Genomic DNA, 144,179 nt, shown 5'->3' with positions numbered 1-144,179 from the left:
CACGCTTTTTTTGCTTCGCGTGGCTGACACCTGGAGGCTGCATCGTGTTAATCCTTGCACTCAAAGTAAATTTTATGGCCTGTTTAATTGGGAAATATTACATGTTCGATTTAGGTTTCCTGTTAAAGAGGGTGTAACGCTCAAGAACAGGCCTGCTAAGCAGAAGCCATCAGTAACAGCCATATTAAAACAAGATCACAACTGATGTAAAACTGTAAACCTCAAGACTACAAGTCTGACTAGTATTAAATGCCATCAACAGCTCTAAGTGTATATCGGCGAGTATGTTTAATTTAGTGCTGATTTTTCCCGCCACCGCCAGATGACTTGATCTTCTTAGATCACACTGCGACTTGATGTTCCTGTTAACGTAGAAATTAACCCCCCCCCCCCCCCCCCCCCTCCCGCCTTCCTACTTCAGCTCTAATAGCCCATTTTAAACTGCCGGGCGCGAAACCGCACATGCTATTCGCTTTCTTTCTAAAACTTAAAAAAAAAACATGCTTCATTTCAAAACAAGTGTGCTTAATAGCTGTTTTGATTAGTGCTTACTGAACGCACCAGCCTTTCCGTTTTCTCAGTATTGTATATTGGAAGCGAAATGAAGGTCTAAGCGAGTCCATGCAACCATGGCTTTAAAGATTTCGGTACTAAGCACGGCAGCCCTTTTAAGGCGATTTGCAGTAAGGCGAACTTTCTTCCCATTGAAAAATAAGATTAGGAAAAGATTCAAGATTCAGAAGAGAAAACTCACCTCTAGTTAAATATCTCACTTAACTGATTCGAGGCGTTGCTCGCCGGGTGCCTTCATAGTGTGCACTTCCTTTAAATCTGCTGGTAAATGAGCCCATCGCAGAAAGGGCTGAGCTTCTACTTTAAAGTTGAGCGTATTAAATTCAACTATCAGTTTAGGGGATAGGCACGAAGAAATGGTTTGTGCACATGTGCTTCTGTGATAGCTAATCTTCTCGTATTTGATATCCTGTTCATCTCCCTCGTTGGCTGGTGTTCCATATAGGCTTGCCGCACCTGCATTTAACGCTTGCGAAATATGCGAGTGTTCTGCCGCATGCATGAGACCAGGTTTGATGCTTTTCCTACTTCTAAAGCAAACAACCGAGGGCATGCGTTTTACTGAAGCCTACAGAAAAAATAACCTCTCATGGAGCCTACGGGGAGATTATGTTCCTAGCTACGGAGCAACTTTCACAAACCTGCGAATATAACGAGCTTCAGGTGCATTTTATTACGGAAAATGTTTTTACAATCTCTTTCGGGAAGCAAATTTCACTGTAAGGCTTCCTCAAAGTTGTGAAAACTTTGCTAAGAGGGAGTATATTAGAACAACCGGAACTACGGCAGGAAAAAATAAGCAACAAAAGATGAGTGAAGGCTCCCTTAATTTAAAAAGAGTCACTCGTAATGGAGATTGAACATTCTTTACACTAATCTTTTTTAACAGGAGCAACAAACTGTGGTCTAAAGTGTATTTAGACATTTCACGCTGTAAAACACAGATTCGGGTTATCATCCCAATGCGCACGCGAGGTGGCGTGTTCCGAAAGTGAAATTAATGATCTTCTTTGGCATCTTAAACAGAAGCGATCAAAGACATCGCGAAACAACAGAAAAGGCTAGGGACGATCACTGTAATTGCTCTAGAATGGCAAAAACCTCACAGCAACAAAGTGCATGATAACTTTGACAAAAACAGCGCGCTAAAAGCTAAACTGGGAATAAAGCACACAAACACACAGACACACACGCGCACGCACACCTTGTTTTTGCAATAAGGTGCTGCCGCACCCCCCCCCCCCCCTCCATCCTAAGTTGGTAGATGTCAGATATAGATGTAACAGCTCCAAAAAGTAACCTACGTTTAGACCGGCCGGACTTATTCTGGAAGGTGGCAGATCCTGCCTCGTCAATGTAACTCTCGGTGCATGGCATTATTCTATCAGCGGAAGTGAATAAAGCAAATCCTTGATGTCAACTGGAAAAGCTGTATCTCACATGTCATCAAATGAAGCAATATATCCACCTAAATCATTTAGATTTCTGATTAGAAACGGACTGTGAAGAACATTATAGAGCTTGTCTTGCAGGAAGGACCATGTATGGGAAATAAAGTTGCCCTGTGGAAAAACGTCCATCGGCCAACCAGGCCGATGTGCGATGTCGGCCAAACAGGCCGATGTCTACACACAATTATAATGTGTGTAACATCACATCAGGTTTTCTGTCGAAGCAACGCTGCGAGTGCAACCATAAGCCTGCTGCAAACCCAACTTTTCCGATTGCAGAATCCTTGCTAAACATGGATGCAAAACAACAAGAGAGATTATCGAGGCGAAGGCAATAGCTAATGCGGAGACTTCATGTGTCAGCACACAATCGATTATACTATTAGAAAGAGCTGCACTTCCTTGAAGCGCGAAGGTAGCCTGTGATTAAGGATGTCAGGGGGTGCGCATCTTATCTGATCTTGCGTTTTTGTTTAAGTTTCGTATTTATTCTGACGCGCTCCTGAATAAAGTTTAGTTGTAAGTTCAGCGCTTGTCCCCCTTCCTGTCCATGTTTTTGCTGGTGCGCTGCCTCATAATCAATGGCATAGCAACTAGCCCACTTATCCGCTTAACTGTTCACGGTGGCTTCCAACTGCGGGGTCGTCGTGCAGCAGTTTCTAAAGAGGCACGCGCTAAACTACAGATGATATTGCACGACGAAAATTAGGACATCTCCACTATGCAGAAGGTAGCATGGTTCACATTTTGGTGGCCGGAGATCGACTTGAACTTTAACATGGTCATCATTTGGGCTATTTGGTGCTAATCTAACAATTGAAACTGCGAGAAACACAGAAACACAATATTAGAAGAAAATGAGACAGCGCTGGACTAACAACTGTGGTTTGAGTAAACCTCGCTTCTTAGTAAAGCGCTGTCCTGTGTTCTTCTTTTCTTGTGTTTTGTGTGCCTTTCGCCGCTTCACAATGTTAGAATCGACTTAGACATTATCTGAATTGCCGCTGAATGCCGAAACTGTGACCAGGCTATACCAATGCCACTATCTCGTGACCCAGTATCGGTACCAAAGAAAAGTGGTCATGATCTGAAGCTATCAGAAACAAAGTGTTGTTAATCGTGATAGGTTCTCAACGAAAATGGATCGAGTTATTCCACTGGCGCGTGCAAAATCATGAAGTACGTTAGACGTGCTGCGTACGCTCTTCAGCCAGTTCGTACTGTCGGGCACTGAAGTAACGAATAACGGCACGCCATTTTACATGGCCCGGTTTCGTCAAATTCATTCAAAGAAATGGCAGTGTCTAGATTTGAGCACCATCCTGCCACCTTCAAAGCAATTGGCTCGAAAAACGCGCAGTTAGGGCCCCTAATGATGGAGTAAATAAAAGGCCTGCCTTGGATCTCTAAACAGCACTCGCCTGAGTTTTGTGTCGCTGCAGGAATGCTCCGCGTCATTCCAGAATTTCACCTTCAGAAATACTGTTAGGTTATCGACTATGCACTAGATTTTACATGTGTTGTCCTCTCAGAAAGTCCACTTATGCTAAGTTGCGGTTCTACCTGAATGACTTCGGGTTAGTTTTCTCATTAAGGCAGACAGCGGAGGCGTATCGTTTTCCTCGCCACTAAATGCGCATATTTGTCTGCATACTCGACGAGCTCCTTCTGACGAGCTCTTCGATTACTCTCATCCGAGTCGCTACCAGCTCATCAACCAACAGTTAACACCTGTGAGGTCAGTCACATCACGTGGGCTCATGACATCAGACACCCCGTCAGTTATTGAGCGCGTGACGTGATGTTTTACATTCAACATGTAAAACTAATCAGAATATTTCCTGTCTCCACAGTTATTTTCTGCGCCTGACGATTATGATACGCTAACCATTACAACAACAAAAAATATTCCCAAAATGTGACCAAAGGGTGACCAAAGGGTGAGGCGCTGGAGTCTGGCAAATATTTTCTTCGGAGTCAGTATGCTTGTGCGAACGCTCGACAATTACTGAGCCTCTCACTCCTCCTTACCTCAATGATTGATTCCCTCAGTCCTTGACGCAATCATACATTGGAAACAACTGACAAGCACGCGCTCCCCATCTTCATTATTCATTATTTTATTTTTATTCCCACCTCCGTCACCTGCTTCCTCGATCACTCACTCGTTTTCTTGTTCTTCCCTCACTTAGAGACTGAAATACACGCACTCACTGGCACAAACTATCAGTCACTCGCTCCCATGCTTACTCACTCATTCGCTCCCTCACTCATTCAGTTAATCACTCTGCCAATCTCTTTCTCACTGACTCACACATGCGCACTGGCCCCCTAGATCGCTTAGTCACCCATCACTGCCTTACAGCCTGACACACCTACTGGCTCAATGCCACAGTACAAAATCTCACTTGCTCGCTCAGCAGCTCATCACCCACTTCTTCATGTACTGACTCTCTCGCTCACTCGTCAGCAACAGACTGAGCCACGCACTAACATGGTTGGAATCACTCTAACAACCCTAAGCACTCTCTCTCATGTGCACTCAATCACTCTCAATGCCTCAGTCAGTTTTTTGGACGACCATTCCCTCCTTTCCGTTCCCGCGCTGTCTCCTCCTCCATCACTCACTCAATCAATCATTCTTCCACACTCGTTTCTAAAAATGCTCAGTTCAGTTCAGTCATTCAGTCGTGTCCGACTCTTCGTGACCCTATTGACCATGTCACGCCACGCTTTCCGGTCTCTCACTATCTTCCTTACATCACATAACTTCATCTGCAGTGCCTCGAGGATGCCATCTAACCATCGCGTTCGCTGCCTACCCCTTCTCCGGCGACCCTCAACCTTTCCCAACATCAAATTTTTCTCCAGCGACTCCTCTCTTCTCATCAGATGACCAAAATAGCTGAGCTTTAACTTTAGAATTTGACCCTCCAATGGGCAGTCAGGGCTTATGGTCGACATTATTGACTGATTTGATCTTCTGGCAGTCCAAGGAACTCTCAAGAGTCTTCGCCAGCACCACAATTCAAACGCGTCAATTCTTCGGCGGTCAGCCTTTTTCACACTTTTTCACACTTTTCCACACTCGTTTCTAAAAATGCTAGGGACACTTAAATATGAAGGTCCCAGCTCATGTCGTTTCCTTTTTGTCCGTTCCAGAGGACAATAAATGCTCACAAAATATTTCATGTGCCTTTTGCATTATATCGATGCTCACAGGAGTTTATGCATGCTTACAACATTAAGAATGGCAGAACAAGCACTAACTTGTCAAGCGCACCTCAAGACATTGTGAGAGACAGGGTTCATCCTCCGGTGGCCTGTTGCTACACATCGCTGATCAACAAGCACTGACGGCCGGACGGCCAAAGTTAATTGTATTACTGAAATCTAACTTGATATGCCCTAAGTGGACTTCTCAGAAGCAGCGCTCTCCAGAAGTCGACGACCAAGGCAGCGTTATCCTGAGGACGTCTACAAAATTTAAATTAGAACATTCTCCGCTCATATGGTGTTGGTAAACACAGTTCGCTGGACAAACTTTTCTTCACTTGGCGTTCTGCGGTTGATAAAAAAAAATAGCCAAAGTGCAGTACTGAGGTTGCGAAAATTTGAATAGCACTGAAAGAGAATACAAAATTTGGACAGAAGTTAACGATAAGTGGAAACGTAGAAGAATAAATGTTCCTAGCAAGATTAAATGCTTCGCAGAGATGTTAGGTGCAAGCTTCGAGAAACTGATTAGCTGAAAGAAAACTTAATTACTGGTGCTGTTTACAATCGGGAAAACTTTTCATCTTCTCTTAAACACGCGTGCTGAGACACCGCTCCACACATTGTGGTAATGCTGCGTGCTAGCAAGATTGGTTGTGCACTTTCAATTGGGCACAAGTAACCAGCCTTGCTCTCGAGTGTTTACACATAATAAAATTTCAGAAAAAAACCTTTTCACGGCAACATATTTCGCAAGAACTTGCTAAAACACCAATTCGCACCTTCATTTTCGTGAGTATATGAATTAATTAAAACGCTAACGTTCCACATGATATTTTTTTTTCTCAGAATGTTTGGCAGAGCGCAAATAGCAGCGTCCGGGGCGGTTTTGCGCATATCAAATAATAAATTCTCAAAAGCGGGCACGGTGAAAAATTAAATGGTAACCTAAGGACAAGCACAAAAGAGAGCGCGGTAAGGGAGATTTGAGGGTTCATGCTTCGCTCGTCTGCTGCGGATACAGGCGTCGAAGTGACCTCACGTCACCAGGCGTCTCCGCTGCAGTCACGCGCGTGACTCGCTCAGTCATGAGAGTTGAAAATCGGTCATCTTCTCTCACGTCGGGAATGTGGGAACGCCCTCATTCTGACACCAGGGAGAGCGACGACGTGTCAACCCGTGTAGGAAACGGCTGGGCGCGCCCGGAAACAGTTCACAGGGACAATTGGTAGAATCTATATTGTTTCATTTTTTTTTTTTTAAGTTGGCGTTCCCGAGTCTTTTTCATAATCACTATTTTGAGAGTGGATTTTAATTGTAGTCGAAGCTCACAGGGTTTACATGGCGAGACAAATTCTATAAATGATCAAAGATAAATACAGGAAGTAGGTTATAAGGGAAGAGGCTTTCCTTTTTAGAAATGCGCCGACTCACAGACCAGGAGCTGCGGCAAACGCAATGTCTATTAGCCAAAAAAAAATAGTAGATATTCCCGCCGTTGTAAAATAATATTTGCATGAAGGTTAGAGCAAGTTTATATCACCATGCGCTAAACATGAAAATAGTTTGGTAAGTATTACCCTGTAAACATGGGACTTAGCTGTTTTCGATGTGAAACTGCTCGTCCTCCAGTTTTGTCCTGAAAAATATTTTCTACTGTATAAATTCAAACCATATTTACGCGAATATGTTTTTAAAGTAAAAATCTTTCAAAACGGGCTTAAACATCGATTTATAAGCCATTTATAAAGGGACTAAGTAAAATGATAATGGCAGACTTGCTTTGCGTGAAGAGGTAAAAGGGTGCCCATTTGCTATTAAGAGGTTTTAGAGAAAGCTTTGTGCGATCTAGCTTACTGGAAGATGTTGCTTTCATTAAATCTTCTCCAGCGCCTCCTCTACTCGCATAGCCAAAGGTGGTGACATGATGCCAACAATTTTCATAAAGGTTCCTCGAACTTTTTCATAGCCTCTGCTTCTTTTTTTACTTCGGCACTTAAGCAAGCATTGAAAGCTCCTCAAGGAAGGCCTCTCATCTTTTTAATTAGAAACTGCCAATGCAGTATGTCTTCGTCTACATTGTTTACCTGCTTCTCTCCATTCTCCCAAAAATGTACACGTCCAGCAAAGTTTCAGAATCTTTTGGTTCACGCTATTCTTAGGAAGTCGCCTAAGCGACCGGCTGAGCACAGCGCTCATAAAACTAGGGGCAGTTAATCACCTCCGTATCCTGAATTACGGGGTATGCCCGGACGAGGTCGTTTTCTTGGAAATCGCCCACGCTTGGCCACCTATATTAAATGTGGACAGGTAATATATCACAACGAAAACCTCTCTCTACTCGCAAGTATGGCGCGTGAGCATCTTAGTCACCATCGCTAAGACTCTAATGCCGAAGTTCCACCTCTAGCCCGGGCCTCGGTGCCGCCCCACCTCGATGCTTTCGTTCACCCAGAAGATTCATGACATCAGAAAGAGGGAGAGTTAATACCCAGGGGACGAGAATAAGGGACAGTATCGGCATGCGTTGATAGGGCACGGCCTACATGTTGTGGCTCCCAGCTTATAAAAGCTTTTATCGCTCCCAGCGTTTGGCCACCGGGAGTCAGGTCGACGCGAAGGGACCGCAGGCTTACCACGATAAGAAAAAAATAGAAATGAGATCTCTATATAACTGTATCTTAACGTACATGAGAGGCTACCAGCGACAAAGAAAATATTCAAACTTTATTGCACCAACCGCAGAGGACTGTTTTCTTACTGCTTGTCTCATGGAAGTCTGTGACAGCTCTCATAGGCTTCCTGTACTTCATTTTCACAAAAGGTGCTGTTGCTCTAGAAATGAAGAACGCGAGCGGGGACACAGTTCACTGAAAGTGGTAGTTTATCGCTTCCTTCCTTTCTTCTCTGTGCTGTCATTCAGTAAAAGCAGAGCTAATGACCAAACTAAGTGAAAAATAGAGCCGGATGACGTAATCATGGATGGAGCATAGCATTGACCATTATTAGTCACGCATGCCACTTTTCTTTCCCGCTGCAATGTGTGAAATGAAAGAAAAGAGGAAGGTAGTTTTTAATTGGTGATATCTCCAGTGCTACAGAGCTGCAGTGCAAATACTTGCGGGAGGATATCGGAGGATATACAGTATGTAGGACTGTGATCCTTTTTACAAACTTATAAACTGGTCCAGTACCCTTAAAAGTTGCTGACATGATTGCAAATTTTATGAAAGCGGTGTGAAAAACACTTTTGTCTCTTTGCACCAAATGTTTTGATGAGTGTGAAAGAAAATGTCTCTTAATTTTGTATGTTTCAAAAAACTTCAGCTCATACTCCACTATATTGCAGTGTAATTATCTATCAAATTTAAAGCCTCTAAACCACCGCTTCTTCAAACTCGGCGCGAATAAGAAAAAAAGTACGCTTACCACTCCATTGAATACGTGCCAGCTGTCTTGCATGCTGGAAATATTAAACCAAAGCCTTTCCATTCCGATGCTGTCGGAAGTTTTAAAATGAATACCCAAATTGCTGCAATCTATCAAATCCGCTTGGTGTGAAAACGAGGAGTTTATTTTGTGCGTTACCCCCTGTTGCATTTCCCGGTTCTGCTCAAACGACCCTTTGGCGAAAGCTGGAAGAAATAGCCACCAAAATGTAGATTCAGGGTAATGCCAGAGAAATAAGCAGGCAATTCTTTATGCGCGCCTTAAGCTAAATTTCCATAACACCTCCGTGCCCTACTTCGGCAGAGTCGAGGATATATTGGATCATTTTCGCCCCCTTACAGGAGGTAATGTGGCCGAGATGAGTTTGGGTAAGCGTGCGTGGAATAGCGCACGTGGTCAAATTTTAATAAATGTGTTGGAGCAAAGGGCTTCAAAATAAATAAAGAAGAAAAAATTCTTTCCAGCGACTCCTGAATGCCTGAGAGGCTGTTGTGGCGGCAGTCAGCTTAAAATATCTTAGCGGCTTGAAGAGGTTAATGTTTTCCTCCTGCTGATACATGACTGTGCCACGATACCGGGAGGCGCGACGTCCTCGTTACGTACCTCAGCGACACTTTCAATTTTTCACTTCGCTTAAGTACGAGAGTAGTTCGGCTGCATTAGTTTTAGACTGCCTCCAGACTTATGCTAATGTTACATTCTTGCCTATTTCAGGGTCAAATATGGCCTTCCCACCTCTGAAACGCTTGGGGCAAGCTTTCATCAAATAAACCTTTTTCAACATCATCTGCTTGTTCTGAAACTGTGAAGTCTCAGACTAATTTCGTCCCTATAATTTCCTGAAGGAAGCATAACCTACTATGCCTTCACAGATACTGCAGTTATCACTCTGCACAAGCACTATTCGTTGGTGAAGAATAGTTGGTGATGAAGAAAACTGACTGCAGAAACAAAGTGAGTAGGCTGTTTTTCAAATATCATCGTGTTGTCTATGCTATAACGAACGCCATGAAACTAAAACGTGTTATGAATGCACTTTTATTAACATTGTTAGCACAGAGTAAAATCTGCTGCTGCAAGGTCAGAGATCCCTGTGTAAGGGTGTCCTTCAATTATGGTCTTTTTACGTTACTGCAATCTTATAGTATGGCGAAGACCATGTCCATTATTTCAGCTGCACATCTTTTGCATATGGGCTAAATTTCAGGGCTGTAATTAGCGCCACCTATAAACATAGCGGTCGACGTTTAACACCCTATCGTGCCACAAGCGCCACGTAAAACTTGAACTGCACAAAGAGGGCGGCAGTAGTCCTAGAGCCCCGTGTTCTTCCCGTAGCATTCGGACTAAAATGTCGGCGGCAGGTGGTTGTCTTCTCTTCTATTTTCTGGTGAATGTTATCGAGTTAAACGAAATCACACAGTCCAGTTACGGAGTGTCCTAGCACCAACTAAACATGAAATTTTCTCCTCAGCGGGGGGGAGGGGTTTCAGAAGGTACTCTACAATTTCGCAAATCCCATTTATTGTCCAAAGACAACAGTTAGTAAATTAGAAAAAATACCTTATTATTAATTAGTTAATTGCAAAATAAAGAATTATCTGCGGTCCGTCAGATGACTGGCAGCTGTATACAAGTGATATTTCTGGCCTGCATCAAATGTTTCAATTTTTTTTAAGGCGAAAGCCTTTCTAGCCTCATGGTACAAATTCCCATTCGCGAGAGTTGTGCGCGAGATCTGTCATATTCCGCGCGATTCCGCGAGACGTGTTCTAGTCTAGCGTTTCTGCCATCTGCAAATCCACACTCGAACGCGCGCCAAGGAACGCCACGCGACAAGATCGGTGGTGTACCGTCCAAACACACTTGCCGGAGAAAGTGTGACGGTACTGCGCCTTTTCTTTCTTGTAAACCAATTATAGTTATATATGTAGCACTGCAATGAACGCCGATAAGAGGCAAATTATAGGAGATAAGGGTAGGCTTTTTCCATTCTCTTCTTAAGAGACTACTTTTTTTACCTTTGACGAAAGTTAGCACGGACACCATCTATAATGGTGCAGAACGTACGCTTCATAGCTTTAAACGCCCGCTGTGATTCACTTTTCCTTTGTATTAGCTCATAGAACATTTCCACTTGTCGGGTTTGCAATTTTCCGAGCCCACTCAGGGATTGCCTTCATGTTAGCGTCATCGGTAAGCCAAACTCAAAAAGAAGTCTTCTCAAGTCCAGAGCAAACATGGTAAATTGGCGACTATATTCTATCGGTATTCTCCAAGAAATATTTTGCTGAGGTGCGTTAATGTTGTTCTGAAAATAATTTTGTTTTGAAATAAATATCATCTTTTGTGTATTCATCCGATCTGCTCGATATATCTGGCCTTGTTTACTATAATGCCTCGCAAACTGTCTCTGCTGCAAAACCGAGTTGAACAGCGAAATATATTCGGAGGGCGCAAAAATGGCAGCTGAAAAGAAGAAGCTGTCAGATTGTCTCGACATTTATGGAAGATAAAGTTTGTTAGGAAGTCTAGTTGCAGGTTATAAAGTTTATATAGTGAAGATGTGCAAAACGGTCGTGTGAAGCGAACGGCGCGGTTCCGAAGCGGCCACAGACAGGCCAGTTGACCGTTGAGGGGCAAAAGAGCCCCCCTCTTTATTTACCGATTCCTTATATAGTCGCATGCGGTGATAAGCCTCCGATGTGCGCCGCCTTATCACGGTTGCACATGACCATGTGCTCACAACTCTAAATGACACCACACCTTCCCCCTTTTTGTTTCAAAAGCAATGGCGGGAAAAGCACACAAAACCAAACAGGAACAAGAAGAAGCGAAAAGCAACAATTGAAAAAAGCGGCACAGGAACAACAACGAATAAAAATTAACAGTTGGCAAATAAAAGACAAACAATGCAAAGCCTACCCCGAAACGAGCACTATAGTAGAGCGCAGCTTGTCTGCCAAGTTCGATAGATAGACAGCAGGTTCGGTCGCCAGTTAAGTGAAGGCATAACGTTGCGGCTTCTTTACTTCGCGGCCATGGCGGATGGCATAATCACCGGACGTTACACTATTGTCTAGTTCTGGTGCAGCTGGAGCAGCATTAGAAGGGGGGAAGAAGGAGCAGAGACTGAATGTTTTTTCCCGGAAGTATTCTGCGACACTCTGCTTTCTTCCGGGGCTCTGCAGATTGCAGTTGTCCTAGAATCTGTGATTTCACCCGAGGGGTGGCAGTTTTCTCATTTTGACCTGTACAGTATCAATGCACGCCGGTTCCTTTCCAGTTCCAGGCCCATGTCTGTCCTGACGACGTAGAAGTGCGGCCGAGAAGCCCGTCTTAACCCAGTAATTCCCAGTTCCCGAAAACTCAAGGAAACCAGGAAAACAAGTTCTATACCGGCCTTTAGAACACAAACAGAGATACGGACACCATTAAAATATTCAAGAATATTTTTTTATTAGCAACTGCACCTTGTTGCAGATCTGCAACACTGGGCAGAAGTGGCATGGAACGCTAACGGGGAGCAAAGCATAGCCGCAGTTCCAGTTTTTTTTTTTTTTCATTCAAACAAGTCAGAAAGCGATGCAATGGTCCAAAGAGGCTTGTCAATTGGTGGCTCAAGCCTGATGAAAATGTTTAAAACAAATTTGGTCCTTGTTAAGACACAGGTATATTTCGCACTTTGAGCAAGAAATGAAGGTGTAGCCTCCTTGACATGCCTTGCACCTGTTTCTGCGTTCCTTCCAAACTGGCCAATGCTCTGTTCCATCCTTTCTCACGTCTCTTGGAACTTCAGCGAGGACCTTCCTGACGACAGGGACATTTTCCTGACTTGGTCGTCCAGGTGCACGTTTTCTGTAAAGTATGAGTCCAGTCGCAAGCTCAGAGAGGAAACTACGCAGAGGCACTGTACAATTGGCTTGCTGTTGTGCATGACGTTTATGTAGAAACCATGCATTCACTGCTGCCATTTTGACGGTGTGTCAGAATATGTACATGTACCATCGCTTTGCCCGCATTGGAAAGCGATAGCTATAGCACATCTTGTCTAAGAGGTCAACGCCACCCATGGACATGTTGTAAGCGGGAACCACAGCGGGACACTCAACTTGAATATGCGACCTGTGCTTTTTGTCCCATCTCTTTACGGTTGTAGTTTGTTCAGCTCCAATACAATTAGAAATGAGCGTTACTGGCCTGTTGTCGAACCACTTGACGACGACCATGTCTTGCTCGCCGCACGATGCAACGCAGAAGTCAAGTGTGCCGCGACCTTTTTTTTTCATTTCCTTCTCATTCATGAGCTTGCATGATTGCAGTCTGTTTTCTCTTACAGTGCCAATGTACGAAATTTTTCTCAGGGATAGCTCGCTTACCAAATGGGGAGATGAAAAAAAGTTGTCAGCAACAATGAGATTGTTTTCGCGGTCAGGGAGACTTGAACTCAACTGAATAACTACTCCTGCCCCAAGGCCGAGCTCATATCCTCTTTGATCACCATAAAAGCCCTTGCTAGATGCTGGATACACATCAAAGTCATAGCAGAGCCCAGACTCCCCTGCTCGGGCCCAAAGCTTGAGGCCCCACTTACATTTTGGCTTGTTTGGCAGGTATTGCCGTATAGGCGGCCTTCCGCGAAAAGGAATGAGAATCTCATCCACAGAAGACTTGTTTTCCTGAGGAATTCTCAACATATTTTGGCGGAGTTCTGAAAGCCAAGGGCGCACTTTCCAGCATTTATCTTCCATCATCGCTTCTATTGCAGCATCATTGTCGACGAAGTGCAAGTGACTGGTGATTTTCTCGAATCGGTTTCGGGACATAATTTGTGCCACAAGCTCATATCTGCTTCCATGTTCCCAATATGCACGTACTCTGTGCATGTCAACCAGGCCCATACGGAAAAACATTCTGAGCACTGATGTAAGTTCTTCGAGTGTCATGTTCAGAGTCGTCCCATTTTTTTGCAGGTAGTACTTGTTTGTTTCTTCGACCACATGAGTCAGCATCGTTCTAGATACAAACAAGTCAAAAAGCTGTTTTGCTGTGAAAGGCTCACAGGGAGGCAAGGGGAACTCATTTTTAAAACATCTTTCTGGCTGCTGAAAGGATGTCTTTTTCCACGTGTAGCGCTTTTTTGCATATTTCGTTTTCAAGTCTATTGTGGGGGCCAAAATCTCATCCTCGGACTCGGCGGAAAGACTTTCTTCATCACTGCTTCTTTCGAATGTTGCCTCATCCGCTTCATCGCTACTGCTCTGATCGGATATGTCACTCTGATTGCAACCGATGTGATGTAGTAAGTTGTCACTTCCAAGGAAACACTTTCGTCGTGTTCTAGGTAATCCATAGAACATAGAAGGCGTGATGACAGCCTGAAAATTCGATTAAAATCATGTATAAACAATACCAGCACAGACAAAAAGCAGGCATATGTATAATTTCCACAAAAAATGGCATTATCGGACTGTAAAACTGAAGGAAACAGCCATGTTGCATATATGCAACAGCGGTTCACTGGGACACTACTGCCCGCCGTTGCACATCTGCAACGTGGCATAAACAGAAAATATTTCACTTCATGTAATGCAAGAAAAGCAAAACCTTGCATGCGACATAAAAGAAGAAGGTCTCTGTTTTACACACTAGCAACGTAAAGTCACAGTCTGAAAAATTTCTTTAGTTATTCTAAATATAAACGTACCTGGTCAACGGTGCTCGCGAGTGCCATGGGGGACGCCATTTTGTAAACAACGCCACGGGCGCATCGCTGCTCCTAGTGGTGGAATGCGGAACTTCCGAGATAGAAAAACACTTTATTGAAAGGGTGGCGTCAACTTTTTGCCGGACCCTAGCAGTATGTACTTTTTGTGGCTTGCTAAACTGGGCGTTGCATATATGCAACAGTGGGCAATAATGGGTTAAAACCGCAGCACTGACCCGACTGTCCTTAACCCACATCCGTTTTCCGGCTTGCAGCTGTTTAAGCTGTCTAGCCACGTGATGGCTGTCGAAGTTGCGCCACTGCTTTTCTTGATCGCTTCGTTTCTGCTGACAAGGACCTTTAGGTTTCTCGACTTCGAAGGTCTCAGCCGGCTGGGATGCAGCGGTACTGTTGAACTCAACCATCTGTTCATCAGGAGTTCGGCAGGGCTTTTGCCCAAAGGTCCTGGAGTGTTTCTGTTTGCCAACAGCGCCAAGTATGGACCTGCCGACTTTTCTAGCAATCTTTTGATGGTGTGAACAGTGCGCGATGATGCACTGTTAGATTGTGGATACCTGGGGCTTACACCTGTGGATACCTGGGGTTTACAGGTGTAAACCCGTAAGCTTTTGCAAATTCCTTGAACTCTTGTTCCGGAAACTGGCTGCCATTATCAATCACCAATGTTTCCGGTATGCCATGCCTGGCAAAAAAAAACCATTGCGGCTGAATTAGAACAGCTGTACAATTCGACTACTGAAATAAAGCAACCTCCGGAAAGCGCGAAAAGTAGTCCACAACCACAATCTAATGTCTCTGGTTGAAATAAAACAGGTCTGCTCCTAGTGTCTACCAGTGCAGGGTCGACTTGGATAGTATCATTGTTTTTGTCCTTTGTACTCTCCGTCTAGCGTACTCTAAGCAGGTATTCACCACCGAAACCAACTCTGAACTAACCCCTGCAAACAGGCAGATTCGCGAGCTTCAGCACGACATCTTACTATCCCTTGATGGTTTTCATGCAACGCTATCAGGACTTCGGCTCGCATCTCCTGAGGGATAACTGAACGGTGATCATACATTAGCACCCCTTAGGTGTGCTCTGTGCGGCTAATAAGGCCTTGACGAGCTGTTAACATTTGCGAACCACGACCAACCATTCCGCCATAATAGCACAAGCTGCAGCTGGCAGGTTTCATCGCCTTGTTGTGCCTGCCGCACCTTATTCAGGTGGGCTGATGACGTAACTTCGCCGACGGAGCCTTGAACAAAACTTGAAACCTCACCAGGATACAACTGGCCCCACACCGGACTTACTTCATTACAAGGTGCCCAAGAAAGGGCATCAGCAGTAACAATCTGTTTTCCTAGGACATAAACAATGGTGAAGAAAGATCTTCGGCGGTAACATGTCGGTTGGCAATTTTCCCAGAAGCGTAACGAGGGGCCGGTGATCGGTTTCAAACTGAAAGCCAAGCCCCCTTAAATAACTCTCCTGACGTTCGGCCGCACAGGTGAGAGCCAGCGCTTCTTTTTCAATTTGCGCGTACCTCTGCCCCGTTGGCGTCAAGGCACAGGAGATAAAAGCAACAGCCCGTTTCTGCCCGTCTACCTGCACTTGAAGCAGCACTGCTCCCATGCCGAACGAAGATGCGCCAGCTGATAACACTGTGAGAAGCGTTGGATCGAACTTTGCAACACACGTTGCTGACGACACTAGCTGTTTCAAAGCAGCAAACGCTCTCTCCGGCGATCGGCCCCAAAGCCACTCTTTGCCCTTCACGAGCAGTTCCCGAAACGGCGCTGACAGTTCAGCTAGGTTTGAAACAAACCTTTCCTAATAATTCGTCATGCCAGAAACCTGCGCGCGCCCAGTACTGCTGCCGGCATATCGATTTCCTTGATTGCTTGTACTTTCTTAGGGTCCGGATTGATGCCAGTTGAATTAACAACGTAGCCCAAAAAACATTATCTCGCGAACGCCAAATGAACATTTAACTCGATTGAGTTTTACGCCGGCTGTAACAAGCTTCCTTAGAACGGCATGTAACCTTTCATCATGTTCAGTCTTTGATGAACTAAAACTCAATATGTCATCCATGAGGTTTACTATCCCCGACAGACCATCCAAAATTTCGCCCATGCGATTCTGAAACTATTATGGGGCAGACGTTATCCCAAATGGTAACCGGCGGAAACAGTAGCGCCCAAAGAGTGTGATGAAAGTGGTGAGTAACTGACATGACCCCGCCAGTTTAATTTGATGGAAGCCCGAGTTAGCGTTGAACTTCGAAAAATAAGATGCTCTTTCGAGTACGCACAACACATCAACTTTCGGCAACACAAAACGGTCCCGTAATACAGTTTTATTTAGCTGAGTTAAATCTAGGCAGATGCGCACTGCGCCCTACGGCTTGAGCACTGGTACGATGCCCGCGCACCACTCGGTTTGCTCATCAACTTTTCTGATTTCTTTTTGTTCCACTTTTAGTAGTTCGACTTTCACTGCTTCCCTTAATGGAATTGGAACACGACGAGGTGTGCTTATGACTAAAGAAGAAGCACCCTCCTTCAGCCGAATATGGTACTCACCGGACATTGTTCCAAGACCAGAGCACAATCGCGGGTACATAGTTTCAAACTCTTTATCTGATAGGACGCCAATAAACTTCACCATACCACGGACCTCAATGGCTGATAGCCCCAAGGTCTACCACATAGAGCGTCTATTGTGAGACCTGCTGCTTCCAAACTACTTCTGCCTCGAAAGTTTCCTTCGAGGTAAGGCGTTGACCTCCTGCCCCTGTTAATACTGCGCGTGACGGCTGTAACAGCGAAGGCACTCAGGGGAAATCGATCGGAACGATCTGAGGCTTCCGCTCATGAATCGACCTTAGGAAAAATCGGCACTCCATTTATTGCTACCTGAACAAACCTAGCCTAAGCCCCACTAAGCATTCCTACAAAGTAGCTTTCTGGCTCCGACTGTAGAGAAGAAACACCTACCTCTCGGTTAGGGGGTTGTTAATGCAGACCACAGCAAAGTGTCCTTTGTTTCTACAGCTGTTACACCGCACCGCTCGAGCAGGGCACTTGAACCTAGGATGGTACGAGCGTCCAGAAAACCGGCACTGTTGCATGTCCTCATGACTACTCTGCACCGGGCGTCCTGTAGGTTGGCGAACGTCGCTGTTGCGGTAAGTCGAGACACTCGGCGTCGTCTTTTTAGCTATACCGCCCACACTTTGTCCATCGCTTCGGTGGAGCCTAGTTCTCGCTATTGTCACTGAACCGTCTCTTTGAGGTGAGTCTTTGCGAGCTCTGCGTCCAATGTGATACTGGAATCCATCTGTTGTGACTCTGACAGTGCGGCATCTGCAAGTTCGACGATGAGCATTTCCTGCACCAGACGAGTCTGAAGGGTGCCGAACTCGCAGCGGTCAGCCTGGACATGTAGAGCGGTTACGAAATGGTCGACTGACTCCCCGGTCCCCTGCTGTCTGTAGTGGAAACAGGCGCTTTCGTACGCAACGTTCATTGTTGCCACGAAGTGAGCAGAAAACGTTTTGCACACCGTCTCGTAGTTCTTAGATTCATCTTCCGAGAGACCAAAATTTTGTAAAATTTTGGTCATGATGTAGAGCAGCATCCGTACTTGGACTTCTTTTGGAATTTCATTCAGACCCGAAGCGTATCGGTAGTCGTCAAACTCCTGAACCCATTCTGGCCACTCCGATGTCCGCTGAAAGTTCAAATTCTCCGGCGGAGGAATTGCCAGCGTGGCGGCTGGGCCGCCTGGTGTTGACGTGAGGGTGTCCATTGCAGAAACCGCTGTCAGTTGAGCGCGGCGACACCACCTCTACGGACTAGATCCCACTTATGACACCATGTCGTGTGAAGAGAACGGCGCTGCTCCGCAGCGACCACAGACAGGCCAGTTGACCGTTGAGGAGCAAAAAAAACCCCGTCTTTCCTTATATAGTCGCATGCGGTGATAAGCCTCCGATGAACGCCGCCTTATCACGATTGCGCATGACCGTGTGCGTACAAGCCTAAATGACACGACAAGAACGCTCTTTCTTGCGTTGAAATGTGTCGTCTTCGAGCATCTGGGCCTAGAATCTCGGATGCACTTTTGTTTTAACTTAGCGCCAATAAAGACAGGAACGATAAAGGTGTAGACGGGACACGCGCTGTTTGAGAAACTAAGTCGTAGCCTAAATGAAATTTCTGAATAATATTTTACGCAACAAAAATGCTAAAAATATTATTTAAAATTGTTTTGTACCTAAGTGTGCCATATGTAAGAAAAAACACATTTTCGACAAAGGGTTAAAGTTTGCTGCTATATTTTTTCTCTATCTTTTTTCAGAAATGTTCACAATGTCTTTTGGGTATTATGTATCCAGTTCAAAAGTAGGCACAAAGGAGAAATGGTAATTGTCATACGTTGGAGTAATTAACAATCATATACTCGCGGACTACTATTTTTCGCTCTACAGCCAAGGCTATGCAGGCAATGGAAGAAAACGGTATTTTGTGCTAGCTGTGGGTAGTGAGATTTCTGTCGCAGATGTTAAGAGTACAAAGGAATGAAAGGCGAGGTGATATATTATCGGTATTACAGAGGAAGGTCACTTCGTGGCTGAGAACTAAGTCCTTTCTTTTCCCCGTTAATGCTTCGCCTTTGTATAGAGTTGCAGAACGCTGCCTGTGCGCGAATAATCTTTTTCAAAATGTTTCCATTGCCATCGTTGTTATTGCACTTTAAATCTTTCACTATTTTAATTTTGTTAATGCATATTCACTCACGCCGAAGCACCTACCGTAAGGTTAGCAGCATTGTAAAATATAAGACATAGTCTTACTTTGTGGGGAGTGTGGTTGATACATGTTCGTTTTATTGGTCTCTAAAGAAAATGTCAGTAAGATATAGTTACCTGAATGATACTTCCATAAAGTATAACTGGCCTATATTCTATAAGTGATGGAAAGTTGGTTGCGTGATGGCCAGGAGCTTTACAAGGTCCTCGCAACTTTCGCCTAAATTTTTCTTATATACGTATTACTCACGCATCTGATGAATGTATAACTGACTTGTAAAGACCTCCACACTTTATGTAGAATTATGTCAATTCCCTGTTTGTATCTCAGTGTTGCAAAGATTGCTTTCATAGTATTCCCGTAGCTCTTCACTGCACCAAAGTGCACTCATATTTCCCTTAACGCTGTCTTCAAGAAGCACGTAAATCCCCTGCCAAACAAAGAGGCCATCCAAGAAGTGATCAGGATTCATCACCATGAAAACTTTCTAGGTGTGCCCGCATGAAGTGTTTTTCTTGCAGAACTCCTATAGTTACTGAACTGTATTGCGACGTGGCTGGTAGTGATGAATGAAGGAGCTTTGTGCCCGCCAGCCCAATGTGCGCGAGTGTACATATATACCACCGTGAAGAAGCTTAGACAGTGCTGGCACCATCAGGTTGTGCTTCGCCACCACCTGATGTCGCTGCTCGTTGCTTTCGTTCACACAAAACATATGCGGCGCAAGAGAAACAGGAAAAAGTAACCCTAGTAGATAATTGGCTCATATCCTCGACGCCGTTTGTATTGCGGTGTTGTATACCCGGCATAGAGATAATTACCGCTGCCAGCGTTGGATAAAACTTAGCAAAATGAGCATAGATCACAAGAAAACAAAGTTAAGTGAGGAGACGAATTAAGATTTCTGCAGCTTTGTCACTTGTCCTGTCTGAAACATAAACTACTTCTTGTGTTGTGCCTCCATCATTACGAGATATATGAAGCCGAGATTCGGCCTAGCAACTTTGAGCTTAACGACCTCATTATCGAAACTCTCACGCCACCGGCCAAGTGGCAACTACCCTAGTCAGTAATGATCCTTCATTTGCCCTAAAGTTTTGACCCTAAATTGATTAAAAGTTCGAACATAATGAATTGCAGAACACGATGGCTGTTGTCGCAATGCGCAGAGGGATCGGTACAGTAAGCACTGCCCTCTATCACTCATATTAAATGGGAATAAGGGAAAAGGCATAAACGACGGTCTCCCTGTGCCACTCAGCCGCAATGAATTGATCGCTTAAGGTGACGCGCACGTAAGGACGATTTCGTGTCGCCCTTCGGAAGCAAACGTGGCGCTCTCGCAACCCTACAGTGTAGTGTTGAAGTGTGATTGAAGTTGACACCGCATAATAGTGTAATACATATAGGATGCGAAGTTCCAAAGAAACGTGGACGATAAACGACGTTGTAATTATGGGGTAGGAATATTTTTGACTGCTTAGGAGTCGTTAATGTTCACGAACATAGAACAGTGTAAAAGCATCCTGCGTTTCGCTTGAATCGAAACGCAGCAGCCATGCCTTGTTTCAAAAATGCTTATTCAAACTTTGAAGCCGAGCACCCCAACCGCCGCGCCATCGGGGTGGGGCTTTGGAGGAGGCCACGGTATTTCACTAGTGAAAGGGCTCTAAGGAATTAATGACCACGGCCGTAGTGGTGCGGTCATTTATCCAGCGTCTCAATCTCCCTCCGCTCCTAGCCGATCTGGCTCTTTTTTTCTGAGGTCGTAAGCTGATAAAATAAAATACATACTCAAAACGAGGCGTGATGGAAGAAGGAGTAGCCACGATACTTGTGTGAAAAGCACGACCGAGTTAGGGCTCATACATTGTTGTGAGAAACATGAAGGCCGGGAAATCTGGTGCATATCCGAGTGCGCAAGCTAAGAGCAAGGCCAACGAGACAAGCGCACGCTATTGGCTGCAGCTAATAGAGGCAGGTGCACTTCCCCGCCCGACCAGAGTTCTATAATAAAGGCTGCATCAATACCCTTTGGTCCCGTTTCGTGCTGGGTATTTTGTCTCGGGGAGAGGCGGGCAGGTGTTACTTTTTGTTGTTTCGGCGCTTGTTGTTTCTGCACTACTTCATGAACACCTACATTTTGGTATTTTTGCTAGCCTTGGTTTTCAGTTGGATTTCGCCGAAGCGAGATAGGATCTGCGAAAGTGAGAATACTTTAATTGCTGCTCATCGCTAGGTTGTTCAATGAAACGTCACCTGGTTTATAAACTAATCATATGCATTAGATAATATGGACCCTTGTTGACTTCTAAGAGAAATCAGTATACTTGTTATCGCAGATTAAAAGAAAGTGAAAAACCTTGGTCTGTGAGTTTAAAACGCTACGCGTCGTACCATTTAACGGTGGTGCTAGAGTCCCCCTAATTTTTCAATTGATAGTTCAATGCACTCAAGCTTTCAAAAATAAAGTTACAGACTTATGCATAAGTCGCAAAGTTCCGATCTCTCCTAAATTAATTTCGAACTGACGAACTGATCTTGTATCAAAGTGTCGAATTTTGGGTGGCACAACACGTAAGAGCGTGAACTGGTCATCAATGGTTTTTACTGGTGTTACGGTTGTTTGTAATTTACGCTCCCCCTTTCGGGAATATGGTTCCTTTTTTCGTGTTTATTTTGTTTCATAACAAAGGCGTAGCAATTCTCGGCAGCACCTTACAAAAAATTCTGAATATCCTGTGCAAATAGGAGAGCTTTCTGATACTTTATCATAGTATTGAGACTATCTCAAAAAGTAGCAGTCCGCCTTGCATGGAGTATCAAGAGAAAACAAGAAAAAAAAACAATGGAATGGCGTATAGTAATATCGCGACTTCCGTGGTAACTCTCAATAGCTCATCCACGAGGCAGTTGGTGTGGTGCTATACCAACAAGTGACTGTAGCAGATTTGACGGGGCGCATGAGGGTTTCCGCCCAATCGTCGATGTTTTGAATGTTTCCTTCTATATTTGAGGATTCTCTAATTTGTCTGAATTTCTTGCATTCGATTGCGCTGAGTATCTTTGCTCGTCTTACATTGACTCCCCGTTTAAGCGCTATTTCGAGGATGAATTGATCGCTCCCAAAGTGGAGCTCTTTGTTCTTCCACCTAAGCTCCTCTATGTTTTTGGTGAATGTTTCGTCTGGGGTTGTGTCGTTGCTCACACTGTTCCCAACCTGGTCGGGCAGCCAGGGTATATTTGCAGGGTGAGGTTTAATTCGTGAACATCTTCCCATAACTGTCTACCCTTTGGACCTTGACTATTATGTCCCCACTCTTGGTGGCAGGCGTTGAAGTCTCCTACAATTAGCAGGGGGTTGGCTCCGGCTGCATTCATTGCTTTGCGGCATAATGCCTTGAACCTAACTGCGCTTCTGAGGAGAGCTATATATGCTTCGGAGGAAAATACTGAGTTCCTTCTTCATGCTCGTGATGATATTGTTACGAAGACGACGAAGCGGGCAGAAGCACGGGGCGGAGCGCTCGCGCTAGGCCCACTGGCCATTAAAACATATTTCATCATCATGTCATCACGTCGTTCTGTTTCTGTTGTGTCATCGTGTTCCATCGCTTGCCATATGTCACCACGCAACATTTGTCGGAGGTGCGGTTTATCCCCATTCTCGCCTTGCACCGTCGACGCTAACCGTACGCCTGGTCCATGGGTCGAAAGCCCGTGGAGATCGCCGCTCAGCTCTGTCCCAGCACTTTCTGCTCAGACCCGACCAGCCGCTCTCCCCAGCCCCATCCCCAGCCCTGACCACAACACATGACGACCAGGAAGAGCCCGAAGTCGACTCTGACCGACCCCACGATGAAGTGACCTCGCGACCACTCTAGCGAAGACAGCACCCCGCCCAAGCCGTTCGGCGTATCCATGAGCCTTTGCCTTCGGCAAACGGTGAACATTATACCTGATGCTCCGGGACAATCATTCATCCCATCTTCGTATTCATTGTGGTGCCAAGCATTTCATCTAAGCGTCCTCCACCTGTGTTCATTTGTCACATTATGCACTTAATTGAAAGCAATCGATCGAGACGATCGCTTGGTGGCCCCGGGTCATGTTACGAAGACGACGAAGCGGACAGTGGGACTGGGCGGAGTGCTCGCGCTAGGCCTGCTGGCCATTAAAGCATATTTCATCATGTCATCCCGTTGTTCTATTTCTGTTGTGTCGCCGTGTTCCATCGCTTGCCATATGCACACACGCAACAATATCAACGAAAACCGCCTCAATGACGCGAGAACTAATTTCCTGTTCGATCGCCGCTACGTTCCTTTTGACGAATGTAGTGACACGGGAATTTTCTCCCCGGGTGCTAGCAAACACTTGATATCCTGATAATTTAACCACTCCTTTGCCAGTTTCCTGTAGGGCTACGGCTCGAGGTTTTTCTACTGTCTACTCGAGGTGCTGTTGCACTAACCCTCGCTTGCGCGGAAACGCTCGGCTGTTCCACTGCCGTACCGTCGAATTAATCTTTGGTCACGTTTTGCCGATGATGGAATTAGTCAAGTATCCCTTCTCTCGCTGTTTGCCTTTCTGCCATAGCAGCAAGAGCCGCGTTTGTATGTTTAGATTATTCTTGAATTCGGTTTAAGGCGCCTATGATGTTGGTCATGCCTGTCTCGAGCCGCTGGAGTCTTGCCCCATATTTGGCGTCTAGTCTACGCTCTATTGCCGCCAGCGTATCTATTTCTCCGCCTCTCCGCTTCTGCGGGGGAGGTGGTCTGATCTGATCAGTGATCATTGCTTCCTCCACCAGGTCTGATGCTTTGGCTGGTGTTAGCACCTTTGGCGTTGGAGGTGGAGGTGTCGGTTTGGCTGCTTGTTTGGCGGGGGGAGCCTGTTGTGGGGAGGGAGACCCGGATTTTGACTGTAATTTAGATCGATGGAGGTCCTGGGTGAGATTCTTAATTATCTCCCTCAGCTCCGCGACTTTCTTTTTAACTTTTCTGCTTCTTTATCTGTTTTGTTTTGTTTTCCTCATCTTTAGCCTGGGGTACCCCACTGCTGAACTCACGGTTTTACTGTCCCCGCTCAGGCTTCTCTTTCGGGCGGCCCACGGGTTCCTTGGGTCCTTGGAGTTGATCCCGGCTCTGGATTTGGAGGCTCGCCAGTTGCACACAATGACGTCACTCGCTCCTCCGGCATGCACACTACGGTTGCCGGATATCCACGCGAAGCTAGCTAGAGTGTGGCCAGTGCAACTCACGCTAGAAAAGTGAAACGACAGAAAAGATGAGCAGATTGCTTGGTATTATTCTGAAGCCCTGCTTAGCGGTAATTCTTGGTTAACTTCTTTCAGATTAATATTATGATTTTCCTCATACAGTGGTGGAGATGTCCTTTTAAAAACGACGCCGTTGCTGCTGCGGTCCTTTCATAAGTGAGAGAGAGAAATAACATTTATTGGCACCTGTCAAAAGGTTGGCGAGGATCCGAGGCGCTGCTCTGTCCCAGCCATGTCCTCCCCCTCAGCCGTCGACCTTGATCTCTTGGATCTGAGCAGCGGCCGGGGCGAGACTTACGTCTCACTCGTGCCGAAAGCGAACGGCTAGAGGCGTCACTTCGAAAAACGTACAAGACGGCCCTAGGTCTTCCCATGTCCACAGCTGCCTATAAGCGCATGGCTCTCGGGGTCTCCAATACCGTGAGCGAACTGATCGAAGCAACCCTCACCGCCCAGTATGAACGGCTCTCACTCACACACGCTGGCCGAGCGGTACTGCAGCAAGTTGGGATCTCCCGCCGAGATAGGCCCCAAGTTACGCTGAACTTACACCGGAATATCGCCAAAATCTCCGCATTCCTCCCATTCCCAAACGGATGCACCCGGAACACCACGCCGAGAGACGGGCTGACCGGGCTCATCAATCCGAGAAATGATTCAGCGGACCTCCGGACGTCACGTATACGGACGCCTCTTACCACCCATCGAGGCCAGCGATGGTGGCGGTAGCTCTCGCCCCTCATCGCAGCTGGTACACAGCCTGCAGCATTCGCAATGAAGAAACAGTCACCGCAGCTGAGGAGGTTGTCATTGCGCTAGCGCTAGCCGACCCTAATACCAAAGTCGTCATCAGTGATTCTCAAAAGGCTATTCGCAACTACGATGCTGGCCGTATCTCTTGCCAGGCGTTACACAATCTACGTTCTACAGCACCCTCTTCCACATCTCGCTTACTTCTTTGGGCTCCAGCCCACGAGTCGCTCAGCAGAAACGCCCAGGCGCACACTCTCGCTCGAGATCTCAGCTGCCAAGCCGAGAGTATGATGTGCCACCCTGCTTCCGCTGAAATATCTCACGCGCTTCTCTACTCTTCACTTACACGGACATACTCCAGCACTACCGACTCCAAAGATAAACATATCCTCCCGCACACCGCGATCTAACAAGACGCGAGGCCGTCCAATGGCGCAAACTACAAACTGGCAGCTTCCCACACCCCATCTTATACAGCAGGATCTTTCCGGACAGATAGCCCCCATGTGTAAACACTGCTCAACTCCGGCCACGATCATACACATGACGTGGACGTGTACACAGTACAACACAGACAACTCTAACACCCCAGAGACGTGGGAGTCTCTCCTGCGTATTTCCGAGCCAGCAGACCAACGCTGGCTTATTCAGCGCGCGGTGGAGGCCGTGGCATCCCACGAGATCCCCGCCGACCTCCTCAAAACCAGCGCAACCGGTCCTTTGACTGGTCCCCTCTTTTTGGGCACAATAAATGAGTTCGTACAACCACCAGGGTGAGACGGATGACTTCACGTTGCCGTTTTTTGTCCTGTTTAAGAAGTAGTGCCTCCCAGGACTCATCTTTCTGTCAGGTTCTCCAATTCTAAGGCACGTCCTTATCCTGGAGAGCATGTCCGCTATGCCATCGCAACGTGGCACCTGGGGCTAAAAATTTCCGTGTGGCACTTGCTGTAAAGCTGGGGGTTCGGGAATACTCCAGTTTGTAGCTTACGCCACATAACCTCCTCGCTTTTGGTGAGTTGCTTACACGCTTTTGGAAATATTGATCTGTCTAATTTGTAATAATTTAGGATATCTTCCTAGGTATTAAGGTAATCATCGAACTGTAGAGGCTCCTCATCGCGCAAGGGGTACGGAGTTGCGCATTAAACGCCCCTGGAATTCCGGAATGTAGCTAATCCTCGGGCCAGTACGTGCGCTTTCTCCTCCCCTCATCCCCCTCATCCCCTGGTGCGCCTGTGTCCAAATGAGCTCGACCTGCTCTGCCGGTGGTGGACCACTGGCCAATACTCTTTCTGCGGTGGCCGAAATGTGGCCCGCGTCAAAGTGTCTAATCGCTGATTTGGAGTCTCTAACTATAATTTTGACCTGCTATTGGGTTATAGCTAGTTCAATGGCCTCCACTTGCGCCTCCGTTGCGGTCGAGTTTCGGGTGCTGCAGCAAACTACCGAGCACCCGTTTTCTCTAGTTGCTACTGAAAAACGTCCTATACCATCTGCGCATTGTACGACATCTGTATATGAGACATCCTGTCAGCCCTAAAATTAGGCTTGAATTGCTGCTGCTCTATCACTGTTCTGGCTCTCATGGTACTTATCTTGAAAACTAAGTTGTGGAGATGAATATCGAGAGGCATCCTGGTGACGACAGAAGACGGATAACATAGGAACCTTTTTCTCTGGCAAAAAGAAACTGTTAGCGATAGGAACCGTTACCAGCCTCATTTAGCACTTTATCGTAGGTCGTAATTAACATCTTTATGTGAAGTCTCCAGCAGAATGCATACAACTTAGTGTCACTTGTTTTCTTCGTTTTTAATAAAGTCATTGCTTGAGTGTCCGATTGCATACTTAAGGATGTGGTGCGTTCAATACGAAGGCGTGCTGGCGAGCAGCAATCGGCCGTGGTTTCATCAGTAATGACTCCTTTCGCCGCTCTTTCTTGTTGATGAACACGGAATAAGTATTAGTATGTGATTGTTGCTAGAATGGCACCTTTCGTTGTCCTTCCATGTATGTACTTCAGTGCGTGTGTGTATATACAAGTACCTATGTGTGTGGAAGACAATAAATTCCCTCTACTCTTTCTACGTAGCCAGCTGCGCGCTGTTGCGGAGTAAATATTCATTGCTGGTGGTCTACGCGACACATCCACCTTAAAACGGGCACTTTAACAAGCACATAATTTTAACGCGAAAGCCTTAATGGCTCATTTTCGAGGCGATGATCATGTCCATCCGGCCACAATCCACGTTACCCCTTAAGTAATAATAGCAATAGTTGTGGCTAACGACTAACTAGTACTAACTAATGACTAGCTAGTCAAGCAATAATTACTTAGGACTAACTAGTCAAGCTGGGTGTCGCAAGGGCAGAGTAACAAGAGACCAGATTGCCAACCTTCGCTGGATCATGGAAAAAGCAAGAGAGTTCCAGAAACCCACCTACTTCTGCTTTATTGATTATGCGAAAGCGTTTGACTGCGTAGATCACAGCAGATTGTGGCAAGCTCTCCAAGAGATGGGAGCTCCAATTCACCTCATCTGTCTCCTCAGGAACCTGTATGGAGGGCAAGAGGCCACAGTCAGAACTGGGCATGGTCTTACTGATTGGTTTCCGATTGAGAAAGGAGTGAGAAAAGGCTGCATACTGTTGGCCTGCCTATTTAACCTATATGCAGAGTGCATCATGAGGAAGGCCGGTCTGGACGAGTCTTCAGGTGGAGTGAAAATTGCTGGAAAACGTATCAACAACCTTAGATATGCGGATGATACCATTTTAATGGCAGAAAGTGAAGTGGAACTCAAGAGACTTCTGATGCGCGTACAAGAATACAGTGAGAAGTTTGGACTTAAACTGAACATTAAAAAGATAAAGATCATGGCGTCTTGCCCTATCAAGACCTGGAGCATCAAGGGACAGGAAGTGGAAGCTGTGACAGATTTTCTCTTCTTGGGCTCCAAGATTAGCCCGGAAGGAGACTGCAGCCATGAAATTAGGAGACGCCTGCATCTGAGAAAGAGAGACATGGTTAGCCTTGACCGCCTAGTAAAGAGCCGAGACATTAGTCTGCCAACCAAGATCCGTATAACTCGTGCTATGGTCTTTCCAGTTGTGATCTATGGATGCGAGAGTTGGACTGTGAAGAAGGCTGACCGCCGAAGAATTGACGCGCTTGAATTGTGGTGCTGCCGGAGAATCATGAGAGTTCCTTGGACTGCCACAAGATCAAATCAGTCGATATTGTTGACCATAAACCCTGACTGCTGATTGGAGGGTCAAATTCTAAAGTTAAAGCTCAGCTACTTTGGTCATCTGATAAAAAGAGAGGATTCGCTGGAGAAAGATTTGATGTTGGGAAAGGTGGAGGGTCGCCGGCGAAGGGGTAGGTTGCGAGCGCGATGGTTAGATGGCATCCTCGAGGCGCTGCAGATGAAGCTATGTGATGTTAGGAAGATAGTGAGAGACCGGAAAGCATGGCGTGACATTGTCCATAGGGTCACGAAGAGTCGGAGACGACTGAACGACTGAACTGAACTGAGTCATGAGTAATGACATGGATGACTGGTTGTAACGTCATGACCGGATGTGTTACCATGATGATCCCGAGCCCTATACAACGACCAAAATTGGGAATTGCGGGGTTTTCATAAAAAAAAGTCTGTAAAGAATTAGTAGGACAAGAAGACAATTCTCTCTACGAGGAATAATGAGTGATTTCTATGCAAAAAGCATGTCAAAAGTGTCTAAAAATTAAAAATAAACCAGCAGCCCAACCGGGAAAAATATGCTTTAGAGATCGCAGGAGAGAGATTACCGTCTTTAGATACCCGCTCAGCCAATCAATTTTGTGCCTTTCAGAAGTTATATGAAGAGAGCCTAGCGATTAGGGAATGCCAGGAAGCTCGCACTTAACAGCTTGCGCGATATTAAAGCAGGGAGGGCTAATTGGTTTCTACATATCAAGCACTCCATTGTCTTAACACCACAGCAGAGGGCCGTTTAGTATGCTCTAACCTTGAAGGGAGCTATACGGGTGCGTTTCTGGCGATGTGTGGCCGTGCAAGCTCTGGATACAATGAGTGAGTTAGTGTGCCGAAAGTAGGCAGCTACTGAAATAGTACGCTAACCTTCAATATTTTCCAAGCGATGAAAACGACTGAAATATTTTATGACATGCAGGCTTCAAGCGTTTATTCTCCTCTCTTTTAGCAGGGTCATTTTCTTACGAAAGCGCTGCAAGGTTCACTTCCCATCCCATCATCTCGAAGAGCGGCTTCTGCTGGTCCCGCTAGGAAACCTGGGCTCTAAGCAATTCCATTCTTAGCACATGTTCTTTTTGTCTCTTTGCGAAGTTCGAGTGAGCGAGCCTGCATCTCTGCCTCGCAAAATGCAGCGTTGCTTCGCTTGTGTAAGTTTGGGAACACTGCTCGAACCTGTTCAGCAGAGGAATCTGAAGACCTCGACGTGTGGGTTGCACGTCAGTGTGATGTCTCAACAGCGGTTGCAGTTTCCCTTTTTTTTCTACGGCACAGCAGAATTAATCCGGATGGTCAGAGCCTACCGCAATCTTGCACTCTTGTGCTGTCGCTCTGAATGACTAAGCTGTTTTGTGAGGTAAAGACTAGAGACTTTGCGCGGGTAATTCGATCTTAGTCTGGTATAGCGGCTCCAATGCGCGAGTCACGATCCTCGATGGGTCTTGTTCGCTAGCCAATGGAGAGAGTTATGGCTCCAGTAACCTACCACTGACTAGCAACAACATTTTTAGTGATTTCCCACGGAAAAAAAACATTTGGGGTGGATCGTACCTGTAGGGTGCAAACTGGGCGGCTCGGGTTCACTAGTAGAGCGTGTTAGCCACTTGGACAATGCGGCGGGTGTATAGCTCGTTATAGGCAGGTTTAAATATAGGCTAAAGTACCGCCATTTAAAGAAGTGGCTGGCAGATGGAGCAACAAGTACAGCTGAAACTTCAGGAATGGTGACTGCCCCTGGCCCTACGAGGCAGGGAATGGTAGGCCTCCTCCGTTTAGCGTAGGGGCTCGCCTGCCACTGGCCGTTGTACCTGTTCCAGGCCGTCATTGCAGCCCCCCACTGCTTCAGTGGAGGACGACGGCTTTTGCGACGCGCGTCTTTCTCTCCCCGTTCTTATTTTATTTCTTCTTTATTTTCTCCTCTGCGCGCAAGAGGCAGCGAAGGTTGCTCAGCTATAGAGCCAGTAGCTCCCGTGAAGTTTCTTCTACGTTCTACAGTTGCAACAGCAGCAACAGCAACACAGCCCAGCCCAAAAAAGTCTGAATATTTGTGCAATCCTGACTAACGGGCTTTCCTGCATCTTCTTTTTTTAGTTTTTTTGCTGGCTCTGTGTCGTTAGTATGAGCTGGTGATCTATCCACTAATCGTCTGTAAAAACCTTCCCTTATTTTCACATCAGAACACCCTTTTTGCACTTCGCCAAAAAGGCACAGCCAATACCAATACAAGAGAAGTGACAGAAAAGATGTGCAGGTCACTTGATATTATTCCAAAGCCCTACATAATGAAATTTTTTCTGTGTTAACTTCTTTCACTTTATTATCACGGTTTTCCTCATATCGGGGTTGAGATGCCCTTTTAAAAACGACGCAGTTGCTTCTGCTTTATCTCAAAATAAATAATAATATTAATTGGTACGGAGGAAGGGAAAGGCGCGGTATCTGTTACACTTGTTTCTGTGCACACCTGAATCGCGCCGTAACCGAGAGGAGGACGATGTAAGTGAAAGTGGAAAGAGAAAAAGAGGAGTCGTAGTGGAGGGCTACGGGATATTTCGACCACCTGGGGATCTTTCACGTGCACGTCATCAAGACTAGAACCGAAAAGAGGTAGAAATAATATGGGTGCCGGCACACTCAGGGACGCCTACGCCAAGAACAAGGAACGTTGGGACAGTTTTAAAAAGTGCTTCACTACATGATCAGCTTCGGGCTGTCCAGGAGGCCCGCGCGGCGGCGGAGAGCTTCGGGCTCTCTGTGCCGACGTGGGAGCTGCCCTCTACACCTGGCGCCTAGCCGAGTGTCCTCCAGGACCCCTACTGTGGGAAATAAAGTTTTACCGAACCAAGCCAAACACTCAGGGAACAGAGGCGATAAGTTGGATCACAGTATAGTTCGAGGTTATGTCAGCCGAGCAGTGAGCCAAGTTAATTCCCCCAATTTCTCAAGAGATGCAATAATATCATTCCACGACTATACAGATCACTTTAGGCTAGAAAGGCGGATATATCCTCCAAGAGTCAAGAAACTTAACAAAAGGCGAGAAGTAATTTGGCATCCGCTCCAGACGTGAGCCTTCTTTAGCCCTTCTAAATTAGCACACATGTACCCAACACAACACAAACCAATTTGAAAAGAATGCGGCGAGATAGCCGGATACGATCACATATTATGAAGCTGCAAAAATCCGCCCCCTGTTCCTTCCCTAGAGTGGTGGGCGACTATAGTGGCCAGCTCAGACTTTTTGACGCAGATTCGGGCTACTGAGATGGCGCATGAGATAGCTGAGAGCCACGGACTGAGGCATCTAGATGGAGTGGCCACGTATCGTTCAATGATGACAATAAATGTTTTCCAATCAAATCCTGCCTAAACCTCTAACCCCCAGTACCTCTAATGTATGTATGTATGTATGTATGTATGTATGTATGTATGTATGTATGTATGTATGTATGTATGTATGTATGTATGTATGTATGTATGTATGTATGTATGTATGTATGTATGTATGTATGTATGTATGTATGTATGTATGTATGTATGTATGTATGTATGTATGTATGTATGTATGTATGTATGTATGTATGTATGTATGTATGTATGTATGTATGTATGTATGTATGTATGTATGTATGTATGTATATGTATAATAGAGCGAAGGGTACGCTTCATTTAAAGAAACATTTTATTAGACTCGACGTTTCGATCGGAGACCGATCTTTCTCAAGAGACTCTTGAGAAAGATCGGTCTCCGATCGAAACGTCGAGTCTAATAAAATGTTTCTTTAAATGAAGCGTACCCTTCGCTCTATTATTTTTTAAGCGGCCAAGTACGTTAAATATATATGTATATATATATATATCCCGCCGTGAGAAGACGCCCGACTACTGTGCCGGAGTACCCGGGTTCGAACCCGACCTCGGTGGCTGCGTTTCGATGGAGAAGAAACGGAGTGGCGTCCGTTTGCTGTGCGATGTCAGTGCACGTTAAAGAACCCCAGGCGGTCGAAATTTCCGGAGTCCTTCACTACGGCGTCTCTCATAGCCTTAGTCGCTTTGGAACGTTAAACCCCACAAACCAACCAACCAACCATATATATATATATATATATATATATATATATATATATATATATATATATATATTGTAACAGTACAGAAGAAGATGAAGTTTAAAAGACAAGTGAAGGAGAAAGATGTTGGAAAAAGACTCTCGTGCCGGACGCGCTGCCGTTGACCAGCTGAGCTCCCTACCCTATCGTCTTCTTGTTCAGTGCTCCGACGTCTTACCCCTTCGTAACAATATATATATATATATATATATATATATATATATATATATATATATATATATATATATATATTTAAAGACCTGATAAGAACACCTGATGGTCGTATTCAGATATGTGGCGCAAATAAACACAAACACAGGAGAAGGAACACAGCACACGCGCACACTACCAACTGTAAGAAGAACCGGAAAACACTTCCTCTTCTACACTCAAGCACGTCTCAACTTCCTCCTCTTCTCATTTTCCTCTTCTTTGCCCAGGGGGAAAAATGACACTCACTTCCTCGCAGACCTTAACCTTGTCCAAACATGGCGGTGACCAATCTCTTCTTCCTCTTCTTCTATTCTTCCTCTTCTTTCCCAAGGGAATATTGACACTTTCTTCCTCTCAGCCCGAAAACATCAACCAATCATGACAGTCACAAAATCTATACCGTCTTGTAAATCCACACCTCTACTTTGCCCAGCAGCTCCTACCACGCTGGACAGGCAAATATCACCACAAAGTCACAAGTCATTCACTAAAAACACCACCACACATATACAGTAGGATATGTCCATCTCCACCCCATAAACTTAAGTAGTCCCTATATAATGAGCAACTTTATCTTGCCAACATCTAAGAAGCCACGAGGCCCATGTTTATGGGGTGGAGATGGACATATCCTACTGTATATGTGTCGTGGTGTTTTTAGTGAATGACTTGTGACTTTGTGGTGATATTTGCCTGTCCAGCGTGGTAGGAGCTGCTGGGCAAAGTAGAGGTGTGGATTTACAAGACGGTATAGATTTTGTGACTGTCATGATTGGTTGATGTTTTCGGGCTGAGAGGAAGAAAGTGTCAATATTCCCTTGGGAAAGAAGAGGAAGAATAGAAGAAGAGGAAGAATAGAAGAAGAGGAAGAAGAGATTGGTCACCGCCATGTTTGGACAAGGTTAAGGTCTGCGAGGAAGTGAGTGTCATTTTTCCCCCTGGGCAAAGAAGAGGAAAATGAGAAGAGGAGGAAGTTGAGACGTGCCTGAGTGTAGAAGAGGAAGTGTTTTCCGGTTCTTCTTACAGTTGGTAGTGTGCGCGTGTGCTGTGTTCCTTCTCCTGTGTTTGTGTTTATTTGCGCCACATATCTGAATACGATGATGCACCAACTTGCCCCTCAAGCCGTTATTTTGAGATACCTGATGGTCGGCCGGATAACGACGGCGCAGAGTATGCAGGGTTCTGTTTCTGTTTGGCTCCCGTCCCGCAGGGTGGCGTACTGCCAAACCATATCCCATACGAGCACTCGAGCAGACGACGCTCTCCAGGAGTTAAAAGACGATTGCTTAAAGGTGTCTCTGAACGCGACCTAAAGGTAACATACATTCATTAAAGCAGGAAATGATTACTGTGAAGGTAACTGCTTAGTGTAACCGTTGTCATACCGTCAACTGATTACTGTGTTCATGGCGGGTTTCTGGAAAATTAAGAACACAAAACAACGTAATGCAACCTAGATGGGAACACACCCCAGGAAAGTTTGTTCAGAAAAAAAGAAGGTGCTCTGTTTCAGTGGCATCAGTGCTGAGATGAATAGTGTTCATCTATTACGCCACAAAAACCCCAAGATTAAGACGTCTTACAGCTGCTTGGAGACTAGCTACGGAACTCACGTCATGGTTTAACGCCCTATATCGTCTGTACAAAACCGAAAAATAGTCAGAATGCACACGGAGTCTAACTCAATATGGCCGCTGTCAAGGCGCTACTTTCCCAGGATTTTTACTGTTGGGTTCAGCTGCTGGGCTGGTCGAGCAAATCGAACGCCGGACTCTTACCAGCAAATAGTCCACGATTGATATGGGAAAGAAAATCAAACATTTTCATTCTGTGCATTAGTGTCGTCATATTAGCGGCATTACTACAAGCAACACAAGAAGTGTTAGACGGCAGATACACACAGGTCAGGTCATACAGTTCTTTATTGCTCACTCTTGGCGCCTACAGGGATGATGCGTAGAGTTACAAGCTTTCTCATGCACCCACCTCTAATTATCAAGGTTTCATCGAATGCATATAGAAACCTTAAGAACAATATCTGTCCTGCTTGCGCGAACGTAGTCCTTACAGCTTGAAATACCAGTCACTGTACGAAGCAACAAATGAAATATGCAAACATTATCGTTTTTTGAGTACTTAAAGCAGGCTACCGCTATTAAATACAACTAATGAACTTCCAAACCGTCTTCAACTCTTCGGAATGGAAACTGAACTGTGTAAAATGTGTCTCTTCTCAACAGGATGGTCTGTCGGTGTTGTTTCGAGGAGGCATCTTTTGAAATTTAAAAAAGCGATCGTACAGTTCGCTAACAGCATACGAACGATCGACGGAAACGTAGTGGCCACCGAAAAGCACGTTGGCAAACATCATTGTCCCGGCCTCTTTCAGGTAACCGAAAAGTTCAGGAAAATCTTTGTCTTCCTTATGCCAAAGAGTACGCTTTGCTTTTCTGAACATCTCTGAACCACGCCAATCAAAGTTTTTTAACTCTCTCTCGATATTGACTGCCGGAAAAACGTCGTCCAGCTGTGCCGTATAAATCAGTGTATGTCTGTTGTTAAGAATGAACTGTAATACCTCCTTGCGGTCTACAAAGAAATCTTCTGCCGCTAAGGCAGCTGCCACCAGTGGCCTTGTACCATCCAGCGTCCACCAAGATGGAACGTGAATTCTTTTCTTAAAAGCAGTACTGTTCGCGTACCTGTAATATGCAAGGCTCTCCTGGTTCCTTTCAGGCCTTATAATGCTTCCATGGTGTCGAAATCCAGTTAACATTTCAAACAAGCTCTTACTCCCCGGAGTGCGTAAGTTGAGAACCGTCTGACTGAGCAAGTAACCGGCACCGGTATAGTTCCCTGCCTCAACAAGATCTTGAATATCGCAAAGGCGCTGAGCGAACTGAGTTTTCCCGTCTTCATCCAGTAGTCCGGTGTAATAGAGATACTCACTGGAGTCAATAATTCTTAGGAGTGGAAACAAGAATCCAACACCCAACATGACTCCCTTCAGATGTAGAGGCGGGCGTACTGGATCGCCGTACATTATTTTCATGGCGGCTCCAATGGCAAACCTCGCTGAAAAACAAAAAACAAAATAGCAAGCACATTTGAATGGAAACTAAACGCTATATGAATTGTCAAAAGCTGTTATTATTCCCATTCGAAGTAGGGCCAATAGATCACACATAGCTGGTCAATATTTGCGCATGATGTATTATGGGTGTAATTGTGAGCATTCGCTATTATTTTGTAACGAACTTAAAATCATGCATGCTGTTAGCTTTGCAGTCGATTATAGAGAATATATTTATAATTCAACGGAACTATCAAAATCTTACAACATTCTGGACTGAAAAACATCAGAATGTTTTCGATTTCTCCATGTTTATGCACATTTGTTACGTTCAGATATCTCAGTCTTTCATAGACGGTCCCTAGCAAATTTACATCGCTTCCTTAAGGATAGTTAGGTTTTATGCAGCCTCACAATTGCACCACTCCCCATTGGCCTAATTATTTTATCCTGTCTGTCATTCACAGTCCTAGTTTATCCTGGCAGTATGATACTTGTACATTATCCGCACACGCCATAATTCACTGCTTTGGCACCTTTATTACCACCCTTCTCTCTCACGTGGCTCTAAATATCAGAGGTGACTTCTATGCTCCCCAGACCCCAGGGGCTTTCCCGAGGACACTTCTAGGTAGCCCCTGCCACACTCTATACTAAGCAGAATCATATCTTAACTCAACACCTCACTCGTCCCAACTAATAAGGAAAGCTGCTTCTAACACCACTAAGCATTCACGCTTATTACTTCTCAGGTATCATTTTCACTCAGAAGCAAGCATCCATCGAAGCCCAACACAGTTATTTGCTAATGCTATCTTCCTAATTAATATCTGTGGACCTTCATATGCAACAGATCACTCGGCCTACCGACCGGCATGCACATTTCTATGATTTGCCCCAGCTGCATCATGTTTAGAGAAGAACGGACTGACGGCATACTCCAAGTGGTTTTATCTTCTACTCTCAAAAAGACTTCTGCATGTCTTATTTCAGACACGGAATATGGTCTCATCCGTTTGTGGAAGGGTCGTAAAGACTCTGAATACTAAGGCTATAAACTAGTAAACTCCTATCCTCAGTGCTGAGACAATATCGTGGACTATTGTGCCTCCCATAGTGTGCCTCTCCAACATGCTGCTTCCTCTCACCAGGGTATTCATGCAATGCACTGTCTCGTATATATGCGCGAATACAGCACCTTGTTATTCTTTCGGCCGATGCTTTCTCTGCTGCCACCAACCATCAAAGACAAAATCCTCGAAATTATCTCACTTCAAATTTTCTTTCAGACCACTCAACACTTTCATGGCTTCCCGTCGGTCTCTTGCTAATAATTTGCACGGATTGCCAGGTGGTTACCCACGCCAGACTTTTTAACTACTCCTACCCGCAATAATACGCCGCCTTCGCATCGCCGCAGCTTTTCTCAGTGAGGTTCTACAAATTCCTTGAACATTAGGTGTCCTACTTCAAGGAACATGCTTATTCTCTCGCTTTTAAATCTAATCCGGTTCCCGTTGGTCACCTCGCACACACCTTCGGAAGGTTTGTAGAAACTCTCCTTTATCACAATAAATCGTCACTAGACTGCACTCTTTTATAGTAAAATGTATTAGGACCATCATCCTGTATTTTGTGTGCGAGACGCTTTCGTCATTTGAAAGATCCCGTCGAATGCTCTTTTCGCATCTTCATGCATTTATGCGCGCATATTCTGTTACGGTTATTTAAATCCCAACGTTCCTTCCACTCATGCCAGCCTCTCCCACTGCTTACCCACCTGCCTAACTGTTCTTCAAAAAATAGAGATAGAAAGATGGATTTATTGATAGGAAAGGCAGAGAACTTGGCCAGAATGATTAATATGCCTGATACTCTGCACTGGGGAAGGTGAAGGGGAGAAGAAAGAGGATTATGAAGGGTCATGATGTGGGAGAAGGCATATGAAAATATTGCTATGAAGTAGCGATAGGCGAAACGAATTTATTTACAGGGTATGGGGACGTCGCGAAACGGTCAGCGAACGATCAGATACTTAGCCCGCGTGCCTCCGTTCTTCAACATCTTCATCCTACTGCTTCTGAGCACAACGTATTAATACAGATACAGATATATATACAGATTCTTCAATCAGGTTTGGTATCACTTTATACGGCGTCAGTACCGAGTGGAAATGGCGTGGTTGCAACTATGAAGAGATAAAGCTTGAGCAGCAGGACGCTCACGTCTTAGGAAAGTATAAAAATATTGACATTTAATTGTAGATTTTACCACTCGGTGGCAGCTTCGAAAGAAGAACTGGCGATCTAACCAGGAACTGTTACTGTAAATTCATCAAGAAAGTCCCGTTCTACGAAATGGTAGTGTCATTCTGTGGTTTTCACTGCTACAAGTATTTCATCTATTAGTAGTGCCTGAAGTGAGGACACTATATTTTGATCATGATGCAGCATCATACAGACAAGTATTTGTGTCACATCAACTTAAGGCAGACTACCTCTTTATGTTCTACTAAATTACAACTACTCCTATTCTTTAATCTTTTTTAATACTCTTTTAAAATGCGTTGAAAACAGAAAACCGAGCAACCAAAGTCGCTGATTAGTTGTAGTGGCGCTGCCATCAGCAGTGCTGTATACGCATAAGCGGTTGTTGGTGCCTGTGGCAGATTTAGCCGGGTTTATTTAGTTAATTTATTCATTTTCTTTTATTTCAAGTTATTTTGGTTGTCTCAGTTATACATTTATTATCTCTGTGTCTCAGTTAATGACGCATTCTGCACGCGAAAAGAGGTACAGAGAGCAGAAAAGAGTTACTTTACCAACTGTTCACGTCCACAACTTCGGTGTTTGCAGACTAGCACTACCACTGCAAAAATGACACTACTATATGGAGAAATTAGGTTTTAGATGGTTCTTCCTTGCTTCTCAGCTCTGCAATCGGGTGTTCGTTAACTTGGAGATACACTTTCCAACGAAATAGGAAACACACGTTTGAAAAGGTCAGTAGACTGTCCCTTTAAGCATTTTATAATTGTGAGAGAATCATGTCCAATATTACCACTACAAATGCCGGTACTACAACTTTACCACGACTGCGACTACGATTATTAATACTATGCTACCGCAATAATCACAACCGCTATCACGTATACCAATACCATAGTCAGTCAAGACACAATAAAATGCATCCATAAAAGCTGAAATCAAAACTGATAACATTGTGCTACTCAGTCTGTAGGTCTTGGGAACCTATAGGCATTACCACTATATACAGGAGGAGGAAGATTACGAGGAAAGGCAGGGAGGTTAACCCGTAAAAGAAACCGGTTTACTACCCTGCACTGGGGGAAAGGGGTGAGAGGATATAAAAGTTTAAGAGAGGGACAGGCGAAGTTAGTACAGTCACATCACAGACATGTCACATCACATCACGTCACAGTCATAGCACGTACGGTAACGATTAGGCCTGTGCTTTTCATAAAGCGGAGCAGTGCCTGGGAGGCCTTCACCGCAGGCGATCGCCTTGGGCCAGGGACCTAAAATCTTAATTTCAGTCAATGGGCGTCCATCTAGACGTTCCAGCGCATGGCATAGATAATGTCTTTCCTCACTGTATTTGGGGCACTCACAAAGAATGTAGCCTATAGTCTCGTCGCACCCACAGTTTGAGCATGCAGGACTGTTTGCCATACCTATCATATACAAGGAGGAGGAGGAAACTTTATTCAACGCACTATTAAGCGTCGAGAATGTCCTGGGCTGGAGTCACCAAGGCCAACTGGTCCTTAAGCTGGTCAGAGGCTAACCAAGCCCGCCAGGTTGGGGGAGGAGGGTGTGGAAAGTGAGGTGACTGTATTGCAACAGGGCAGGAAAACATGCAGTGTTCTAAGCTTGCAAATGTTCAGAACAGTTGGGCATGTGGGGATGTCTGATTCGGTATAGAAATGATCGCGCAGGAGCAAGGATTGTATTTAGTTGTATGCGTCTAAGTATGCGTGTTTGCGTGGTAGTGAGGGATTTATCAGGAAGAGGAAGTGTACGAAGAGTTTCGTTAATGTTGCCATAGTGAGTGTTGATCCCTGGCCTTATCCACCCACGTGAGACGCTACTCTTCACTACAGAAAAGAAATCAACACTGACTATCATATACAATTTTTCATGAATTAAAGAGACGTATTACCCATGCCTACTTGTACTAAGTTTGTTGTTAAAGGATTACCTCCGTACGACTCTCCGGCGATGAAGAAATCTCTTCCTCGGCATTCGGAGTATAAAAAGGTAAACCGATGAAGAAATCTGGCGATGTGCCGCGAAGCTTGTGCAAGTTTTCCACTTAATTGTCCCTTGCGGACAAAACTGTATCCAGAACCAGCAGGCTGGTCTAGGTAGAGAAGGTCTGCGTGATTTAAAAGTGTGTGGTTCCTGTAGTAAAGCTTTCCAGTGGAGTCGATGCCCAGTGGCCCATTCTCAAGGAACTCTCCGAAAAGGGAAGATTTTCCAGGCCCACCTTGCAGCCACAGCAGAAGAGGCTTTTTTTCTTCAGGCTTCTGCGAACAACACAGAGACAAAATAGTACTTATAGATTTAGGTAGTGCATTTCGCTCTCCTTTAAACAGTCTAAGTAGTATAAGTCTCATTCATTGTTTAATTATTGAAGGATATCCTAATATGAATTTCTGTCATCATATAAGTGAATGCGGAAGTGATATGAGCAATAAACTGAAAAGCGTGCCGGCAACCTGAATAGTTTATTTTAAGTAATGTTTGTCAGTTCACCGGGTAAAACATTACAGATACTGCATGCTGAATTAAAAGATTCATACCCCAAAATTATTATAGTCACGTGCTCCATGGACGCAGTCTGCTGTTATGGATCTAAGGCCGAAAATAGTGCCCAGTTACTTTGGCGTGAAATTCCAAAGTGGAGGCTAACACAAAACCGCGCAAACGGTTATGCGGAGGAGCGGCCCAATTCGACCTAAAATTTATTTATTAAGGTTCTCTTTTGTCCATTCATCACGTCCGTTGCATCGGTATCGGCGTACCCTGTCGGCAGCTACGAGGTGGCTAGGAGTTCACAATATCAGAGCTGGCAATGGCCAACCTGGTCGGCCATATTTTGCTCGCCCTCTCGCAACTCCCCGTGGTCACCCTCAACATCTCGCACAATCTTCTGTAAGGCAGTAAGAGGATTCTGAGGGAGCCCTATATGCTATCACGGCGTGCACTTACATGCAAAGGCTATTTGCACTAGAGATTATGGTGCCGCGGTGCCCACCCTATTGCAAGAGATTACAAGCATTGTTAACGCTACTGCGGTGGCACCTGGAGAGTGAGATGGCCACCAGCGGAAGAGGGCAAGGTAGAAAGTAAAATGGAAAGCGCGCGAGGATTCTAGGCTGTAATCGTGGTCTTTTTAAACAGACAATCCCGAGCCTGCCACAGGCATGCTCGTGCAGACTTCCTAGTTTGCATGCGTGCGTGCGTGCGTGCGTGCGTCGAACCGCACGTGAATTGGCAGGCCCTATCGATTGCAGGTACGGAGGTTACATAGAGTACTAACTGACCGCCTTGCTGCCAACACTGATGTCAGATATAAAGAATGGCGACGGCTTAGCTCGGTTAAGCCCGGTTAAGCCCGGTTATGCACGCGATAGCTTTGTTATGCTTGGTTATACCCTGTTGCTAATCTGGTTAGGCTCATATAAAAAGTCACAGGTTTGCACTGTTCAGCATCGTTAATTTGCTGTATCGTTTTAAGGATTTCAAATACTGTTGAGCAAATCGATGCCACCGCTCTTCGTCTGTCACTGCGCTCGCTTGGCACGTTTACGTTCACTACTTCTAGCTAAATCCTCAGCATGTTTTGCAACGTGACCTGGAGGGTAAGACCAAGCCAATCGTTTATAAAATCGTCCCGACGACGATGGCCATTCAGGCCGATTCTCTTCATTCGCAACGAGAAACTGCTAGGCCAATGGCGCCATCTTCTTTCGAATGCAAACGACGAGTCATGCGGTACGTCACTTGGTCACGGCTGACGGGCAGCGCGTGGCTGCAGCTGCGGCGAGTCACATGGTAGGCAACGCGGCTCTCACAACTCCACTCCTCTGCTTGAAGGTCAAACGCCCGGAGGTGATGACCTTGGCTCAATTAAGCCAGTGAAACTTTTTATTCAAAGTGACATTCGTGTCGGAAACGCGACCCTTGGATCCTTGTGCAGACATTCAATCCCTAGGCCAAAGTTGGGCATCCAGTCGGCTTGCGAAGCTTTATATCTATAAAGTTTTGCAATTCATCGGAATAGTTTTGAATAATGCTAACTCCTCAAACTGAGGCACGTTTGCTAGGAAACCGTGCAGAAAGCTTGCGCGTTGTTGGCGCGGTTGCTGTGTAGTAACTCTTACAGTGATGCTTATCTGGTTTGGCCTTGCATGATGAAAAACCAAAACCGTCTGGGACCAGACTGAAAGAGCGAACCGCGAACGACAATTTCCGGGCGAAAGCCAGTGAGAGCGCCATCTAGCATTATTACGAAGAGTGCCACCTTGGAAATGCGGGCTCTTTTCTCCAACGAAGCCAGATGGCGCCACAACTGTCTTTTGCCGGACGCCGCGGCGAAACTTCTAGGCTCCCTACGTTTGTCGGAAACTAGACTCGGAGTCTTTTTCTCCTCGATCTATTCGCAGCATATTCTGGTTTTTTTATCATGCGCTACCAAACCAGGTAAGCACCATGGTCAAACTCGCTGCATAAAAAATGATCAGCAACGTGCAATGTTTTTCTTTATTCGTGGTTTCAGCGCAAATGAGCCTCCGGTTGAGTAGGGAGAAGTTTTCAAAACGATTCTAATTACGATTCTAATTAAGTTGTAGAGCACTGTATGTCGGGTTGTGTTTCCTCTATGTGGCAGGTCATGACTCTATGCTATGCATGTCTAAGAAGAAGTGCAATATAATGGAAGCAAAGTGTGAAGGAGTAGCGATTCAACTACTAGCAAAATGCATGAGCGGGGACGTAAATCGTAAAGGGGAGCCGAAGAGGGCAGTCATAAAGGCGGTCGCATTGTGCCCTTGAAATCGGAGTCAAAAGAACGCGCGAGAGATCCTCGGTTAAGTGCGTTTGCGCACTTTTTCCCGTGAACACTGCAGGTCTCAGCGTAACTTCACCTCAGCAGCTCCTTTTTTTTTCGGTGCAGTTACTCACATTGTTTTCGCAGGAAATGCATCATATCACCACAATTTCCATATGTGTCAATCATGCTGAAAACTGTCAAGCACTTAGCAAAACTGATGGCGAAATCTGCCGCAATAACTATTAAAGCAAAAACAACTAATCAAACTGAAAACAGCCATTCATACCAAATAAGTCTGGAAGTACTGATTTTGAACGTTCGTTTTCTTGAACACAACCTTTTCTACATCGCAATATTCCATATTATAAACAAAGATTTGCTCAGATCTCCCTTCGGGGGTAAGAAGGGCTTAGTTAATACCGTTTTTTTTTTTCCTATCATCGGCAACATTCCCCGTTGGTTTTCCATGGCATGTCTTAATTTTAAACTCGATGCAGTAGGTGGCCAAACTTCAGATGGTTTAATTAGTTTTTATTATAGGGTTTTCTGTACAGAAGCGACTGAGGTAATGAGCTCCGGAAATTTCGACCCCCCATGTAGCTGTTTAGCTCGCGCAGACATTGAGCAGTACGTGACGCTTGTGCATTGACTGGTGGCGAAAAGCGGCCGCCGAGGCCTGAATTTGTTCCCGCACCCATGGTTACAGCAGTCGAGCGCTCTAATCACTGAGTCACAGCAGCAGGGCGGAGAAACATTACAAGAAGCATTTTGCTGCTCACCGAAGACTGTATACCATTCTCTTCGATATTTCTTTAACATTAGCTAATGAACCACAATGGACTCATATTTTCAAATGAAGTTCAAAGAAGCTCTATTTGTGACGTTTCTGCAGAGTACTCGGTTTATGCAGTGAAGTATATATGACAATATCAAAAGATATCGAGAGGCACAATGACGACTACGCTGTTGAAGATAAAGGTTACAGGCCTGTTGAACTATTTGATAATATTAGAGCCGATTTAAAAAGCTGATATATAGGCATACTCCTTTGGTCAGCTCGCCTAAGCATCGTAGTCGAGGCAGATAATTGAGAAAGCAATCATACGCCCCCCGCCCCCCCCCTCCCCGTACCTCCTCCTCTTGTTTGGTCTTGTTTGTGCCGTCGCTCTGATTGGCTAAGCTGTTTCATGACGTGACAACCACGTGGCCTCGCGCGAGAAATTCAAACTAAGACTAGTGCTCTAATGCATGAGATCTCCCTGATGGGTCTTTCATGTTCATCAGCCAACGGAGGTAGTGACGGAGAATATGGTTGAACCATCACTGATCATGGTCCCTTGTTGTTATTTCGCGCTAAAAACGCCACCGGAACCGGAAGCGGATCGGAACCGGCCGGATTCGAACTCGGGTATCCCGATTCAGTAGTCGAGCGTCCAAACCAATGACCTCGTGAGCATAACGTTTTTTGCAGCATATTTCGTCTTCATCTTATCGTCTATGCAGAGAAATGACAGACATTATTGCTTATTTCTGAGTTACTCATGGTGCTGTGGCAATATCCGTTTACATGATACGTACTATACGGTACCTCCAGTAGCCGTCGACTTTTCTTTGAGGTAAATGCTTCGAGCTCGATAGGGTCACCACAGCCTCGTGCTGAAAGGATTAGACACTCCTGCAGGCTGGGAGGCCTCAAACAGAGAGTTCAGTGGTCCCGTTGTTTGCCAACTGCCGACTGTCACCTCCCAGGAGCGTGCTCGAATTTTGTCCAGTCTTCAAGGCTTAGACCAAAAGGAGCAAGGGAGCCGATGTTTATCAGCTGCTATAGCGTTCCATCGTAGTCCGGCGATGAAAGCCCCAGTACGCGCAGATTGGATTTTGTGGCTGCTCAACGTAATGCCAGCGGCACGCTATCTTGTTCCCGCCTGGCTGAGTGGATCCTGCCAAAAATATTTGTGGAGAAGTGATTAATCTCCACACTGCCAACCCCCACAAGCCAGAGACGTGCTCATGGTTTGGAGGGCTGCGATGATTCAAACAGTCAGCGCCTCGTCGGGTATGTAACACTGCCTCGAGTCTAACTTCGCTGAGACGAGAAGTGAACCATATATTACTGATCTTTGTCACAAAGTACGGTAGATGCACTCAAATGAAACAAAAGATGCTTGCCTTCGACGCTTTCGTTTTGATGTACAAATAGAAGAGCACCGTATTGTCCTCCCCGGTGCTATAGCGGTCAACGCTAATGAATCCGGAATAGGCTTCAATATGGTTGCACGGGGCGGGCAGACATACTCGGCATTTTTTTCTCAATGCCTCTAACTCCGATGGTGAGCTACTGCTGAATTTCTGCAACGTAAATTCCACTTCCTCCGGAGGTATGCTGGAAGAGAGGATAAACTTCACGTAAATTCAAAAAGGCTTCCTTATTTGTGACCAAATTCCAAGCTTTTTTGCTTTGATTTATATTGAAATATGTCTCTATTAGTTCTTATTTCTTGAACTTCGAACGTACGTATTTAAAAGAAAGGTCACCTAACAAAATGGCCCCACGACCACAATGTGGAAGCTCATACGGGTAGCATCCAACATTCAGTGAATTTACGATGGGCCCCACGGGTTGGCAGGATTATTTACACAAGACTGCTTAAGTAGCAGGCATCTTAATAATTCGTTATAATGCGTTATGGTAACGAAAATATAGCTCATTGCCATAAAACACAGCAGCTTTGGTAACTGCGCTGAGGGGGCACGAGTCAATGCGCTCATAATATTGGTTCGCTCATAATTCGCCTCTACATCCGTCGCAATGAACGACGGTGAGTTGTTTATCAAAAAACTGGATTTTCGAACGCGATACATTGGAAAAGTAAAGCGTATATAGCCCAAGTGAATTCGTAGCGTTTGCGCAACTATATACAGCAGCACACACAGCACCTTTTACTCTCAATTAGAGCACGTTTAAGGACGTCCCTTTTCCTCACCTTTGAAGACTTTTAATCTTTAGGGCTGCCTTAAGGGCGCCTGTAAATTTGAGATTAAAGCACTTTGCGTGGGGAAATTTCCCAGTACAGTAGCTTCTACTGTAAAAGATTTAAAATAGAAGACGGATTTATATTATTAAATCTTTTTGTATTGTTATATATTTCAGCCATAATTTTTAGTTCGGAAGCTTTCTATACACATTATCACGTCCAGTCGTAATATAAGCTCATGCGAATTATGTAGAAATGCTAGCGTAATCAACTCCCATGCTGCCAGAGCTGACATCACGGCATTAAAATTAGTGAAGCAAAAGCTGCTACCATCAATGATAACAGTCAATGGAAGCGAAACATTACGTATCGTTCATAAAAAATTCGCCCATGCTTGCGAAATTTGCACACAGTAAGATCATCGACAGCATCTAATCTCTCTGACCATATGAGCCCCGCATTAGGAATTCCAGTTGGTTGTGAAAACGGAAAAGTCAGAGAATGGGCGCTGATAGTATCGCAGTGTCGCTGTCTCTTTGAGCGGTAGATGTGAAGAATTTTAATGCAACAAAATAGAGATGGTGCCGGTAACATACCTATATTTAAAGAAAACAAAGAGCACCGTAATGGTCACTAAAAAAAAAAAAAAGAAAATGTCAGAAATCTCAGCGCCCACCCGCACTGAGAAATGCAAAACCGTTGACGCCTCCTCCCCATTCGTCGCCTCTTTTTGCCCTTCTTTGTCTCTCTCTGTCTCTCTTCGCCCTCTTCGGCATCATGTTTTCGACGTTCGCGAGACGGCCTTCGTTTCCTATAACCGGACTTTCTAGTGGAATCTCAACACGCACTGGCTGACGACGTAACGGGCCGTCCTTACCGTAACATATCACACACGCGTAATCACACAACGAGACATGTTACAACAAGCACACTCGTCGACAGGAAGGAAGGACTGACGCAATCCGCGCCGAAGCGGAGGCAAACCGTATGCCGCCACCTTTTCATGAAATCACCTTGCGATAAAATATGCCATGACGTCACCGGCGGCGGCTTTTTTTTTCCCCCCATCGTACCCGCGCCCTCGCCTACTACGTCATGTGTTACTAGAAGGTGCTTAAACGCCGGCGTCCCCATTGCAACCGCGTTGGGGAGACGTCACCAAGAGCGCACCATTTTTTACATCTTTTACAGAACATTCTCTCTTAATATTCGTTTTTTTTTTCATTATTTAAGGCTAATTATGCACTTTTAATTATTTCAAGCCCTTTGTCTTTTTTGCGCTTTTCTGCTACAATTTCGACGACTTTCGCTCCCATGTCACGTCAGCACCGTTTGTGCATGTCACCATGCTGTATCTCCATCAACACCATTTCAATGTTTAATTTGCTTTCTTGTCCCTAATTAAATAACTAATTACTCTACGTCTAACAAAGTCATTTAGTAAAATGTTTTCCTCTCTACCTCATACAGTCATTCTTTTTATCCTAACACTTCAATGAACGACGCGCTGACATATTTTGCATCCACGCAAGTGTGAACATATATTCACTTAATGCATTCGCAATAGTAAGGGGATAACTTAACCAAAAAAGGCAGTAGTGACGTACTACTGTACTCATATAAGTTCGACCGCTTACCGATACTTATAGAGTGCACTGAACTGCTCAGGACATGGGTACCTTGTGCACTTCGGCACCTTTGAATTGTGGCACTGTATCGATGTCTTCATGCTGTGACGTTGTTTGGACTGGTACGACATTTAAAATTTGCCATTATGGTTCACAAGTGCCAACGCCATCGACTGGAAGCAGTATGAAGTTTGGTCGATACAGTGTTTTCAGATTTATGAGATAGTGCTGTTGGCACTAATGCCGCAAGTGACCCGTTCGACATTATCTGGATCATTAGCATGCCCGCCAGCACTGAATTGTTTTCCCTGCTGAGCACAATTTCGATAATCCCAGAAATTTTATGAAAGAAAGTGTTCTGTATAGTTATGACCAGTCAGGGTTACTGGCTTGGATTCATGATGAGCCAAGTTTTCTTCAGCTCAAACTTGTCGCAGGAAGGATATTTGCTTTTAATACTTCTGCCTCGGTTGCGTGATGTAGGTATTCGCTTGGCCCTTAAAAAGTTCTCGATTTCCTCATGGCAGGCTCTGGAGACGCTGCCGGCTTCGCAAGCATGACACTGAATTTGTGATCAAGGTCTAGGTTCTCCGATTCATCGGACTGCGAGCATGAAACGACAAGGATCCGTCAGGGTCGAGGATGCAGGACTTGCTATCAAGGCGTCGGAGCGCGCACCGTGAGGTCTATTTTAAAACACTGCAATGACATACTGCGTTGCGAATGCCCAGGCTGGAGGTTGGGTACATAGTACGTGTTAGGGGCCTGAGCGTGAACAAAGACAAGACATTTTTACCGAATTATGCACATATATAAAATAGCAAACGACGCCACGGTGTCTAGAATACTACTCGAGAAGCAATTACAATTGCGTACTCTAAAAGCAGACAAAGTAGCCATGGAATGGCAAAGGACGAAAAGGAGGGCATGGTGGACAGTTCAAGAAAATGGCAGCGCTCTCCGGGAGCGCTTTTCAGTCTAGCAATTTTTCCTTGTATTTGTTTCATAGACTCTGGGACTTTCCCTTCTCTGAAAAACTATCGTGTGAATCTGTGTGTCTGTCCCTCTGAGTGTGAAAATATTATTTGTGTTTGGGTGCCACTCTTTCGCGCTGCAGTTTGCAAACCAGAATGCACCTTAAAACCGCCCGAAAAGGCAACGGACAAGAAGTATACCAAAACAATGGAGTGCAGAACTTCAACTTAGTTTGTGTTCTTTTATTATTCAGTTTATTGTTGCGCGAAATATAAGAGCGTGCAGGTATCAGCCTCACTCTAAAAGAGCTAGTTTAATCCGGCAGTCAGCTTAATCCAAGCTTGTTAAAAAAGGTATTGCAGGCAACTGTTGCACGCCGCTCTCTAGAAATCTTGCCAACGTGAAATGCCCGAAACCGTGTGCTTTCAGGTGCAATGACTCACCAGTGCTTGATCACCTCTTGGTTATAGGTCCTTACCAAAAACGCCAGCGGTGTACGGGAGCACCGCCGCAGTGAAGAAGCGAAACATATGAGACCCGTCCCTATTACCCATCTCCCGAAAAATGTGGCTCAGAAAGGTGTGGTTTCCCGCTATCCTTTACAGCACCCAAACAATTAGCTGGCCTATGCTATATGGTTCAGGGAAGGCGCAAGAAGTAATGCAGCATCAAACATGTAGGCAGTTTCGTCCCGTGAAAGAGTGGGGTCACTTAAGTTCTGCGACAAAAGCTATATATGACAAACATGGATATCGCATATACATCAGACTGCAGAACACACCAGGTAGAAGTAGGCACATTGGGTGGGGGGGGGGGGGAGGGCATGTGGTTTAGTATTGTCACCACTGCTGTGGTTACGTGCTTCTGTTCCGCGATACGATCTTAAAAGTTCGAGCCCAAACTACCCAGACAAGTTTGCGATGCCTACTCAATTCAGGACCATTCCAGCTCTTCTGGCAGCACAACCATGATTACCGTACCCGATCAGGAGCTTTCATACCTTTATAAATTGCAGTTCCACACCCGCCAGCATGCCACTGTTCTGTGAAGGTTGTAGGTGAGGTTCCTGTGGGATTGTGATGACTGTGCAAATGCGATGCATCTATAGGCACTAAACTCCGTTTAAGTTCCGCCCTCCATCCTATTGGTTTCCTTGTTGTCTGTTGTCCTTTCGCGCTAGTGTAACACGCATTCTAATACTAACCCCCTATTAGCCTATCTGTATTATGTTTGCATGTCTTCACCTTCATTAAGTTCCACCCACGTGCAGTGAAAGCAGAACGCACTGACATCGCATTAAATTGCAAATGGGCATCGTGTGCTGGGAAAATGATATACTACGCTACCCCTGAAATCCCATTAACCGACTTCGCTGATTTTTTCCCGAGGCCTGACCTTGAAACCCTAGCTTCGAAATGAAAGCGCCATCAAACGCTACGTGTTAGCGCATATATTTCACTTTGTCCAACTTCGCAGTCTTTCAACGCGTTGCAGAAATTCATTGTATGACTTTCAGAATCCAGATGAGTATGACAATAAATATTACCATCAAAAAAAAAAAAAAACATTGAAGGACACGTGCGTGGATGCGTTTTCATTTCTAATTCATTGTACCGTCAGTCTGTAACACTCTGGGTGGTTTCAAGTTTCAACTATTGTACAATCGACGTTTTGTACCGAACCCAAAATAAAGTTTCATTGGAGGCCAAGTGAAGAAACTTCCAACAATTGCGCGAAAATTTCCACCTTCCACGTTACTTTCTAAAAATTTTGAACTTTTTCGAATGACTGCTCAATACGCGCAAGTAGTTTTAAATGCCTTATTGTGCTTCTCAATAAAGACTTTTATGTATTTCAAGAATAAAGCTTGGGGCTCCGCTACCATGTCTGCACTTCATACTTTGTATTTATTGAACGAATTATATTCAAAGTAGCTTGAGGAGCTTCGGATAGATGGCTTTTGATGCATTTTTCCCCGTAGATATACACAGACAAACTAATGCGCCCATTCCTTTTTATGCGGCAGCAAACAACATTACTGAAAGTGATCACAAAATTACAGGTAAAAGATCTGCTCTCCTTTTTCTCCTCCGAAACATCAAGTGACACTAATTAGGATCGGCCACTAGCTTTTATAGTTATCGGTCCAAGCAGCGTTCGCGCATGCTTCTTGTTATCGCAATAAATTTCCCAATAGAGAAAGACAGATTCATAACTTCCATATACAACGAAGTTTCATCTCGTGAGCTATGCTTAAAGATTTCGATATTTTTCCGTGAAAGTATTGTATATCTTCTGCACCTCATAACAAAAGGGAAATGGCAGTAACATTTAAATGGTTTAAAAAGTTCAGGTAATTTGAATATGCATGTGAAAATCTAAAATGGCTCTAGCATGTTTATCAAGGTTAGACAACATGTACAGTCGTGAGCAAAAGTAGTATAGAACACGCAGCCGGTGGCGGAGCTCGCAAAACCTGCATCGAAACGTCATTTAGCGATGGCGAGAGAGGCAGCGATAGCGACGCACGCATGTCATTAAGATGGGTCACCGTCACGATCGCCTCGATCCCAGATAGCTTTTTCTGTATGGTGTTGCAATGGAGTTTTCACGAGCTCCGCCACCGGCTGCGTGTTGTATACCACTCTTGCTCACGACTGTACATATTTATGTCTTTGAATTCTGACCAATATTCACTCACCTTTCATTCATATACTTGCAGTGAGCCTCACTCTCGCCTGCATTTACCTCATAACTGCACTGGAAAGGGGGCACGCCAACAGCAAGAAGCAGAAAAAGAAGAGCACACTTGCAAAGATCCATACCGCAACATGTCACGCATGTACAACAAGGAAGCACAAAATGCGCCTTGGTTGACGCTGAGTCGGAAGTTTTATGTTGTGTTGCAAAAAGGTCATCTGCACTTGTGAAATGTGCAGGTGACGTAAGAAAACAACCAAGGCAACAACGATGCTTTGCGTGTGTTTTTGTGAAAAATAGACTGTTCAAAATATATCACCAGTCGAAGAGCCGTGCCATAAATGTTTTTTTTTCTTCTACGTTTCATAGAAATGCTCTTCAAATCCTTTACCCACAATAGCATAAAATTTTGATTAATGTGCGCTACTCTATCACGCGACCTACAATAGTGCAGTCGTTTACTCTGACCGTATTTGAAAGTGCAAAACGGCATAGAGCATTAGCCAACTTCGTAGCATTGACGCTGTGGAACCATATCAGAAAAATATTAGCTGCAGGAAGACATTTGATATCTGTTACCCATTTCAAGTCAACTGCTGACGAATTCTTGCCCAAGTTTAGAATTGAACACTATTTGTATTAAACATAAATGTTTTAAAACCTTCAAAATAGATGACATATAATTATGAGAAAATCCATGTTAATCAGGAAGAAGTGAGACTCGATTTCAACAGAGGTTGTGTCTGTTCAAAAAGGAACTGGGTAGCAGGGTTTCCTTTCCTGCTGTACAGAGGAGTCCTCACGGCACCGCCAAGCCAAACCTGTCGCCAGAGGCGAGTACAAACCCTTGTCTTACTTACGCAGATTTCTACCTTACTGGCACTCTAAGGTCCCCACAACACGGCTAACAAATAATCAGCGTTCGCGGGTTTTACTGGCAAAGAAAGTACATGTACTTAGCAGGTTTATTTCTGGCTTCGTGACCGCTTAAAAACAACTCATATTTTCGAACAGCAGACACCTTAGCATTGTGGACAGAGCATGAAAGATTGAACAGCCGTTTCCGCAGCTTTGTCTGTAAGCACAGGCCACTCAGTTCTGAGGTCGTGGGTTCGGATCTCACAAGTGATATGTGGTTGTTGCTTTTTACTTTCTAATCGATCATCCCCATGATTGTATTCATTGATCAAGTACCAAATAACTATTCTGTATGCTTTTTTGGGGATCAGCGTAATTACCCAACAAATGTAGGGAGGGAGATTGAACAGCAGACGCCTTAGCATTGTGAGCAGAGGGCCAGATGCAAAATTCAAAGTTCATGGGTTCGGATGCCACTGGCGTCGCTTGCTTACTTTCTTCAGTTTTCTAAACGATCATTTCTATGATCAAATTCTTTTCCGTTGATCAGCGCCAGGAAATGCTACGATTTTTTTTGTGTGTATGTTTGTGGTCAATTGCTACTTTGTTATTTCTCTCAGAAGCGCCACCTCATTTTCTCCAGATTTGTTTGCTAATAACCACAACGCAGAATCATACAATTTTAAATTAATAGGTATACAGTAACTGGATGCAGTACTGTAAAGTTGTGTGATGTTAGGAAGATAGTGAGAGACCGGAAAGCGTGGCGTGATATGGTCCATAGGGTCACGAAGAGTCGGACACGACTGAACGACTGAACCGAACTGGGTGCAGTAACTTCATTTTCCATAGGACACTAGTGGTACCATAGGACGTTCCATGTCCACCTCTATGAACGAAGGCGGCCCTTTATACTCAGCGATGGAGTAAAAGCTCAAAAGACGTTTCTCTTTTTCCTTGTTTGGTTCTGCACCTTCGTTTGTTTGAAGTGCAAGTCGTTTGGCCGGCGCTGTGTATGTGACACGGAGTTTAAAGGGGATGAAATCGAAGCAGCTGACGAAACTATGCAAAACTAGTACCAAACATCACAGAAGCCTATAAAACACGTATACAATAGATAGAAGAGTCCGCACTTCCACTTACAAAAACTACTTCCCAACTACAGGCACCGCTACACAACTTGGCATGATTCATCACTCTAGAACTCACAGCTCTCTTACCACGACTTCTCCAAAGCCGAGATCTGCATACTTCCTTCGTCGAGGCCCGCGCAAACATCACCAAACTTGGCGTAACGCACTCCTAAGCAACCATTCCCGAAGTTTCCAGAAATAATGGAGGCTCTGAGAGAGAAGGTAAGATCTGCGGCATCTTCGACGCTGCACTTCTCCTTGGTACGTCAGAATCAGTGCGCACTGTCCCTTCATGAGAACGATGGAACAGGAAGGCCGGGGTCGTACAGTGCGATGCTGACGCGAGCTGCAGTGCCTTCTCGAGCAAGCCGGAAGCTTCTTACGGTTTCTACCTCCTGTCTCTCGAAAGACGACCTGGCACCCGGATAAGCGGCGACGAGGAATCGAGGCCCCCTGTCTTGCGCCAAACTAACAGCGAAAGGGCGACCTAAGCCGAAGAACGCCAAAGCTATGTTGAACTGTGTGCGACGTGTGAGATGAGGTGGAAGAAAGATTCGCTGTGTGTTGAAATTGACACTAAATATTCAGTGTAATTAGCTGAATCGACAGATAAAATACAATTCAAGTGGAAGCTAATGGCTAGGCTGTGGAACGGGCAAGTGGGCGAGGTGTTTCTGACCCCAGTGGTTGGTTACGGTGCCCTCTTGTCGTTGCCAGGTTGCACTTGTCAACTAGTTTCCCTAAATGAAAAGCTTAGAGTTTTACATCTTCAAAACATATTTATTGCATGCAAATAATGCATGACATCGTCAAATGTTACAATATGGTAATCCCCTAATAAACGTGAAGGTTGAAATGGTATAGGATATTCATAATTTTTTCAAAATGAATGCGACAATGTGATTTCTGAAACGTACGAGTTAAAAGAATATGGGCAACTAAAACTGGAACGCTACAGAGCTTACTTTGAGGTGGTCGTATTTCTAAGAGCAAGTAGTCGTGTGTTAGATGCGTGTGCCTATTTCGTGAGCATAATATATGACTTCGTATAACCAATTTTTTGTGGTGGCAATCCTTCCCTTCTATTATAGCTGATTTAACCATATGCGATTTACAATTTTGTTCGTGGTTACAGTTAAGCTACCATTTGGATGGTAGTGCTCGTTTAGTGATTCTTATATAGACTTAGAGAATTTTCATCCTGCGCGCTTCGCACACGGTGCCATTTTCTGCTATGGAGTCGGCAAGCTCTTAGTCTAGCGACATGGCTCAGACCTCAGCAAAAGTGCACGCTACAATCGCGTGTTGCATCGCAGGTTCATCAAGTTTTAAGGCGGCACACAGTGACAGCAGGTTTTTATAAATGCTAAAGAATTTATGGCTGCCCTATCTCAAAATGTCTGCAAAACGTTTCGGGGAAGTTTTATACCTGAGATGAGAGATTTATGATGCAGGGCAAATATGCTGAAGTCGAAAAGTGGAAGGGTTATTTTAGAGTTTGAAGAAATATAGAAATAAAAAAGTGCGTCTGCGCTGCTGAAGTGTTTATATATTTAAGGAGGTGAGGATCGGTGCAATACTGTCGTGTGTGTAGTTTCCTGTTATAAAACGAATCGCATGATTCTGCAATAATTCTAGAAGTGCTTTAAGTAAACCTGATGTGGATTCTAAATAACTGATATATTCGAGCTGAAGTCTGACTAGAGTGTTGTACACCAGAAATATTGTGTCAGGTGTAGCCATCTAGAGTGTTTTTGGAATTAATCCTAGTGTTTTAGTCGCTTCGCTAGTGATGTATTGATCGTGTTTATTCCCAGTTAGGTTAGTTGACATGATGACGCCGAGGTATTTCAACTGACTGACTCACTCAACTGGAGCATTATTAATATTATAAGAAAATGATAAGATAGAGCGATGTGTAGTAAATGTGGTGGGATTCGTATAACATCAAGTCATATCCGCTCTAGAACAAACGACAAATTTCGAGAGACTGAATTTCAAAAGGCCGTAACCACGCGTTGGAATAACTAAAATAACTAACGTTTGCCGTTTGAAAGGCGCAAACTCGATAAATTCTCGCATGAGCACTTGTGGCTCAACGTTCAGCATCTGTGAGTATACGATGTTGTGTGTCCAGAGCAAGACAATATGAGCTGGAATATTTTCAGCACAAGAGCTTTTTTTTTTTTTTCCTTCGTGTTGTACCTTATTCTAACTGGTACTGACTAAGCATCTGACTGTTAGGGAGAGACTAGAAACCGCCGCGACTCCACGGTTACAGATTTAAAGCACTGACACGCAGCTCCAGCACGAATATAGGTCTGAGGGTTGAATTTAAAAGAGAAACCTGGCTTGAAAACTTTCATGCAGTTAGAGCACTTCACAAAATCTAATGTGTAAAGCACAAATATTTTTAGCGTTTCCAGTACGAAAATGACAGAATAAAAAGCGGGACATGAATTAGGAAGGTTAATAAGGTGGACTAAGGGATATACACAAGGTGGAATGGTAGTAATTATTATCACTACCACTAGCTATATCTCTCCCCAACTGTTACTATTGCTGACTACATTAAGCCTTTACTTCGTCCACCTTCATTCGTCTTGGGGCAACGAGTGTTTAATGCCTGTGAATGGCGTACCCTTTGGGCAATCCACAGGCTGTGATTTCGATTCCCACCATATCAATTGCCAGAATTTTTCCAGCTCAATTACGTTTCGTTTTTTACCGGAAGAATTATATCTTTCATTTTTTGTGTCCGTTGTACCACGCGTCGACTTCAACGCCAGGTTATACTGTTAATGAGACACATAATCTCCCTCCCCTCCCTCGCCGCGGTGGTACAGTGGGTAAGTTTCCCGATTACTGTGCCGGAGTAGCTGGGTTCGATCCCGACCACCGATGACTGCGTTTCAATGGAGATGAAGCGGCCGGAGTGGCGTCTGTGTGCTGTGTCATGTCATTGCACATCAAAAAAAAAAAACCCCCAAGTAACTAAAATTTCGGAATTATTCAAATACGGCGTCTCTCATAGCCAGGGTCGCTTTGGGACGTAAAACCCTACAAACAAACCCAACATAATTTCGACCTAATATCTCATTGTAAGTTTCAAAACACCGTATTAGCCACATCGAGGATGCATTTGCATCACACGACTATGCATAGAACACCAAATGAGGAAGCCTAACAAATCTACAGTTCGCACAATTCAAAATTTGGTTTCTGTTACCTGTTCGCCTCTACGAAAATGGCTATTATTATTCATGTTGGGCAGCGGAACTAAGCCAGTGAGGGCAAAGCGTGCGCTTAGTGCGATTCTCGGGCTTGAATTGTAAACACTGTATAGCACATTTCATTTATCCCTACATGCTTTCATTAGAGCCTCCCGCTCTGCTTTGAAGCCGCACCGGCTCTCTACCGCCTTTCTCTCGAACATATCGTTTACATACTTACGTTACCCTTTCCGCACGTACCCGATGGCAACTACATCTCGTTCCCAAATGTTTACATTGCCCTGGAGCGTCACGTCATCCTACTCACGCCATCTTGCACGTCTCCAAGAATAGAATTACTTTCTGTCTTGTTATCAGCACCTAGAGCCAAGTTTTACCCGAAGGTATTCGGCTCAGTGAACTGTCTAGACCGACTGAGTGTCCAGCTTTACCGCAACTCCCAAATGTTCATCTCCGCATCGGCCGTCATTGCCTCGTCAAGCTGCTCTCCTCAGCCAGTTAACAGCATGATGGCCGCTTATCTCCAACCCGATTTCGTTACGGAGCTACGCAAGTGTTTGCGTTATTTCTTTCTTTGGTGTACGACATTTCGGCTGAACATCAGATGCGATACATCGCACTAACACGCTGACGCCAGTCCTGATCACAGGTGGCCGGCCGTATCGTGTCTCTCCCTCTCCGAACGCCAAGCCATTTAACGTGAATTCGATGAGATGCTTTTGGACGACACTGAACTTTAAAGCCTATTCTGGGAATCTCCTGTCGTGCCAGTCAAGATGAAAGATCAGAACTGGAGATCCTGTGTCGGCTACGCATCTAGCACTAAAAAAAAAAACGATATCTATCATTTTTCGTGCCTTGACAATGATATTGATTATTTACACGGAACTAACCACTTTCCATCCCCCGACCTTAGTTTTGGCTACTGGCTGATCTCATCGACATTACAATCGTTGAAAGAAAGCAGCGTTCGTTGCCTCTCACCGCCTCAATTGTTTCTATATTATGCCTTTTGGCCTTTGTGACGTCTGTGTCACATTCGAAGGCACGATTCTTTTTTTGCTTCGTAGCTTCAAGCAGCAGGCTTTTTTAAGCTGACTAGAAGACGTCCTTATCTTCTCACCCACTTTGAACAGATGCTTACTTCGCCTATAGACTTTAACGAAATTCAAAGAAGCACGGCTTCCATCACCGGGATTATTGACTAAGATATTTTTGTTGCTTGAAATAAAAACGTCTCTATGCAGAGTAGCGCAGACCAAGAAGGATTAGCAGTAATTTGCGAAATATAAAATTAGTTTCTATTAATAACCAAGTTGCAGCGATTGGAACAATATCACAATCTGACTGTTTAAGCCTCATCAAGAGGGAATATGTGATAGCTACAACAGGTTTAGAACGTTGGGATCCAACCGCACAACTTTGTGTTCTTTCTCAGTTTGGAAGTTTTGAGCAGTGGTCAGGTGACCTTGCGTTGTTTAAACAGCACGTTTACTGTTATTGCGCTCTAACGTGCTCGTCTTTGTCCACTCCGGTTTCCCTTTCTCAGGCGAACTGCACGGGCTTGGGCTCTGTTAATCCTAACTCAAAAGGGCAACTATGGTGATTGTTGGTGCCCACAGATATCAATATTTGCATAAAACGATCTTCTAAACGGCAAGATTACTTATGCTGTAAAGCGCGTTTTAGTTTTCCCGGAAATTAATTTCAAAGATCAGTTCAGTTCAGTTCAGTTCAGGCGTTCAGTCGTGTCCGACTCTTCGTGACCCTATGGACCATGTCACGCCACGCTTTCCGGTCTCTCACTATCTTCTTAACATCACATAACTTCATCTGCAGTGCCTCGAGGATGCCATCTAACCATCGCGTTCGCTGCCTACCCCTTCTCCGGCGACCCTCAACCTTTCCCAACATCAAATCTTTCTCCAGCGACTCCTCTCTTCTCATCAGATGACCAAAGTAGCTGAGCTTTAACTTTAGAATTTGACCCTCCAATGAGCAGTCAGGGTTTATGGTCGACAATATCGACTGATTTGATCGTCTGGCAGTCCAAGGAACTCTCAAGAGTCTTCGCCAGCACCACAACTCAAATGCGTCAATTCTTCGGCGGTCAGCCTTTTTCACAGTCCAACTCTCGCATCCATACATCACAACTGGAAAGACCATAGCACGAGTTATACGGATCTTGGTTGGCAGACTAATGTCTCTGCTCTTTACTAGGCGGTCAAGGCTAACCATTGCTCTCTTTCCCAGAAGCAGGCGTCTCCTAATTTCATGGCTGCAGTCTCCTTCCGAGGTAATCTTGGAGCCCAAGAACAGAAAATCTGTCACAGCTTCCACTTCTTGTCCATTGATGCTCCAGGACTTGATAGGGCAAGACGCCATGATCTTTGTCTTTTTAATGTTCAGTTTAAGCCCAAACTTCTCACTCTCTTCTTGTACGCGCATCAGAAGTCTCGAGTTCCACTTCACTTTCTGCCATTAAAGTGGTATCATCCGCATATCTAAGGTTGTTGATACGTTTTCCAGCAATCTTCACTCCAGCTGAAGACTCGTCCAGACCGGCCTTCCTCATGATGCACTCTGCATATAGGTTAAATAGACACGGCGACAGTATGCAGCCTTGCCTCACCCCTTTCTCAATCGGAAACCAATCAGTAAGACCATGCCCAGTTCTCACTGTGGCCTCTTGCCCTTCATACAGGTTCCTGAGTAGACAGATGAGGTGAATTGGAACTCCCATCTCTTGGAAAGCTTGCCACAATCTGCTGTGATCTACGCAGTCAAACGCTTTCGCATAATCAATAAAGCAGATGTAAATGGGTTTCTGGAACTCTCTTGCTTTTTCCATGATCCAGCGAAGGTTGGCAATTGGATCTCTAGTTCCTCTGCCCTTGCGAAACCCAGCTTGCACGTCCGGAAGCTCCCGATCCACATACTGCTGCAGCCTACCTTGGAGGATTTTCAACATCACCTTGCTAGCGTGCGAAATAAGCGTGATCGTGCTGTAGTTGGAACAATCTTTGGCACTGCCTTTCTTTGGAATGGGGATGTAAACTGACCTCCTCCAATCCTGTGGCCACTGCAGGGTTGTCCAAATCTTCTGACATAATGTATGCAGAGTGTTAACAGCGTCGTGGTTGAGGTTTTGAAGCAACTCAGCTGGAATACCATCAATTCCGCTAGCTTTGTTCTTAGCAAGGCTGGCTAAGGCCCATTCAACTTCACTCTTCAGGATGCCCGGCTCGAGATCAGTAATCACAACCGTCTTATGTTGGGTTTGCACATCCGGGTCCTTCTTGTACAGTTCTTCTGTGTATTCCTGCCACCTCTTCTTTATCTCTGAGGCTTCAGTGAGGTCCTTGCCTCGTTTGTCCTTTATCACGCCCAACTTGGCACAGAAGCTTCCTTTGATATCTTTGATTGTCTTATACAGAGCTCTTGTGTTCCTTAATTGGCTGTTGTCCTCAACTGCTTGGCACTGTATGTTCAGGAAGGCATTCTTATCTCTCCTTGCTATTTTCTGAAAATCCGCATTGAGAACCTTGTATCTTTCTCTTTCCCCCATAACTTTTGCCATCCTCCTTTCCTCAGCTATTTGCAAAGCCTCTTCAGATAACCAGTTTGCTTTTTTGCATTTCTTTTGCTTTGGAACTACCTTAGTAGCAACTTCTTGTATTATATCACGAACATCAGTCCACATCTCTTCGGGCTCTTTGTCTTCTAGATCTAATTCTTGAAATCGATTCCTCACTTCCACAGCATATTCTAATGGAATTTGATCCACATCATACCTTAAAGGCCTTCTAGTTTTCTGCGTTTTCCTCAATGGAAGCTTAATTTTGGCAACAAGAAGCTGATGATCGGTGCCACAGTCGGCCCCAGGCCTTGTTTTTACTGCTTGTATAGCGCTTCTCCATCTCTGCCGGCAAATAATATAATCGATCTGATTTCTCTACAGACCGTCCGGTGAAATCCACGTGTACAGGCGCCTCTTATGCTGTTGAAAATGAGTATTCGCTATGGTCAGGTTGTTTTCTTGACAAAACTCTACTAGCCTCTGCCCAGCTTCATTTGGCTCACCAAGACCGAACTTGCCTGTAATTCCGGGTATTTCTTCACTCCCGACCTTAGCATTCCAGTCTCCTATGAGAAAAACGACGTCTGATGATGGGGTGCGGTCTAAAAGGCATTGTAGGTCCGCATAAAATCTCTCAACGTCAGCTTCTTCAGCAGTAGTGGTCGGTGCATAGACTTGGATAACTGTTATGTTCAAAGGGTGACCTTGGATCCGAAGTGACATCATTCGGTCGTTTTTGGGGTTGTACCCTAGCACTGCTTTGACCATTCTGCTGTTTACTATGAGAGCGACCCCATTCCTTCTCTTGGATTCGTGCCCACAATAAAAGACATAATGGTCGCCGGAGTTAAATTCTCCCATTCCGGTCCACTTGAGCTCGCTGATACCCAAGATATCAATGTTCAATCTGTCCATTTCTCGCTTGACGATATCCAGTTTACCTTGCGTCATAGATCTTACATTCCATGTTGCTATGTGATATATCTCCTTGCAACATCGGACTTTCCGGTCGCTTCCCGACACATCCACAACTGAGCGTCCTTTTGGCTTTAGCCCAGCCGCTTCATTCATCCTGGAGCTACTAGGAATCGCCCTTTGTTCATCCCCAGTAACATGTGGGACGCCTTCCAACCTGGGGGGCTCATCTTCCGGCGCCATATCAATAATGGTATTGTGACTGGCCATAGGGTTTTCTTGGCAGGAAATACTGGAGTGGGTTGCCATTACCTTCTCCAGTGAATCACATTTTGTCAGAACTCTCTGCCGTGACCTGTCTATCTTGGGTGGCCCTACACAGCAGAGCTCACGACTTCATCGAGTTTCGCAAGCCCCTCCGCCACGACAAGGCAGTGATCCATGAAGGGGAATTTCAAAGATACCGCCCCGAAACTCGCGACTCGCGCTGCCAAACAACATTTTACTCCTAACACAGGTTGATAACGTCACAGTCATGAAGGATCGTCGAGCAGACGACGGTGATAATGCAGCGGCCCTACCGGGCGCGGTTTGTTCGCTGTGGGGAAGCTTATCCTGGCGTTCACTATCTTAACCGATCTTAAAAAGTACGACGACACCGCAATGCACGGTCAACAGCTTGTTTGCAAATGGTATGATTCGTGGAACAAGCGTCTAGCATTTTCAGTTCACACATAATTCATTCCTTGCAGCAATCACTGGTAGGTAGTGTTGTCTATTTGGAAGCAGTGATTTGCTACCGATTTCCCAAGGAGAAGGGAGCAGGGAAGGCATATATGTACCCTTCTCTCGATATATGTAAATATGATTCTCAGTTTTACCCAGAAGTACGGTTCCCCATCCGAAGCTATCGATACAACAAGATAGTATAATCGGAAAAGGTCTGGGACATCCTTTTTGAATGTGAAAAGCCAATTATTCAAAACGCAAACTATGTATACTATATATATATAGTAGACATTGTTTGCTGTTTGACTAAGGGGACAGGAAAATTGAATAAGGATGCTAATAAATAAAAAATATATATATATATATATTTTTTTTTATTAGCATTATATATTTTATTATATATATATATATATATATATATTTTATTATATATGAAGGTTTCCTTCATGTATTATAACGAGCACCCTCATTTCCCCTTTATTATATATATATATATATATATATATATATCGGGTGTCCCAACTAACTTGAACCAAGGGATACAAAATAATACATTTGAGGTAGGTCAGTGAAACCAATTGCATTCAACTGCCAGCCTCCTTGCGCACTACAGGCGATTTTTTGTTTTGCAATTACTTAATTAGCTAATTATGTTAATTTTTCTAATTGATTAAATATCGACTTTAGACCAAACATGTGAATTGGAAACTTGTAGAGCACCTTCAGAAACCTCCATTCCATTAATTGCGATAAAGTCTCACGTGTATCTTTTTTTCTGGGCTCAAAAGAAAGCCCGCCAAATACAAATAATACCACGTGACTAGTGCATTTGTGCACCGCGATTGTGGTGCTCTCAGTCGTGGTTTGAGCGAACGAAATTAGCTGAGGCCGTGTCTCCTTTGCCCCGTTAAAGCGGCAGGCCGATATGCCTGCGATGGCTTCTTCGCCCGCGTCCGACAGCCGGCCCACGTGACGGTGCAGTAGCAGCGAGAGCGGCGAGCCGACACTACCGACATTCTAACAAGGCCTCCTTCTCTCCCATCAGCGAACTTTACGGCAAACGGATGAGCGATAAGGTATCAGCCACTGAATCTGCGCATGCAGGCTTGGGTAAAGGGGCGAGATGACATGTGACTCGACTAAAATTAGAGCTGCACCTTCATTTGCCGCTTCTTTATCGTCATCCGCCTGTCGTGATGCAGGCTGCTGCGGTGCACAGGCATGGCCAAGATCGCGGTGACGACTCGAGCTCGCTCCAACCATCGCCAACATTTCTGCCTGCCGCTGCAACGGGACCATCGGGTCACGGCCGCATCTGATTTCGTTCGCTCAAGCCACGACTGAGAGCACCACAATCGCTGCGCTCAAATGCGCTAGTCACGTGGTATTATTTGTATTTCGCGGGCTTTCTTTTGAGCCCGGAAAAAAAGATACACGTGAGACTTTCTTTATCGCAATTAATGGAATGGGGGTTTCTGAAGGTGCTCTACAACTTTCCAATTCACATTTTTGGTCTAAGGTGAATATTTATTAAATTAGAAAAATTAACATATTTAGCCAATTAACTAATTGCAAAACAAAAAATTGCTTGTAGCGCGCAAGCAGGCTGGTAGTTGTATGCAACTGGTTTCACTGACCTACCTCAAATATATTATTTTGTAACCCTTGGTTCAAGTTAGCTGGGACACCCGGTATATATAGGTGGAGACAGGTACAGGGGACAATTACTGATAGTAAAAAGTAGTATAGTGAATTAATGACAATGGTAGTTGCGATAGTAGCAGTACATGGTGATTGATATAGATAGTCAGTCAATAATACATAGTGATGGTTTGTGTTGATGATGATAAATAGGAAAACGAGAGCAGAAGAGGTTAATGAGAAGTAAAAAGGTCCGCTATTTATACTTTTAAGCGGGCTCAGGAGCAATTCTGTACTTTTTGGTGTGGCGACAACTCCAACGCTGTATCACTAAAATTAAAAAAAAAAAAGATTGTTCTTGATACCTATAACAAAATTACTCACCTTGAAAATACTTGTGTTAGAGAAACTTCTATGGTGTGCAAGTAGTGCCAGTCAATGCGCTTTTCTTGTCATTCACATCATGACGAGCTTTCTACTCCGCCAAGCGCGAACCAGGTGCCGCGCTATTGGAGGCTTGGTTTCCAGCGAGGAATGATACCAACATTTGTCTGAGCCATGTATCGCGCGGGTGAAGTATCATTTTTGTTGTTGTCAAAAAACTTAAACAGATAACTTCATATATTAATTTTAAACATAGCTTGGCACCGCGATGATGGATGGAGACAGTTTGCCAGGCACTACGCCGCAGCATTGTTTCCAATTGTGTCGTTGTTTTTTCTAGAATGATTGCGAACGGGGCAGAGCGCTACAATATCGCAACAGCACACCAGCGCTGTTTCTTGTAACACCGTAAACTTTCACGTCTGAAGCGTTTTCAAGTGGCTGTTACCATTTATATCGCGGAGCTGTCAACACCTCTCAGCGCAAGACGAGGATGAAATTTTTTCTGCTGCTCAGAGTGCAGGATATAGATAGACGGTGTTTCGAGGTGGAGGTGGTAGAAACAGAGGGTGGAGGCGCAGCCCTCTACATGGCATTTGAGAAAGCCTCCAACATGTTCGGAGGGTCATATTACAAAGCAGAGGAAAGCCCTTGGAGTGCTATCCTAACGGCAGCGCTAGTAATAATCGCGCTGGTCCTGATCGGAGGTACTGGTGAGTAGGTGCTCCCAGTAATCGAGGGCCACCTCTGGCGAAGGAGGATGTGTGAATGAGGGACTGGTGAGTAATGTGTGTAGAAAGTCACCAGGTTCGCCACAGAGCTTGCAGGAAGAAGCTTGGAACTTATCAGGAAAGCGGGCGTGGAGAAGGATGGATATGTTCCGTAATCGAAAAAGCGCCGGTCTGTTTTCTGCGAAAGAATTGATACGTCGACCAACGACGCGACAGCACCGTCATGAAGGAGTTAAAGTGTCCTCACCTTATTACGGCAAAGGAGAAAATTGTGCCTATCCCATGACAAACACAAAAAAAAAAAAAAGGCTACATTGTAGCCCGTATCTCGGAACTATATACTTCGTTATAGGTGCTTGTTTATTCAATATTTAGGAATACACCCTATCAGCTTAGCTGTGTAAGTTTCACGTTTGATCGTTTTACTACCAGTGTGCAGGCAAGTGTAAACACAGATGCAAGCACGGCGTACAAGCCAGGGGAGGCAGCACGGAGCACCTGCGCATTGTTGACAGCTATTACAAAGCTGTACTGCATCGACAGAAACTTTCTTTGTATCAAGGGAAACGTTGTTCATAACAAAACCAGAACGTGAAATGACGCTCGAAATACCAGCATACCTACAGCTGCCACTACCCCTACATCGTAAAAGAACAATGAGTGCGACGTTTTTATAACTTCTGCACACACTGCAACGGTGAAAGTAAATCTTTGCTTACATTTGTTGTTTTTAATACCCGCTACACCCCTCCACCCCCCCCCCCCCCCTCTCCACCCACCCTCACATACCATGTTTACAACTGAGGTGCTCGCAGATGCCGCGAAAACTGGGAGTGAAAAGCAGACTTAGCTCCCATGGGATTGCGTTATACAGTTTATTTTAAAAGCCATTTTATGATTTCAAAGGGCATCTATGATGTCGTAATTTCGTGAAAAGCAACCCCAAGCATCACAAGCCATACTAAGAAAGTATGAATCATCATTTCAAGGGCGGAGTATTTTTAAAACGTCCGGAATTGCATCACGGTATCAGTAGAGAGGTTGACTGAAAAAAATGTCAATGGAGGCTGTCGTTCGTTAAAAGTTGGCCTGTGCTTTGAAGGAAAGTGCGATACCTTATGCTACGTCATTCCGGTGGCAATCTATGTTGTTAAAACACCGTCAAACATATGTGTTCTGAAGCCACAGATTCCACCGACGGGCTTGCTACCCGCTTGGTGTTTCTCCGAATTGCGCAAAGTTCAGAGTCAGTATTCCGAGTTTGTGTCATGTTCAATAGTGCCTTTATTTCCCTAACCTCGATCCATCCAGTTATTCGAGGTATGCAGCTTAGAGAAGGCTACATTTAAAAAAAAAAAGGCTAATCCCAAACGTCATGGCAAGGGAACGAAGAATAATTATCCACTGCAGACGGTAGCACAGACGACGCTTAGCGCAGTCGGCACCAGCTTCCTTGAAGGTGACTTGGGAGAGAAGGAGGCTTTTGGTCGCCTGATACCGCGCACGCTTCGTTAGCTGCGCTGAGTGACAACTGTTTCCAGCTTGAACATTTGTGTAATTTGGCGGCGATATCTGGGAGTGAATGAAGCTGCGTGACATGATGTCCGACAACGCCACAAGCTGTCGCGATTATGAGAAGCACCAATCTAATGATGAGGTTTTCAGGAGTATGTCGATCCTTAGAATTCGCATTCATTGGGTCATTTTAAGAACAGATTGACTTGAAATTGACGCACCATACTTTGTCACGCTATTGTTCAAAGCGTTCGCTAACTTTTATATATCGGCATCTTTGATGGTGCTCTCCGTAGCCGGAAATGTTTTTTTTTTTTTTTGCAAGTTTTCATAAATCGCGCATCCGGCTTCTACCGTATATTCCCTGGTGTTTTAAAATTTCTCCGCCTGTTACAATAAATTTCATGCTTTCACAATCTGTTCTACGATGTTCGTGACTCTGCACGGAAATACATCATACAGGCGCAATATAAATTAAGAGGACTGCTATGAATACGTCTGAATCTATGTATTCCTATGAGCGCTAAGCCTTCTTTTCACCCCCAATCTTCCCACCTTGGTGACTGCAGCGCCGCCAGACCTTGCTTTGTAATAGAATGGTGTTGGTCAATAAACAATGATTATTCGTACAAAACATCCTTGTGTCATTTGTGGTACATCCGTTCGCCACAGAAGTCCCGTAACAAAATCCTGGCAAGCTCTACGGTCAATTATTTTGCTTGCTTTTATGCCTAAGCAAGGTTCTCCTGCAGCTATTGCCCCTAGAAAGCGTTCTTTGAAGATTGAAAGAGCGCCAAGTTGTAGGCGCTGCTATTCCTGGCAATACCGATTTATGTCTTTCGGCTGTGTACTGATTTCGCACTGTCCTCTGCAGTGTTTTCCAGATGTAGACGCATTTCCAGTCATCCGTTTACCAGAACAGTCTAATGAGAATCTTTGAAGCAAGGTACGTAATATATGCGCCTTTTCTGCAGCAAAATATGCCGCGAAAGCATGAACTATAGAAAACATTTATTTTCGCCGTTTTCTCTTCACGATCTGTCGTCTCGAACCAAGCTTAATCTGTTGCTCTGATGGTACACTGTTTCCCAACCAGAGAATTGTCGCCTGCACTACGCTATCAAGAACCGGAAAAATTGTTTCCTCCGTCAAACATTACAAAGCGCAGTGACAGATCAAGCTTTTATGGCCTACTGAGTTGCACGTTATCGTTTTTCGTTTGTGTTTTTGCGGAATAGCCATCTTGGAATATTTTTCTGCAAATGGCGCTCACAAATATTTAGGAGACGCGGAATAAACAGGCACAGGTGAGTTAAATTATGATTTAGAGGCTTGTTGATTAACAATTTAGAGCTTAAAATGTTTCTTTGCTACTTGACTTGCCAAGGTGCCCTTAGCGACAGTTTCTGTCACGATGTGGAACATCACTGGAAGTTTCAGAAACAGTTAAATGCTATGGGAGCAGTATGGTCGCAGACCTGGCGCAGGAGTAGTTTATCTGCTGTCTGTACGGAGCCCCTACAGTTGAACTTTGTTCATTGCTCCTATTCAGTTTCCCTCCGCTGAATTTAGGAGCTAATACAAAGCCGTCGTACTTCGATTCGAATAAAGGAGTGAAAGTAAGGTGCCTTGTGCCTGCTAACAGGTGAAAAAAAGTCGCCAGGCATATTTGCTTCTTATGCAGCCCTCTCAGAATGTGGTTATGTGAATTCTGAGTCAGAACTGGAGCATACAATTGTGGTCCCCATGGTCCTCACAAATGTAGCGCTTGGAGTTGGCAGCATTTAAGCGGCTGAAGCTGACAAGTCCTGTTGACTACTAATTCTAATTGATTGAATTTAAACATAAAATTATGAAGAGCGACCTAGCGGATTCATTGTTCCTCAAGAAAAAAAGACATCAGTGATTTATATCGTGCGAAAGAATGAAACGGTCATAGAAACAGTAATTGAAAAACGTTTTCCTGTGTAAAGATAACATCAGTTGTAAATGTGAGAGATAAATAACCAAAATAAAACAAGCAACGCGCCCTGCTTAAGCAGATCACAGCGGCTTTCGCAGAACAAACGCGAAAGCATGATTCACGAGCGCGTATTACACTTGCAAGCAGTGGGACTGATGGCATTTTGTGCCTCCTTGTTATCTTCGGTATGATCAACAGTTGTACACTCATGTGTCGTTACTGAGAGCTATGTACTTATTCGTTTTTGTAGACTAACGCGTTATGTCGCTTACCAGGTTATGAATGGTTCGTGAGGTTTATCCTCCTAAAGCGGCTCAGGCTATGATAGACGATGTAGTGGAGAAGTCCGCATATTTTGACCACCTGGGGCTCTTTAAAGTGCCGCTCACAAGAAAATATCACTCCCCTGTCTTTATTCAAGGAAATGTACGTTGCTTCTTCGTGCTGCGATATAATGTTTCTTAAGAATACATATATTTTAAGAAGTAAAGACGTTTTCATTATTTTATGTATCATCACAAAGCGTGTTCATTTCGTGTACATGCGGCGCCGAAATTTGCAGCTTCTTGTTTCGAAACTAAAACATTATCTAAAGACGCGCCCACCAGCTAGTGCTGTTTTTTTGTCTTTCCACGGCATATATGTTCTGAAGTTACTGAATGCCACGAGAAATTCTTGTTTTCCACCCGCTTAACTGCCCAGAGTTTGTGGAAATACCTCTGAGTGTTATTCGCGCGAGAAACAAGCGCACGCTTCTCGCATTTCGATCCGTTTGTGGGTAGAGGGCTGGAGGAAAATTCTCAAGAATCAAAAAAAAATATCATTCCTTACATGACGTTTGGCATGATGTCAACTCTACAACAATCCTTGTTTCTCGACAAAAGGGCATCAATATATCGTCGTCACCGTTTCCACTCGTCAAGTGGGCGTTTCACAATTGCAGCTGACCTTTTCGGACGACAGCTAATATTAAGGGATGGTCTGTCCACGAAGGAGCACTCAACGCTAGCTTTCGGTACCTACTGTTACAAACCACGTGATGGAACTCTGCAAGTGTGTCCTTCTTTTTCTGCTTCTTAACGTTGGTTTTCCACACTTTCAGTGCAAGGAAACGTTGAACCTAGAGGAAGGCATACCTGGATGTGGGGACACCGACCAAAGGTAAGAAAACAGTTTAGCAGCAGCCCTCTGATTACATGCGAGTGTTACATTGCCGTAAGGAAGAGAGTTAGACATTACCTTTCATATAGATTTATTTCAGAATGCATGCTAAGATTACCTGGACGTGCAATCAATTGGGAATGTACTAACAATAAAAGGAATAAACTTGAGACATCCGGGCCTCGGCGGCTGCTTTTCGATGGAGGCGAAAAGCAAGGCGCCCGTGTGCTGTTCGATGTCAGTGCACGTTAAAGAACCCCAGGTGGTCGAAATTTTCGGAGTCCTCCACTACGGCGTCTCTCATAGCCTGAGTTGCTTTGGGACGTTAAACACCCCAAACCAACCAATAAACATGAGACGCAATTCACACCAAACAGTTAAAAAGTTTCCGTTACTCAGAAATTACACCAAAAGACGAAATAGTACAATAAAAATATGGAGCAATGACAGTTTTCTATGTGTTGATAATAAAATAAAGAAAATGAACAGCATTTTTTTTTTTTATTGTTGTTTTCGACCCTTCTCGAAAACCGCCCGCAACAAGACGCGAAAGTAATGGGGGCTTTGGAATATATGCATATTGCCGCGAAACCTTCAAAACTGTATTTGTTGTTTTTTAACAGCCGCCGGCATACGGCCTTATCACTCCGATTCTGGATCCCGTATCAGTTCCGTATTCTTTGTTTGTTAATGCTCGATGTCGCGAGTCTCCTATTTATCAGTTTCATTGTAGCACAAGATGCACCGAGATCTGTCTCGAAGGTTCCGGCCACTCGTGTGTCTTTCTACGATGTCCAAGCCTGTGCTCGCAGCTGTTTGCGACGGTATCTAGATTGTTCTGAGCAGCCTTTAAATTGAGCGTTGACGAGTGTGACGGGCATTCTTTGTTCGACGATCGACGAGCACGTTTGTTGCTATCGCCGCCGCCGAGTTGCTTAGTTTTTTTGCGGGCGCAAGTCAGCCCAATAATGTTAATTTCAGTACCATTAAGCCTGTGCCTTCTTTTGGTGCCAACGTCCTTGTCACCAACACGTGACTATATATATATATATATATATATATATATATATATATATATATATATATATATATATATATATATATATATATATATATATATATATATATATATATATATATATATATATATTGAAATGTGGATTTAATAGTTCGTTTGAACGTCTAGCGCTGCCAGTAATTCGGGCACAGCAGGGTCGAATTGTCAGCCGCAGGGCACAGCTTCAAGCACGAGAGATGGGCGCCGGAGCCAAGCGATGGTGATGGCGATGCCGCAGCGTTTTTCGTTCCTTGTCTTCTTTACATTTCCCCCACGTGAAGAAGTCGCCATCCTGGCGACTCAGGGAGAAGAGACGACCAGAGGGTTGTAATATGGCTTGAGGCGGCTAACGTGGACAATCTCGCGGCCGCGACGGCGGTGGTCGGAAGAAGGGGTGACTGGCTCTATGACGTAGTTCACAGGGGATGTGCGTTCCAAGACTCGATAAGGTCCGTGGTATTTGGTGTCTAGTTTGTTGGTGGCAGGAACGCATAGCCAAACGAAGTTGTCGGCCTGGAACGTGGGAGCAGGGGTATCGGTATCATGCTGATCTTTGCGATAGCCTTGAGCGTTGGAGGTAAACGTGCGAGCTAGCTGACGGCATTCCTCGGCCTTCTGTACAATGTCTGTCAAAGCACTGTACTCAGAGGCATTTGGATGGTATGGCAAAATTGTGTCCAGAGTACAAGATGGTTCACGGCCGTATAAGAGAAAGAAGGGCGAAAAACCAGTTGTTGCTTGAGTGGCAGTGTTGTACGCGAACGTTACGAATGGCAGTACTTGGTCCCAGTTGGAGCTTCCAGATTCAGATGTAACATACATTGCGGGCATGTCCCCAAGCGTACGGTTGAAGCGCTCCGTGAGGCCGTTTGTTTGCGGGTGGTACGCAGTTGTAGCTCGATGTATCGATTTACAAGACGACAGGAGCTCTTGGACTACTTCGGAAAGAAAGACACGACCTCTATCACTCAGTAGCTCGCGGGGGGCGCCGTGTCGAAGAATGAAGTGGTGCAGAAGAAAATGGGCTACCTCTCGGGCTGTCGCCGCGGGAAGTGCAGCAGTCTCGGCGTAACGGGTCAGGTGGTCCACGGCGACGATGACCCATCGATTACCAGCGGCACTGCATGGTAGCGGACCATAAAGGTCGATTCCCACGCGATCAAACGGGCGAGCTGGACACGGTAAAGGCTGAAGAGGGCCAGCAGGGTGGCGAGAAATCTTGCGTTGTTGACAGGCGGTACAAGAGCGAATGTAGCGACGTACGAAATTGTACATTCCCCGCTAGTAGTACCTTTGACGAATTCGATCATAGGTTTTGAGGACGCCGGCATGAGCGCTTTGCGGGTCACTGTGATGGTGGGCACGAACTTCGAAGCGGAGGTGGCGCGGAATGACAAGAAGCCACGTTCTGCCGTCTGAGTTGTAGCTCCTTCGGTAGAGAAGGCCGTCCCGAATGGCGAAATGGGAGGCCTGTCGGCGGAGTGCCCGAGGATGCGTAGCCGCGGAAGTAGTGCCAAGGATATCTAGCAGGCTAGAAACCCAAGGATCTTGTCGTTGCTCGAAAGGCATATCCTCAATGGTGAGTGCTGACAAGGATGCTTGAGGAGGGGACGATGAGTTAGGCGAGCACACCGGTGACCGAGAAAGAGCGTCGGCGTCAGAGTGCTTGCGGCCAGAGCGGTACACTACACGGATGTCGTATTCCTGAAGCCTGAGAGCCCAGCGCCCGAGACGGCCAGACGGATCCTTGAGAGACACGAGCCAGCAGAGAGCGTGATGATCTGTAACTACCTCGAAGGAGTGGCCGTATAAGTAAGGGCGGAACTTCGTTACAGCCCACACGATTGCTAAGCACTCCTTTTCGGTAACGGAGTAGTTGGACTCGGCTTTGGTGAGAGCACGGCTGGCGTAGACGACAACGTATTCGGAGAAGCCAGGCTTGCGCTGGGCGAGGACGGCGCCGAGGCCGACACCACTGGCATCGGTGTGAAGTTCTGTAGGTGCAGTAGGGTCGTAATAGCGAAGGATTGGCGGTGACGTCAGAACATTGCGCAGTGTCGCAAATGCATCATCGCAGGCTGGCGACCAAGAGGAGAGGTTAGGGGTGCCTTTCAAGAGCTGTGTAAGGGGGGCTATGATGGTTGCGAAATTCCGAACAAAACGACGAAAGTACGAGCAGAGGCCCACGAAGTTTCGCAGTTGTTTCAAAGTGGTCGGTTTCGGAAAGTCAGCGACGGCGCGCAGCTTCTCAGGATCAGGCAGAACTCCATCTTTACACACAACATGTGCGAGTATTGTGAGCTGGCGGGCACCAAAGCGGCACTTTTTGAGGTTCAGTTGAAGACCGGCGCGGGTTAGGCAGGTGAAGACCTGGCGAAGTCGAGTAAGATGGGTCGGGAAGTCGGTTGAAAAGACGACGATATCATCAAGGTAGCATAAACAGATGTTCCATTTCAGGCTGCGCAGTACAGTGTCCATCATTCTTTCAAATGTGGCTGGGGCGTTACAGAGTCCGAATGGCATAACATTAAATTCGTATAGTCCGTCTGGAGTAATAAAGGCGGTCTTAGGACGATCCGCCTCTGCCATGGGCACCTGCCAGTACCCGGAGCGTAAATCGAGTGAGGAAAAGAATTCTGCGCCTTGCAAGCAGCCTAGGGCATCGTCGATTCGTGGGAGGGGGTACACATCACGACGAGTGATTTTGTTGAGACGGCGATAATCAACACAAAATCGTATGGAGCCATCCTTCTTTTTAACTAGGACCACAGGAGACGACCATGGGCTACAGGATTCTCTAATTACTCCGCGTTGGAGCATGTCGTCGACTTGTTGGGCAATAACACGGCGCTCAGTCGGGGACACACGATACGGCCGTTGATGGAGAGGTGGATGAGCGCCAGTGTCAATGAGGTGGGAAATGGTCGTCGTGCGGCCCAAGGAAGATTGCGGGATGTCGAAGGAGGAGCGGAATTGGTGTAGAAGGTCAAGAAGTTGCTCGCGGTGGCGCGGCTCTAGAGCGCTGTCCACAGAATGGTCAAAAAGGTCCCGTTGTAGCGGATCGGAAGCCACACGAGTTGGGGTCAAGGCGTCAACTTGGCAAACAGGGAATGACTCGTCATCAAAGGCGAACAGAACGTCCACGGGCTCGATGCGGCCAAGGCACTCCCCTTCGATCAACATAGTGGGAGACGCAAGAGGATTGGCTACCAGAAGTGTGCTAGCGCCGTTGTTCATGTCAATGACGGCAAACGGCAGCGGTAAGTGGCGGCGGCGGCAGACAACGTCAGAGGGCACAAAGAGGACTGTCGCGGCGGTGGTAAAAGAGTCAGTGAGGGGAACCAGAACAGCGCTAACGGGTGGGATGGTTGTGTCATGAGCTACGGGGAGTTTGGTCGCAAAACTAGGACACGGCTCGTGGAGCAGGGCATCAGACGGTGCATCACTCGATTCAATGAGCTCTACTTGAGGACTGGCGCAGTCAATGATAGCATGATGCTGGGACAGGAAATCCTAGCCGAGAATGACGTCATGAGAACATGTGGGGAGAACGACGAATTCGATGATGTACAAGGCTGCAGCAATGACGACGCGAGCAGTGCAGATAGCTGTCGGCTGTATACTGTGAGCGGATGCGGTACGAAGCGATAGTCCCTCAAGAGGCGTAGTCACTTTTCGGAGGGAGCGGCAGAGTTTTTGGCTGATAACTGATACAGCGGCACCGGTGTCGACGAGCGCAAGAGTATGAACACCTTCAACGATGACAGCAGTAACATTCGCGAGATTAAGACGAAGACTTTGAAATTCTGTCGAATACGCAGTTCGTGCCTTGCGAACTGCGGCGGTTAGTTTTCCGGCTGAGTAGCGAGTCGTCGGCGCATTGGCGAAATGGAGCGGCGACGTGGTGATGGCGAACGACGAGGCAGGAAGTCCGGAGAGTCAGGGGGTGCTGTTGGAGGACCCGATGGGACGGGGAACTGGGGGGCCAAATAAGGTGGCGCAGGCCGCGCAGCAAAGGCCATATTTATTCGGCGCCGGCAGTAGCGTGTAGTGTGCCCAGGGATGCCGCAGTGGTAGCAAATAGGCCTGTTGTCTGCAGTGCGCCATGGAGATGGTGTCTGACGCAAGGGGGGAGCAAACGCTGTTGGTGCCGAACGCACAGGGGGCGAAGCATAGGCATATGCTGGCTCAGGAGGTGGACTTGAGGTAACTTCGGCATACGTGCGACGCAATACATGAGGAGGAGCCGGCGCGAATGCTGGAGCGTAGCTCAGTGGCGCAACGCCGGACGATGAAATTGCGGTCGTGGGGAACGGCATTGAGGGTGCGACCGGAGCTGATTGAGGAACAGAATTAGGAAGGACTTCAGATATATGCTGCTGGATTGCACGGCGAAGCTCCGGAACAAGGCCAGTTGGTGACGACTCCTTAACATATGGCTGCAGGGACAGTTGTCGCGCGACCTCCTGACGTACAAAAGCATTCATGTCTTCAGAGAGGCTAGATGACTCCCTTTCCGCGGCTAGTCCAGCAAGTGATGCTTGAGGCTGGCGAATCAAAACACGCTCTTTGCGAAGTTCGTCGTAGCTTTGACAGAGGTCATAGATTTCCTTGACTGTCGTGGGGCCTTTGTCGACGAGCATGTTGAAAGCGCTGTCATCAATTCCTATGAGGACATGACGTATCTTAACGGCCTCGGTCATGGTCGGGTCAACGCGACGACACATATCAACAATGTCCTCAATGTAACTGGTGAACGTTTCACCGGGCAGCTGCAGTCGCGACCGAAGACACTGTTCCGCGCGGAGTTTTCGGACGGCGGGGCGGCCAAAGACATCAGAAAATTTCTTCTTGAAACTCGCCCAGGTAGTAAAGTCCGACTCGTGGTTTCTAAACCACAGATTAGCGACGTCGCTCAAGTAAAAGATGACATTGTTGAGCTTACGGTTGTCGTCCCAGTTATTGTGACGGCTGACCCGTTCGTAAGTGGTCAGCCAATCGTCGACGTCGTCATCGCTGCTTCCACTGAAGGTAGCGGGGTCCCGTTGACGAATCGCACCTGTGCAGGTGACGGGCGGAGGTAGGTGCAATGAAGTCGGCTCCGTCATTTGGGCAGTCAACGTTCTGCTGCGAAGTTCCAGGGCGAGATGGGTACAGGGAACCTCAGATTTACCTCCACCAAGTGAAATGTGGATTTAATAGTTCGTTTGAACGTCTAGCGCTGCCAGTAATTCGGGCACAGCAGGGTCGAATTGTCAGCCGCAGGGCACAGCTTCAAGCACGAGAGATGGGCGCCGGAGCCAAGCGATGGTGATCGCGATGCCGCAGCGTTTTCCGTTCCTATATATATATATATATATATATATATATATATATATATATATATATATATATATATATATATATATATATATATATATATATATATATATATATATATATATATATATATATACACATTGCCGCGTGCCTCCCTCGGACCGACACAGTCGAGGACGATGTATGATGTAGCGTGGTGCCATATCGATCCCATTAGTGTCTTCTGCCTTGTACCTGTACTGCTTGTAACATGCGCTAAGGTTCAGACGCATCCTGTAAATATACAATAACAGAGTGGTGGAGATGCTGGAACAATCACGACGGGTCTTTTCTACCTCGTTGGACTCAACGACTCGCTGGTTGGGATACAACTATCATATTTTGATGCTTGGGGGAAGAATCGTTGTTATTTATTATGTAGATATAGCGATCGCTGGCCACGTGTTTAGAACTGAATTTACGGTGCTCCCTCGCTCTACGATGACATAATTTTATAGGTGATGAATTTCTACAACAGTGTGGCGCAACACTCGACTTTAACCGTGGCTGGATACCAATAAGCCCAAGCCTTCGATCAGCCCTCATAGAAGAACCGCCGCGGATTCCGGAAGCATTTCCTGTTTTTTGAAGATACCGTCGTTCCGGCGATGTCCGCCATCTTCGTTCCAGTTTTGTCCTCGGAAGTGGCTTTCAATGCATTAGACGCTTTCCTTTCCGGCGCAAAAAAAAAGAGTGCTTGTGCCCCACAACGTTGTTCTGGTGGACGAGAGCCATGCCACGTTTTAGACTGTTAATCATTCTAACGAACCTGGCGTATAAAAACTCCCTGACTTTGAAGAGCGCCTTTCTGTGCCAACTGCCGCGTTCAGTGACGGCGTCACTCGTCCAACTAGATGTACCGATCTGACCAATTCCCAGTTTCTGTCCATGATAAACAAACTGCTACCAACCAACGACCGCAAGACATTGATGGAAGTTCTTTGGAAACATGTGGATGTGTTCGACTTCACTCGAGATCAGCCACCCAAGATTCCACATTGCTGCACCCATCACATGCACACCCGATTAGACAGACGCCATACCGTGTCTCACCTTCAACACGTAAGATAACTTACGACCATGTCCGCGATATGCTGCAAGAAGGAATTATTCAAGAATCATACAGCCCTTGGGCTGCCCCTGTGATTCTTGTGAAAAAGAAAGATAGCACATGGCGATTTTGTGTCGACTATTGCTCAACACTCTCACAAAGGAGGATGATTATTACATTCCGCGCATTGATGATGTCATTGGCTGCCTCTATTCAGCTTCCGACTTTTCCTTTGTTGGTTTACTCTCCGGATACTGAAAGATTCTTATGCATCCGAAAGACAAAGAGAAGACTGCGTTTGTGACTCCAGATGGCCTATATCAATTTAATCTGATGCTTTTCAACCTATGAAGGGTTCCGTCTGCCTTTGGAAAATTTATGAACATTATTTTTCGTGGACTGAAGTGGTAAAATTCGCCAAGTATAACGGCCATTTAGCTGTTGTCCTCAACTGCTTGAAGAAAGCCGGTCTCACGCTGGACTCTAAAAGTGCCGCTTCGGAGAACGCTAAATCGTTGGACTTGAGCATCTGGTTGACAAAGATGGTGTTAGGCCCAACCCACAGAATATTGATGCTGTCAAATGCTTCAAAAAACCCAAGTCTTTGAAAGAACTCAGGAGCTTCTTCGGACTTTGCTATTACTTTCGGCGCTTCATCCCGAAGTTTGCTGACGTAGCCTACCCGCTCACATGCCTCTTGCAAAAAGATATTCCTTTAAAACGGACCCCATAATGTGACTCTGCGATTCGCCAGCTCAAGTTGTTTTCTTACCTCGCGCCCTATATTGCGTAATATCAGCCCGAGAACTCCTACTGAACTCCACAGCGACGCCAGTGCCATCGGCGTGGGTGCTGTGCTCATACAATGTCATAGCGGAGATCAACACGTTGTTGATTATGCCAGTCGCACCCTCACCAAGTCTGAACGCAACTATGCAGTTACGGAGCAAGAATTCCTTGCTGTTGTATTCGGCATATAGCGGTTTCCCTCGTACAGAACGTGCCTTTACAGTCATCATGGATCATCAATCACTTTGCTGGCTGGGGAATCTGCGCGACCCCTGCGGTTGGTTTGCCCGCTTAGCTCTACGCCTTCAGGAGTTGAACTTTACTGTGTCATACAAAAGCAGCTACCTCTCGCGGCTGCCCCTCGCTACTACTCTTTGCGATCTATCTTGCCGCCGTTTCCTTACAATTTACAGATCTTGCCATTTTCCAGCGAGAACAGTGCCTTTATACATGTTTTTTTTTTTATTTCAATTACACAGCCTCTGGAAAACGCACATGATCGACCGATATTCTGATTCTATTATTCCTGAAAAGGGCCATTTCTGTAGGACGATTGCATATGTAATGAAATGTTACGCATAAGCCGTGTTCGAACAGGTGTGACACTCACTCTTGTGTAAGATTTTGTTGACTTTGCATCTCCAATTGCGTGCCGTGTTGGTCTGGTGCTGCTTTCCGCATACTCTGTACTTATAGTTCATATGTATCAATATTGTTTGAATCTAATAACTACTGTGTCGAAGAAAAGAAAATGAGGATGGCCGAATGCTTCAAAGCAATGAATAACAAAGCTTGTTTGTTTGTCTCGACGTTGGTTAGTATCTCGATGCAGGTGTAACTATTGCGATTGTTATTCTGCTCCACGATCTGTGTGACATATATCGCATGGCGCTTCATTCATTTTATAGTAATCATTCCACATCTAACGCATAATGAATCAGTTCAGTTCAGTCGTTCAGTCGTGTTCGATTATTCGTGACCCTATGGACCATAGCACGCCACGCTTTCCGGTCTCTCATTATCTTGCTAGCATCACATAACTTCATCTGCAGCGTCTCGAGGATGCCATCTAACCACCGCGTTCGCTGCCTACCCCTTCTCCGGCGACCCTCAACCTTTCCCAACATCAAATCTTTCTCCAGCGACTCCTCTCTTCTCATCAGATGATCCAAGTAGCAGAGCTCTAACCTTAGAATTTGACCCTCCAATGAGCAGTCAGGGTTTATGGCCGACAATATCGACTGATTTGATCTTCTGGCAGTCCAAGAAACTCTCAAGAGTCTCCGCCAGCAACACAATTCAAACGCGTCAATTCTTCGGCGGTCAGCCTTCTTCACAGTCCAACTCTCGCATCTATACATCGCAACTGAAAAGACCATAGCACGAGTTATACGGATCTTGGTTGGCAGACTAATGTATCTGTTCTTTACTAGGCGGTCAAGGCTAGCCAATGCTCTTTTTCCCAGAAGCAGGCGTCTCCTAATTTCATGGCTTCAGCCTCCTTCAGCAGTAATCTTGGAGCCCAAGAAGAGAAAATCTGTCACAGCTTCCACTTCTTGTCCCTTGATGCTTCAGGACTTGATGCATAATGGATATAAGGTACCTAAATGATGAACAGTATCCACCCGCGTTCCAAATGAAAAGTCATTAATTATTGGATGCTAAGAATATGACATTTGGTTCCTGATAGCTATCCTTGTCTCGCTTTGATACGTGACAAGTTTTTAAGGTGTAGACTGGATGCTCTAGCAATAAAGTACCGATGCAGCGTTCTTTCAAATACCCAATACCGTCGGGAAATTGAATTTGGTTATAAATTGTCAATTTTTACTCTGTTTCAGCGCTCCTATTCAAGAGGTGGAATATTCTTTGAGAGACTTTTACTACACATCAAATTTCGAAAAAAAAATTAAACAAAGTCGAGTACAACTGCCGGCTCCCTGTGCGGACATTGAAGCCTACTCTGGATTTGTTAACGTTGACAGCTGGGCCAGTCGTCAAGACAACTCTTTCCTGTTCTTTTTGTACATCAAAAAATCACAAAAGGCAAGCATTGTTTTATATGCGCTGCTTACATTTGTGTGCAGCTGATGCAGTAACAAAACCGCGGTTGTATACGGTTCATTTGTGGTCTTGAAAAAAAAAAAAAACTTGACTCGGCGTTTATAGCATTAGCGAGGCAGTTTTAAGCACTACACTTAGGTTCAGCAGGTTACGTGCGCAGCAAGCGAATTTCATGCATTTCAACTGAATGTATGTTTTACATTTTCGTGCTACCAATGACGGCACCAGCTTGTTATAGGCATCGTGGACCATAAGAAATATTGCTAACGGCCTACTTCGACTGCGTGTACGTGTTTTATCCGAAAAGCAATAGAAATAATAATTGCGTCTAATTTCACATTAAAATAGCGCTCACAAAACAAAAAGAAAATTGACTCAGTTAAATAGGGTTCCAATACTATTACGTGGCCTGTTTTTTGTTTTCGTTTTTTTTTTTTCATATGAAAAGCAAAAGTGGACCAACGGAACGTTCTCCGCTGTGGGGGCTCAGTGTTTAGGCACCTAGACTCGAAGCAGGTGGCTTCAATCCTCGCAGCCGCATTTAGAGAAAGACGAAAAGCAAGCCGCCCGAATACTCTGCTATACCAAGTCGTGTCAAGAACCCCAAGTTAGCGAAGAATCCTCATCTACGGCGTTCCTCATATCTTGAGTCGCTTCCGTGATTGAGCTCCATAAGAAAAAACTGAAAGTGCCGGCGGCAGAAACTATCTGTAATTTTCAATGCCTGTTAGCTGATGTATATAATCATTGGTCTTTAATTATTTCATATAACTTTATTTTATATGGTTATTCAGTTTTTTCTGCTACTGACTGTTTGCCAGGTGATACTTAAATCCATTTTTGTAAGACGTTTGCTTTTCCTTTCAATGGGGCTTCCTGTGCATTTATAATAATCGCCGCTAGGCCATGGCCTCTTTATTATTTAAGCTTGTATCCGGTGGCGGCATCAGACGTCTTCGTAATCTGTAATTATCGACGATTTCTTTATAGGTTTGCAAACGTTCGTCCATCTCGTGGCAGTCAGACGGCTCTGCGTTTGCACCAGGATTCCTGGCGTCACTCGCCCCACAAAGCTTTAATTTATGTCTATATGCAAATATAACGGACTCTTTTTCCATCACACCTGCTGCTTATGGAGCAACATTAATTATGTCGATGAGAAGCAAATAATTTTCCAAGAACTCCACACATGACCTATGGCCTATAAAGCAAAGATGCTTTATCTTGAGGCGCCCTGCCATGGTGGCGCAGTGGTCAAGATGCCGAGGTATACACTGTTTGAGAGAGTACCCAGGTTTTAACCCGACCGCCGGCGACTGCGTTTCAATTAGGCTACCCTAGTTTCGATGGAGTTGAAACCTTGAGTAGTCCGTGTGCTGTGCAATGTCAGTGCGCGCTAAAGAGGACGAGGGAGTCGAAATAACTTCGCAACCGTTCACTACGGCACCTGTTTCTCTTCTTCCGCTTTCATCCCCACCTTGTTCCACTCCCCTTACGGCTTGGTTCAGGGGGCCTCGGAAAATGTGCGACATATATAGCGCATTTCCTCTCTTGTAAACTAATTATTATCTTGAGGTACGCAGAGTGAAAGTGGGAGGTGCGAAAATATGTAAAAGTATGTAGAGAATTAAACGGCTCATAGAAGTAGTAGCTTACAAGACTATAGACACCTAATTTTTTGGGTTCGTGTTCTATCATTTTTAATTATGTCTAGGGCATTACTGTACGCTAACCACGAACCATGCCATATTTGCCTATGACTGCTGAATAATATGTAATCGAATTTCTCTTCTCACCTGTTTCGGTTTCAACAGCCGAGCAACGGCTTTGACGTCACAGTATAGTTCACACGAGGGATGAAAATACAACAATATAATCATTGCTGTGTCATTTGAATTCACTACAATGATAAAGCCAACCTGCCTCAAGAACAGGAATCACTACAAGGGAAGAATGAGTGATTACATTGCCGTTCTTTCGTGCCGCGCATCAAGACGTGATTGTGACGTCATAGTCATCTCTCGGCTGTCGCAACCGACATTGGTGAAAAAAAAAATTCAGATATAAATTATTTAGCGGTCGTATGCGAAAACTGCGTGCGGATCAATATACAGAAATGACTTAAACATCATTAACAAGAAAAACAAATGCTACCTAAGTTTTGTGTCCATAGTCCTTTAAGTCAGTTCTAACTGGTGGTTACCAGGTCCTCAGTGAATGTCCAGCGGGCGAGCTCATGTGCACTCCAAACTGTAGGTATAGCTTTCATCTCAACATCCTTAAAACCGTCGAAGATTTACCGCTCTTGCGACTGGCCAGAACAATATTTCATGTTGGACTGGAGGCGCTCTTTCTCAATGCGAGTTGATTTGTTTCATGCCCGTCAGTTCATTGAACGCTGAGGCCTACGGGAATCAGGCGTTCTTCCTCAATGCGATTTGCTTTCTTTCATGTGAGTCAGGTCATTGAGGGCTGGGACTACGGGAATCGGGCATTATCTGCGGCCTTAGAATCATACCAGCAGCTCACGCGTCAGAAGCCCATGACATTGCGCAGTTGCCAACTCCGTGGATGGAAACAGTCTCCACTCATATATGGAGGAAGCAAAGGGATTAAAGGGTGGGAGGCAAGGGGCTCTTAGTAATTTTTGCTGTGCGGGGCAAAAGGGAAATGCGGACAAGATAAAGGTATCAGAAGGGAGAGGCGGGCAGTGGTGGAAGAGGGCAAAGTGCAAGTGTAAGGTGGGAATCAAGGAGGAAGGTCCGGCGGCGAGCATTCTGAGCTAAGATCACACGAGCATAGTGCTACCCGACTAGTCAGCTGCCAATAGACAGCGGCCAAACGTGAAGGCGAGTAGGAAATCAAACTCCACGGCTTTTAAATCTGGAGTAAGACATTTCAATGCCTAGATCACGCAGATGAGGTCCGTTAGCTTGCTTGAAATGAGGATGCATGCCGTGTAGGATGGCCTTTCATATGGGGTGGTAGCTTATACCTCTGGGCAATAAGGTGATGTGCGAGATGCTTGAATTAATATTAGGCATGCAGGAAAGTGCATTAACCCAAAAGTAAATATGAAAAGGCTTCAGACAGGTGCGGTCGAATCGTGTCCTTGCAGGTAGAGTTTACGGTAGAAGCAAATGGTCAGGATAGAAATATATTTGCGATGACTGGAATAGGCCGGATCGCCCACGCGCCGTTGGAGGCGAAGCTTATCAAACATGATTGCGGCGCCAGCAGATGTCGTGTCGGCACCTCCATTAGAGCACGCATGAACTGTTAAGGATTGAAGGCCAATTGAAGGGTGATTATGTAATAAAATATAACGTAGGCTCTAACTTCCTGTATTACAAAACACATGTCTCAGCTTTTTTTTTTTTTTTAGTAAATAGTAAAACTAAAACTACCAGTATCTGAGCTCAAATTTCACATTGCCTAGTGTCGAAATTGTGTACCACCTTTTTACACTAGATATGCAAATTCAACATGTCAATTCTGCGTTGACTTTACTTACTGTTTTTACTTACGAACTTCTGTCGTTTCCATATTCTTGCCTATGGTAACACTACTCTGTGTTAGGAATGTTTTCGCCAATATTTGGCATGAGATATAAAGTTCACTGCAGATGATTACAGTGCTTGGAGTTCGAAATTTCCTACTTGTATTTCAAAACAGCCTTTATTATGTGCGCTGTCCTCAGGGAGGTTCAAGAAAAAGGCGTCCTCTTCTGTTGTGGCTGCAAGGTGGGCCCGGGAAATCCTCGCTCTTCGGGCAGTTCTTGGAGAATGGTCCACTGGGGATCGACGCTACTGGAAGCCTTTACTACAGGAATCACACTCTCTTAAACCAAGCGGACCTTATCTACCTCGACCAACCTGTTGGTTCAGGGTACAGTTTTGAGCGCGAGCAGAAATTCCGTGGAACACTTAAAGAAGCCTCGGAACATATAACCCGATTTCTTCATCGATTCAACCTAATATTCCCAGAAAGCAGAGGAAGAGATTTGTTCATCGGTGGAGAGTCGTACGGAGGTAAACCTTCTAACAAGAGATATTTGTACAAACAAGTGTAACAGGTCTGTGTACGAGTTGGAAATAAACAAATTGCAAAGCGAATGGCTAGGAAAATAGGGGATGACAGAGGTCGACATAAGCGGCAGGCAGTTGGCACATGAATTACTGCGAATGAATAAGAAGAGATAAATGCTTGAAGTGCGGCAAGAGTGCTTGGTAACATCTTTCGATGAACGTGTGTGTCTCGCACAGTGGGGCTAGGATCAGGTACCGGGTACAGCCCCCCCCCCCCCCCCCCCAATGTACGGAGAGCATTTAATGCTCTTTGGTGGTGGCCCGAGGATTGAGTGAGTGAGTGAGTGAGTGAGTGAGTGAGTGAGTGAGTGAGTGAGTGAGTGAGTGAGTGAGTGAGTGAGTGAGTGAGTGAGTGAGTGAGTGAGTGAGTGAGTGAGTGAGTGAGTGAGTGAGTGAGTGAGTGAGTGAGTGAGTGAGTGAGTGAGTGAGTGAGTCGGTCAGTCAATCAGTCTGTCAGTCCCTTATAGGGCCTAGGCCTACATATTAATAGGGTCACGGGCAGGCTAGTTAAAATATTGCCTTCAGGCTCCTAGTGACCAGCTATCGTGCAGAAAATAGCGAGGCAAAGCTGTGGTGTCGTAACTGGAGCCTTAGTTGCGTGAACAGATGAGGTGAATTGGCTCCCGGGAGTCTGTGTATGTGGTGCAGTCAGGCACTGACACAAGTGAGCTAGGATGAAAAGACCATGTGGCGATAACGATGAAGTAGTGAAATGAAAGAATGTTCAGGGGCAGCAATTTATGTATGTTTAAGCCGGAGCAGAGAAACGAATTTAACGAACCCGTATAAGCGAAACCGAGTACAGCTAGGTAAGAGAAAATACGTATGGCGCTCTGTGCGTGCCCAAGGAACCACTGATGATCGGCATCACGTCGGGCATGACATTGAGAACCTTTAAGGACGACACAGCATGCCCCCATATCATCTATGAGATGGAAAGTCAGGTCTTCAGTAAAACGGCAATTTGAGCGAGTTGGTACATATATTAAGCAAAAAAACAGCGCAACAACGGAGACAAGAGAGTGCAGCGCTGGTCCCGTCTTCTTTCTACTCTCTTATCTTCGTTGTTCTGTTTTTTGCTTAATTAAAGTCAGGTCTGGTTTCAGAGATTACTGCTGAGGAACTAGCTGCCCGCAGAAAGTTTATTTCGGTCGGACACTTCCACAGCCAAATGCGACGGCAGTCTGGGTCGAAAGTGGGTTAGTAAAGGAGGCGGTAGCTGGAAAATGGTGTAAGTCTACCATATATAACGTAAAATGGAAAACAAAAAAAGGAGGAAGAGGAAAGCGTACTCGTATGATGCGCTCAGTGCGCTGCTGTAAGAGAAGATGTGAAAAGGGACCCAGGCAGCAATTATGTAATGAGTACTGAAAGGGCATCGATTGCTGATGACTACTCAGGTTTTTATGAAAGCATGTTTCGAACGGTGGAAGGCTTTGGGGAAATGTAAGCAGGTGTCCGCCATACTGGGTTGCGGCTCAGAAGGGCCTATGAGAACCTGTGCAGTATTTGGGGAAGAACAAAGTCACCAGTAGGAAATAGAGCCATACTAGAGAAAAATGAGGCATTTAGTTTACCGAAGGCTGTAAATGTGTGGCATGTGCGGGATAATGTAGAAGCACCGTAAAACCAGGTTGTTATAAGCTTAAGAAGGGATGATGGAATATTGAGGGATGCACTGAGCAGGTAGCAGTGAGTACAAATGCAAGAAATTTATAGAAGTAGGCGAATTCTACTGAGAAGCCCGTTAGCCGTGAACGTCGATGCGGAAAAGAGTTTCCTGGAAGAAGAGAAAGCTTGGCAAAATGGCGATAAGGATTTGCAGTTTGGGTGTTTAGTTAGTAGAAATTTTCTGAAAGTTGTATTGAACTCTATAGACCTCTCATATACTAGGCTGCAGTCAGCATGACGCATTTTTTTCAATTCAATTCATTTATTATAGTCAATGCTCATCATTGCATTCTTAGAAATCCTTTCCGGATGTCTGTAGTATGTGATTAATGATCAGCCTTAGTCAAAGGGACTATATAATTGGGAATAATAACAAACCTTGACTATTCGTACCGAGCTTTTATTGTGTTGAGAAATACATGATTATTATTTTCCTTTTTTTTTTCAGCGAGGTTTGCCATAGGAGCGGCCAGCGAAATATTGACTGGCATACCAGTCCGTCCAAATCTACACCTGAAGGGTGTGATGTTGGGTGTTGGATTATTATTTCCGCTACTGGACCTTATAGACTCCACTGATTATCTGTACTACACCGGACTACTCGACGAAAATGGCAAAGCTCAGTTCACTGAACGCTTCCGCATTATTCGAGACCTCGCTGGTAAAGGAAACTATACCGCTGCGGCTCACTTGTTAAGTCAGACGGTTCTCAACTTACGCACCCCAGGGCAGCACAGCTTATTTCAAATGTTAACTGGGTTTCTGAATCATGGAAGTATTACAACACCTGAGAGGAGCAAGGAGAGTCTTGCATATTATGCTTACGCGAACAGCACGAAATTTAAAAAAATAATTCACATTGGCCGATCGAGGGTGCTGGATGGCGGCAGGCCACACGTGGCATCTGCCTTAGCTATGGGAGATTTTTTTGTTGACCAGGAGCCTGTATTGCGGCACGTTCTCAATAGCAGACATGCACTGATGTATACTGCACAGTTGGATGACGTTTTTCCGGCCATAAATATTGAAAGAGAGTTAAAAAAGTTCGAATGGCGTGGTTCTAAGCACTTCAGGAAAGCAAAGCGCATACTCTGGTACCAGAAGAACAACTCTTCCCTCGGACTCCTGGGCTACCGGAAAAAGGCAGGAGGTTTGTTGTTTGCCAATGTGCTTTTCGCTGGTCACCATGTATTCCTGGATCGTTCTTGCGCTGTTAGCGAATTGTACCGTCGCTTTTTTAGCTTTCAGAAGACACCTCTACCGGAGAGCACTGTCAGCTCATCCTAACTCAAATAAATACGTTGTGTGAGTTTAGGTTTCAAACTGTGCGAAAGAGTTTTAAACTCGAGTCTAGATATCAAAAGACGTCTTTTTTCTGAGAATAATGTTTCTTCAAACTAATTACAAATGATACATTTTCGTTGCTAGATGGTGTATTGGTGACTTTGCCAAGTGGCGCATTTTCATGTACAATGGACTACACTTAGGCGCACTAGATGGATATTATTTTATCAGATGTTTGCAATGACAAAACCTTGCTGATTACGTACCGAGTGCATTATAAAGTCCTGGAGTGGGTTACGTCATCACTGTAGAAGTCGAAATATCAAAATAAAGAAATATCACACCCCGTCAGTCGTGCGTCTGTGCTGCATAAAGATTATCTCAGAGAACACCGAACCCTTGTACGCTGTTCTCTCTCTGCCCCCCCCCCCCCCCCCGCTCTGCTTTTGTTCAGTGTTCTGTCATACCGTGTACCTGTAATCTTTCCGTCGTTCTACGAAGGGCTGTCTATAGCATTTGGCGCCGAAGTTCTACTACGGCATTTTCGTCAAAGTTAGTGGGCATTGTGATTTTAGCCTCAGCCAGAGGAGACCCAGGGTTGGGTCGTGATGTCAAGCACGTGACGCGCCACACCTGTTACCACTGCGCAATGCGCAGAACCACGCCCCGTAAGCTTTGGCCATGTGACGGACTACGTGAATCTCCGCTCGCTTGGATGGATAGGGCGCCTGCCATTGGTTGTGTATTTCGCCATAGAGAAGAACCTAGCACGACCGTTTTCGGCGGTTCCGGCCGTGGTTAGTTTGTCGCGTAGGCGGAAGCTTGCTTCAGAGCACCTTCCAAATGTGGCTATCCGAGCTGCTTCTGTAAACAAATGCACAGGGCTAAGCGTGCTAAGATTTATAACAGATTCCCAACGTGAGGAATGGTTCTCTAAAGGGTCGAAAAGTTCAGAAATGGCATCCGCGGACATCATTGGTTGAGATGTCGGCGCCGGCGACTACTGCCACTGCTTGGACAGAGACAAGCCCGTTGCCGAGAAGCTTACCGAGCGTGGAAGCCAGCCAAGATCTAAGTAGCACCAGTAACTGGAGCCGATGGCTTAGACTCTTGATTTGGTTCAAGGATAGTTGAACTACATTTTTTGGGTTGTATCCAATACTTCTCTAAGTATAACCACACAGATGCACTCTTATGAGCCTAGAAGCGGCATGTGAGGAAAGCGCTTTCAGGAAGCTCACAGTATCATCATCATCATCATCATCATCAGCCTGAGTATACTCACTGCGAGGTGAAGGTCTCTCCCATATTTCTTCAATTAACCCTGTTCTGTGCTAGCTGCATCCACTTGACCCCTGCGAACTTCTTAACCTCATCCGCCCACCTAACTTTCTGCCGCCCACTGCTACGTTTTCCTTCCCTTGGAATCCAGTTTGTTGCCCTAAGCGATTATTGGTTATCCTCTCTTCGCACTACATGTCCTGCCCATGCCCATTTCTTCTTCTTAATTTGCACTAGAATGTCAGTAACTTTAGTTATTTCTCTGACCCAATCTGCATGCTTCCTATCTCTTAATTTTACCCCTGCCATTTTTCATTCCATAGCCCTCTGCGTTGACCTCAACTTAAGTAGAACCCTCTTTCCTCCCCGTTTCAGCCCTATAGGTGAGTACAGTATACAGCCGCCCAGATCTTTGGCCATGGTGTGCGTGTTGGCAGCATTTTCTGATTCTGAGCGTTACAGAAGGGATAACTAAGCAAAAGGGCTTACGAAGTGCTTGCTTAATTTTGACCTTTCAGCAAGGTTTATCCGCCGTAAGATGCAGGAGCACAGAAAAAGCGACCATCGCGTACGCCACTGAAAAATATGACTGGCTGTGCACGTCTTGGCGATGTGATAAATGAATGCAGGAATATTTCAACGGTTTTTCACAGTAAACCAGTCAGCTATAAGGCAGTGAACAATAGTAAGGCATAAATAAAATTGTCGCTCTTTCAAAAGCGTACTCTTATTGTGTGTTTTCTACGAGCGACAAAATTTAAGAAATACTACGAAACTTCTTTTTCTGCTGAGTGCAATCGGCGAACATATAGACGAAATTGCGGCCATAGCTGAACGTAATAATACATCTTCTTTGAAATCTGGAACTTGAAACTTTTAGATGGGAAGAACTTAGATATACGACGTAATTATTGGTAGGCGGCAATTCCCTGCTTAATACGGCTGCTATTACGAATCAGATGTTAAAACGAATGCAAACCCGCATTAGTGAGAACAGCGCTAGATGATTGGTATAATAATTTATTATTGAGACCCAGAAAGCTTGTATATTCTTTTGGGGCATGCTTAGGGTAAGAAGACATTGAATTTTGAAAGCCTGTCATATGGTGTTAACAAATGCAGGGTGCATTGAGCGTGCTCACCTCTTTCAGAAATCGCTTACTACATAAGCCCAACAAAAAAAACTGCCACCGGTTGGAAGCTTTCGTCACTGCGTTGTGTGTGTGTGTGTGTGTGTGTGTGTGTGTGTGTGTGTGTGTGTGTGTGTGTGTGTGTGTGTGTGTGTGTGTGTGTGTGTGTGTGTGTGTGTGTGTGTGTGTGTGTGTGTGTGTGTGTGTGTGTGTGTGTGTGTGTGTGTGTGTGTGTGTGTGTGTGTGTGTGTGTGTGTGTGTGTGTGTGTGTGTGTGTGTGTGTGTGTGTGTGTGTGTGTGTGTGTGTGTGTGTGTGTGTGTGTGTGTGTGTGTGTGTGTGTGTGTGTGTGTGTGTGTGTGTGTGTGTGTGTGTGCGTGTGTGAGAGAGAGAGAGAGAGAGAGAGAGAGAAGCAAAGTGACATGCAAGTTCCGGCTGGAAAAGGTGAAGCTTCCGGGTCCCTACATAAACACAAAGGGCCTTCAACCGAACGAGGACAACGTGGCCGCTGTTTTCTAAGCACCTAAGCCAACGTCAATGAGTGAACTCAAAGCCTTCTTAGGTCTGCTGAGTTATTATGGCAAATTCCTGCCCGGAATGTCCACCATATTGACACTCTTGTACGGTTCACTGGCGAAAGGCACGAAGCGACAGTGGGGAAGCAAGCAGGAACAAGCTTTTTCGGAAGCAAAGACAAAATTAAAAAAGGAAAAGTTTCTCGTATACTTTGATCCAGGAAAGCAGATTCATCTGGAATGTGAAGCTTCATCATTCGACGTAGGAGCAGTTCTTTCTCATCGGATCGGAGGTATGGATTACACTATTGGATTCAAATCTCGCACACTATAGCAATGCTGAAAGGAACTAACAGCTAGAGAAATAGCCGCTGGCCTTGGTATTCGGTGTCACACGATTTTGGGACTACTTGTATTGAAAGCCGTTCGTGCTAGTCACGCACGCACAACAAGCCCTTAACAGGACTGTTTAGCCCTGAAAAAGCAATTCCTTAAATGGCTGCCGCACGCATCCAGTGATAGGTCCTGCTGATTGGAGCTATCAGTGTAGATTAGAGTATCGCAAAGGTAGCGAGAATGTAAACGCAGACGTTCTCAGTCGCCTTCATTTGCCAGCAAGTGAACGGAAAACAAGCGGAGGAATTGCCAGAGCATGATGTTTATTCGCTGGCGTTAAAGCAGGTGGCTATCAGTGCCCAGGAATTAGTGCGTCTAACTCAGAACGATTCCTTGTTGACACAGGAAAAAAAGTGAGCCTTTAAAGGATGACCCCCATATCTGGCTGAGACTGAGCAGCAGTTTCGAATCTTCAACAAGCGTGACGAGCTGACTAAGTCGGGAATTGATCTACTGGGGTCACCACGTAGTGGTACCAAAAACGGCAGCATCTCGATTTCTCGAAACCTCGCCTCCCAATCTGATTAATATTTGTATCGAAAGGGTTCTACACAATATCCAGTCGTTGATCGCGGAGCAGCAATTGGCATGATTGCTGTTTTAAAAACGTTAAGAAAATTTCGCAGCATCTTCGACATCAAAACGTAACAGCCGTTTATGGGTGGGTCATTTTGCACTGGTCAGAACAGCCAGCAGACAAGGTTCAATGCAGAACATTTCTTGCTGTTGAAGGCCTCGCCTTCAAGAAAACGGGTCCGCGAGCAATGTTCTCGCAGGACGTGACAAGTATAGCCTCTCTTAAAAACACCCGTTTATTCCGCATAAACTGAAAAGCATTCAAAAAAAGAAACATCGCGAACCACTGCGCTGGACATATGCTGTCGATACACGCAACAACGGACCACAAAGAATTAAATAACGAGGGTCAAGGCTTTACCACGGCAAGACAAAACACACTGCGGCGCAAATAGGGCGAACGATAGGGCCAAAGCGCTAACGGAGGTACAAAAAACTTAGCTCATCGCGTAAAAGCAACTCAAGCTTATACTCCTAATTCATCATTGAAGCCAATGCTTCCATCTTCGTTCCGTCGTTCGTGCACAACCCGCTGGCCCATGACGATTGCTGGCCGCCCCTCACTGGCCTACTGCCGGGCAAGAACCGCGAGCCTTGACTGCGACGTGCTTATCTACCCTCGTTTTTGCGCCGACAACATTCTGCCCCCACGTTTGGCAGCTCGCTCATGCGCACACGCGCGCGTTGCACGGGCAGCAATACAAGTAGCAGTAGCAAAAAGCGCGTGAGGTTAGAAACACTAAAAGGGGCTACGGGGCCCCACATTGTTTTGCAACCGCTTCACCATGATGAGCAGACGGTTTTGTAGCGGAAGCTACATTGGCCGCGATGCAGCGACTTTGCCGTGGCACCGGTTTCCACCGTGGTTGCACCACTCTTAGAGCCGCTGCCTAGAAAGCACGTGCTCGCCATCTAGCGTGCATACGATTATAGCCGTTGCCAAGCAACCAAAGCAGCTGGCTGACGCCGCGTGCTCGAAGCGCCCCCCCCCCCCCCCCTCAAACCTCAAAAAAAAAAAAAAGTCTGCACCAAGAATCGAACTTTAGCCCTCAGATCCCCACCAGATCGCTTTACCAACTCCGCTACATCGAGTTTTATTTTTTTTTCTTTATTGCATAAAAATATTTCCGGCACAATTTAGCGAGATCGCATCCGCAACCTGTTATACACAGTCACACCAGCATCGAGCTCTCACTTTGCCCACACAAACTGCAAAAGGAAGACACAAAAACGACTAGCAAACACGCGTGAAAACTCTGCGAATGCCAATAGCCTAGGAAAAAGAATATTTATCTAAGCAAAATAGTTAAAGAATGAACGCCGCGAAAACCTAGCTGCCGGCACGAAAAACCAGGCCGCTAGGACAAAGAGCTAAAATCTATTCTTTAGGCTGCACTTAACCTAACTAGCTGAAAACGAAATAAAGTTAATAAAATAACGAACTCATCCATTTGACGCCTTCGGAAGATCCCGCTGTCGCCAGTACGTCCGTTTCCGGTAGCCACGTGCAATCGCAGGAGCGATGGAACACGCGCCCGCACCACACGGCTGTCAACTGTCAACTCTCGTGCAAACTAGTGCAAACGGGATAGTCGCGCCATCTGCTGGGAATCTTCCGAAGCGTACTTCGGCTGCTGCGTCTACCCGTCGGTTTCCGGGCGCTTCCGTAATGCACTTGTTTCGTCAACGTACGTAGCGCGTGATATTCATTAACCGCGAATATACGTTCGCATAAACCTTAATTGTCTAAAGAGAAATATTTCTGCGTCGTTGGAGGCTCGGAAGCCATTATTTCAAGCAAAGTCGGAACTGAAGCCGCAACCGTACCTGAGGCCAGATAGCCAGAGCTGCACGGTACCACCACGTAACACCACGACGAAAACTCCGCTCCCATAATTTTGGATGCATAGCCAGAAAACGTTGTCTGCGAGTATAGCTGAATGCCCAGCACATTTTTAAAACCCTCACGAGAGAGTTCTACAGATTACGATTATTCTAAACCTCAACATACCCCGAAGAAATCATGTAATATATTACATGCTCCTCATCGGAAAAAAGTGCTGACATTTATGCTAGTATATCTACGTTGCAGTGCTTATTACAGCATTGAATTTCCCAGGCTATTTCCAGCGTTCTTAGTACTCTTCCTGGCAGCGTTTTTGTGTAGCGCTACCTATTACAAGTTTCTAACTGTTTTAAGACCTGATTCGTAGTAATTTATGCACCGTTAATCGGAATATCATCATCTAGCAGCGGTTTCTTCTCCTGACTAAAACGCCTTGCTTAGATTTTGAAGTCATATAATCTCAGAGAAATTTCATTTATATACTAATTTAAGAAAGTTAACGTGGTAATTTGCACTTCGCACCAAAAAGACATCTCTTCAGAATTTCTTAATTTGTTACTCTCTCATAGACAAGGATGCCAGTGCTGAATGCCAGGAAAATTCAAAACGAACAATAAATTATTATTAATTGTTTTCTTTATTCAGGTATACACCGCCTTGCAAAACAGCGTTTAAGCAGATAAGGCTATAATATGAAAACGTTCTTAATATTTCCACGCACTTGGTTAAAACACAAACGGTTCCAGATGCTACAGTTCTCGCGAAAGAAAAGAAATTAGCATACAGGCTCCTTCTACTGTGTGTATTCAAGACTTGATCATATATTTTAGAATGGTAAAACAGTTGCTTTAAATAAGTGTCTGCGTTAATTCAGACTTGTCATACATACATACATACATACATACATACATACATACATACATACATACATACATACATACATACATACATACATACATACATACATACATACATACATACATACATGCATACATACATACATACATACATACATACATACATACATACATACATACATACATACATACATACGTACGTACGTACGTACGTACGTACGTACGTACGTACGTACGTACATACATACATACATACATACATACATACATACATACATACATACATACATACATACATACATACATACATACATACATACATACATACATACATACATACATACATACATACATACATACATACATACATACATACATACATACATACATACATACATACATACATACATACATACATACATACATACATACATACATACATACATACATACATACATACATACATACATACATACATACATACACACACACATATGTTAAGCGCAGTTTTCTTCAGCGAAAGAACACCGCTTCGCCACGTTATTGTACTAAATTCAGTGTAAACAAATGATAATACAAAAATTGGTTAGTGACTATGTGCGCCCGACTCCAACACCATGCCGCACACATTGAAATTCAAATTGAGCAAAATGTATTTATTTGCATTCGGATTCACTGACTGTGCTCGTTGGAGGGGGAGCCCTTTGAAAGTTAAGAAATCGACGGTACAATTCGCTGACCGCATAAGAACGATCCATGAAAATATAGTGTCCACCGAAGAGCACATTGGCAAACAACAAACTTCCTGCTTTTTTCCTGTAACCGAACAGTCCAAGGGAAGAGTTGTTTTTCTGGTACCAGAGTTCGCGCTTTGCTTTGTTAAAGAGATCAGAGCCACGCCATTTCACCTTTTTCAACTCTTTTTCGATATTGATGGCCGGAAAAACGTCGTCCAGCTGCGCAGTATACATCAATACATGTCTGTTATTAAGAACAGTCTCCAATATCTCCTTGTGGTCAACGAAGAAATCTCCTATAGCTAAGGCCAATGCCACCTTCTTCCTAGTACCATCAAGGGTCCTCGAAGGGCTCACGTGAATTATTCTCTTAAACTCCGTACTGTTTGCGTACATATAATATGCTAGCGCTTCCTGTTTCCTCTCGGGTGTTATAATGCTTCCGTGGTGCTGAAATCCAGTCAACATTTCAAATAGGCTCTGACGCCCTGGGGTGCGTAGGTTGAGGACTGTCTGGCTGAGCAAGAGCGCAGCAGCGGTGTAGTTCACTTTGTCAACCAGCAGTCGTATATCGCAAAAACGTTGAATAAACTTCTCCCTGCCGTCTTCATCCAGCAGTCCGGTGTAATAGAGATATTCTGTGGAGTCGATAATATCCAGTAATGGAAACAAGAATCCAACACCCAACATCACTCCCCTCAGGACTAGCGGTGAGCGGTGTGGCTTATGTTTCAATATTTTGTTTGCAGCACCTATGGCAAACCTCGCTGAAAAGCAAAACATAATAAGTACACATGTGAAAAGAAAATAATGCCTCAGTAGCAATAGACAAAGTCTGCTATGATCCCCAGTTGCAAGAATGATAAACTGCACGCTAAATGTGCAATGATATGGTCTTTCATTTTGTAATGACTGGGAAAAAAATGCATGCTGTTTGCTTAACAGCTTAATATAGAGACCATCCTTAGCGTTAAATGAAACTGTGCGAAGCTTACGGCGTGTCGCACTTCAATACACAGAAAGCTTCTCAGTACTCCAGTTTTACTCACTTTATTTCTTCAGAAAACACGGCCCTTTATAAACGGTCTCTCTCTGCTCAACTTATACCACTCTCTACTGTTTACGCTATCTACGAACTTTCAATTTTACACCTGCACATTTGCTTATTTCTTAAATGCTGTCAAGCTTTCACTAGTTTAGCTCACACTGATTTTAGGCCCTCATACTTCAACCGCACCCGCCACATTTTTCCTGGGGAACGTTCTTCCCACCTTTGACTCTCACACAACTCAAATTATCAGCAGTGATTTTGATGCTCGCCACACCCTGAGGGCTTTCCCGCAGACACTTCTTGGCAGCCCCTACTACACTCTTTAGCAAAGCAGCATCAAATCTCATACTCAACACACCGGCTTTCCAAACTTAGGAAGAAAACTGCTTCCAGCAATGCCAGGCATTCACATTTCTTGCAGCCGAGGCACCATTTCTACCCCGTAGTAAGCATCGATCGATGGCCTTGGGTGTAAATCTATACGATTATTTCCTATATTTATCTTCAGTTCTCAGAATGAAACTGATCACTGCCCATATCATATGGCATGCACTCCTTTCTGGGCTTTGCTCCAACTCGTTCATCTCCTAAGAGAAACTGACTGATGCCATTCTCAAACCGGCCTCATCCTCTGCTCTCAAAAGGACTCCTACACATCTTAGCTCTCACACGGACATCCGTCGCATGTATTTGTGGAAACGTTCTAACTGCTATTTTAATAGCTCGACTGTTACCTAGTAACCTCCAGCTCAAGGCTTCCCTTCCTCAATTCCGGGACGATGTCATGGCACATATACCTCTCACAGTGTACTTCCTGACATGCTGCTTTCTCTGATCAGAGTCCTTCCTTCAATTTACAAGATGTTTCATGTACGGGCGCCTCCTACGTAGCTCCTCGCGAATCCACTACCTTTATTTTCCTAAATATTCTATCTAACCCGCCACTCACTCCTAAGGAACCACGCCGTCGATATTCTTTCTCTTGGTATCATCTCTATCCTTCACGCCATTGAACATTTTAATAGCCTCCCGCCTGTTCCTGATTAAAACACAGTTACACTGACTGTCGTCTGACCAAGAGCAACTAAATCTAAACCAATGCCATCTCATTGTTTTATTATATAGCTTCAGCCTTGCCCTGTCACTTTTTGCAAGATCCTGGATACAAGGGCCTTACCGGAAGTCACCTGCTAATCATCTCGCCCTTGAAACTCATCCAGGTGCTGTTGGTCACCTGACCCACGGCTATGCAGGGTGGGTTAAGCCTTTCCTTTATTGCCAACATAAATCAGCACTAATGTGTTCCCCATCCTGATCTCAGGAATAATCTCCTGGTTTTTCTATGAGAGACGCTGACGTCCATCGAAAGACGATGCCAGACAATCGGGTTGCGACGACACGCTTTTATCTGCTCGCGGTCCTTCGTGCCCCGACGTCACTGCCGCTTATGCAAGGCTTTTCAGCTTTCTACTTGTCTGCCCAGTTGCTACCCAATCAAATTATTTGCCTAACCTTTCCACGCTGTCAGCTGCTGTTTTAACTGGCATGGATCTGATGAGCGAAAGGTAAAGCGCCTGCTCGCAACAGGACATTTGCGTACATCTTAAGCGTTTTATATTTGTAACCCAGAGTAAGGTCTTATACTACCAGTAGCACTGCCGCTAATTCTACTGTTAATATTACTATTGACAATATCACTACGACTACTAGTTGGCCACCCCTAACGCTAAGGCTATATGAAAGCCTATGAAAGGTCTATGAAAGTAGAATAAATACAAACATGATAGCCGAACTCAAAACCATAATGATTCGGGTTAAGCATGGTTTTAACATAGCGACACAAGCTAAAGCACTTCTAAGCATAACTTTGCAAGGTTTACTAAGGTCATACACAGTAAGAGTATTTGAATTAGAGGCGATTTCAAGCTTCTTCTTAACAGTAGACTTGATAACGCCTTTAACAACGCTATATCAATTCTCGATTTTTTAATATTTGTTTTTAAGGTGTTTTTTGGGGAAAGGAAGGCGCGAATATTTAGGGGATACTCAACTGAAGGGCCCCTGAAATGCTACTTGTGGTAATATTCTAATGCAAGAAATCCATAGAGGGGGTCCTTTTGAATATTCGAGTCAAATTTGGCAGCTGAGTATTGAATTCAGATTTGAAACATTTGCGTAGGCCGCATAATTTGCAAATATTAAAAAGTGCTCCTGACGATCGCTCGCGGCAGATTTGGGCAACACATACCCGCGGTACCCCTGGCAGACATCTCATGTTACTTCGGATGCGCCCGCTCATTAGACGTTCCCGAATTACGCATGTGTGACGGCGTGCGATGAGGTGTCGTGGCGACTTGTTTACTTCCTTTTCCGCGCACCGGCGCGGGTTGAGTTGATGTGAAGACCAGGAGCATCATTTTCAGTCGCCGATATTTTCAGTGCTAACAAATGTAGGTTTAAAATTTTTACGTCGCAGTGACGAATGATAGGATACCTATTGTTAGTGCGCGTTTCATCATTCTAGTTAATATCTTTCAATGAGCCCTTTAACATCCGCCGTTAATGGTATGACGGGGTAGAATTTCACACACACGCATTTTCGGTTCCGTTTCTTTTTTGCTGTTTTATTTTTATTTTCTGCACACCGATACTCAGCATCAGCAAACTATATTTTTCTTCTGAGCGGTTCATACCTTGAAAAGAAATTTTTTCAATGATTTGAGTCAATTAATTGATCCCTTACACACTCTAAAGTTTCTGAATTACCATCATCAGGCATTGGATTATCATTTTAAACATTTTGACACCTTTGAACATCGTTTCTTTAATTCTTTCATTTTTCATTTATTTAATTCATCAAATAGTAAACTGATTACAATTATTCCATTAACTTGTCATTGCTTATCATATACCCGTTCATTGATCAAGCACTAACGGCACTGCGTTGGCGCCTGGAAATTGCGATAAGCAGTGGCGGAAGAGGCAAAGGTGAAAGTGTAGCAGGAAAACAAAGGATCCAAGCTTGCACTTTTCGTCGCTGGGTCCGAATGACAATAAACTCTCCTATCAGAGGGAGGAGTGTTTATTGTCATTCAAACCCAGTGATGAAACACCCAAACTTGCATCTCAAGTAGTCAAACTTCAGCCCTAATGATGTTCTACTACTAATATTTCGTCCTTTGCAAACTCTTTGCACCCATACGCTCATTTTAATTAAAGAAGTATATTCCTTCAGTCTACTTGTACATAAAAGTATGTTGTTAAAAGGATTACCTCCGTAAGACTCCCCGCCGATAAACAAATCTCTTCTTCTGCATTCCGTGTATATAAGGGGAAAGCGAAGCAAAAATCGGGCGATGTTTTCCGAAGCTTCTTCAAGTGTTCCTCCGAATGGCTTCTTGACGAAAAAACTGTATCCCGAACCAACAGGCTGGTCTAGGTAGATGATGTCCGCTTCGTTAAAAAGGGTGTGATTCCTATAGTAAAGCGTTCCAGTAGCGTCGATGCCCAGTGGCCCGTTCTCAAGAAACTCTCCGAAAAGCGATGATTTCCCAGGTCCACCCTGTAGCCACAATAGTAGGGGCCTTTTCTCTGAATCGCCCTGCGAACAGCACAAGAGGCAAAATACTCTTTAGATATTTAGGCAGTAAATTTTCAATTTTAATCGCTTAAGTATCTTCAATCACGTTATTTCCCTTTCTAATTATTGGCGAAGTATTTCTTAGCATACAGTTCTGTAAAACATGTGAATATGGAACCGGCAAGAACGGGATGGAGACCTGAATTGCATACTGTGGTTAACGTTATCAAAACAGCAGGTCAGAACAACCACAACTCTTAATGCTAAATTACTAGTTTTATTCTGCAAATAAATAAGCCATATTTTCCCGAGACGCAGCTGGCTATTCCAGGTTCAAGGCCACAACAAACGCCCCATTCTTGTGGCGTGAACATCAACGGGCAGGCTACGAATTTGCGAAAAGAGCGCCGATGGAGTGCGGCTCATTTCCGACCTGAAGATTAAGAACTGACCTGAAGGTCAGCTCTTAAGCTTCCGTTTATGGCTTGAATGGTGTTGCTCTCCACCTTGGTGTGGTCGTAACCTGTGGCCAAATCTAAGGTGACGGAAGGGACCACCCTCTCATAGTTAGAACTGGCCAACCTCGAGCACAAAATTCGGTCGACGTCCCGAAAGCTGTCATAGCCATCTGAAACACACATCTCTCGTTGAGTTTAGTGAAGCAGAGTGTTGGGGTCTAGCGGGCGCCTTAATGCTCTTGTCCCACTGAACGAACCCCAGGTGGTCGAAATTTCCGGAGTCCTCCACTACGGCGTCTCTCATAGCCTGAGTTGCTTTGGGACGTTAAACCCCACAAACCAACCAACCAATTTGTATATTTGTGCGGATATTTACCACTACGAATGAAGTCTGCCAGGTGTGTGAAGAAGAAGTGAGAGCAGCTGGCTCCTCGCGCCACACGTGCGAAGAGCAAAAAGCGGGCGGCGCGCAGGCCGCGCACTGCTAGGCACCTTCAAGGTCGTATGAAACATACGCCGACCAAGCTACAGAAGCGTGTCGTAAAGGTTTCGCTTTAAAGTCAGAAACATGAAAGAGGTATGCTCGTGCTTGCTTGCATGTGTCCGCACGTGAATTGACACTTCACATGGATTGCAGGCATAGAGATTGTGTATAATAATATCCGACTGTCCAGCAACGAAATCGGCAGCTTTCATATCGGAAGCTGAATTGGGAATTGAAAACGAGAGCCTTCAGTCCTGATTAAGGCATGCAACCTACAGACTACGCTCGGGTGTTACGACCGCTAGGTCAAATCGGCGCTTATATGTCTATGTCAGGTATAGTCTTTAGTATAATATGACAGCTTACGTCTACATGCTATGTATGCGTGAGATGCCTTATAACATTTTAGATGCAAATATTGATAGAGTAATAATTTAGCGAGTAGCAAAGTGCATGAACGGGATTGTAGATCGAGAACATATGGTTTCTTATTCTTACCTAGAGGGAAAGCTGGTGCCGTCATCTATGGGAGTTTGCACGGAGCTTCCTGACAACCCGTTCAGCCGCAATGGCCGCCTTAAATATCGCATGCTTAGTAGAAGTATAGTGCCTAGAATAAATATATTGGCCAGCATATTCTTGGCACTACAGCAGAAGAGGATATCCAGAACCGCATATGAATTGCTCAGCAAGAAAGAGAAAGCAGCATAGAGGCAGTTGCAGGAGGGCACTTTGCGAACCCAGTAACATTCAGTAGGTTCCTTCTTGGCTTAAACGGCGGTAAATGTATGGCCTGTGGAGAACGGGCCAGCCTAGCCCATATGATGTGGCCATGGGCCCGATCCAAAATTTTAGTGGAGTCGTGGGAGGTTTTTCTACGCAGCCAGAACCTCGAAGAGCAAATAAAAAAATAAAAAAACACAATCAGACAAGCATTCAGAGCCGCCAGGTTCCAAAGGATCTCGACCGTCCGATAAGGACGGCCGAGATCCTGATGATATGAGATAATAAAGTTCTTCTATGCTATGCTAAGCTGTGCTTAGCTATCTATGCTACGCTATGCTATGTTATGCTATGTTATCCTATATCATGGTGTTCATAGCTACCTGGTGTAGAACTACACGTTTTGGCCAAAAGCAATGCAAATAAACGTTCTTATATATAAAAATGTGTCCCAACTTGAATATCGTAACTATCAATTGGAACAAAAGAGTGAAACAGCATGCAAGTGTAAAGTCTGTTCAAAATAAGTGGTAGCTCTTTCTCCTTTGGCTAAATATTGAGCAGCCCGGAAACCAATATTTCGCACTATTGGGCACAATATAAAATGAATAAAAAATCATTTTAATATTACACAAAAACATTTTAATATATCAATATTAAAGCTGTAGAACACAACCTGTCAATTTTTTCCGGCATGCGGGTACTAGGTTTTTGCGTCAAATGAGTAACTTGTGCATTAAACACCAAAGAAAGTCAGGAAATTACCATGACGTACCGTTGACAAAGTCTTTGTAACCAGAATTTTCGGAGTCAAGTTTTCAACAAATGATTGAGCCTATTTTTGCTGAGATGGTGACTGAACCGTATACTGCCGATTTTTTTAAACACAGGTGGTGCGTTCAAATGTAAAAGAAGGAATGCTTGCCTTCGATTTAATGTAGAAGAAGAAAAAGTACGAATTTTCCTCCCCGCTGTACCAACTGTCAACGTTAAGAAATCCAGAATAGGCTTCAACGTGGGCGCATGGCTCGGGCAGACACACTCTGCTCTTTTTCCTGAATTCTTTCAATTCCGATGATTCGTTACGCTGAAATGCACTCAAGTTAAATACCAGATCTTCAGAAGGTGTGCTGGAAGAGAGGATAAAATTCACGTAAATTCAAACATTTCCTCTTTTCTTACTATATTCACACTTCCCGCATTGATTTATTATTCACATAGCTGTATATTCGTTCTTTAGTGCTATAGCCTCCAGCAAGTCTTTAAAGGAAACGTCACATGACAAAAGTGGCACCATGACCACATTCTGAAAACAAAGCTCATGCTAGTAGCATTCAACAATTAGTGGCTTCGCGACGTGCGAGACGGTGAGGCAATACCTGTTGCTCAGATACCTATTTGATTAACCCGCATCATTATCATCATCTTCATTAAAACGTTTATGATTGCGAAGACCAGGCACCATACGATACATGTCGCACAGAGCTTCGGTCAGAACAAAAATTCGTCATGCTTGCAAGCTTTGGTGTTAAATCCTGACCAAATTTGAGAAAAAAATCAGCTTCACTTGCCAGAGATTTTGACAACTCGGTCACGGCCCGTGCCTTTCACTCCTCACATCAGTTTTGCTCAAGGAAGTTGAAGGTCAATGGATGGAGTACAATTAGAGGTAATATTCAAGTCTCATTGAAGGGCAGCCTTCTGAGCAAGCAGATCTTGGTGAGAGCTCTACGCCGTGACATCAACAGCGCATTGCAAAAACTTAATCTCAGGGTAGCCATGTGAGTTAGAAGCGATCGAGATGAAAGCAATATTTAATACCATCCCTAAAACGTACTGATACATGGGGAGTGGGGATGGGCACGCCGCAGCGCGAAGCAAATGATCGGACCGCGTAAAAACTGAGGCCGGTTGCAATGATTCGACAAAACTGCGAACTCTCAAAGAGAGATGAAGCATTTCAATCGAGTTCAGGATGGCAGTATGAGGGATGTTGTCGTGTGCCTTTCCATCGTCCATTACTGATACGGTACGAACCTTGCGGCAGTAGGTAGATTACAGAACTACTAACGACAAGCTAGCCAGCCGGCCCATGTAGCTGTTTGGTTTGGTTTGTGGGGTTTAACGTCCCAAAGCGACTAAGGCTATGAGAGACGCCGTAGTGGAGGACTCCGGAAATTTCGATTACCTGGGGTTGTATGAACGAAAGCGAATTTCAGGGGGGTGATAGCAATTATACTGCTTAAGCCACCACTTAAGTCTCGTACTGACATTTTCTCTGCCAGTCACGCGTGTTAAGGAGATAGCAAAGGACGTCGCAGGCTTTCCTTGTTTGGGGATAGGGATCACGATAGCGTATTTCCAGATTTAGGGTATGACACCACTCAGCCATGCTTTGTTTATGATGTCTAGCAGTTGAGGGAGTGCAGCGCTACCCAGGTCCTTGTAAACCTCATTTGGTCCCGGCCGGGCGCTGCTTTCCGCTTGGCTACTATCGCAGTCAGCAACTCATGCATCACAACGTAATCGGAATTCCTTTTCTGCCGGCAGGTAATGGCAGTTTATTACATGTGCTGACATACCTGTCATATTAAAACTAGTACCAGAAGGAGCCAGTGCATCGTACTTTGTGAAAATTGTTTCTTCTGCTTCTTTGGGGAAATCGTTCACAAACAACTTAACTGGAATGCATGTGGTTACTCCTCTGTCTGTAAAACGGTGAACATGTTTCATTACATGGTGTTCAGCGGATTCAGGCATTCGAGGATTTAGACGAAAAGTGTTTACACCACGCGTGCCACTGGAGTACTGAAAGTCTGCGTTCATATTGTGAGCCTAGCAGTAAGATAATGCGGTCGTGTACGTGTTTGCGCATAAGTAGGGTCTCGCGCCTGACCCGAAGTTAGGCAGGCCAAGATCTAGGGGCGGTGGATATATGTGGGAGTTGTAGCACTGTTGAGAGCTCTTTATATGCGCTCAACAACGAGTGATGACGAATCCGAAGAGGGACCATCGAGAAGAACGAAAGCCCTCCCAGAGGATCACAGAGCATTTATGGCGTATAAAGTGGAGACGTGAGGAATGGCGGCAGGTAAAGAGAGAATGATAATCACTCCACCAGCAGTGCGGCCCCATATGCAAATAGGGGGTATCCGAGCCTCACCTCCGCGTTGTCAGGGACATGGGAAGCACAGCGTTTGTGACGCGCAGGCCACGTTGTTGTCCCAGCATGGTTGACCAGAACGAATAGGGCATCCGGGGAGATTATCTCACTTTGGTCCTCGCGGTAGGGGTGTACGGGATGTACACCCCTGCCGCGAGACCAAAGTGAGATAATCTTAATCCGAATGGGAGGAAGGGGGTTAAGCCACCTTTTGACTAAAATCGGACACCAATGTTATTCCCGGTGGAAGCTTCATGAACAGGCAAGTCGAATGGGTGGAGGGGGGTTAAGCCGCCTTTTGACTAAAATCGGACACCAAGAAATTATTCCCGATGGAAACTTCATGAACAGGCAAGACTAATACAGAATGGCGCCACCGGATAATGAAACGTAAAAAGAAAACCACAACAGTACCCTTTGAGATTTCACAGCCATTGCCAATGTCTTTTGATGTGATGAGACTCTAAGATAAATTAAACAACCACAACGGGTCCCCTTTGAATTTCCCAGTCACTGCACCTTTCTCTTGATATGATGCACACGAGGTTTCAAATCCGTACATGTGGAAATCGCGTATCAGTATTTATCTCCACATTTCCCAAGGAATCAGCAGTACGCACACGATGTCCTGTCATGGAAGGAGATGTAGCCACTGAACCCCGGAACTGATGCAAGGCTCTTGTTCCCTGTAGCAACATTGCTCTCCCCCAGAACATGTTAGCATGTAGTCGGCTCTTGAACTCTCCCACCTTTTTGGAAATGACCCTGCAATTCCACTGTAGCACGTCAAGACGACCGGTACTTGCCATTTTCAGATACTAGTCAATCCGCTGAAGTACCACGGACGTCAGGTTTGCTAACTAGTTGTGACGTCCCGGAGTAGAGATGTGACAGGGTTATCCTATGACGTTGTGATAAACGGGGGAGAGGAAACAAGTGATACTGGTAGGCGAGGGCAAGTCGATGTTGCTGCGCTGTAGAAAGAGGTTGCGGTAGGTTCCGCAGATCATCGACGCTGAGCAAGCAGCTTTTGATATTTATTTATTTATTTATTTTTACCCTAAAGGCTTGTATTAGTTGGTTTGTGGGGTTTATGTCCCGAAGCGACTCAGGCCATGAGCGATGCCGTAGTAGAGGACTGCGGAAATTTCGACCCCCTGGAGTTCTTTAACATGCACTGACATTGCACAGCACATGGACGCCTTGATTGTCGCTTCCGTGAAAAAGCGGCCGCCGAGGCCGGTATTCGATCCCGCATCCTTGGGCACAGTAGTAGTGTGCCGTAACCACTGCGCCACCACAGCGGGGTCAGAGCTTGTATTACAAGCATTATAGAGGAGAGGGGCGACATAGAAGCGGTACAGTACATTTAAGGTTGTAGGAAAATATTAGGGCCAACAGCAGGCACGACAGTAACAAAAAATGCTGCGCTTATTTAAAACATGCAGACTTCTTCGTTGCAAAACACCAAGCAGATTTTATTGAACAAGACATTGAGCTAGAGGTGAGTCGCATTTCTATTATGTATCTAAAAATGAATGCTGGGTATACATAACAAAAAAAGCTGAAAATGCGAGCAATAAAAAAAAAAAATAAGTATGTTAGTAAGTTAAAGGTGAAAACGGTGGCTTGCGGTGATAGCGACCAGGTCAGCAGACTGGTGATTCCAGTCATGGCCTGTTCTCGGCAGGAATGAATATGCATACATCATCGTGTTTTGGCGAGATATGACAACTTTGTGGCGGTGGTCTGCACGTGTATAGGCACACAGGCGGCGTGTGTCATCAGGCTCGGTTTCAGTTGGTCGTTATTACGACAAATCTTTTGAAAGAGACTAATACGGGAAATATTGCGAGGGACGACAAAAGCAGGAAGTTTAGACTTCGCTTCATGTTGTGTTGCCAGAGCTTGATGACCTCTGCCAAAGATTTTATTTTGGTCCATCCACTGTTGCCATATCTTCCTGCGGTAGTTCAGCCACAGAGTGCTGCTTTGTTGGGTGTTGTCGGCGGCGTTCCTTGCCCTCTGTATCGCTAGACGGCTGCCTATAGCTGGAAGAGCTCTCGAGGCGGAATGGTAAAGCTCTGGTCACTCCCGTCATCCCAGTACAGAACCGCAAACCGATTGGATGTCTACTCTGACGTCGTATTGTCGTTTATTGGCCAAAGCTTAGCATTCCGACGACGATACTTTTTCATTGCTTTTAGTTTATCGGATAACTTGGAGATGTTATTTTGCGATCATCAGATCAGCAGAGGCGTCATCTACGCGCAACCGTTCCTTCAGACGCCCCATCATCGGCAGTAGCGAAAGAGCGAGATTTCAGCATGTGCCCAGCATAGAAACAGCTGTGTCAATAAACACTCGGTTTATATGGCCAAGGCCCTAAAGTCCAGACATATAGTAGCCCAGGCAGGCCGATAGTGCCAGAGGGCTTTGCAATGTTACAATGCAAGAGCTCGCATTTCCCATGTGTCGGGTCTGGATGTTGTGACACGGTGCATGGGGCAGTATTGATCACGTGCTGGTTTTGCATGCCTTCACCTGCATGAACTTCCATTCGTGCGCAGTGAATCGAGAACACACCAATATCGCATTGCTTTGGTAAAGCACATTAAATGGTGCGAAAATTTTATTTCGCGTGACTACTAACCTACCTAGTCATCGCATTCACTTATCATTTCTTGAAGCCTGACCTTTAAGCAATGAAGTCTAACCGAAAAATACAGGGAATGCTACATATTAGCTATCATACGATCAACCGCCAACTTCGGATTCCGCCAATGCATTCGGCTGAAGTTCCTTAACAACTGTTGAAAGACCGACAAAGATCTGACAATTAATATGAATACGTATCAATAATAATGTGAATACTTCATATTACTATGTCGGTATTATTATGACGACCTCGACGATTTACATATGGAGACGCTTTCATTTCTCTTCCCCTTTGCTATCAGCGCGTTAACAACGTAGTGCTATTTTAGCTAGCGTATATTCGACCATAGCCTCCTGTATTTTCCATCCCCGGGCAGCCTATTGCCAAACCAAATGCCACAGCAGCACTCTAGCTGACGACGCTGTCAGCGAGTTAAACGATGATTTTTGCTTAAAGGTATGTCTGAACGCCGCCTAAAGGTGACATATACTCATTGCAAGCGGAGATTCTTGCTGAAAGGCGTCTGTGAACGCAGCCTAAAGGTAACATACACTCAATGAAGGTAGGAAATGATTGTGGTAAAGGTAATTGCTTCACTGGTTAACTATCACTTGTTAACCCAGTGCTGTACACCCCCAACCGCACGCTTTGCGATGCCAAAAAGGCCGACTTAGCTCATATCCTACACATGTGCTCTGAGCTCCAACCCAAAGCCGAATGGCTATTATCTAACTCACTACAATGGGAGGCTGCGGTGGCCAGCTCCGAACCTGTGGTACGACTGCGGGCGGTGAGCTGGGCTTTGGAAGTCACCGAAAGACACGGTCTGACGGCCACATGACGAAGCCAACGAAAAGAAGCCCATTGATCGTCTGACAAATGTTTTTCTTTTTTTTTTACGGAAATAAAGTTTTCCTGAAATACGATGCGCGCGCCTAATTGCGCTGAGGCGCCTCACTCATTCAGTCATCGCGGCGAGAACCTATTTCGTAGCCCGACGCGAAGCTCGCAGCTCGGTCACCCACCCACTGGGGCTACCTAACTCCCGATGGAAGATGTAAGGCCACGGTATTCCTTTTTCAGCTCTTAAGGTGCGGCCTCCATAGACAGCGGCGCGAGTGGAACAACATTGAAAGGCATCCAGAAGTAGGAGCGACCGTTACGAAATCTCGGCCGTGCCACCGCGCATCCTCAGCCACCCCACGGACCCCGTTCTCCTCACATCGTGCTGTTGAGAGGACCGCACGTACAGACCACGGCTTCCAGAGAATTCTAGTTTTCTCTTATGGGGCCGGGAGGGAGGTGAGGTGTTAGTACTCTCTCCCAAGACCCCTTCTCTGCGTCTGGAATGTTCGTTCGTGGTTATTTTAGAGCGTGCCAAGCTGCGACCGCGGATTTTCAACAAAGCTTCGGTAGCAGGGTAGTGGCATCAGGCATACGCCGGCTTATAGAAGTCGTGAAAAGGCAGCTATGAGCTCACGTTTCAGTTAGCATGGCCACTCGTGCAGCTGCGGTTTTTGCAAATAAGTTATTTACGTTCTGTTGTTAATCCGTCTGTTACAACAAGTTCGTCGTCCTTCGTCTCCCTCCGCGTGTGAACTACACGTCGCCTGCCAAATAGATGAGCACCTTATAAGGTAGCAGGAGTAAAGAATACAACAAACCTGGTTTTACTCATTTATCATGGCGCGTCAGTAAGGACTAGCTCCGCTACTGGAGGGACATTTTGTTATGATGGCACTTGCCAAACTCCCTAATTTTGACGCATATGTCATTTCTGAACATTTTTAACACTTTTTCAGGCTGGAGGCAAGTCCATTTATAGGACTGCGCTTCGAATTCCGCCCTCTGGAGCGCTTGAAAGCGACACCATTTCCCTTCAGGGTGTGTACCCGCGACAGAAGCAACGTAGAAAGCGCTTCTGCGCAGTGAGTGCATAAATATACCAAACGCGCAAAATATTTAAGAGTGCGGCTTAAGGTATCTGCACTTGCAGTTGAATAGGAAGTGCGAGTCCATCCTGCACATCGCAATATCCTTACGAGCCGACTTGGCGAATATAACACCCGGAGTTGTTCTTGGCGACATAAAGTTACTAATCGGTACTTTGTCAGCCGATGCAACCTACCACACGGTCCGTATTCCGAGTGTGCGCCGTTATCGAAAGCGTCACTATCTTCTCAACCTCGAGTCATCTGATTGGTGCAAATGCCGGAACCAGATATCGTTACCACTTCTGGTTTCCGCCAACCAGATCACTCGAGGTCGGGGAGATAGCGACACTTTCAATAGGGCCAGTCTACAGCGCTGCCGTTTGCACAGCTATTCGAGCAGAAGACGCACGTATGTGTTAGGAGACTGAGTTGGGCAGTAAGAAGAGGCATGAAAGCTCCTACTTGCTTTTAGAGCGCAGCTCTTTAGCGCCCATTCCTGCTTTTCGCGTTGTCGTCGCCGTCGGCGTTGTCCCTCGTAACCAGATCCGCAGCCGGGGCAGCGCGCACTCCTCCCCCTCCCTCTTCGTCCGTGGCGGCGACCGCGCGTGTTCTCCAGCTGCTGGGCACGATCCTTCCACCACCGTTCCCCGCGCGTGTACCCCCCCCCCCCTGCGTGGGGGGCGACGGCGTTCTCCGGTTGCCGAAGCGCCGGATCGCTATCAGCGGATCACGGTGCGTGCAACCCAAGCCGAAACACAGAGCCATGTTGTCCTGACTCGCTAGCGGCGCCTTCCTTCATGACAGTCAAGAACTGTTAGTGGAGTGTTTCTTAAAGGAATATTTGTGCAAAATAAAAAAACAAGTGTTCCGTAATTGTTCATACATGTATTGCTCGAAATATTTGCCTCAATCTATCGAAAAAGGTGAAACAGCTGATGAGCTGCGCTCAAATTTCGCATTAGGAAGTAACGTATTCGTCGGCAAAAAAAAAATTTAACTAAGTTGAAGTTAACAAAGTTGTAGTCTACATAAAAAAAAAAGTTGTCCGTAATTGTACTTACGTGTATTGCTCGAAATATTGCCTCAATCTATCGAAAAAGGTGAAACAGCTGCGATCAGCGCTTGCTAACTAAGGAAAAGAAGTGCATTTCAATATAAATGTGTTTTGTTTTGTTTTTGGTGACACAAGACGCGTAATTTCCGCGTCGATGCCGTTTCTCCGTAAGAAAACCAGTAGAATTGGATAGCCTCCCAAATAACGCGCTGCCACAAGAAGCGGGTACGAGTGGATGCTATTGGCACCGCAGCGCAGGCACGTATACCGAGCGTTATTCTTTGCGTTAAGGACCCTCATCTTTCCCTCATCTTTTAATAAAGTATTTCAATCAATCCTTGGATCTTGACTTTGTGATTTGGCATGGATAATAACGAGGCTATGTGTTCGACGTATCTCAACAAGCTTCTGAATTAAAACTTGCTTTCTAGGCCAAATTTGCATCTCGAAAAGCTTGCCAGAATTAGTCTAATTTCCCCCGTTTGCAAGTAACATTCTAACCATTCTGGACGTAAAAACATATTTTTGAAGGGGTGCGAAAAATTCGCTAGGTATTTCAGATATTTCATTCCGCTTTTTACGAAGAGCCTTGTGCGTCTTTAAACACTGAAGAGTGAATTCTCCCTACCATACATACTACTCGTATTCTTGTATCCACTTGAGGCAGTTTAATCAAATTAGCTTGAACAGCTTTCGATAGAATACGTTTTTCTGCTTCTTCCTTCCAGTATTCGCGCATAGATACACCAATAGTGCTATTTCTCTACATACAGCTTCACACGCCATTGCTGGAATTGCGTTCGACGTTAAAAAGTTGCAGATAACATAGTTTAGGTCTGTATTCTCTCTCTAAATATCAAGAGACATTAAACAAAGCAGCGAATTCAACATACCAATTCAGACCGAAATTTGATATGATTAGAAATTGTTATTCAACATACTTTTTGTGCAAGTGCTACATGCCGATTGCAGCTCATATATTTTTTAATAACCAGAATATCTAGGTGAAATCTGAGGTAGGTATGACACTTTTGTCGCTGTTAAAGAACATTCACATCTAAGTATCAGAATCAATTCGGCACAATACTCTCCAATACACACCTTTCTTCGACGTATTGGCAATCAGGTTCGCTCTCTTCGTCATTTACCTTATTACTGCACTGACAAAGTGGTACACCACCAGCAAAAAAGATAAAAAGAAGCGCACACTTGCAGCGATCCATGGCGGAGCATGTCACGCATCTACAGCGAGAAAGCGCTAAATGCGCCTTGGTGGATGCAGAGTCGCTACTATTAAGTTGTTTTGCGAAAACGTCAGCTACAAATGTTGCGATATGTGAACACAAAGAATCACAACACTCAAAACCGGAGTCATGATGCTTTATTTTTGAAGAGAAAAACGGTTTGTTGTAGCGATGACACCGTGCCATGATCGACGAAATAAACCTTTTTTTTTGACATTTATCGCAAATGCTCCACAAGACTTTTATTTACAATAACAATAAAATTTGATGAACGAGCGGAAGTCTACCGCATGAATAACAGGCACGTGTTGTCGCTGAAAAGAACACTGGCCATTTTTCTATGTGCAAAAGACAATAACATCCGCATTGACTAATCTCGAAACATAGGCGCTGCGGAAAGATGCCAGTAAAACGTTAGCTGCGAGAGCATATTTCAAATCTGTTACCCTTTTGAAATCAACTGCTGCAAATTCAAGGTCACATTTAGAAGTAAACGCACTTGATATTCAATTTTAATGGTTCGAGCAAATTCTAGGTGCTATTTAAAAGAAACATCATGGCTTATCACAAAAGCTCAGTTTCGTCAGAAGAGGTACTGCCTTTGTCAAAAAGAACCAGGAAGCCGGGCTTACTTCTGTACATTTCTCCAACTGTGCAAGTGTCTCCAAATTCGAATACAAAAATTGATTTTAGCTTACACAGATTTGGAGCTTACGGACACTCTAAGTACTTTACCACACAGACAAAAAAATTAACATCGTTGCCTGGTTTGTATTGGCAAAGATGGTACATATATTTAACAAAGCTATGGATTGCTCAGTGACTATTTAAACGTGCCTATGTCTTACACTTGTTTGAATGCGTGTGTGTGTGTGTGGGGGGGGGGGGAATTCAGCGGCTACCGCAATCGGAGTATGCTGCAACAATTCGGGACCGGTCATCACGCTCAGCATAACATCTTTGGCACAGGAATCATCACAGATGAAGACTTCTGCCGAGAACAGCTAAGCGAAAGGTGAAGCTCTACACTCGTTTTTAGCGCGCACAAGGTTCCAGTGTCACGCACCACTGTTCGTTGACAGTACTCGTACAGAGTAGGTTCCCATGCAGTTATGAACTGTTATTCCTTCTAGTTGCGAAGAACCACGATCTCTTTATACTGCAACAAAGTGAGGAAGTGAAAATGAACCTGTTCATATACTACTTGATCAGATCACAGGTACTGGACGATAGAAGTAACTGCGAAAGAAATACACGGGAGTAAGTGACTTCTGCATGGCGCTGCATTTAGATGTCAGTCTATGTTCTGCCAATAAATGCCCTGGTCGCTAAAGCTATCAAGAAAAAAGGAACAGTGAGTAAGAACATCTTCTGACCTGTATTCAAGAATGCTAAACAGGGCGTGTTTTGCATCTGCATTTCAGGAAGGTAGCTACGTTCCTAATATGTTGAGTACCAATAGGGATTCACTGTTCAACAGAGCTTTACCGCACTGCCCCTGAATGGAAAGTGCGCCTCCATTGAGCGGCATCAGGTGAGGTCGCAGTATACTTCACTACGCAGATTTTCAACAGAGCATCGCTTCGCCCTCCAAAGAGAGAATTTTCATCCCATCCCTGCATTAGGAAAACCGTGAAGACCATGAACAAACAAGCAAAAAAGAAATGAAGAAGAGAAAATTAAGTGACGTGGTGAGGAAAAACGTTATGAAGGGGAAATGGGGAAGTCACGAACAGGTCAGTCGCATCTCTTATAATCTAGGGATCTGTTAGCTTTTGCTGTTTCACGGGCCACGGACCATTACTCATCTAGAGAAACGGAGCACGCGTCAGATGCTTGAGGTCAAGAACAATTTCTTTGAGTCGCGGTTCCCAGCTTGCTTCCGCCAGGCCTTTGGGGCACCCAAGACCGGCTACTTAAAAAAATAAAACCAGTCTTGGATGTACCCTTGTGGATACCAAAGCTATAGCAGGTACAGCTATTGGAAGCTACACGGACCGCCGCCTTGCTAATCTTGCCCGCGGGGTACAGGAAACCACACAGGCGATGCCTCTTATCCCCAGCCGGGAATCTACAACCAATATCGAGGCCATGAAATCATTCCTGATAGACCGACAGTTCGAACATCACCCTACAGGAGCATACGCTGTCCAGATTGTTCCTCCAAAGCCGAACTACCTATGTCGCTAAAGGGCACTTTGTGTCTACATTGTTAATGCTTTCATTGTTTCCCAATTTTCTCTTTTTCCACTACAATTACTGTTTGAAACATTGGGGGATGCTTCCATCAGAATGGAGGGGGGGGGGGGGGTGGAGGGAGGCAGCAGGGCTTTACATTTGTTTGTTTTCTCGCGCTCAAGGCCGCTGTCATCCTCTTCTATCACTTTAGAATCTACCCCAACTTAGTTTTGAACACAACTTTTCCGAATCCCCAAAAAATGATTTAGAAGGCTTCAGAAAAGCTGCTTAAATATGTCAAGATTGGTGAGCCCAATATAGAAAGAAGAGAAGTAGACCAGCTGCTATCACTTATATATGCATGACATGTCTCACGACACCAGAGGGCAGGTACGACGTCAGTGTGACATCACCTCTTTACGGCGGCACTGATGATCACGAAATTGAATACTGGATAATAAATGGGATGAGGTCGCTACAGGCGCAGGTTAATATGGGCTGCGAATACAACGAACGAATTGATACTTGGCGCCCAGATAAGAAATTTCCGAGTTCGAGAATTGTAATTGAGTCATTCCTACTTCAGCAAAGCAGAGGTCTGGGCTAGTTGTTGAAGGTTCATAATGAAAACAGCGCAAACTTATTAAACACAAGACAAATACGAGAAGGAGGCACCACAAGTGCTGTTTAAAAAAAGGCTTCCGTAACCTCTCGGGTGACCTGGTCATGATTGTAGGAAAGAAAATCAGTTCTTAAAAACAGGGGCCAGCGTTTGTAAACCCGGCAGTGGGCAGGTAGATTGTCCCGCGAGTCACTGCCGATAGAATTTCAATGCTCGGAGAGCCTCACATTTAAACAGTGCCCATTTCGGCCTACGTACAATCTACCGCATGACAGCGCCAGTCAGTACACAACTCCTTTCTTTCTCAAGGGCGGGAGATGAACTTCGCCGTTGGACAAAGGCAGGGGCTAACAGAGGAGGCTGGGGTGATAGCGCCGTATGCCGGCTATTATTCCTTACGCGCATAGGTTTTCGAGTGGTTTGAATAGCCTCGCAAAGCGGTACGACATTAGGGTCGTCTTTTCGACACCGAGGAAAATGGTACCAATTTGGCCACAAGCGGACCGCAAGCTGCGGGGCGGACACCAAAAAATCCAGAGGGTTTGCACAACAAAACACATGTCGCCCTTCTTCACGTGCAAGTAGCGTGCTGTGTACCGACTGCCGCTCTCATGCAGTAGAACTGTCTTTATCATATTTTATTTTTTCGTGTGGTTTATTACTGGTTGCTTTATTGAGGAGAGCGCCCACACTGATCCTAGACACTGCTACATGTAAGCTTTCTGAATGCGCTTCCAATATGTTCCATGTCAAGCTACAGTCTTTGTCAAAAGTATACGGCCAAAAGGTTCAATTCTAAGCATTGTAACGCGGCTACTGGCAGCAATACTGGAATATGAATGTAAGCTAGAGGAGAACGAGGGGGAGACTTGCCATTTAGAAAGCTAGAGTTGCTTTACGAGCTTCGTTACTGGACTTAGAACAAAAATCATTGGGGGCGTATACTTTCGACAAACACTGTCAATGTGCGTATTCATTTCCTCATGTATGGAACAGTATTAGACAGGAAAACTACAAAAACGTTTTAGTTTCCTACCAGAATTTCTGTACGGTTTTTGACAGGTAACCAAAACAAGAATTTCTGGAGTAACATCATAATTTGCTGTAATTAAAAAAATGTACTACACAACTACATACTACAGAAACGTACTACAGAATAAGTTACAGGCACTACAGAACTACAGAAAATTTTGCGTATTTTGGATGGTTCGGTAATTGTTTTAGGCTGGATATAATTTAACACAAAAAAATGACTTGACGGCTTTTGTACACAGGTGTTATGAGTGGACACGGTGGACATTTCTAGATTTTAAATCTTCGACGTCTACAATAGTTGCGTAAACAATTACAGGCCTTTCTCACACACTACTCTATTCTTAGCATGCTTTGTAGGATACGTCCAAAACCTTAAAAGATATTTATCTTGTCCGTTCAAGTTCCATCATTAGTACATAAGAATGCAAGTAAGAATTCAAAACCATCAATAATTTGTCCTTTATTATTTATTTTTCTTTAATCAGAGGTGCACCGGCTCGTAAAAGTGCAATAAAGCAGGCGGAGCTACACCGGGCAAAAATGCAGTTCTTCGTTATTGCAGCGCACTTGGTTAAAAGACGAACCCTTCCACTCTGTTACAGTTCTTGCAAAAAAAAAAAAAAAAGTTAGCATAAAAGCTTATTCTAGTCTGATATCTTTCTATGTTATTGTCGGGATGAGATCTTTTATGTATATGGTGCTTTTGTTTAAAATCAGCTTGTTTGCTAAGCCTGACCTTGTTACATATATTACAAAATTTCAGCGCAATTTTCTTCACCGAAAAAGCAGCAATTCAGCGCGTTATTGCAGTTATTTTTACTTTGAGATTTTCTTCAAAAACGAGGCCTTTCATTACCTGCGCTGAATAAATGACCATGTAGCACATATTGAAATTGAAACTGAGCAAAATGTAATTATCTTTTCTGGGATATACTGACGTTGCTATTGGGGGGAGGCACTTTTTGAAATATAAAGAAACGACGATACAGTTCGCTAACAGCGTGAGAACGATCCATGAAAATATAGTGGCCACCGAAAAGCACATTGGCAAACAGTAATGTTCCTGCCCTTTTCCTGTAACCGTACAGTCGGAGGGAAGAGTTGTTCTTCTCGTACCAGATTTTGCGCTTCGCTTCTTTAAAGAGATCAGAACCACGCCATTCCAACTTCTTGAATTCTCTTTCAATATTGATAGCCGGGAAAACGTCATCCAACTCCGCAGTATATATCAGTGCATGTCGGTTGTTGAGAACGTGCTTCAATGTGTGGTTTACGTCCACGAAAAAATCCCCTACAGCTAAGGCTTTCGCTACCTGCGACCTAGCACCATCAAGCGGCCTCGAAGAATTAACGTGAATTATTTTCTTAAATTCCGTACTGTTAGCGTAGCCGTAATATGCGAGAATTTTCTTGTTAATCACAGGTTCTATAATGCTGGCGTGGTGCTGGAATCCAGTTAACGTTTCAAATAGGCTATGACTTCCAGGGGTCCGTAGGTTGAGAACGGTCTGGCTGAGCAAGGCTGCAGCAGCGCTATAGTTCTGTGCCTTAACCTGACCTTGAATATCGCAAAAACGCTTAAAGAACTCCGCTTTGCCGTCTTCGTCCAGTAGTCCGGTGTAATAAAGATATTCCGTTGAGTCGATAATATCCAGTAGTGGGAATAAGAATCCAACTCCCAACATCACTCCCTTGAGGACTAGTGGTGAGGGGATTGGTTCATTATTCAATATTTTGCTTGCTGCTCCTATTGCAAACCTCGCTGAAAAACAAAAATAATAATCAAAGATTTGTAAAAAAATAAACTCTTTTCATAAATAGACGAAGTTTGCTGTTATTCCAAACACGAAAGTCATTTTATCGCAAGAACAACAAATTACACGCAGTTTGTCGGTGTTCGCGAATGATGTTCTAGGGGTATAATGATAATCATTTATTATATTTTGTAATGAATTTAAAGCTACGCATAATATTTTTCTCTGCAGCTCAACATGGATCTTACTAAACACAACCGTCAGAACCTTGAAATGAGCCTTGTGCAATAGATTAAATTCTTTTTATTTCCCAATTTTTACAGTTTTTTTTTTCCTTCTGAAAGGTCCACCCTCCAAAGGAAACTTTCTTTGTTAAATTTGAACCACCGTCTGCCTTTAAGTTTACTGCGAACACTAAGCTGTGCCAGTAAACATTTGCTTATACATTAAGTCCTGTCTAGGTCTCTAAAGCTTAGCTCAGCCTGGTTTTATCTCCTTCTACATCATCCACACATGTCACATTTCACGACCTTCAGAACATTTCTTACCACATGTCACTCTCATGCAACTCTACCAGCGGAAACATTTAGGTTCACTACTCTCTCAGGGATTTCGAGCAGGCACTTCTTGAAGACCCTTACTACATGCTTTGACTAAACAGGAATATTTCTTATTCAACACTTCATGTGACCGAAATTCGGAGAAGAGCGGCTTCTAGTGCTTTCAAGTCTTCACGTTACCCATCAGTAGTTAGCATTGTTCGAAGTGAGTCTGCCTTCAAACCTTAACATGAAACAGATCCCTCGCCGCACCAATTGATATCATTTTCACTCTCTGTATTAGTCCACCTCCTTCAGGGTTTAGAAGAAATAAACTGACGCTATTTTACAAGCGTCCTCATCCGATACTCTTAAAAAGGCGCCTGCGTATCTTACTTCAGACAAGGAATTCTGCCTCATCCAGCTATATAATTGTTCTAAATTCTCTTTGAGTTGCTTCACTGTAACCAAGTAGCGTCCAACTCATGTCCTCCCTTCGTTTTCTGCGAGAGGTATGATATAGCAGTATTTTGTCCTTCCAATAGCGCACGTCCGCTACAGGCTGCTACCTCATTCAATGCACTGTGAGTGCCGTACATGGGTTCCTTTTACGCAGCTCCTCACTAATACACTAGTACGCTAATCCACTTTCATACTCTCTACAGCGCCCGCCACTCAGAACGAAGTGACTACTTCTTCATATTATTTCATTTGACATCACTATCGTTCACACCATTTAGTATTTCATGCTCTCTCACCTGTGACTGATTATAACACTAAGACTAACTACATGGCATACCATCTGCTCAAATCAGCCTAAACCAACCCTCTTTCATATTTCCACGGACTTCGTGGCACACTAGCCTCGGTGCAGTCCTGCCGTGTCATTTTATGCAATATGTCTGGACACTACGAAACTTGTGACAAGTCATATGCTAATTATCTTTCCCTGAAACTTATACTGTGTGACAGGTCAGCCGGCTCACGCCTTTGGAGGGTGGGCCGAATGTGTTCCTTCGTGCCACCATTAATCAGCACAGAAATGTTCTTCATTCTTCTCGTAAACATTACCTGGGACCTCATCATGTATCTTCTGTTCGAGACGCTGACATCCTTCAAAGAATGCTGCAAAGCACTCTGGTTGCGCCTGCATGCCCTTATCCGCTCACATTCCCTAGCAGTACTTAATGTCCCGACGTTCATTACGTCAAGCTTTTTCACCGCCTACTGCACAGCCCAATTTCTCTACAATTGGATTATTTTGTTACCCTTTCTACACTGTGGTTTGAGTGGCGTAGATCAGATGATAAGAGATAAAACGCCTACTCGTGCAACGGGACTTTGCCGTATCATTAATTTAATAATTGTGACTGAGAATGAAGTCCTGTACAACCAGTACCATTGTCACCCCTTCTACTATCAATACTGCTGCTTCGACGTCGACAACTACTACTGCTACTGCCACTAGAACTAATGCTATATTTTATAAGAATGCAGTAGAATAGGACAATATAACCGAAGGGAAAGCCAATATAATGGCGGCTAAGGCATGGACAGAACCTGGTAATACGAGCTGAAGCACTTTTTGAGCATGGTTTGCTTGCTTTAGCAACGTTCTACACGGTTTGACGGTCCTCCAGCATCGCCTTAAAGAGTAGACGCTTTACCACTTTTAACATGAATTTTTTTTGTGTGATTTTGTTTTTTAAACTCTTCTCTGTATTGACGTTTGGTAAAGGAAGACGCAGGATCTTTCTCCGTTTCCTCTAAAAACCTAGACTTGATTAGGTAGAGGTCATTATGACCGAGCGAGGTGAAGTAGAGGTCATTCAGACCAGAGCGAGGTGAAATCCGAAGTCGCATCCCCAAAAGTAGATTACATCGCAACCCATATTCTTTGCCACTATACACTCAATCGGAATGAAAGAGGTGTACTCCGCACGCCTACTGCTACGGAAGTATGTTGTTAAAGTAGTTACCTCCATAAGACTCTCCTCCGATGAACAACTCTCTTCCTCTGCTTTCCCAGTATATAAGAGGAAAGCGCATAAGAAATCGGGCGATATTATCCGAAGCTGTTTCAAGTGTTCCATTGAACGGACTTTTGCGGACAAAACTGTATCCAGAACCAGCAGGCTGGTCTAGGTAGATAATGTCCGCCTGATTGAAAAGGGTGTGTTTCCTGTAGTAAAGGTTCCCAGAAGCATTGATGCCCAGTGGTCCGTTTTCTAGAAACTCGCCGAATAGCGAGGATTTCCCAGGCCCACCTTGCAGCCATAGTAAAATAGGTCTTGTCTTGTTTTCAACCGCCTGCAGACAGCACATAGAGAAGACAGCATTTACAAATTTAGGCAGTACATCGCTAACTGCTTTAATACTGTAAGTACCTTCGGACAATTTATTTTTTTATTATTCCAAAGTGTCGATGAAGTATTTGTTAGCATACAGCTGTTTTATTAAACACGAGGATATGGAATCCACAAAAGAAGTGTCAACTGAAAATAGCACTGGCACCCCGAATGGTATACTGTGATTTCGGTTATGAGCACAGCGGTTCAGAACAGCGCACATTTATTCATGCATAGTTTGTATTTTATTTCCCAAATTAAAGACGTCACGCGCTCCTGGGACGCGGTCTGCTGTTACGGATTTAATGCCGGAACAAGCGCCCGATTCCTCTGGGCAGAGACCCAAATGGGCAGGGTTCCGCGAAACGATTCCCAGCACTGCAAACACATGATTAAGCGTGGAGATTTAGGCTAGCCACCTCATCGCGACCCACAAGTGCAGGTGCAAAAGAAACAAAGACGAAGGTGGAAAGACAATCTCAAGCGCTCCCATTCCAACCAGGAATTTGTCTATTGTTTTATTTATTTATTTGATATCATAAAAAAGGAAATAAAAAGAAAAAATTCCGGAAGCACTCTGCAAGCTACACTGCAAAAATGCGATAGCCTAAGCGTTGCTAGTGCAAACGGTGCATCACGTTAGCTCTCATTATCATTATCAAATGAATGTACAGTCATGACCATTGCTAACACCATCTTCCTCACCGTAGACAAGGAGAATTATGATGTACTTTCCACAGTCATGGGCATGGCACAGTGGCCTAGCCAGAACCACTTTGATTTATCAAAGGGTATTTAAGAGACGCACCCGAACTACCACAAAAACACTCAGTTACGGGCAAAACCTCGATCACACTTTTTTTTTATCAGAGCATAAAAGGGCATTGTCATCACCAAAAGCCGAAATCTTGATTTCCCGTTGCGATAGTGAGCAGCCACGATCTGATTTGTTCTTGATGATACTACGACATAGGGGCTGAAGATATAACTGAAATAACAAAGGCGATAGGGGACAGCACTGTCAAACAGACAATTTAGGCGGAATAGGTTTGGTAAAGTTTTTATTATAACAAGTTCGATGCTTTCAAGCAAGACATAAATGCTTGCACTCAAAAATAGAGCAAAAAAAAAAAAAATGAAGACGCGTGTTATCAAAATCTTTTGCCTTATCAATCTGAGATATGGCCATTCGACTAACCTCATCTGACACTGTCTCCATCGCGGAACATGCTGTATGGATATGCTTTTGGATACTACGGCCTTTGATCCCCCACACTTAGTGTGGCCCTAATATATGTAATGCCACAAGCTGCAGACGAGAAGAAACAACCGTACGGTCTCCTCATGAAAAAAAAAAAAAAATCAGCCTGCCATGGTTACCCCTATGCCACGGGCAGGAGCTGCCAACTCGGGTAGCTCCTTTCACATGGAAGGGTGATATGAGAATCAGCCTGCCAGAACCGTTTGCATTCTCGTTACGACACTCAGGCACGTCCATACGGCTTGGTTAAAGCGTGACTTTATATGTGGGCTGGTAGCTTACGCTCTCGCGCCATACCTTTAAAGGATGAGCTTAAGTGCTCCCAATAATGTAGTACCTTACACTGATAGGGCGTGATAGGGGAATAATGTAGCAGGCAAAAGAATATCCCGCCGTTGCTTTCGCAATTCAACTAGAGTTAACCAGAGCTAAACCACAACCAATTGTTTGGCGTTGGCTTCAGATTCTGCAATGAACTTGTAGTAGTATTCGTTTTTCGTTTCCTCATCAGCGGAACTGGCATATTTCTAAAATTGGTTACAGTGATAGTCATTGTTTTGTTTCTATTCTGCTTCCATTTGTTGTACCAGCTGTCCTTTTGTTTCAGTATTTTCAAAATTTTATATGTCATCCAAGGGCAAATTGGAATAATTTATTTGCTCCTAGTAGTAATGGTACTTGTGACATTGCACTTTTAAGGAAGGCTATGAAACTGTTATATTCTATGTTGCCATCCTGATCATACTTGGTACGAAAATCAAAACCCTTAGTAGGTTTTAATCAATCTTCGTGAACGTCCTCCCACCTGAAGGTTTTGTACTAAATACTCAATTATGATTGCTACAAAAATGGGCAAATGGTCAGCAATCAAAGTATCTGTGAAGAGAACCGTGTGCTAAGGTGCAGCATCGACCTCCTGCTTGGTTACCTTTACTCGATGCATGTATATGTCTCCCAGAATTTTTATATACGGGCAAAGTGAGAACTGGATACTGGTACCACTCTGTACGACAGGTTGCGGGATGCGACTTTGTTAAATCGGGCTTGAAGTACTTTCATGCAATAAAAAAACAATTCCCGGGGGGCTTGGCGCAGTTGGTTAAAGAGCTCGACTAGGGATCCAAGGGATGGAGGTTTTGATTCCCGTCGAGGCAGGATTTACTTTTTTCTGATAATATCATCATGACATCATTTTATTGACAGCTATAGTGTGAACGAACGAACGCCGACAGTATGGGCCAACAAAAGCTTTCGCCTTAAAAATTTCAAATGGTCTCTCCACTTCCTCACAATACATGATCACAGCACTAACTAACACGGTAACGAACAAAAAGATAAAATTAGGGGGACACTTAAGTTCCAACCATAAGGATATGACGCGATAGGGCTTTGCACACCGAAGATCTTTTTTATTTTCTTGTTGTTGTTTATTTCTCTAACTTTTTGCTTTTTTGTTCTACGACAATATTTAGCGTCAGCAAACATTTGCTTTCTAGTCTGAACAGCTTGGCACATTTGAGTAAGTTTTTCATTTTTCTCAATTATTTTTAATAACTAATTGACCCTTACACTCTAAATTTGTCTGATTACCATCGTCCAGAATTGAATTTTATTCTGGACACTTTGATATCTTTCAACCCCTTTTTTCCAATAACTATTTTTCAATCATTGCTATTAAATAAGTTATTTATTACTATCTCTAAATTTTTATTATTAGCATCATCAAGCATGGGCTTTGATATCGTTCGAGCCCCTTTTCTCTAATTTCTTATTTTTCATTGTCTTCATTTTTAATTCATCAATTGATTACAAAGATTTCATTCACTGCTCATTGCCAATTACACATCAATCAACCATCGATCACTAGAACCATAAATTACCAATATACAACTTTCTTACGCCGCACCCGATTATTTCTGACATGTGGTGCTGACGCCACCAACGGCTTTTTGACTGGACGAACTGTAAGAGCTATCGCTTAATACATACTATAAGGCTGGAGCGAACAAGCGAGAAAAAGCGAAACCAATTCTTAATTCTCCCATTGGCTGTAGAGCAATTCTAAAATATGTTCAAGTTCTTTCACATTTTGAGTTTTTAGCGTGCTTTTTTTAAGGTCATCACAAAATTTATATGTGCAGGGAAGAGAGGGTTTCGAAAGCCATACAGGCGTGTTTAGGAAATGTTGTTCAGACTCTGAATGTGTTTTTGGACAAGAGGAATGGGGCTGATTTGGTTATATTTAGTTGACTTCTGTTTATCTGAAAAAATATTTCTCTGCATGTTTCCAATAGCTTCAGATCGTGGCGTTTCTGCGCGTAAGTTACGGGATAACGCGTGCACATAAAGTGCAAAGCGATCAACGGTTTTGGTTTCTAGTTAGTCTCGCAAATTCGCGTGGTGAGGGCTCCGAACGGAAGAGGCATACTCTAAAATGGGGCGAATAAATGTCTTCTATACTCTTAGCCTCAAAGGTTTGTGTGGAAATTTATTTCCCAGACTCTACAGTTTTCTATACTCACTAGAGCGGACCTCCCCACATGGGTACGCCTGCAAAGATTTGATCAATAATCACACAGATGTACTTGAAGCTACGTACCATGAAAAAGATTGCTGTCCACATTTATAGTCACAAGAAAGTGAAAGTTATTTCTTGTTATCTGAGCAACAATGGGCATAATATAAATATAAATAGTAATATATATTCAGTACCTATTTTATGGACCATTCATTAAAGCTCCGAAGACACCGACTGAGTTTCATTTGATTAGGTTTATCACCCGCTTTGGAGTAAATAAATAGATCGTCGGCGAAAAGTTTCATTTTTACAGTGGATTGAAGAAAACTGGGAATACCATTTATATAAACAAGAACAAAGACCACAGACCCAACACTGATCCTTGTGTCACTTCAGTTAAAACATACAGTGAGTTAGACATTAAGTTTTCAATGCAGACAAATTGTACACAACTATTGAAATAGTCTGCAATCCAGTTGACAATATCTTAATACCAGCAATCCAAAGTTTAAAGAGCAATTTGTTATGTAAGATCTTAAATAATGCCTGGAAAATATATGAAAATGAATTGACTTCAATTTGTTCACGGGCATACAAAGCTGAATAAAAATCATGAACAGTTTCAATAAGTTGTCAGACAGTGGATAAGCCAATTTGGCGCACATATTAACACCAACAGGAAAAGTCGTTCGCCTCAAGAAAAGCAATTATGCTTCTTCTGTTGATCGCTCTATAATCTTACATATAACAAGTATCAGTAAAATTGGGCAATAAATGACAACTTCCATTTTACTTCAGGATTTGAAAATAGGAATCACAACAGCGCTACGCTAGTTTTGACATAGTGCATAATTTGGCAAGAATATATAACGATCATGATTAGATATCATGACACCCATTCCGCATATCTTCGCGAAAATTCGCAGGGTATCCCCTCTGGTCAGCTTGTTTTTTTTTTCTTTTTTGCATCAGGTGCAAGTAGTAGTTAGAATATTCCCGCTTTTAGGGTATTTCTAAAAGGCTAATTGCGCAAGCGTCCGCACTATCGCCCCGGCTGGCTAAAAGAACGGTTTTTAACAGTCTCCAGTTTGTATTTTCTGTGGTAATATCATATGTGCTTTTATTCTCGTCTATTTTTTCTTTTGCGTAGCTGAAGTACCTCCGGAATTTTGGAGGCGAGGACATCCGAAATCCCGGAAGCATTTTGTCGCAATACTATTGTTTGGATTCCCTTAAAGCTGTTTTCAATTAAGCACGCAGATTAGTTAGCTCAACTGAATTTTGGTTGTCATTTATGTGACCGTTTTATTCTATGCTTTTTATGAATAAGATCTCCAGTTATTCATTGACTATGCTGCTTGTTTTTTTTTTTTTCTTTTTTTTTTCTACGAGCAAGCCTAAATGATTTAAGTAATATAGTCTTGAAACGCGGAGATAATTCTCGTAGAGATCCAATACCTGACGATAGCCCTAATTTTGTAACTGAAACACTTTGAATACACAATATTTCTCTATCTTCTTCTCGTGCACAGCATTTTACTTACTTAGGAATATATGGAGGCCAGCGAGTATACGCTCTTTTGAGTATATCAACTTATATCATTTTCTATTTCACTTGCCGTGGTAATGGAGTGGTTAAGGCGCTCGACTACTGTTCACAAGGGTGCGGGATCGAGTTCCGGCATCGTCGGCCGCTTTTCAATTGAGGCGAGAAGTAAGGTGCGCGTGCTGTGAGATGTCAGTGCACGTTAAAGAGCTCCAGGTCGAAATATCTAGAACCCTCCATCATGGCGTCTCTCATAGCCTCAGTTTGCTTAAGCCGAACCAACCAAAAGAAATTGTGTTCAGTTATTCACGGTTCGACTCACACCGCGCTATCAGCTATTTATATAGCTATTTATTTGTTTTCATTTAAATACCCACATAAAAATCTCTTCAATTCATCTAGTAAGTTAGGTGTAGCAGCAGAAAGCCCGTAAATGCCTTCTACTAAGAACGCTAGGATACCTAATGTTATCTTGCAACATACTGATTCTCTCTCTCTAATACTTTCCGTCCCAGCTCTTAGACTGCCCTTCCTTCATTGAGCGGTGGTGTACTCGCCCCAGTCGTAGCGGTGGACATCTTTAGGGTGGCCCAGAGGGTTAACCTGCCCTAGGGAACACAAACAATTGGTACAAAGTTGAAGTGTGTTGCAAATGCGCTGGTCCTATGCAGGGTAGAAGACTCCCAACACAGCAGGTCTCCTCAGCATCGTAGTTAAAGCGTAATTCGTCTAAAATATCTCGATCGTTCAATTGATATCTTATCGAGGGCAGTGTACGTCCCAGAATATATCAGGGAAATGCGGAACCTTAATGTCGAAGTATGCTAGCAATACTTTTAGTGCTTTATTACAAGCAACAAACTCACGTGTATAAGCAGCATTCTAATTCCAAGTACTTGGCTCTACCTGAAAAAGCACATTAGAAAAAGCACCGAAGGGGAAGTGGCTCCTGTGAAATTCGCACAGAACCAAGAGTTGTCTCATCGATGGCCCACTTCTGTGCACATAAAATCTATTCAAGACAAAGGCTCAGCTAATGAAAGGCTACCTTAATTTTACGCACCAACACTGGATCATCGTCATTTATTATTCATTAATTCGTCTTCCTGCACGATATTATTTGTATGCGCTGAAGGGGCACCCCATTTAGCCTTCCTTCTAAAAACTGGGACATGTATGGCTCGTGAACCACGATTGTTACATTTTTTTTTTCTTACCATTTCGCAAAGCACACGTTTAGCCTAAATAATAGATAAAGCTTTCATTCGCTTTTCTTCTTCTTGTACAACATTCACAAGCAGTAGAAATTTTTTTGTTTGTATAATTTCGCTTATTGAGGGAAAGAAGGATATAATAAATGTGGGGATGCCACAGACTAATAAAATAAATTAGATACAATATATCGCTTAGTGAGAGGACGACCGGTGCAAGGCGGTTAAAGCATCGACAGGCGACTATTTTGTAGACATTCCGTTAGATTCACGTTGCACATGCGCGTGACCTTCCTATAGCATTTTAAGTATTTCTGTCATTGCCTGTGTAAAGAAATGACAGTGACAATATACACATCTGAATTACTTATCGCGCGCCAACAATTTTCTTTTACGTGACTTATCCTTATGGACTTATGGCTCTTCTTTCCAAGCTTTTCACCCCAGAAGAGCCGAGCACCAGGCCGGGGAAATCTTGTGCCCATTGGAAACCTTAATCTTTAGAGTGGAGTATTTAACCCTGAATCGAGTCTAAATTTGCTGAAACCATGACTGAGCCGCAACCGCCAGGTTTTGTCAAAACATTAGGCCCCTTCAAGGGAAAAAAGCTGCTTGCCTTCTTCCTGATGTACAAGTAGAAAAGGAATGAATTCTCCTCTTCGCCCCATTTGTCAGCGTTAATGAATCCAGAATAGGCTTCAATCTCGGCGCATGGGTCAGGAAGGCATACTCGGCTTTTTTTCTTGAATTCTAGCTGTTGTTCTTTTGTGCTACTATACAATTGGTCCGCTGTAAATACCAGATCTTCAGATGGTTCGCTGCAAAAGAAGATAAGATGCACGTAAACTCGGGAAGATGTTTCTGTTTTGCACCAAATTCACGATTTTGGCCCACATTCTTGAGCGAGGGCTTGTCACGCTTGATAATTTTCTAGTGCCGCGTTCGGTCGCTCTTCTTCCCGCGTTCGCGGCGAAAGGAATCGTGCATCGCAGTTAATCAAGCACAAGGTACTCTCGTGCTGTAGCGAAAGGCCGCAGGGAATCAAACCGTAGCGCTGTGAAGCAGTGAGTGCCCGTTCCGTTTTTTTTTTTCCCGGCGATTTGTGTTCGCCTCCTGTTAACTATCAATGCCTGTCGCCTGCGTCCACTGCTACACATTTGTAGCCAAAACGGCGCATGACGCTGTAACTGCAGCTACCGTGCCACGCGCTTTTTCACGCATTACGATAAGTGACACGGAAGTGAGATTAGCGAGGTTACCTGAGGGCGCTGCTTGTCTGTCGAAATTGTTTTATTGCATGGCCTCTCACTGTGGGTTTAACATTCGTAAAACCGAGTGCTCTGAAAACTGACTTAATTGGCTACTACTATATGTAGTACATGAAGCTGTGAAAAATCACGCGTCAAGGTAGATACCGTTGTGAAGTAATGCACCGTCTTGCCGAAATTCACGCAGGGGTGGACGGAGGCGATAGGCACTAATCTGTAACACAAGGCGAACATAAATCACCAACAAAATATGAAACGGGTCTTCATTCCTTCACAGCTCAACGATTTCATGTCCTGCGGCAGTCCGCTACTGCGCGACAACGCAATCTGCTCGATTAACAGCGATGCACGATTCCCTTAGTCGCGAACGTCAGTAGCAGAGTGACTGGAAGCTTCACTAGAAATTTATCAAGCGGAAAAAGCACCCACTCGATAGTGAGGGTGGAGTTTGGCATCACTAGGGGCACTCTCTGCGTGAGCGCGAGGGGCGGGATAGCAGCACCGCTGTGTGGTGGTTTTACTTCTTCGGCCTGTAGCATGTACTACGTAGAAACGCCAATGCTGTCATTTCTTTTGTATGCCGCTGCAGGCGGTATTGCTGAAAGAGCGTATGAGATAGCAAAATTACATGTGAAAAAAAAAAAAAAACTCTACGTTTATTCTGCACAAATCTTGAGGTATGAAGCAATGCAACAGATATGATGTCAATGTATAATGAAGTTTCATCTTATTAACCGTGGTTATTCAAGATGCCTTTTTTTTTTTTGTCAAGTGCTATGTGCCGATTGCGTGTCATATATTCCTTTTAATAGGAGTAAATTGATAGGAGTTTAAAAGTTCAGCACATCTGAACATGCAGATAAACTCCAAGGCGGGCATAACACTTTTCTCACTGTTAAACAACATTTACATGTATGTAGCAGCATCAATTTTGCCCACACATCTCTCACCTGCCATTGACATAGCTGCAGTCAGGTTCGCTCTCTTCAGCATTTAACTCATCATTGCACTCAAAAAGTCGCACATCGACAGCAAGGAGCAGAAAAAGGAGACCACACTTGCAAAGATCCATGGCGGGGCATGTCACGCATGAACAACAAGAAAGCGCTAAATGAACCTTCGTGGACGTAGAGCCGCAATTATTAAGTTGTCCTGCGAAAATTTCAGCTGCAGTTGTGGAATTTGCACTCTATAAATGAAAACAGTGAAAGCAAAAGTGATGTTGTTTTGTTTTTTGGTGGAACAAATCGGATTGTTGTGAATATGACACCTTACCAGATCCACGCAATAAACCCGTTTCTTTTTTCTTTTTTTTTTTTCAATGCTTCCTTTAAATACTCCATCTGTCTGTCACCCACAATAAGAAGAAAGCATGATGAATGTGTGTACATTTCTGGTGAGAATAACACACAAGTATTTATTTATTTATTTATTTATTTATTTATTTATTTATTTATTTATTTATTTATTTATTTATTTATTTATTTATTTATTTATTTATTTATTTATTTATTTATTTATTTATTTATTTATTTATTTATTTATTTATTTATTTATTTATTGTCGCTGAAAGAAGCTGTGGACAAGTTTTCGAGTGCAAAACACTACATACGCATCGCCTAACTTCGAAGCATTGATGCTGTGAAAGATAACAGGAATATCTTTTCAATCACTTACTATCTTGAAATTATCGATGCGAAATTCTCGGTCACATATAGAAATAAACGCATTTGCTTTAAGCCAGCACTTCCGAAAAACCCTTCCAAGCAAGTGCCATTTTGAAAAAAAAAAATATGCTGATCCACTCGAAATTGATGCTTAAATTCCTTACAAAAGTTACCGTCCTTGTCGAAAGGAACTAGGAAGCTGATTTTCCTTCTCCGTTGTATATTAGAGCCCTTTTGTCGACAACAAATGCCAAAATGTTTTAAAAAGCAACTACATGGTTTGATCGTGTATTTTACATAGTGCACAAGGTTCATCAACAGAGGAGAGTACATATCCTTAGAATAGCAATGATTTTCTTCTTGAGCTTTGTTTACCACTTGTTCAATAGGGGGGAGGGGGCGACTTCGGCGGTTATAACACTCGGAATTGGCTGTAAACACTGGTTAGCGGTCGAAACGCTCAGCCTAACATTGTTGGCACCGGCACGACCACAGACGGATGTTTTTGCCGAGACCGGACCGAAGAGAGGCGAACCTTTATGCCAATTGTCAGCAAGACCAAAGTTCCAGTGCCAAGTAACGTACTGGTACAGAGTAGGCTACCATACAATCATCAAATGATATTAACTTTACAAGCAAAGAACCACGATCTCTCTGTACTGCAGCGAAATGGGTAAGTTAAAGTGTACCTGCTCATATACTGTTCGATAAGATCACAGGTAATGGATGATAAATGTATCTGCTAAATAATACACAGGAAGCCAACAGCCACAAACACCAGACAAAAATCAAGATTGTTTGTTTTCCGGCTTGATGATGCATTTCCTTCCGTTTTCGATGCGCTTATCAGCAACGAACTATTTAACTCTAAATAATATACTATAACTAATGACCTTAAAAACTTTAAAAAGTTTTAAACCCGCTAGATTCGTAGCTTCTTTGGAGAAAGTAGCAAAAAAAAAGGGGTTTATGTAGAGTCATGTACTGAGGCACTCATGGTAACCTTTAATTAGGCACGATCTTTTTCCCCACATTTCGAGAGCTATTGGCCTATAAAGTAGTGTATAGAAAAACGAAAATATCAACAAGTGAAAGACACGCAACTAAAAAGAGGTACAAAAGAACACTTCATCTCCATAGCGGCATCCCGGTGGTAATTATTCCCATTCAAGAACGGAAACAGCGGGTTACACATAGTTACTTTATCAAATAAGGCACTTTTTAATAAAAGTGTTCAAGATACATGAATTGTATCCTGTCAGAGCTGCAGCCATTTTTATTTATTCGAGCCAACATTCGTTAGTTCAGAATCTCTTCGTACATATTTCTACTGTTTAGTCTTGACATGAGCTTATTTGGGATCTATAGAAACGCGCACACGTGATAACCGATGGCACCTAGTTACATCACATCATAGCATTAAAATAACACAGGTAAGTTCTACGTTCATATACAATAACGATCAATGGAGAGCGTTCTTTGGTATTGTTCGTAATACATTCCTCCATGCTGGCCGAAACCTTTCATATAGCGAGGTTCCCAAGAGCCAAGAATTTTCAGTGCCTCACAGCTACGGAAATTAAATTCTATCTGGTTGCTGAAAGGAAAAAGTAACAGAAAGGCTGCTAATTATTGCGGTCTCATTCAAAGCTAGCTCTGGAGATCTCGTGCGCAATGGCGTGAATGATAAAAGAGGGGAAAAAATTCATTTTCAGGTAATGACATTAAGGAAACATATAACTATTTAAAATCATGGTCCCAAATCCGTAATTATTCCTTGAGCAGCATTAGGCGACGAAGGAACAGGATATTTTCCCTCTCACATGCACAGAATGAATCTTTTGGCTTTGTTTCTGTTTTGATATATTTTTGATAGTTGGCTTTAACTCTATATGCATGTAGTTACCCATCATTGAATAAACTCAGTTTTAGTCAGCGCTTGCTTTCTCGAAGTCCGTTATTGCACTGTTCTGCCCTAATAAATCGATACCACTTCATCCAAAATTTCAGCTTCACTCACTGGGGGTCTTGCAGTGACATTACATCGCACATTAGGCTGACGCCTTGCTAATTAGTTCCATCGAAAAGTGGTAGAATGTGTGTGTGTGTGTGTGTGTGTGTGTGTGTGTGTGTGTGTGTGTGTGTGTGTGTGTGTGTGTGTGTGTGTGTGTGTGTGTGTGTGTGTGTGTGTGTGTGTGTGTGTGTGTGTGTGTGTGTGTGTGTGTGTGTGTGTGTGTGTGTGTGTGTGTGTGTGTGTGTGTGTGTGTGTGTGTGTGTGTGTGTGTGTGTGTGTGTGTGTGTGTGTGTGTGTGTGTGTGTGTGTGTGTGTGTGTGTGTGTGTGTGTGTGTGTGTGTGTGTGTGTGCGTGCGTGTGTGTGTGTGTGTGTGTGTGTGTGTGTGTTTGCGTGCGTGCGTGTGTGTGTGTGTGTGTGTTTGCGTGCGTGCGTGCGTGCGTGTGTGTGCGTGTGTGTGTGTGTGTGTGTGTGTGTGTGTGTGTGTGTGTGTGTGTGTGTGTGTGTGTGTGTGTGTGTGTGTGTGTGTGTGTGTGTGTGTGTGTGTGTGTGTGTGTGTGTGTGTGTGTGTGTGTGTGTGTGTGTGTGTGTGTGTGTGTGTGTGTGTGTGTGTGTGTGTGTGTGTGTGTGTGTGTGTGTGTGTGTGTGTGTGTGTGTGTGTGTGTGTGTGTGTGTGTGTGTGTGTGTGTGTGTGTGTGTGTGTGTTGATCGCGTCTAAAATCTTTTATGATAGTAACGTTCCACAGCATACATATGTTCGGCAGTCTCAATATGAGACTGAAATTACGATATGAATAACGCATTGTCAGTGTTAAGCAAGATTCACATGTATGTCTCGGAATGAATGCTGTCCTATATTGCCTCACCTTTCATCAGTATTCTCTCACACAGGTTCGGTCCAATGTCGTTTACCATATCACTGCACTTACAAAGTGGCCACCAAAGCGGAAGCAGGAAAAGAAGAGCACACTTTAAAAGACCATGGCAGTATATGTCACATTGCATGGACTCAAGGGCCTTATCATCGCTCTCTCTTGAACTTTATTAGAACAGCTAACCTTTTTCCTTTCATTTAATACCCCCTTTAATTTTTTACATATTCAATTATGCCCTGAAGCAAAAAACAACGTTATTAAAAAAAAAAAAAAAGAAAGCGCTGAGTGCGGCTTGGTGGGCACAGAGGTACCATTAATAAGTTCTCTTGTGAAAAGGTCCGCGACGGTTGTGAAACATGCGCATCAAAGATGAAAACAGTGAAAGCACGAGTGATGATGTTTGTTTTGGAGGAGCAAACACATTGTTGTGGAGCAAACACATTGTTGTAGAGGTGCTACCATGCCACGCAATAACCCTTTTTTCGCGAACTCGCAAATGTTCCACCAGTATTTTAACCCACAATAAGAACAAAGTTTGGTGAGTTTGGACACGTTTTTTTTTCATACAGAATACACTGGCCATTTTTCCCAAGTGCGAAACACAACTAAATACGCATTACCTAACTTCGGAACATCGTTCCCGCGGAAAGATACCAGTACAACATGACCTTTAGGTACATATTGAAATCTGTCATCCTTTTAAAATCGCCCGCTGTCGAATTCAAGGTAACATTTAAAAATAAAGGTCCAAAAAACTTTAAAGAAGATTCCATTTCTGTGAAAAAATCCTTTCATATCACGAGGAAGTCAATCTCAGTTTCATTAGGCGAGGTACCCTATTTGTCTAAATTAACCGTATAGGGGGTTTGTTCTCTTTTGTACTGTGCAGCACTTGCGGCATCGAGAAAGGTCATAGTGTTTCCAAAATCGAGTACAAGGGCTGATCTTGCACAGATTTGAAGCTCAAGGACGAGCTAGGTTCCTCACCACACGACTAAGAAATAAACACCGTTTCTTGATGTTTATCGGCCCAGACGCTACACGCCTTTCGTAAAGTCATGAATTGCTCTTTGACTTTACAAAAAATGGTCTGTGTTTGCCGTGTGTTTTCTTGTAGGAGCGAATTTTTCTATTTATTTTACTTGCAAGCAAAAACGACGAGCTATTAGTATGGCGACAAAATAAGGAAGGTGAAAGCAGCTTCTCTGTGCACCTGTGTCACAGTTCTGGCCTTTATGTTGTTCACGAAACACAAAGAAAGGCTGCAGACGTATTTAATCCTCATTCCGCCCTCAATTCTGTCTTGTATTCACGAAGCTGTTTATTTCACGGAAAAATCGCTCATGTGACATCTCATGAATACCTCTTCTACTTGATCGGTTGGTGGTAACCGACGTCCAAAATAACCGAGAAAGAATAAAACACAAGGAAAGCGTAGAGGGCGTGTTTGGTGTTATTCGATGCGAAGCAAAAATGGGATCACGGAGACGACGGATTAGAAACTAGAAGAATAAACAACCATATATATCAACGGTGGGCTCCGAAGAGGCGACCTCCGAATTTGTCGTCCGTTGCCCTACAACTGATTTACGGCGGCGGCTTTTAACAGCATGAATCTTCCGCTCTCTTGGGTATTTAGGTCGCGTGTAACCCATCCTTGAAAGCGTTCACCAATATCACCGTCGTCCGTAGAGGTGGACATGGAACGTCCTCTGTTTTAGTTGCGCATTGCAGTTTGATGCAAAAGCCGACATGATTCCTTAAAGAAGACATATCACGCTGTCGTCAGGCACGTACAGCACCAACGAGCTAGAGCAGATAGCTAACATGAGGCTTGCGGTCGATCAGCACACGTTGCGTCGAGGCCAAGCTGATGGAAGCCGGAGCGCCCTCTAGTATAGCGGCCTCGCCGGCTGCCAGCGGCCATCTTCGCAAGTAAGCAGACGCGAGCGTGGCACCCAAACGGAAGAATGAATCTCGTCGGGCGAACCCGAAAGGTCCTGAATGCCTACCCCGCCACACCATTCATTTCCAACTAGGAAGAAGTCATTTTTCTCGGATGCACTGCTCCCTCTAGAGAGAGAGAAACAGGTGGCGTGTATAAGAGTTCATACTGACGCCTTCCCCAGAACAAATGCGTACTCGCATATACTTCCTCAATGCTTATCCCAAATTGTCATTCCTGTGGCAAAGGCGCTAATTTCGACTACATAATCTGGAACTGCAAAGCACGCCCTCCACCTTAAGTTACATGCTTGCTTACCCGACGCGTGGCTTTCAGCAAAGGCTGCCTATGCAGTCCTAGACCTTTGTGGTCGGGACATCACCTTCTCGTCACCACTCTATCAATAGGTGGACGTCAGTTTGCAATTACTCCCTTATTACGTAACCTACTCAACGTGAGGGTCTTCCCTAAATATTCGACCAACTCTGTTACCACTGCGAGTCATTGATCATTCGTTCCGCCCTGCCGTCTCATTTCTGACCATCCTGTTCTGTTTAGCTCACTTGGTAGGGCGACTTCGCGAGAATGGTGGTGGTGCTGGGCTCAATCCTCGGATCGGGACGAAGGCTCTGAGAAAGTTGTTCAGCTTTCCTTCGTAGCATTATGGCTGCACTTCGGTGGATGCCAATGAATAATTAACTATTAAAAACTTACCCCAACTTGGGGGTTTCCCTTACATATTCGACCAGCTCTACTCTTTCCTTATTTTGAAGATGTACTAACCAACTCACTCACTCGTCGCGCTAAGAGAGCTGCGCCAGCAAAATGAAATGTTTTCGGACTGCCATAAGTAATAAGCTTTGAACTCATGTAGCGAATTTTTCGGGGCACTCAAAATTAAAATAAACGGCGCTGTGTTTAGAGTCCCATCAGCTATATCCACACAATCTTGTCATCTGTGGTGAGTGTTATTCTCCGCGCAATTGTTTTTTTTTTCTCTTGTTTCATTTGACGTTGACAGAAGGGAGTGTTAGCGAAAACGCGAATATTTGCAATGTTCACAGAGCATTTGTGCTTCTCAAAGAATGAAATTAGAATCTTCAAGAATGGCCACCGGATGGTGCCGGTCGGCCGCATCTCACACTGCTCCTAAGGCTGCGTTGGAAGACTTTTGGTAGTGTATTTTATGCCTGCCCGCCCATGTGGTATGGAGAAATCCAGGGGTGTCACCGCACTGTGGACACACCTCTATAGGTATGGACCTGTATCTATATGAGTTGGGTGGTGTTGTTTTAAAAGCTTGAGTCAGGGGAGACGAGAGTGGATTTGTCGGGAAATGTATAGGCATCCGACGATGAAAGCTGATTGTGAGAGGTGGAGTAGTTGCGTTTGTAATCGCAAGTTAACGGTCAGCGCTGACGTTCGCTTCTTGACCTTCGTACCTTCGTGATTGGGGACACAGGTGATAGCCCGTTCTTGCTTCAAAGAGCCGTCAAAATGTGGAGGGCAAGTTTGCTGACTGGTCCGCTGGTGGCTTCCGACGCACAGCCTGCGAGTCGGTAATAATGTGACAGCTGCTGTTCACTTGGTTGTCCTTTGCTTGATGGTAAGTACAATGTCAGCAGCCTCCGCCGCAGCTGAGTCGGGAATGTGAAAGTATCCTACATATTCGAGAACGTTGGAATGGTCGACAGCCACGAAAGCGAACTTAGAAGGGAAGAAAGGTTATCAGATAGGAGAGCGCGATTACATATATCACCGTATCATTGTCGCAGTAATGTCTATGGATGTAGGGAACGTGGCGCTGGTGTTGGGTAGCGTGTAATTCATGTCGCATGTAAAGTGGAAGGGAGTCTAGGTTGAGGGGGGCGTATCAGCACAGTGAGCATGCCTATTAGGGTTAGTGTGCATGATGTTCCGGAATTGCCATATTATGGGCAAAGGATCTGCCTGATGTAGTATTGAGTCCAGTACAGCGTCATGAATCTCTTCGAATGGTTCGTTGATGCCACGGGCGAGGAGGAATTTTGTATAGCGGCAGTTGGGAATCCAGAACAGTCTTCTACAGAGTGACAAGAAGGACGTTCACTATTCCGTAGGGCTCATGTATCATAAATGACGATCTCGGTTGCTCAAAATTTGGGAGTTTCCGGAAATAGTCGCGGCGCCCGCGGTCATTAAAGAAAACTGCGTCTATGCGCAAACTTTTAATTGTTGATAAATTCTCGACCACCTCGCAAGAAAATCGCTTCAAAGTGTGCGACCGCAAAAAGTTTGGACGTAACAGCGTCAGAAATAATTCGAAGCTTTAAGGAAAACGAAGACCAGCGTTTTTCAGATGACAATGACAACAATGACAAATAGGCCACTTGCGCATGGCGTTACAACTGTTAAGAACTGAAAACGTGCCTACAAAAATTGGTCATCTTTATAACGGAGTTTACCAAATTGTATTATCCAAAACTCAGTTGGGAAAATAGAATCTTGTACCTTATAAGGTAGGCCCCTGTTGACGAAAGTGAGAAATAAATTCAGGCAATACATTTGCTTAACTATTTCCACTAGTGTCATTTACTCTGGTTAAAAGTCGAAACTACAAAAGCAGCACTACTTTCAGCTTCCTCAGCAAAGACTTTCCTCTGCAATGAAGAGCTGTGGAGTCGTAGAGCATGCAGTGCCTTCTCTCAATCGGAATAAGCATGTTTGTCTTCATTTCGATTTCAACCCTTGTGGTCAATCAGTTTAGTTTTCATGAGAAGAATTTCAGGAATACTTGCTATTTAAAAAATATTTACCTTAACTATCAACTTTAAATCATTAGAAGCAGCATGCATAAGAGATATAGTTATCTAGCGCATTTCCCAGACACTGTTTCCGCCTGATCTGTATACAAAGCCATGAGGAAGGAAATTTGCCCGACACTTAAGCTCTTCTTTCGAACATAACGCTATAGTATAAAATGACACCTGCAGCCGCTTTGCGGTCCTGTGAAATTCTCCATACAGACATCTGCACTCTTGGTGCCTTGGCATCTCGAGTTTTGATCCAGTCCAACAATTATTTCTCGATGGTCTAGGCATCGCGTGTCTGCCTCACCAGCGAAGAAAGTTTCCATTCCAAAAGGTGAGGTGGAAAGTTTTCTATTAATCAACATCGTTGTATGCAATGGCTAGACTACGCCACTTACCCTCTCCACCCATGAAGATGTTCCAATCACTTTGCGCCACTTTCGCTTCCCAACATGATATACACGCGCCTTGTAAGTTTATATAACTTTCATACTGCAAAAAAAGCAGTCCTACAGCTTGTAGCATTCGTTTCAATTCAATATCGAGGACAGAGAAGTCCCGGACTCTGCGACACTGAGCCGAAGTCTCACGTTCATCGCTTAGTATGCTGGATTTATTTATTTATTTATTTATTTATTTATTTATTTATTTATTTATTTATTTATTTATTTATTTATTTATTTATTTATTTATTTATTTATTTATTTATTTATTTATTTATTTATTTATTTATTTATTTATTTATTTATTTATTTAGTCCTACTGCCGGCACAGGCCAAGGCAGGAGTTGTATTTTGTGAGTATAGAACACTTTTTGCACGTAATATACAACAAAAACAGACAAATATGAAAAAAAAAAACTCTTTGAACATGTACGGAATTGGCACGTAACGGATGGCACAAGATTTAACAAACTATAGTGAGAGACAGTAAAATTTGCTCAAATCAGCAGTCGCAAAAAAACATCAAAAAGAAAATGCGTAACAGAGAGCAGGTCCCATTGGCAAGCTTTAAAAGATAGAAAACAGGGAAGCAACGCGAATATAAACAGATGGTAACAAGGCAGGTATACAAATCTTATCTTCATGAAATCATGAAGTGCTCTCACAGTGCAGTTTCAACTTAACCTCGGGTTTTAAAACAAGTTCTTTGGGTAGTTTGTTCCAGTCGTCAATTGTCCGCACGAGAAAAGAATAACGAAAAGAGTCAGTGTTGTAAATCAGTGGTTTGATATGTTTGATGTGTTTTGTCCTTGACTGGGTGGAATCATCGGCTACAATGTGTCTTCTAAGGTTTGCTTTGTAATAGCCATGCAATATATGGTAGAAGAAAAGAATCCTATTGTGCTTCATTTTTTTTTCTTAACATTCGTTCTAGCTACTCTGGATTCAGACATATTAGAAGAGAATACAATACTTAAGAAAAGATACTGGCAATTGCTACATAGCTCAGTCGCACATCTTAGGTGCCGCTTGATGTACCCTTTGGTGCTTCTCTGCCGTTTTGTTTTCTTTTTGGTCGCCAATGGGCAGAACGAAAAACAAATCACAGCCACGTGAGCATGTATCTAACCTAGCTACAGTCACGCATTTTGGTTTGGCTTTGATTAACGGGGTTTGAAGTCCCAAAACGACTAAGGCTCTACTGGATGCCGTAGTGGGGGACGTGAAATTGCGATTCTCTGAGATTCTCTAGCATGCACTGGCATCAATCACACAGTGCGCGGAGCCTTGCTTTACGCCTCCATCGAAAAACAGCCACCACCATGGCCGGGATCCGACCAGCGTCCTCCGGTTCAGCAGTGAAGCGTCCAAACCGAAATTCTACACGTACTGAAAACTTTTCATTTACTATTTCAAAGGCCTTACACGACAAGAGTAGATCTACATTGAATTTCCTTGTACTAGCACGATGTTATTACAGCATAACAATAATGACTAAGACAGCGACGAATTCGATCATCGCCATTCAGCTTCTAAAGTATGACTTGAATTTGTTCCTAGTAGCAATACATTATAACTTAGCGAGACCACGTGATGCCAATCTACGTATCTGAATCCTCTCTTTTCGTTCGTTCCACCTCAGGAGTAATCATTTGAAGCTGTTTTAGTCACATGTTCCACTGCTTGCACTTACTCAGCTCCATCTTTCTTGGTATGTATTTGAACGGCGCAAATGACATGAACACAAGAAAATAACGGGGACAAAATGAGCGTCGCGCTTTTACTGTCCCCGTTATTTCTGCCTTTCAAAGTTATAGCACGAATTAATTAGCCCTATAGCAAGTACATCTGCAACGTATTTTCTGTTCCTTGGTATTTATGTGTGTGTCAAAGAAGCAGTCAATATTGTTTTCATTTTTTTCACTGCTGCCTTCACCATACCCTCAAACACTGTCATATCAAAACTCGCACAGCGCACACGTAGGGGGCATCGCTGTCTAGGTATTCGCGGACACACACTGCAAGAAAGCCCCCGAGAATCTAGTATGCCTGATAACGTTTTTCACTTGTTAGCAAACATGACGCACAATACTTTCACTGCTGAATTAGGATTAAAGAAGTATGACGACTTTATATTGGTTCCTCAGTTTAGAGGTAATCTGTAAAAAAAGCGCAGATAATAATCTGACTGCACTACTACTAAAGTCTTTCTTTCCTACTTACTGGCCCTCAAAATTACAATGATGTTCCACATCGGAACAGAAATATTCGCTAGGGGCCCAGCAGCATGTCAAGGGGTAGAGAAGCTTATTAAACGCTTCTCTTTGTCCACAAGCTGCTGCTTCTAAATACCATTTATTGTGTTTTGAGTGTTGATTGAGCGAATATTTGTAAACTACATCTGCAAAAACAGATATTGTATGCTGGCTGCTCTGCAAAAACAAAAACAAAAGAAAGCGTTGGCAGTTGGCCACGGCAGCATAATTTGTCATGGCGCTTTGTACGGGCGGGAGAAAATATTTTTCCGGATCTTTAAAGCTTAATGCTGATGACAGTGTTTCAATCGTTAAAACATTGCATCGTCAGAGCGGCGGCGTCAGTTCGGCCCGAGGCGACAACGCCGGCGTCGAAAACAGGGAAAGCAAGTTTTGTCTCCATTCTCAAGCTTTCAAGACAGCGTTTGGTGGCAGACATGCTGCACAAGCTACATACTCCACTTAATACATGACCGAATTGCATTGCTGAGATAAATTAAACATTGATCTACGCTCTAAAACTACATTAGATGGCTGCACGTGAGTTAAGTACACTTTTCTAAAAAATGAAGCGCACCTTTAGACATGGATTGAGAAAGGTAGGACGACACAGCGCTGACTGCAACTGGTTGTTTTATTGCAGACCGACGCACTATATATAGGAAACGTGGGCTGGAAAGCATGGGAAACAGCTGCTGGGCTTGCACGTGACAGAAAGGTAACAAAAATTAAAAAGACAAGGGATAGCAATGCTGTTCTTGGGGACAAGCAAAAATTGAAGGGCGAATAAGAGGATGAAGCCGATTGGCAGGAAAAGAGTACTAAATAACAATATTCGATGGCACGAAAACAAATACAATAAAAGAGCGAAAAAGGCACTTAAAAGCACTTAAAAGCACTAGGACGAAAGGAAGGATGCGAAAGGAGGCAATAAAAGCTAAGAGCTGAATTTGGGAATCCTAAGCATTAAAACTTCGAAATCCGGATAGGATGACCAAATTATTCTAACTGCACCTGGCTCAAACAGTATAATTCCTCTGTTGTTAGAGCTATCGACGGTATGCTTACACAATCTTCTTCTAGCTAAGTACACAGTCGCCTTGACTAACTCGGTATTGCCTAAAACAGTAGCCCTTACCTTCTAGCGCTCTTTCCAGTTCAAAAACAACGCTTTCTACAGATATTAGATGCAGCACAACCTGACTGAGCCAATTGGCGTCCTTTGTTACGAGATTTAGAAGCACAATGTATAGATCAAAATATGACCAAGCCAGTTTATATTCAATTGCAAATATTTTGTATAAGGAGGTATTTGAAAACATAGATGTAACACACAACAAAAGCAAGCAATCATTCTTCCTCCGTAGTATGTGCACAATATATAAAAATGTTCCCATTCATCGCTCTTCTTTACTGTTGTGAAAGTGACAGCTGTAGGCCTTCTGATTTTTCAAACTTTCTTTGTCACAGTCTTTTTTTTTTTTTTACGAATAACACTTCACTTGACACATGTTGCTGTTTACACAGTAGGGTTAAATAATTTCTATGAGCAGCGCGTAGGTGCGGCGTGCAGCATACTCAATCTGGCGCGCCGTGCCTGCGTTTGCTGGTATGTACACATTTGGGCTATAGTAAAATATCGAACGTGAAGCCTATTCGTAATTCCAGGTGATTCCTTCCTAGCCACCTAGCGGCCTCCAAAAGAGGTTCGGCGCAGCATTGCTCGACAGGAATATGATGCGTCGCAGTACGCCGGACCAACAGCAAAGCTCACGCTTGTCGAAAATGAAGGTCTCCTCTTTGTAAGCAGAGCGCATTCAGATGAGGCATGGTCACGGCGGCAGAGGAAGCGGCCATCGCACTCGCACTTGCACAAAAAGGCATAAAGGTGGTCATCAGTGAGTTTAAAGAAGCGATAGCTATTCTGATTGAGGCAGAGCATCACCAATGGTAGTATACATGAAGAGGAAACGTAAAATTGAGATTCCAATTCTCTTGAGTCGTGCGTGAGCGCACCAAACCCTTCAGGGCAATGGAGGAATCTCAAGAACTCGCATGAGGGCTCACTTTACGACTGACCTCCGTGACTTCCTCCAAGGATGAATACATTTCAGGAAACGAGCAGCTATACTCATTTCGAAATGTCACACAGTTCTACAGATCTATGAGACGGGAATATTCAATATGCTATAGGAAACTTAGCGATAAAGCAGCGTGGGCGCAGTTGCTAGTGAACACCTTTCGGAACCCAGCCACACTCTGTGGATTCCTTCAGGGATTACACGACGGCAGATGAGGAGGACGGGCGACCCTAACCAATATGGGGGCCCGCACGTCGAATCCACCCCTTTAATGGACGGTAAAGAGACATGGCAGGCTTTGCTACGCAACCATGACCTGGAAGAGCAGAAGACCATCGCCAGAAAAGCTTTCGAAGCCACTACGTCTGGAGGAATCTCGGCGGTCTGAGAAGGGCAGGAGGGCAAGTCTGCACTTTTGACAAATGATCTGAATTCAATGCAACTTTAAGCCAACGTTACTATACAGGTTTGTTTGCTTTAAACGAAGCTCGTTGGGCCGAAAAGCAGTCGGCGTCGTAATAGTAGGGTTGTCGGCATCAAATGTCGGAAATAATTGGGGGTTTCATAAAAGAGTTTATTGTATGGTAACTTGTAGTTCTAGTGATTGATGATTTAATGGTGTGTGATTGGCAGTGATGGAACGAAAAATGGTAGGGGTAACATTAAGAGATAGGAAGCGTGCAGAGTGGGTCAGAGAAATAACTCAGGCTACCGACATTCTAGTGGAAATTAAGAAGAAGAAATGGGCATGGGCAGGACATGTAGTGCGAAGAGAGGATAACCGATGGTCGCTTAGGGTAACAAACTGGATTCCAAGGGAAGGAAAGCGTAGCAGGGGGCGGCAGAAAGTTAGGTGGGCGGATGAGGTTAAGAAGTTCGCAGGGGTCAAGTGGATGCAGCTAGCACAGAACCGGGTTAAGTGGAGAAATATGGGAGAGGCCTTCACCCTGCAGTGGGTATAGTCAGGCTGTGATGATGATGATGATGATTGGCAGTGAAGAAAAAATAAATGTTTTTGTTTTTCAATTCATTGACTTTTGATCAACCAAAGAAAGAATGAAAACCAAAAAAGGGGGTTCCAATGTGTCAAAATGATCTGAATGAAAAGCTAATGCTTTCTTATGCTAACATAGCAAGTGTAAAGTATATAATTGACCGACTAATTAATTTAAACCAATAAAATAAAAATTGAGAAAACGGGATAAAAATTGTGAAAATGTTCAGGAGGAAAAGTCAATGATCGATGATGCTAATTACTGGCGTATGAAATTAACAAAAATTTTAAAAACAAGAAATAAAAATAAAAAGTAAAATAATCATCCGCGCGTGCGAAACGCGATTGCGTCATCTTAATGCTGGAGTTCCCCGTCATTGCATCGGAAGCAAACAGCGCGTTACGCTGAACGCGCACCAGGACTGAAGAAACGGTGTGGGAGTTCACCGTTAACGTTATCGCCCGACAGGCTATAAGAAAGAAATATTTTTAAAAATAAAAATATTGCTACGGAGACGGAAAAAGCATGCTTCTTCTACGCCACGGGCAGGACAGGACCTACCAACTCGGTTCGCTCCTTTCATATGGGAAAGCGATATCAGAATCAGCCTGCTAGAACCGTTTGCATTCTCGTAACCCCTACTACATGCAGGCACGTCCATACGGCTTAGCTGAAGCGTGACTTTATATTTGGGCTGGTAGCTTGCGCTCTCGCCTCATACCCTTAACGTATGAGCTTAAGTGCCCCCAATAATGTAGCCCCTTAGACTGATAGGGAGTGATAGGGGAATAACGTAGCAGGCAAAAGAAGCTCCCGCCGTTGCTTTCGCAATCCATCTTGGATTAACGAGAGCTAGACCACCACTAATTTTTTATCAATCATTGTGAATTTCCACGTTACAACGGACAAGGCCGACATCGGCTTTTCTGCAACATATGGGGCCCTTACCAACGCCTCTTCGTCAGATACTGCGCCTTTCCTTTCTAACCAACAAACACACATCATCAGCGTGAGCAGGCTATTGACCTGCAAGAAGCCCAAAGACAGTGTGGAAATAAATATACAGTACCTTCCTTTCCCCAACACATTCGGCCGGTTTAGGTGTCCTCAGAACGTGTCACCTATACTGCACGTTTTCTGTAAACCAAGTGTTAATGCGTAAGCATTAAATAGGTATGTTGACAGGTTTGTATCATCGCGAGTTTGTTCGCACGGTTACGTTCGAATGAAACGAGTTACAAGGAAAAGAATGGTTCCTGCTGATAAACGATAAAAAATCTCACCATGAAAAACATTTGGTGTATGTAGGCCAGTTAGATAATTAATTAGAACCAATTACGACAGCGAGACGTTGAAATTGCTGGACAGTGTAATGGCGGCGTCCAAATTGGGTCACGTGGTACTCGAATTCCGGTGAAGGAGGCCTAACTTCTAGTGGCGGGAAATCGGAAATGTTTGAACGTGAACGAGCGGGAAATGGCATGATTTGCGTGCACAAATGGGTGAGAATGTTTAGAAACTGTGTAGAGGGGGGTAATCAACCAACTGCAGTCTGGAAAATTCTTAGAGCACAGCAGTATCTGCAGTGGAGAAATGCGACACCCTGAGCGTTGCTGCTGCAAACGGCACGTCGCGCGCGCTCCTTGAACACAACCAGCGCTGCGCTGAACTCATCAAAGTTCACCGGCGTTCTATAATTGGTTTACAGTAAAGGAAAGGCGCTATATCTGTCACTCGTGAAATCCCGCTGGTACATCTCGCGGACAACACAGCAACGCTCCGCTGCAGCGCATAGCCGATAGGTGTTTCGTTGGAGGTGGCACCCTGTACTTTCTCTCTTGTCTGATTGTGGTGTCTCTGTAGCGCTTTACATAAGTTTACGAGCATGAAGCCCCGCAACGCATTTTACTGGTGAAGGGTGGCTGCTCCTGGCCCTGATGGAGCTGGGACAGATAGGTCACTGCCGCTTGCGGCGGGGCTAGCCTGTCACCGATTTGTATCTGTTGTAGGCCGTCATTTCACCTGCCACTGCTTCGGTGGTGAACGACGGCTGTTGTTGCGGCGCGCGTATAGTATAGTATAGCGCGCGTCTTCTCTCCCTCGTCTTTTGTTTTCTTCTCTATTTTCTCTCCTGTCCACACGAGGCAGCGGAGGTTGCTCGGCAGCTACAGAGCCAGTAGCAGGCCCGTGCCTTTTCTTTTCCTTCTTCCTACAGCCACAACAACAGATAGGTGCGTCGTTTTGCTTTTTTTCTATAAGGGCTTGCTTGCGGAAAGACAGCCGAAACACAAAATTTTACCGATGATAGAATGTAAAAATGCAGGCGTTAAATTCATTCCGTAAACTTAACCATGGAAGTACAGTCGTACCCTGCTCTGACCAGCTAAGGACAACACCCTGGTTGGAATAATACAATTCTCATTTGCCTTTATTACGCACTCATTGCGAGCACGCTACTTCGGAGCCGCTATACCAGAAGAGTTTGCCCTTCGTTCACTAAACCTTAGTTGTAGCCGTCATGAAAGCATTGGCGGTTGTGTTTATAGGAGCGATGCTTCGGTGTGACAGGATCGTAAACTATTCTTAAGTTAAGCCATATCAGCATCAGCAGTTATTCAGCGTATATTATAGGTCGATTGCATCCTAATCCTAATATATAGGTGAGACGGCCTTCACACTCA

General features: G+C 44.5%; 5 protein-coding genes across 5 annotated transcripts in view; 1 reads left to right on the top strand and 4 right to left on the bottom strand.

Annotated features, from left to right (window-relative positions):
* LOC146178595 (uncharacterized) overlaps positions 1-17,532 on the bottom strand; it is a 483,598-nt gene extending 466,066 nt beyond the window's left edge. Inside the window, exon 1 of the mRNA XM_084578394.1 lies at positions 17,404-17,532. The gene's annotated coding sequence lies outside the window, so the exon portion shown is untranslated. The remainder of the gene's footprint in view (positions 1-17,403) is intronic.
* A 17,214-nt stretch (positions 17,533-34,746) lies between these two features.
* Positions 34,747-51,307, bottom strand: LOC146178594 (putative serine carboxypeptidase CPVL). Its single transcript, XM_084578392.1, has 4 exons — positions 51,267-51,307; positions 45,157-45,370; positions 40,132-40,459; positions 34,747-35,912 (listed from the first exon to the last, which is right to left on the bottom strand). Exons 1-4 carry the CDS (start codon positions 51,275-51,277, stop codon positions 35,071-35,073), a joined length of 1,395 nt encoding a protein of 464 aa, XP_084434518.1. The 5' UTR covers positions 51,278-51,307; the 3' UTR covers positions 34,747-35,070.
* A 17,665-nt stretch (positions 51,308-68,972) lies between these two features.
* Positions 68,973-86,814, top strand: LOC146178593 (vitellogenic carboxypeptidase-like). The gene is made up of 4 exons (XM_084580004.1): positions 68,973-69,108; positions 79,205-79,409; positions 83,128-83,458; positions 85,635-86,814. The coding sequence occupies exons 1-4, from the start codon at positions 68,987-68,989 to the stop codon at positions 86,471-86,473; spliced, it is 1,497 nt and encodes a 498-aa protein (XP_084436130.1). The 5' UTR covers positions 68,973-68,986; the 3' UTR covers positions 86,474-86,814.
* A 6,911-nt stretch (positions 86,815-93,725) lies between these two features.
* Positions 93,726-103,333, bottom strand: LOC146178592 (vitellogenic carboxypeptidase-like). The gene is made up of 4 exons (XM_084580003.1): positions 103,266-103,333; positions 101,028-101,232; positions 98,131-98,458; positions 93,726-94,573 (listed from the first exon to the last, which is right to left on the bottom strand). Exons 1-4 carry the CDS (start codon positions 103,331-103,333, stop codon positions 93,726-93,728), a joined length of 1,449 nt encoding a protein of 482 aa, XP_084436129.1.
* A 7,952-nt stretch (positions 103,334-111,285) lies between these two features.
* LOC146178591 (putative serine carboxypeptidase CPVL) lies at positions 111,286-127,508 on the bottom strand. The gene is made up of 6 exons (XM_084580002.1): positions 127,387-127,508; positions 125,801-125,986; positions 123,480-123,492; positions 118,264-118,594; positions 114,930-115,753; positions 111,286-111,315 (listed from the first exon to the last, which is right to left on the bottom strand). Exons 1-6 carry the CDS (start codon positions 127,506-127,508, stop codon positions 111,286-111,288), a joined length of 1,506 nt encoding a protein of 501 aa, XP_084436128.1.
* Positions 127,509-144,179: the final 16,671 nt, after the last annotated feature.

This window comes from Amblyomma maculatum, chromosome 9 (assembly GCF_055883805.1).
Source record: "Amblyomma maculatum isolate TAMU_Amacu chromosome 9, ASM5588380v1, whole genome shotgun sequence".
NCBI classification, from domain to species: Eukaryota; Metazoa; Arthropoda; class Arachnida; order Ixodida; family Ixodidae; genus Amblyomma; species Amblyomma maculatum.
The sequence above is the reverse complement of the archived record's forward strand: the minus strand, read 5'-3'. Positions and strand labels throughout refer to the sequence as shown.

Coding starts and splice junctions, on each gene's coding strand:
- LOC146178594 (XM_084578392.1), bottom strand. Junction 40,460..45,156: donor TCAAAACGAAAGCGTCGAAG/GCAAGCATCTTT, acceptor TGTTGTTCGCAG/AAGCCTGAAGAAAAAAAGCC. Junction 35,913..40,131: donor CGCCGGAGAGTCGTACGGAG/GTAATCCTTTAA, acceptor TTTGTTTTTCAG/CGAGGTTTGCCATTGGAGCC.
- LOC146178593 (XM_084580004.1), top strand. CDS start 68,987: ATGGAACTCTGCAAGTGTGTCCTTCTTTTTCTGCTTCTTAACGTTGGT. Junction 69,109..79,204: donor TGTGGGGACACCGACCAAAG/GTAAGAAAACAG, acceptor ACTCTGTTTCAG/CGCTCCTATTCAAGAGGTGG. Junction 79,410..83,127: donor ACATCAAAAAATCACAAAAG/GCAAGCATTGTT, acceptor CGCTGTCCTCAG/GGAGGTTCAAGAAAAAGGCG.
- LOC146178592 (XM_084580003.1), bottom strand. CDS start 103,333: ATGCTGGGACAACAACGTGGCCTGCGCGTCACAAACGCTGTGCTTCCC. Junction 98,459..101,027: donor TCTTCTACATTAAATCGAAG/GCAAGCATTCCT, acceptor TGCTGTTCGCAG/GGCGATTCAGAGAAAAGGCC. Junction 94,574..98,130: donor CGGCGGGGAGTCTTACGGAG/GTAATCCTTTTA, acceptor TTTGCTTTTCAG/CGAGGTTTGCCATAGGTGCT.
- LOC146178591 (XM_084580002.1), bottom strand. CDS start 127,508: ATGGATCTTTGCAAGTGTGGTCTCCTTTTTCTGCTCCTTGCTGTCGAT. Junction 125,987..127,386: donor TGCAGCTATGTCAATGGCAG/GTGAGAGATGTG, acceptor CTTCTTTTGCAG/CGAACCATCTGAAGATCTGG. Junction 115,754..118,263: donor CGGAGGAGAGTCTTATGGAG/GTAACTACTTTA, acceptor TTTGTTTTTCAG/CGAGGTTTGCAATAGGAGCA.